The following is a 144,179-nucleotide window of genomic DNA, read 5'->3' as shown; positions in this document are numbered from 1 at the left end:
GAGATGAGATTTTTTAAATTTAATATGTTAGAGAGAGATGATAAAACACTGACTGTAAATATGTTAGAGAGAGATGATAAAACACTGACTGTAAATATGTTAGAGAGAGATGAGAAAAAACGGACAGTAAATATGTTAGAGATGAGAACACTGACGGTAAATATGTTAGAGGGAAATGATAAATTACCGACAGTAAATATGTTAGAGAGAGAGAGATGATAAAACACTGACAGTAAATATTTTAGAGAGAGATGAGAAAACACTGACAGTATATATGTTAGAAAGAGATGACTAAACACTGACAGTAAATATGTTAGAAAGAGATGACTAAACACTGACAGTAAATATGTTAGAAAGAGATGACTAAACACTGACAGTAAATATGTTAGAGAGGGATGAGAAAACCCTGACAGTATAAATGGTAGAGAGAGATGACTAAACACTGACAGTAAATATTTTAGAGAGAGATGAGAAAACACTGACAGTAAATATGTTAGAGAGAGATGATAAAACACTGACAGTATATTGTAGGCAGAGATGAGAAAAAACTGAAATTAAATAAGTTAGAGAGAGATGAGAAAACACTGACAGTAAAAATGTCAGCGAGAGATGAGAAAACACTGACTGTAAATATGTTAGAGAGAGAGATGAGAAAACACTGACTGTAAATATGTTAGAGAGAGATGATAAAACACTGAAAATAAAAATGTTAGAGAGAGATGAGAAAACACTGACAGTAAATATGTTAGAGAGAGATGAGAAAACACTGACAGTAAATATGTTAGAGAGAGATGAGAAAACACTGACAGTAAATATGTTAGAGAGAAATGAGAAAACACTGACAGTATATTGTAGGGAGATTATAATTTTTTTCAATTAAATATGTTAGAGAGAAATTAGAAAACCCTGACAGTATATATAGTAGAGAGAGATGAGAAAACACTGACAGTAAATATGTTAGAGAGAGATGAGAAAACACTGACAGTAAATATGTAAGAGAGAAATGAGAAAACACTGACAGTATATTGTAGGCAGGGATGAGAAAAAAATGAAAATAAATAAGTTAGAGAGAAATGGGAAAACACTGACAGTAAATATGTTAGAGAGAGAAATGTGAAAACACTGACGGTAAAAATGTCAGCGAGAGATAAGAAAACACTGACTGTAAATATGTTAGAGAGAGAGATGATAAAACACTGACTGTAAATATGTTAGAGAGAGATGAGAAAACACTGACAGTATATTGTAGGCAGAGATGAGAAAAAACTGAAATTAAATAAGTTAGAGAGAAATGAGAAAACACTGACAGTATATTGTAGGGAGATTATAATTTTTTTCAATTAAATATGTTAGAGAGAAATTAGAAAACCCTGACAGTAAATATGTTAGAGAGAGATGAGAAAACACTGACAGTAAATATGTAAGAGAGAAATGAGAAAACACTGACAGTATATTGTAGGCAGAGATGAGAAAAAACTGAAATTAAATAAGTTAGAGAGAAATGAGAAACACTGACAGTAAATATGTTAGAGAGAAATGATAAAACACTGACAGTAAATATGTTAGAGAGAGATGAGAAAACACTGACAGTAAATATGTTAGAGAGAGATGAGAAAACACTGACAGTATATTGTAGGTAGAGATGAGATTTTTTTAAATTAAATATGTTAGAGAGAGATGATAAAACACTGACTGTAAATATGTTAGAGAGAGATGAGAAAACACTGACAGTATATTGTAGGCAGGGATGAGAAAAAACTGAAATTAAATAAGTTAGAGAGAGATGAGAAAACAGTGACAGTATATATGTTAGAGAGAGATGAGAAAACACTGACAGTATATATGTTAGAGAGAGATGATAAAACACTGACAGTAAATATGTTAGAAAGAGATGACTAAACACTGACAGTAAATATGTTAGAGAGAGATGAGAAAACCCCTGACAGTATATATGGTAGAGAGAGATGACTAAACACTGACAGTAAATATTTTAGAGAGAGATGAGAAAACACTGACTGTAAATATGTAAGAGAGAGATGAGATAACACTGACAGTATATTGTAGGCAGGGATGAGAAAAAACTGAAAATAAATAAGTTAGAGAGAGATGAGAAAACACTGACAGTATATATGTTAGAGAGAGATGAGAAAAAACGGACAGTAAATATGTTAGAGATGATAACACTGACAGTAAATAAGTTAGAGAGAAATGGGAAAACACTGACAGTAAATATGTTAGAGAGAGATGAGAAAACACTGACAGTAAATATGTTAGAGAGAGATGAGAAAACACTGACAGTAAATTTGTTAGAGAGAGATGAGAAAACGCTGACAGTGTATATGTTAGAGAGAGATAAGAACACTGACTGTAAATATGTTAGAGAGAAATTATAAACTACCGACAGTAAATATGTTAGAGAGAGAGAGATGATAAAACACTGACAGTAAATATGTTAGAAAGAGTTGACTAAACACTGACAGTAAATATGTTAGAAAGAGATGACTAAACACTGACAGTAAATATGTTAGAGAGAGATGAGAAAACCCCTGACAGTATATATGGTAGAGAGAGATGACTAAACACTGACAGTAAATATTTTAGAGAGAGATGAGAAAACACTGACAGTAAATATGTTAGAGAGAGATGAGAAAACACTGACAGTAAATATGTTAGAGAGAGATGAGAAAACACTGACAGTATATTGTAGGGAGAGATGAGAATTTTTTAAAATTAAATATGTTAGAGAGAGATGATAAAACACTGACTGTAAATATGTAAGAGAGAGATGAGATAACACTGACAGTATATTGTAGGCAGGGATGAGAAAAAACTGAAAATAAATAAGTTAGAGAGAAATTGGAAAACACTGACAGTAAATATGTTAGAGAGAGAAATGTGAAAACACTGACAGTAAAAATGTCAGCGAGAGATGAGAAAACACTGACTGTAAATATGTTAGAGAGAGAGATGAGAAAACACTGACTGTAAATATGTTAGAGAGAGATGATAAAACACTGACTGTAAATATGTTAGAGAGAGATGAGAAAACACTGACAGTAAATATGTTAGAGAGAGATGAGAAAACACTGACAGTAAATATGTTAGAGAGAGATGAGAAAACACTGACAGTATATTGTAGGCAGAGATGAGAAAAAACTGAAATTAAGTAAGTTAGAGAGAAATGAGAAAACACTGACAGTATATTGTAGGGAGATTATAATGTTTTTCAATTAAATATGTTAGAGAGAAATTAGAAAACCCTGACAGTATATATAGTAGAGAGAGATGAGAAAACCCTGACAGTATATATAGTAGAGAGAGATGAGAAAACACTGACAGTAAATATGTTAGAGAGAGATGAGAAAACACTGACAGTATATTGTAGGCAGAGATGAGAAAAAACTGAAATTAAATAAGTTAGAGAGAAATGAGAAACACTGACAGTAAATATGTTAGAGAGAGATGAGAAAACACTGACAGTATATTGTAGGGAGAGATGAGATTTTTTTTAATTAAATATGTTAGAGAGAGATGATAAAACACTGACTGTAAATATGTTAGAGAGAGATGAGAAAACACTGACAGTATATTGTAGGCAGGGATGAGAAAAAACTGAAATTAAATAAGTTAGAGAGAGATGATAAAACACTGACAGTAAAAATGTTAGAGAGAAATGAGAAAACACTGACAGTAAAAATGTCAGAGAGAGATGAGAAAACACTGACAGTAAATATGTTAGAGAGAGATGAGAAAAAACGGACAGTAAATATGTTAGAGATGAGAACACTGACAGTAAATGTGTTAGAGAGAGATGAGAAAACGCTGACAGTGTATATGTTAGAGAGAGATAAGAACACTGACTGTAAATATGTTAGAGAGAAATTATAAATTACCGACAGTAAATATGTTAGAGAGAGAGAGATGATAAAACACTGACAGTAAATATGTTAGAAAGAGATGACTAAACACTGACAGTAAATATGTTAGAAAGAGATGACTAAACACTGACAGTAAATATGTTAGAGAGAGATGAGAAAACCCCTGACAGTATATATGGTAGAGAGAGATGACTAAACACTGACAGTAAATATTTTAGAGAGAGAGGAGAAAACACTGACAGTAAATATGTTAGAGAGAGATGAGAAAACACTGACAGTAAATATGTTAGAGAGAGATGAGAAAACACTGACAGTATATTGTAGGGAGAGATGAGAATTTTTTTAAATTAAATATGTTAGAGAGAGATGATAAAACACTGACTGTAAATATGTAAGAGAGAGATGAGATAACACTGACAGTATATTGTAGGCAGGGATGAGAAAAAACTGAAAATAAATAAGTTAGAGAGAGATGAGAAAACACTGACAGTATATATGATAGAGAGAGATGAGAAAAAACGGACAGTAAATATGTTAGAGATGATAACACTGACAGTAAATAAGTTAGAGAGAAATGGGAAAACACTGACAGTAAAAATGTTAGAGAGAAATGAGAAAACACTGACAGTAAAAATGTCAGAGAGAGATGAGAAAACACTGACAGTAAATATGTTAGAGAGAGATGAGAAAAAACGGACAGTAAATATGTTAGAGATGATAACACTGACAGTAAATAAGTTAGAGAGAAATGGGAAAACACTGACAGTAAATATGTTAGAGAGAGATGAGAAAACACTGACAGTAAATATGTTAGAGAGAGATGAGAAAACACTGACAGTAAATTTGTTAGAGAGAGATGAGAAAACGCTGACAGTGTATATGTTAGAGAGAGATAAGAACACTGACTGTAAATATGTTAGAGAGAAATTATAAATTACCGACAGTAAATATGTTAGAGAGAGAGAGATGATAAAACACTGACAGTAAATATGTTAGAAAGAGATGACTAAACACTGACAGTAAATATGTTAGAAAGAGATGACTAAACACTGACAGTAAATATGTTAGAGAGAGATGAGAAAACCCCTGACAGTATATATGGTAGAGAGAGATGACTAAACACTGACAGTAAATATTTTAGAGAGAGATGAGAAAACACTGACAGTAAATATGTTAGAGAGAGATGAGAAAACACTGACAGTAAATATGTTAGAGAGAGATGAGAAAACACTGACAGTATATTGTAGGGAGAGATGAGAATTTTTTTAAATTAAATATGTTAGAGAGAGATGATAAAACACTGACTGTAAATATGTAAGAGAGAGATGAGATAACACTGACAGTATATTGTAGGCAGGGATGAGAAAAAACTGAAAATAAATAAGTTAGAGAGAAATGTGAAAACACTGACAGTAAAAATGTCAGCGAGAGATGAGAAAACACTGACTGTAAATATGTTAGAGAGAGAGATGAGAAAACACTGACTGTAAATATGTTAGAGAGAGATGATAAAACACTGACTGTAAATATGTTAGAGAGAGATGAGAAAACACTGACAGTAAATATGTTAGAGAGAGATGAGAAAACACTGACAGTAAATATGTTAGAGAGAGATGAGAAAACACTGACAGTATATTGTAGGCAGAGATGAGAAAAAACTGAAATTAAGTAAGTTAGAGAGAAATGAGAAAACACTGACAGTATATTGTAGGGAGATTATAATTTTTTTCAATTAAATATGTTAGAGAGAAATTAGAAAACCCTGACAGTATATATAGTAGAGAGAGATGAGAAAACCCTGACAGTATATATAGTAGAGAGAGATGAGAAAACACTGACAGTATATTGTAGGCAGAGATGAGAAAAAACTGAAATTAAATAAGTTAGAGAGAAATGAGAAACACTGACAGTAAATATGTTAGAGAGAGATGAGAAAACACTGACAGTATATTGTAGGGAGAGATGAGATTTTTTTAAATTAAATATTTTAGAGAGAGATGATAAAACACTGACTGTAAATATGTTAGAGAGAGATGAGAAAACACTGACAGTATATTGTAGGCAGGGATGAGAAAAAACTGAAATTAAATAAGTTAGAGAGAGATGATAAAACACTGACAGTAAAAATGTTAGAGAGAAATGAGAAAACACTGACAGTAAAAATGTCAGAGAGAGATGAGAAAAAACGGACAGTAAATATGTTAGAGATGAGAACACTGACAGTAAATAAGTTAGAGAGAAATGGGAAAACACTGACAGTAAATATGTTAGAGAGAGATGAGAAAACACTGACAGTAAATATGTTAGAGAGAGATGAGAAAACACTGACAGTAAATATGTAAGAGAGAGATGAGAAAACACTGACAGTATATTGTAGGCAGAGATGAGAAAAAACTGAAATTAAATGAGTTAGAGAGAAATGAGAAACACTGACAGTAAATATGTTAGAGAGAGATGAGAAAACACTGACAGTATATTGTAGATAGAGATGAGATTTTTTTAAATTAAATATGTTAGAGAGAGATGATAAAACACTGACTGTAAATATGTAAGAGAGAGATGAGAAAACACTGACAGTAAATATGGTAGAGATAAATGACTAAACACTGACAGTAAATATTTTAGAGAGAGATGAGAAAACACTGACAGTAAATATGTTAGAGAGAGATGAGAAAACACTGACAGTAAATATGTTAGAGAGAGATGAGAAAACACTGACAGTATATTGTAGGGAGAGATGAGAATTGTTTTAAATTAAATATGTTAGAGAGAGATGATAAAACACTGACTGTAAATATGTAAGAGAGAGATGAGATAACACTGACAGTATATTGTAGGCAGAGATGAGAAAAAAATGAAAATAAATAAGTTAGAGAGAAATGGGAAAACACTGACAGTAAATATGTTAGAGAGAGAAATGTGAAAACACTGACAGTAAAAATGTCAGCGAGAGATGAGAAAACACTGACTGTAAATATGTTAGAGAGAGAGATGAGAAAACACTGACTGTAAATATGTTAGAGAGAGATGATAAAACACTGACTGTAAATATGTTAGAGAGAGATGAGAAAACACTGACTGTAAATATGTTAGAGAGAGAGATGAGAAAACACTGACTGTAAATATGTTAGAGAGAGATGATAAAACACTGACAGTAAATTTGTTAGAGAGAGATGAGAAAACGCTGACAGTAAATATGTTAGAGAGAGATAAGAACACTGACTGTAAATATGTTAGAGAGAAATGATAAATTACCGATAGTAAATATGTTAGAGAGAGAGAGATGATAAAACACTGACAGTAAATATGTTAGAAAGAGATGACTAAACACTGACAGTAAATATGTTAGAAAGAGATGACTAAACACTGACAGTAAATATGTTAGAGAGAGATGAGAAAACCCTGACAGTATATATGGTAGAGAGAGATGACTAAACACTGACAGTAAATATTTTAGAGAGAGATGAGAAAACACTGACAGTAAATATGTTAGAGAGAGATGAGAAACACTGACAGTAAATATGTTAGAGAGAGATGAGAAAACACTGACAGTATATTGTAGGTAGAGATCAGATTTTTTTAAATTAAATATGTTAGAGAGAGATGATAAAACACTGACTGTAAATATGTTAGAGAGAGATGAGAAAACACTGACAGTATATTGTAGGCAGGGATGAGAAAAAACTGAAATTAAATAAGTTAGAGAGAGATGAGAAAACACTGACAGTATATATGTTAGAGAGAGTTGATAAAACACTGACAGTAAAAATGTTAGAGAGAAATGAGAAAACACTGACAGTAAAAATGTCAGAGAGAGATGAGAAAACACTGACAGTAAATATGTTAGAGAGAGATGAGAAAAAACGGACAGTAAATATGTTAGAGATGATAACACTGACAGTAAATACGTTAGAGAGAAATGGGAAAACACTGAGAGTAAATATGTTAGAGAGAGATGAGAAAACACTGGCAGTAAATATGTTAGAGAGAGATGAGAAAACACTGACAGTAAATTTGTTAGAGAGAGATGAGAAAACGCTGACAGTGTATATGTTAGAGATTAGAACACTGACTGTAAATATGTTAGAGAGAAATTATAAATTACCGACAGTAAATATGTTAGAGAGAGAGAGATGATAAAACACTGACAGTAAATATGTTAGAAAGAGATGACTAAACACTGACAGTAAATATGTTAGACAGAGATGACTAAACACTGACAGTAAATATGTTAGAGAGAGATGAGAAAACCCCTGACAGTATATATGGTAGAGAGAGATGACTAAACACTGACAGTAAATATTTTAGAGAGAGATGAGAAAACACTGACAGTAAATATGTTAGAGAGAGATGAGAAAACACTGACAGTAAATATGTTAGAGAGAGATGAGAAAACACTGACAGTATATTGTAGGGAGAGATGAGAATTTTTTTTAATTAAATATGTTAGAGAGAGATGATAAAACACTGACTGTAAATATGTAAGAGAGAGATGAGATAACACTGACAGTATATTGTAGGCAGGGATGAGAAAAAACTGAAAATAAATAATTTAGAGAGAAATTGGAAAACACTGACAGTAAATATGTTAGAGAGAGAAATGTGAAAACACTGACAGTAAAAATGTCAGCGAGAGATGAGAAAACACTGACTGTAAATATGTTAGAGAGAGAGATGAGAAAACACTGACTGTAAATATGTTAGAGAGAGATGATAAAACACTGACTGTAAATATGTTAGAGAGAGATGAGAAAACACTGACAGTAAATATGTTAGAGAGAGATGAGAAAACACTGACAGTAAATATGTTAGAGAGAGATGAGAAAACACTGACAGTATATTGTAGGGAGATTATAATTTTTTTCAATTAAATATGTTAGAGAGAAATTAGAAAACCCTGACAGTATATATAGTAGAGAGAGATGAGAAAACCCTGACAGTATATATAGTAGAGAGAGATGAGAAAACACTGACAGTATATTGTAGACAGAGATGAGAAAACACTGACAGTATATTGTAGGGAGAGATGAGATTTTTTAAAATTAAATATGTTAGAGAGAGATGATAAAACACTGACTGTAAATATGTTAGAGAGAGATGAGAAAACACTGACAGTATATTGTAGGCAGGGATGAGAAAAAACTGAAATTAAATAAGTTAGAGAGAGATGATAAAACACTGACAGTAAAAATGTTAGAGAGAAATGAGAAAACACTGACAGTAAAAATGTCAGAGAGAGATGAGAAAACACTGACAGTAAATATGTTAGAGAGAGATGAGAAAAAACGGACAGTAAATATGTTAGAGATGAGAACACTGACAGTAAATAAGTTAGAGAGAAATGGGAAAACACTGACAGTATATATGTTAGAGAGAGATGATAAAACACTGACAGTAAAAATGTAAGAGAGAGATGAGATAACACTAACTGTATATTGTAGGCAGGGATGAGAAAAAACTGAAAATAAATAAGTTAGAGAGAAATTGGAAAACACTGACAGTAAATATGTTAGAGAGAGAAATGTGAAAACACTGACAGTAAAAATGTCAGCGAGAGATGAGAAAACACTGACTGTAAATATGTTAGAGAGAGAGATGAGAAAACACTGACTGTAAATATGTTAGAGAGAGATGATAAAACACTGACTGTAAATATGTTAGAGAGAGATGAGAAAACACTGACAGTAAATATGTTAGAGAGAGATGAGAAAACACTGACAGTATATTGTAGGCAGAGATGAGAAAAAACTGAAATTATTAAGTAAGTTAGAGAGAAATGAGAAAACACTGACAGTATATTGTAGGGAGATTATAATTTTTTTCAATTAAATATGTTAGAGAGAAATTAGAAAACCCTGACAGTATATATAGTAGAGAGAGATGAGAAAACCCTGACAGTATATATAGTAGAGAGAGATGAGAAAACACTGACAGTAAATATGTTAGAGAGAGATGAGAAAACACTGACAGTATATTGTAGGCAGAGATGAGAAAAAACTGAAATTAAATAAGTTAGAGAGAAATGAGAAACACTGACAGTAAATATGTTAGAGAGAGATGAGAAAACACTGACAGTATATTGTAGGGAGAGATGAGATTTTTTTAAATTAAATATGTTAGAGAGAGATGATAAAACACTGACTGTAAATATGTTAGAGAGAGATGAGAAAACACTGACAGTATATTGTAGGCAGGGATGAGAAAAAACTGAAATTAAATAAGTTAGAGAGAGATGATAAAACACTGACAGTAAAAATGTTAGAGAGAAATGAGAAAACACTGACAGTAAAAATGTCAGAGAGAGATGAGAAAACACTGACAGTAAATATGTTAGAGAGAGATGAGAAAAAACGGACAGTAAATATGTTAGAGATGAGAACACTGACAGTAAATAAGTTAGAGAGAGATGGGAAAACACTGACAGTATATATGTTAGAGAGAGATGATAAAACACTGACAGTAAAAATGTTAGAGAGAAATGAGAAAACACTGACAGTAAAAATGTCAGAGAGAGATGAGAAAACACTGACAGTAAATATGTTAGAGAGAGATGAGAAAACACTGAAAGTATATTGTAGGGAGAGATGAGATTTTTTTAAATTAAATATGTTAGAGAGAGATGATAAAACACTGACTGTAAATATGTTAGAGAGAGATGAGAAAACACTGACAGTATATTGTAGGCAGGGATGAGAAAAAACTGAAATTAAATAAGTTAGAGAGAGATGAGAAACACTGACAGTAAATATGTTAGAGAGAGATGAGAAAACACTGACAGTATATTGTAGGGAGAGATGAGATTTTTTTAAATTAAATATGTTAGAGAGAGATGATAAAACACTGACTGTAAATATGTTAGAGAGAGATGAGAAAACACTGACAGTATATTGTAGGCAGGGATGAGAAAAAACTGAAATTAAATAAGTTAGAGAGAGATGATAAAACACTGACAGTAAAAATGTTAGAGAGAAATGAGAAAACACTGACAGTAAAAATGTCAGAGAGAGATGAGAAAACACTGACAGTAAATATGTTAGAGAGAGATGAGAAAAAACGGACAGTAAATATGTTAGAGATGAGAACACTGACAGTAAATAAGTTAGAGAGAAATGGGAAAACACTGACAGTATATATGTTAGAGAGAGATGATAAAACACTGACAGTAAAAATGTAAGAGAGAGATGAGATAACACTAACTGTATATTGTAGGCAGGGATGAGAAAAAACTGAAAATAAATAAGTTAGAGAGAAATTGGAAAACACTGACAGTAAATATGTTAGAGAGAGAAATGTGAAAACACTGACAGTAAAAATGTCAGCGAGAAATGAGAAAACACTGACTGTAAATATGTTAGAGAGAGAGATGAGAAAACACTGACTGTAAATATGTTAGAGAGAGATGATAAAACACTGACTGTAAATATGTTAGAGAGAGATGAGAAAACACTGACAGTAAATATGCTAGAGAGAGATGAGAAAACACTGACAGTATATTGTAGGCAGAGATGAGAAAAAACTGAAATTATTAAGTAAGTTAGAGAGAAATGAGAAAACACTGACAGTATATTGTAGGGAGATTATAATTTTTTTCAATTAAATATGTTAGAGAGAAATTAGAAAACCCTGACAGTATATATAGTAGAGAGAGATGAGAAAACCCTGACAGTATATATAGTAGAGAGAGATGAGAAAACACTGACAGTAAATATGTTAGAGAGAGATGAGAAAACACTGACAGTATATTGTAGGCAGAGATGAGAAAAAACTGAAATTAAATAAGTTAGAGAGAAATGAGAAACACTGACAGTAAATATGTTAGAGAGAGATGAGAAAACACTGACAGTATATTGTAGGGAGAGATGAGATTTTTTTAAATTAAATATGTTAGAGAGAGATGATAAAACACTGACTGTAAATATGTTAGAGGGAGATGAGAAAACACTGACAGTATATTGTAGGCAGGGATGAGAAAAAACTGAAATTAAATAAGTTAGAGAGAGATGATAAAACACTGACAGTAAAAATGTTAGAGAGAAATGAGAAAACACTGACAGTAAAAATGTCAGAGAGAGATGAGAAAACACTGACAGTAAATATGTTAGAGAGAGATGAGAAAAAACGGACAGTAAATATGTTAGAGATGAGAACACTGACAGTAAATAAGTTAGAGAGAAATGGGAAAACACTGACAGTATATATGTTAGAGAGAGATGATAAAACACTGACAGTAAAAATGTTAGAGAGAAATGAGAAAACACTGACAGTAAAAATGTCAGAGAGAGATGAGAAAACACTGACAGTAAATATGTTAGAGATGAGAACACTGACAGTAAATAAGTTAGAGAGAAATGGGAAAACACTGACAGTAAATATGTTAGAGAGAGATGAGAAAACACTGACAGTAAATATGTTAGAGAGAGATGAGAAAACACTGACAGTAAATTTGTTAGAGAGAGATGAGAACTCTGACAGTGTATATGTTAGAGAGAGATAAGAACACTGACTGTAAATATGTTAGAGAGAAATGATAAATTACCGACAGTAAATATGTTAGAGAGAGAGAGATGATAAAACACTGACAGTAAATAAGTTAGAGAGAGATGAGAAAACACTGACAGTAAATATTTTAGAGAGAGATGAGAAAACACTGACAGTAAATATGTTAGAGAGAAATTAGAAAACACTGACAGTATATATGTTAGAAAGAGATGACTAATCACTGACAGTAAATATGTTAGAAAGAGATGACTAAACACTGACAGTAAATATGTTAGAAAGAGATGACTAAACACTGACAGTAAATATGTTAGAAAGAGATGACTAAACACTGACAGTAAATATTTTAGAGAGAGATGAGAAAACACTGACAGTAAATATGTTAGAGAGAGATGAGAAAACACTGACAGTAAATATGTTAGAGAGAGATGATAAAACACTGACAGTAAATATGTTAGAAAGAGATGACTAAACACTGACAGTAAATATTTTAGAGAGAGATGAGAAAACACTGACAATAAATATGTTAGAGAGAGATGAGAAAACACTGACAGTAAATATGTTAGAGCGAGATGAGAAAACACTGACAGTATATTGTAGGCAGAGATGAGAAAAAAATGAAATTTAATTGAGTTAGAGAGAGATGATAAAACATTGACAGTAAATATGTTAAAGAGAGATGAGAAAACACTGACAGTAAATATGTTAGAGAGAGATGAGAAAACAATGACAGTAAATATGTTAGAGAGAGGAGAAAACACTGACAGTATATATGGTAAAGAGAGATGAGAAAACACTGACAGTAAATATGTTAGAGAGAGGAGAAAACACTGACAGTTAATATGTTAGAGAGAGATGAGAAAACACTGACAGTAAATATGTTAGAGAGAGATGAGAAAACACTGACAGTTAATATGTTAGAGAGAGATGAGAAAACACTGACAGTAAATATGTTAGAGAGAGATGAGAAAAAACTGAAAATAAATAAGTTAGAGAGAAATGGGAAAAAACTGACAGTAAATATGTTAGAGAGAGATGAGAAAACACTGACAGTATATATGTTAGAGAGAGATGATAAAACACTGACAGTAAATATGTTAGAGAGAAATGTGAAAACACTGACAGAAAAAATGTCAGAGAGAGATGATAAAACATTGACAGTAAATATGTTACAGAGAGGAGAAAACACTGACAGTATATATGGTAGAGAGAGAGGAGAAAACACTGACAGTATATATGGTAGAGAGAGATGATAAAACACTGACAGTAAATATGTTAGAGAGAGGAGAAAACACTGACAGTTAATATGTTAGAGAGAGATGAGAAAACACTGACAGTAAATATGTTAGAGAGAGATGAGAAAACACTGACAGTTATTATGTTAGAGAGAGATGAGAAAACACTGACAGTAAATATGTTAGAGAGAGATGAGAAAAAACTGAAAATAAAGAAGTTAGAGAGAAATGGGAAAAAACTGACAGTAAATATGTTAGAGAGAGATGAGAAAACACTGACAGTATATATGTTAGAGAGAGATGTGATAACACTGACAGTAAAAATGTCAGAGAGAGATGATAAAACACTGACTGTAAATATGTTAGAGAGAGATGATAAAACACTGACTGTAAATATGTTAGAGAGAGATGAGAAAACACTGACTGTAAATATGTTAGAGAGAGATGAGAATACACTGACAGTATATTGTAGGGAGAGATGAGATTTTTTAAATTAAATATGTTAGAGAGAGATGATAAAACACTGACTGTAAATATGTTAGAGAGAAATGGGAAAACACTGACAGTAAATATGTTAGAGAGAGATGAGAAAACACTGACAGTAAATATGTTAGAAAGAGATGACTAAACACTGACAGTAAATATGTTAGAAAGTGATGACTAAACACTGACAGTAAATATGTTAGAAAGTGATGACTAAACACTGACAGTAAATATGTTAGAAAGAGATGACTAAACACTGACAGTAAATATGTTAGAAAGTGATGACTAAACACTGACAGTAAATATGTTAGAAAGAGATGACTAAACACTGACAGTAAATATTTTAGAGAGAGATGAGAAAACACTGACAGTAAATATGTTAGAGAGAGATGAGAAAACACTGACAGTAAATTTGTTAGAGAGAGATGAGAAAACGCTGACAGTGTATATGTTAGAGAGATAAGAACACTGACTGTAAATATGTTAGAGAGAAATGATAAATTACCGACAGTAAATATGTTAGAGAGAGAGAGATGATAAAACACTCACAGTAAATATGTTAGAGAGAGATGAGAAAAAACGGACAGTAAATATGTTAGAGATGAGAACACTGACAGTAAATAAGTTAGAGAGAAATGGGAAAACACTGACAGTAAATATGTTAGAGAGAGATGAGAAAACACTGACAGTAAATATGTTAGAGAGAGATGAGAAAACACTGACAGTAAATTTGTTAGAGAGAGATGAGAACTCTGACAGTGTATATGTTAGAGAGAGATAAGAACACTGACTGTAAATATGTTAGAGAGAAATGATAAATTACCGACAGTAAATATGTTAGAGAGAGAGAGATGATAAAACACTGACAGTAAATAAGTTAGAGAGAGATGAGAAAACACTGACAGTAAATATTTTAGAGAGAGATGAGAAAACACTGACAGTAAATATGTTAGAGAGAAATTAGAAAACACTGACAGTATATATGTTAGAAAGAGATGACTAATCACTGACAGTAAATATGTTAGAAAGAGATGACTAAACACTGACAGTAAATATGTTAGAAAGAGATGACTAAACACTGACAGTAAATATGTTAGAAAGAGATGACTAAACACTGACAGTAAATATTTTAGAGAGAGATGAGAAAACACTGACAGTAAATATGTTAGAGAGAGATGAGAAAACACTGACAGTAAATATGTTAGAGAGAGATGATAAAACACTGACAGTAAATATGTTAGAAAGAGATGACTAAACACTGACAGTAAATATTTTAGAGAGAGATGAGAAAACACTGACAATAAATATGTTAGAGAGAGATGAGAAAACACTGACAGTAAATATGTTAGAGCGAGATGAGAAAACACTGACAGTATATTGTAGGCAGAGATGAGAAAAAAATGAAATTTAATTGAGTTAGAGAGAGATGATAAAACATTGACAGTAAATATGTTAAAGAGAGATGAGAAAACACTGACAGTAAATATGTTAGAGAGAGATGAGAAAACAATGACAGTAAATATGTTAGAGAGAGGAGAAAACACTGACAGTATATATGGTAAAGAGAGATGAGAAAACACTGACAGTATATATGGTAGAGAGAGATGATAAAACACTGACAGTAAATATGTTAGAGAGAGGAGAAAACACTGACAGTTAATATGTTAGAGAGAGATGAGAAAACACTGACAGTAAATATGTTAGAGAGAGATGAGAAAACACTGACAGTTAATATGTTAGAGAGAGATGAGAAAACACTGACAGTAAATATGTTAGAGAGAGATGAGAAAAAACTGAAAATAAATAAGTTAGAGAGAAATGGGAAAAAACTGACAGTAAATATGTTAGAGAGAGATGAGAAAACACTGACAGTATATATGTTAGAGAGAGATGATAAAACACTGACAGTAAATATGTTAGAGAGAAATGTGAAAACACTGACAGAAAAAATGTCAGAGAGAGATGATAAAACATTGACAGTAAATATGTTACAGAGAGGAGAAAACACTGACAGTATATATGGTAGAGAGAGAGGAGAAAACACTGACAGTATATATGGTAGAGAGAGATGATAAAACACTGACAGTAAATATGTTAGAGAGAGGAGAAAACACTGACAGTTAATATGTTAGAGAGAGATGAGAAAACACTGACAGTAAATATGTTAGAGAGAGATGAGAAAACACTGACAGTTAATATGTTAGAGAGAGATGAGAAAACACTGACAGTAAATATGTTAGAGAGAGATGAGAAAAAACTGAAAATAAATAAGTTAGAGAGAAATGGGAAAAAACTGACAGTAAATATGTTAGAGAGAGATGAGAAAACACTGACAGTATATATGTTAGAGAGAGATGTGATAACACTGACAGTAAAAATGTCAGAGAGAGATGATAAAACACTGACTGTAAATATGTTAGAGAGAGATGATAAAACACTGACAGTAAATATGTTAGAAATGAGAACACTGAGAGTAAATATGTTAGAGAGAGATGAGAAAACGCTGACAGTATATTGTAGGCAGAGATTAGAAAAAACTGAAATTAAATAAGTTAGATAGAAATGAGAAAACAATGACAGTAAATATGTTAGAGAGAGATGAGAAAACGTTGACAGTATATTGTAGTCAGAGATGAGAAAAAACTGAAATTAAATAAGTTAGAGAGAAATGAGAAAATAATGACAGTAAATATGTTAGAGAGGGATGAGAAAACACTGACAGTATATATGTTAGAGAGAGATGAGAAAACAATGACAGTATATACGGTAGAGAGAGATGATAAAACACTGACAGTATATATGGTAGAGAGAGATGATAAAACACTGACAGTAAATATGTTAGAGAGATGAGAAAACACTGACAGTAAATTTGTTAGAGAGAGATGATAAAACACTGACTGTAAATATGTTAGAGAGAAATGAGAAAACACTGACAGTATATTGTAGGGAGATTATAATTTTTTTCAATTAAATATGTTAGAGAGAAATTAGAAAACCCTGACAGTATATATAGTAGAGAGAGATGAGAAAACTCTGACAGTATATTGTAGGCAGAGATGAGATTTTTTTAAATTAAATATGTTAGAGAGAGATGATAAAACACTGACTGTAAATATGTTAGAGAGAGATGAGAAAACACTGACAGTATATTGTAGGCAGGGATGAGAAAAAACTGAAATTAAATAAGTTAGAGAGAGATGATAAAACACTGACAGTAAAAATGTTAGAGAGAAATGAGAAAACACTGACAGTAAAAATGTCAGAGAGAGATGAGAAAACACTGACAGTAAATATGTTAGAGAGAGATGAGAAAAAACGGACAGTAAATATGTTAGAGATGAGAACACTGACAGTAAATAATTTAGAGAGAAATGGGAAAACACTGACAGTATATATGTTAGAGAGAGATGATAAAACACTGACAGTAAAAATGTTAGAGAGAAATGAGAAAACACTGACAGTAAAAATGTCAGAGAGAGATGAGAAAACACTGACAGTAAATATGTTAGAGAGAGATGAGAAAAAACGGACAGTAAATATGTTAGAGATGAGAACACTGACAGTAAATAAGTTAGAGAGAAATGGGAAAACACTGACAGTAAATATGTTAGAGAGAGATGAGAAAACACTGACAGTAAATATGTTAGAGAGAGATGAGAAAACACTGACAGTAAATTTGTTAGAGAGAGATGAGAACTCTGACAGTGTATATGTTAGAGAGAGATAAGAACACTGACTGTAAATATGTTAGAGAGAAATGATAAATTACCGACAGTAAATATGTTAGAGAGAGAGAGATGATAAAACACTGACAGTAAATAAGTTAGAGAGAGATGAGAAAACACTGACAGTAAATATTTTAGAGAGAGATGAGAAAACACTGACAGTAAATATGTTAGAGAGAAATTAGAAAACACTGACAGTGTATATGTTAGAAAGAGATGACTAATCACTGACAGTAAATATGTTAGAAAGAGATGACTAAACACTGACAGTAAATATGTTAGAAAGAGATGACTAAACACTGACAGTAAATATGTTAGAAAGAGATGAGAAAACACTGACAGTAAATATGTTAGAGAGAGATGAGAAAACACTGACAGTAAATATGTTAGAGAGAGATGATAAAACACTGACAGTAAATATGTTAGAAAGAGATGACTAAACACTGACAGTAAATATTTTAGAGAGAGATGAGAAAACACTGACAATAAATATGTTAGAGAGAGATGAGAAAACACTGACAGTAAATATGTTAGAGAGAGGAGAAAACACTGACAGTTAATATGTTAGAGAGAGATGAGAAAACACTGACAGTAAATATGTTAGAGAGAGATGAGAAAACACTGACAGTAAATATGTTAGAGAGAGATGAGAAAACCCTGACAGTAAATATGGTAGAGAGAGATGAGAAAACACTGACAGTAAATATGTTAGAGAGAGATGAGAAAACACTGACAGTTAATATGTTAGAGAGAGATGAGAAAAAAATGAAATTTAATTGAGTTAGAGAGAGATGATAAAACATTGACAGTAAATATGTTAAAGAGAGATGAGAAAACACTGACAGTAAATATGTTAGAGAGAGATGAGAAAACAATGACAGTAAATATGTTAGAGAGAGGAGAAAACACTGACAGTATATATGGTAGAGAGAGATGAGAAAACACTGACAGTATATATGGTAAAGAGAGATGATAAAACACTGACAGTAAATATGTTAGAGAGAGGAGAAAACACTGACAGTATATATGGTAGAGAGAGATGAGAAAACACTGACAGTATATATGGTAAAGAGAGATGATAAAACACTGACAGTAAATATGTTAGAGAGAGGAGAAAACACTGACAGTATATATGGTAGAGAGAGATGAGAAAACACTTACAGTATATATGGTAAAGAGAGATGATAAAACACTGACAGTAAATATGTTAGAGAGAGATGAGAAAACACTGACAGTAAATATGTTAGAGAGAGATGAGAAAACACTGACAGTAAATATGTTAGAGAGAGATGAGAAAACACTGACAGTATATATGTTAGAGAGAGATGATAAAACACTGACAGTAAATATGTTAGAGAGAAATGTGAAAACACTGACAGTAAAAATGTCAGAGAGAGATGATAAAACATTGACAGTAAATATGTTAAAGAGAGATGAGAAAACACTGACAGTAAATATGTTAGAGAGAGATGAGAAAACAATGACAGTAAATATGTTACAGAGAGGAGAAAACACTGACAGTATATATGGTAGAGAGAGATGAGAAAACACTGACAGTATATATGGTAGAGAGAGATGATAAAACACTGACAGTAAATATGTTAGAGAGAGGAGAAAACACTGACAGTTAATATGTTAGAGAGAGATGAGAAAACACTGACAGTAAATATGTTAGAGAGAGATGAGAAAACACTGACAGTTAATATGTTAGAGAGAGATGAGAAAACACTGACAGTAAATATGTTAGAGAGAGATGAGAAAAAACTGAAAATAAATAAGTTAGAGAGAAATGGGAAAAAACTGACAGTAAATATGTTAGAGAGAGATGAGAAAACACTGACAGTATATATGTTAGAGAGAGATGTGATAACACTGACAGTAAAAATGTCAGAGAGAGATGATAAAACACTGACTGTAAATATGTTAGAGAGAGATGATAAAACACTGACTGTAAATATGTTAGAGAGAGATGAGAAAACACTGACTGTAAATATGTTAGAGAGAGATGAGAAAAAACTGAAAATAAATAAGTTAGAGAGAAATGGGAAAAAACTGACAGTAAATATGTTAGAGAGAGATGAGAAAACACTGACAGTATATATGTTAGAGAGAGATGATAAAACACTGACAGTAAATATGTTAGAGAGAAATGTGAAAACACTGACAGTAAAAATGTCAGAGAGAGATGATAAAACATTGACAGTAAATATGTTAAAGAGAGATGAGAAAACACTGACAGTAAATATGTTAGAGAGAGATGAGAAAACAATGACAGTAAATATGTTACAGAGAGGAGAAAACACTGACAGTATATATGGTAGAGAGAGATGAGAAAACACTGACAGTATATATGGTAGAGAGAGATGATAAAACACTGACAGTAAATATGTTAGAGGAGAAAACACTGACAGTTAATATGTTAGAGAGAGATGAGAAAACACTGACAGTAAATATGTTAGAGAGAGATGAGAAAACACTGACAGTTAATATGTTAGAGAGAGATGAGAAAACACTGACAGTAAATATGTTAGAGAGAGATGAGAAAAAACTGAAAATAAATAAGTTAGAGAGAAATGGGAAAAAACTGACAGTAAATATGTTAGAGAGAGATGAGAAAACACTGACAGTATATATGTTAGAGAGAGATGTGATAACACTGACAGTAAAAATGTCAGAGAGAGATGATAAAACACTGACTGTAAATATGTTAGAGAGAGATGATAAAACACTGACTGTAAATATGTTAGAGAGAGATGAGAAAACACTGACTGTAAATATGTTAGAGAGAGATGAGAATACACTGACAGTATATTGTAGGGAGAGATGAGATTTTTTAAATTAAATATGTTAGAGAGAGATGATAAAACACTGACTGTAAATATGTTAGAGAGAAATGGGAAAACACTGACAGTAAATATGTTAGAGAGAGATGAGAAAACACTGACAGTAAATATGTTAGAGAGAGATGAGAAAACACTGACAGTAAATTTGTTAGAGAGAGATGAGAAAACGCTGACAGTGTATATGTTAGAGAGAGATAAGAACACTGACTGTAAATATGTTAGAGAGAAATGATAAATTACCGACAGTAAATATGTTAGAGAGAGAGAGATGATAAAACACTCACAGTAAATATGTTAGAGAGAGATGAGAAAACACTGACAGTAAATATTTTAGAGAGAGATGAGAAAACACTGACAGTAAATATGTTAGAGAGAAATTAGAAAACACTGACAGTAAATATGTTAGAAAGAGATGACTAAACACTGACAGTAAATATGTTAGAAAGAGATGACTAAACACTGACAGTAAATATGTTAGAAAGAGATGACTAAACACTGACAGTAAATATGTTAGAAAGAGATGACTAAACACTGACAGTAAATATTTTAGAGAGAGATGAGAAAACACTGACAGTAAATATGTTAGAGAGAGATGAGAAAACACTGACAGTAAATTTGTTAGAGAGAGATGAGAAAACGCTGACAGTGTATATGTTAGAGAGATAAGAACACTGACTGTGAATATGTTAGAGAGAAATGATAAATTACCGACAGTAAATATGTTAGAGAGAGAGAGATGATAAAACACTCACAGTAAATATGTTAGAGAGAGATGAGAAAACACTGACAGTTAATATTTTAGAGAGAGATGAGAAAACACTGACAGTAAATATGTTAGAGAGAAATTAGAAAACACTGACAGTAAATATGTTAGAAAGAGATGACTAAACACTGACAGTAAATATGTTAGAAAGAGATGACTAAACACTGACAGTAAATATGTTAGAAAGTGATGACTAAACACTGACAGTAAATATGTTAGAAAGAGATGACTAAACACTGACAGTAAATATTTTAGAGAGAGATGAGAAAACACTGACAGTAAATATGTTAGAGAGAAATTAGAAAACACTGACAGTGTATATGTTAGAAAGAGATGACTAATCACTGACAGTAAATATGTTAGAAAGAGATGACTAAACACTGACAGTAAATATGTTAGAAAGAGATGACTAAACACTGACAGTAAATATGTTAGAAAGAGATGACTAAACACTGACAGTAAATATTTTAGAGAGAGATGAGAAAACACTGACAGTAAATATGTTAGAGAGAGATGAGAAAACACTGACAGTAAATATGTTAGAGAGAGATGATAAAACACTGACAGTAAATATGTTAGAAAGAGATGACTAAACACTGACAGTAAATATTTTAGAGAGAGATGAGAAAACACTGACAATAAATATGTTAGAGAGAGATGAGAAAACACTGACAGTAAATATGTTAGAGCGAGATGAGAAAACACTGACAGTATATTGTAGGCAGAGATGAGAAAAAAATGAAATTTAATTGAGTTAGAGAGAGATGATAAAACATTGACAGTAAATATGTTAAAGAGAGATGAGAAAACACTGACAGTAAATATGTTAGAGAGAGATGAGAAAACAATGACAGTAAATATGTTAGAGAGAGGTGAAAACACTGACAGTATATATGGTAAAGAGAGATGAGAAAACACTGACAGTATATATGGTAGAGAGAGATGATAAAACACTGACAGTAAATATGTTAGAGAGAGGAGAAAACACTGACAGTTAATATGTTAGAGAGAGATGAGAAAACACTGACAGTAAATGTGTTAGAGAGAGATGAGAAAAAACTGAAAATAAATAAGTTAGAGAGAAATGGGAAAAAACTGACAGTAAATATGTTAGAGAGAGATGAGAAAACACTGACAGTATATATGTTAGAGAGAGATGATAAAACACTGACAGTAAATATGTTAGAGAGAAATGTGAAAACACTGACAGAAAAAATGTCAGAGAGAGATGATAAAACATTGACAGTAAATATGTTAAAGAGAGATGAGAAAACACTGACAGTAAATATGTTAGAGAGAGATGAGAAAACAATGACAGTAAATATGTTACAGAGAGGAGAAAACACTGACAGTATATATGGTAGAGAGAGAGGAGAAAACACTGACAGTATATATGGTAGAGAGAGATGATAAAACACTGACAGTAAATATGTTAGAGAGAGGAGAAAACACTGACAGTTAATATGTTAGAGAGAGATGAGAAAACACTGACAGTAAATATGTTAGAGAGAGATGAGAAAACACTGACAGTAAATATGTTAGAGAGAGATGAGAAAACCCTGACAGTAAATATGGTAGAGAGAGATGAGAAAACACTGACAGTAAATATGTTAGAGAGAGATGAGAAAACACTGACAGTTAATATGTTAGAGAGAGATGAGAAAAAAATGAAATTTAATTGAGTTAGAGAGAGATGATAAAACATTGACAGTAAATATGTTAAAGAGAGATGAGAAAACACTGACAGTAAATATGTTAGAGAGAGATGAGAAAACAATGACATTAAATATGTTAGAGAGAGGAGAAAACACTGACAGTATATATGGTAGAGAGAGATGAGAAAACACTGACAGTATATATGGTAAAGAGAGATGATAAAACACTGACAGTAAATATGTTAGAGAGAGGAGAAAACACTGACAGTATATATGGTAGAGAGAGATGAGAAAACACTGACAGTATATATGGTAAAGAGAGATGATAAAACACTGACAGTAAATATGTTAGAGAGAGGAGAAAACACTGACAGTATATATGGTAGAGAGAGATGAGAAAACACTGACAGTATATATGGTAAAGAGAGATGATAAAACACTGACAGTAAATATGTTAGAGAGAGATGAGAAAACACTGACAGTAAATATGTTAGAGAGAGATGAGAAAACACTGACAGTTAATATGTTAGAGAGAGATGAGAAAACACTGACAGTAAATATGTTAGAGAGAGATGAGAAAAAACTGAAAATAAATAAGTTAGAGAGAAATGGGAAAAAACTGACAGTAAATATGTTAGAGAGAGATGAGAAAACACTGACAGTATATATGTTAGAGAGAGATGATAAAACACTGACAGTAAATATGTTAGAGAGAAATGTGAAAACACTGACAGTAAAAATGTCAGAGAGAGATGATAAAACATTGACAGTAAATATGTTAAAGAGAGATGAGAAAACACTGACAGTATATATGGTAGAGAGAGATGATAAAACACTGACAGTAAATATGTTAGAGAGAGGAGAAAACACTGACAGTTAATATGTTAGAGAGAGATGAGAAAACACTGACAGTAAATATGTTAGAGAGAGATGAGAAAACACTGACAGTTAATATGTTAGAGAGAGATGAGAAAACACTGACAGTAAATATGTTAGAGAGAGATGAGAAAAAACTGAAAATAAATAAGTTAGAGAGAAATGGGAAAAAACTGACAGTAAATATGTTAGAGAGAGATGAGAAAACACTGACAGTATATATGTTAGAGAGAGATGATAAAACACTGACAGTAAATATGTTAGAGAGAAATGTGAAAACACTGACAGAAAAAATGTCAGAGAGAGATGATAAAACATTGACAGTAAATATGTTAAAGAGAGATGAGAAAACACTGACAGTAAATATGTTAGAGAGAGATGAGAAAACAATGACAGTAAATATGTTACAGAGAGGAGAAAACACTGACAGTATATATGGTAGAGAGAGAGGAGAAAACACTGACAGTATATATGGTAGAGAGAGATGATAAAACACTGACAGTAAATATGTTAGAGAGAGGAGAAAACACTGACAGTTAATATGTTAGAGAGAGATGAGAAAACACTGACAGTAAATATGTTAGAGAGAGATGAGAAAACACTGACAGTAAATATGTTAGAGAGAGGAGAAAACACTGACAGTTAATATGTTAGAGAGAGATGAGAAAACACTGACAGTAAATATGTTAGAGAGAGATGAGAAAACACTGACAGTAAATATGTTAGAGAGAGATGAGAAAACCCTGACAGTAAATATGGTAGAGAGAGATGAGAAAACACTGACAGTAAATATGTTAGAGAGAGATGAGAAAACACTGACAGTTAATATGTTAGAGAGAGATGAGAAAAAAATGAAATTTAATTGAGTTAGAGAGAGATGATAAAACATTGACAGTAAATATGTTAAAGAGAGATGAGAAAACACTGACAGTAAATATGTTAGAGAGAGATGAGAAAACAATGACAGTAAATATGTTAGAGAGAGGAGAAAACACTGACAGTATATATGGTAGAGAGAGATGAGAAAACACTGACAGTATATATGGTAAAGAGAGATGATAAAACACTGACAGTAAATATGTTAGAGAGAGGAGAAAACACTGACAGTATATATGGTAGAGAGAGATGAGAAAACACTGACAGTATATATGGTAAAGAGAGATGATAAAACACTGACAGTAAATATGTTAGAGAGAGGAGAAAACACTGACAGTATATATGGTAGAGAGAGATGAGAAAACACTTACAGTATATATGGTAAAGAGAGATGATAAAACACTGACAGTAAATATGTTAGAGAGAGATGAGAAAACACTGACAGTAAATATGTTAGAGAGAGATGAGAAAACACTGACAGTAAATATGTTAGAGAGAGATGAGAAAACACTGACAGTATATATGTTAGAGAGAGATGATAAAACACTGACAGTAAATATGTTAGAGAGAAATGTGAAAACACTGACAGTAAAAATGTCAGAGAGAGATGATAAAACATTGACAGTAAATATGTTAAAGAGAGATGAGAAAACACTGACAGTAAATATGTTAGAGAGAGATGAGAAAACAATGACAGTAAATATGTTACAGAGAGGAGAAAACACTGACAGTATATATGGTAGAGAGAGATGAGAAAACACTGACAGTATATATGGTAGAGAGAGATGATAAAACACTGACAGTAAATATGTTAGAGAGAGGAGAAAACACTGACAGTTAATATGTTAGAGAGAGATGAGAAAACACTGACAGTAAATATGTTAGAGAGAGATGAGAAAACACTGACAGTTAATATGTTAGAGAGAGATGAGAAAACACTGACAGTAAATATGTTAGAGAGAGATGAGAAAAAACTGAAAATAAATAAGTTAGAGAGAAATGGGAAAAAACTGACAGTAAATATGTTAGAGAGAGATGAGAAAACACTGACAGTATATATGTTAGAGAGAGATGTGATAACACTGACAGTAAAAATGTCAGAGAGAGATGATAAAACACTGACTGTAAATATGTTAGAGAGAGATGATAAAACACTGACTGTAAATATGTTAGAGAGAGATGAGAAAACACTGACTGTAAATATGTTAGAGAGAGATGAGAATACACTGACAGTATATTGTAGGGAGAGATGAGATTTTTTAAATTAAATATGTTAGAGAGAGATGATAAAACACTGACTGTAAATATGTTAGAGAGAAATGGGAAAACACTGACAGTAAATATGTTAGAGAGAGATGAGAAAACACTGACAGTATATATGGTAGAGAGAGATGATAAAACACTGACAGTAAATATGTTAGAGAGAGGAGAAAACACTGACAGTTAATATGTTAGAGAGAGATGAGAAAACACTGACAGTAAATATGTTAGAGAGAGATGAGAAAACACTGACAGTTAATATGTTAGAGAGAGATGAGAAAACACTGACAGTAAATATGTTAGAGAGAGATGAGAAAAAACTGAAAATAAATAAGTTAGAGAGAAATGGGAAAAAACTGACAGTAAATATGTTAGAGAGAGATGAGAAAACACTGACAGTATATATGTTAGAGAGAGATGATAAAACACTGACAGTAAATATGTTAGAGAGAAATGTGAAAACACTGACGGAAAAATGTCAGAGAGAGATGATAAAACATTGACAGTAAATATGTTAAAGAGAGATGAGAAAACACTGACAGTAAATATGTTAGAGAGAGATGAGAAAACAATGACAGTAAATATGTTACAGAGAGGAGAAAACACTGACAGTATATATGGTAGAGAGAGAGGAGAAAACACTGACAGTATATATGGTAGAGAGAGATGATAAAACACTGACAGTAAATATGTTAGAGAGAGGAGAAAACACTGACAGTTAATATGTTAGAGAGAGATGAGAAAACACTGACAGTAAATATGTTAGAGAGAGATGAGAAAACACTGACAGTAAATATGTTAGAGAGAGATGAGAAAACCCTGACAGTAAATATGGTAGAGAGAGATGAGAAAACACTGACAGTAAATATGTTAGAGAGAGATGAGAAAACACTGACAGTTAATATGTTAGAGAGAGATGAGAAAAAAATGAAATTTAATTGAGTTAGAGAGAGATGATAAAACATTGACAGTAAATATGTTAAAGAGAGATGAGAAAACACTGACAGTAAATATGTTAGAGAGAGATGAGAAAACAATGACAGTAAATATGTTAGAGAGAGGAGAAAACACTGACAGTATATATGGTAGAGAGAGATGAGAAAACACTGACAGTATATATGGTAAAGAGAGATGATAAAACACTGACAGTAAATATGTTAGAGAGAGGAGAAAACACTGACAGTTAATATGTTAGAGAGAGATGAGAAAACACTGACAGTAAATATGTTAGAGAGAGATGAGAAAACACTGACAGTTAATATGTTAGAGAGAGATGAGAAAACACTGACAGTAAATATGTTAGAGAGAGATGAGAAAAAACTGAAAATAAATAAGTTAGAGAGAAATGGGAAAAAACTGACAGTAAATATGTTAGAGAGAGATGAGAAAACACTGACAGTATATATGTTAGAGAGAGATGATAAAACACTGACAGTAAATATGTTAGAGAGAAATGTGAAAACACTGACAGTAAAAATGTCAGAGAGAGATGATAAAACATTGACAGTAAATATGTTAAAGAGAGATGAGAAAACACTGACAGTAAATATGTTAGAGAGAGATGAGAAAACAATGACAGTAAATATGTTACAGAGAGGAGAAAACACTGACAGTATATATGGTAGAGAGAGATGAGAAAACACTGACAGTATATATGGTAGAGAGAGATGATAAAACACTGACAGTAAATATGTTAGAGAGAGGAGAAAACACTGACAGTTAATATGTTAGAGAGAGATGAGAAAACACTGACAGTAAATATGTTAGAGAGAGATGAGAAAACACTGACAGTTAATATGTTAGAGAGAGATGAGAAAACACTGACAGTAAATATGTTAGAGAGAGATGAGAAAAAACTGAAAATAAATAAGTTAGAGAGAAATGGGAAAAAACTGACAGTAAATATGTTAGAGAGAGATGAGAAAACACTGACAGTATATATGTTAGAGAGAGATGTGATAACACTGACAGTAAAAATGTCAGAGAGAGATGATAAAACACTGACTGTAAATATGTTAGAGAGAGATGATAAAACACTGACTGTAAATATGTTAGAGAGAGATGAGAAAACACTGACTGTAAATATGTTAGAGAGAGATGAGAATACACTGACAGTATATTGTAGGGAGAGATGAGATTTTTTAAATTAAATATGTTAGAGAGAGATGATAAAACACTGACTGTAAATATGTTAGAGAGAAATGGGAAAACACTGACAGTAAATATGTTAGAGAGAGATGAGAAAACACTGACAGTAAATATGTTAGAGAGAGATGAGAAAACACTGACAGTAAATTTGTTAGAGAGAGATGAGAAAACGCTGACAGTGTATATGTTAGAGAGAGATAAGAACACTGACTGTAAATATGTTAGAGAGAAATGATAAATTACCGACAGTAAATATGTTAGAGAGAGAGAGATGATAAAACACTCACAGTAAATATGTTAGAGAGAGATGAGAAAACACTGACAGTAAATATTTTAGAGAGAGATGAGAAAACACTGACAGTAAATATGTTAGAGAGAAATTAGAAAACACTGACAGTAAATATGTTAGAAAGAGATGACTAAACACTGACAGTAAATATGTTAGAAAGAGATGACTAAACACTGACAGTAAATATGTTAGAAAGAGATGACTAAACACTGACAGTAAATATGTTAGAAAGAGATGACTAAACACTGACAGTAAATATTTTAGAGAGAGATGAGAAAACACTGACAGTAAATATGTTAGAGAGAGATGAGAAAACACTGACAGTAAATTTGTTAGAGAGAGATGAGAAAACGCTGACAGTGTATATGTTAGAGAGATAAGAACACTGACTGTGAATATGTTAGAGAGAAATGATAAATTACCGACAGTAAATATGTTAGAGAGAGAGAGATGATAAAACACTCACAGTAAATATGTTAGAGAGAGATGAGAAAACACTGACAGTAAATATTTTAGAGAGAGATGAGAAAACACTGACAGTAAATATGTTAGAGAGAAATTAGAAAACACTGACAGTAAATATGTTAGAAAGAGATGACTAAACACTGACAGTAAATATGTTAGAAAGAGATGACTAAACACTGACAGTAAATATGTTAGAAAGTGATGACTAAACACTGACAGTAAATATGTTAGAAAGAGATGACTAAACACTGACAGTAAATATTTTAGAGAGAGATGAGAAAACACTGACAGTAAATATGTTAGAGAGAGATGAGAAAACACTGACAGTATATTGTAGGCAGAGATGAGAAAAAACTGAAATTAAATAAGTTAGAGAGAAATGAGAAACACTGACAGTAAATATGTTAGAGAGAGAGATGATAAAACACTGACATTAAATATGTTAGAGAGAGAGATGATAAAACACTGACAGTAAATATGTTAGAGAGAGAGATGAGAAAACACTGACAGTAAATATGTTAGAGAGAGATGTGAAAATACTGACATTATATATGTTAGAGAGAGATGAGAAAACACTGACAGTAAATATGTTAGAGAGAGATCAGAAAACACTGACAGTAAATATGTTAGAAATGAGAACACTGAGAGTAAATATGTTAGAGAGAGATGAGAAAACGCTGACAGTATATTGTAGGCAGAGATTAGAAAAAACTGAAATTAAATAAGTTAGATAGAAATGAGAAAACAATGACAGTAAATATGTTAGAGAGAGATGAGAAAACGTTGACAGTATATTGTAGTCAGAGATGAGAAAAAACTGAAATTAAATAAGTTAGAGAGAAATGAGAAAATAATGACAGTAAATATGTTAGAGAGGGATGAGAAAACACTGACAGTATATATGTTAGAGAGAGATGAGAAAACAATGACAGTATATACGGTAGAGAGAGATGATAAAACACTGACAGTATATATGGTAGAGAGAGATGATAAAACACTGACAGTAAATATGTTAGAGAGATGAGAAAACACTGACAGTAAATTTGTTAGAGAGAGATGATAAAACACTGACTGTAAATATGTTAGAGAGAGATGAGAAAACACTGACAGAAAATTGTAGGGAGATGAGAATTTTTTTAATTAAATATTTTAGAGAGAAATGAGAAAACACTGACAGTAAATATGTTAGAGAGATGAGAAAACACTGACAGTATATATGTTAGAGAGAGATGATAAAACACTGACAGTAAATATGTCAGAGAGAGATGATAAAACACATTACTGTAAATATGTTAGAGAGAGATGATAAAACACTGACTGTAAATATGTTAGAGAGAGATGAGAAAACAATGACAGTAAATATGTTAGAGAGAGATGAGAAAATACACTGACAGTATATATGGTAGAGAGAAATGATAAAACACTGACAGTATATATGGTAGAGAGAGATGATAAAACACTGACAGTATATATGGTAGAGAGAGATGATAAAACACTGACAGTAAATATGGTAGAGAGAGATGATAAAACACTGACAGTAAATATGTTAGAGAGAGATGAGAAAAAACACTGACAGTATATATGGTAGAGAGAGATGATAAAACACTGACAGTATATATGGTAGAGAGAGATGATAAAACACTGACACCATATATGGTAGAGAGAGATGATAAAACACTGACAGTAAATATGTTAGAGAGATGAGAAAACACTGACAGTAAATTTGTTAGAGAGAGATGAGAAAACACTGACAGTAAATTTGTTAGAGAGATGAGGAAACACTGACAGTATATTGTGGGGAGAGATGAGAATTTTTTTTAATCAAATATGTTAGAGAGAGATGATAAAACACTGACAGTATATATGTTAGAGAGAAATGAGAAAACACTGACAGTAAATATGTTAGAAAGAGATGACTAAACACTGACAGTAAATATGTTAGAAAGAGATGACTAAACACTGACAGTAAATATGTTAGAAAGAGATGACTAAACACTGACAGTAAATATGTTAGAAAGAGATGACTAAACACTGACAGTAAATATTTTAGAGAGAGATGAGAAAACACTGACAGTAAATATGTTAGAGAGAGATGAGAAAACACTGACAGTAAATTTGTTAGAGAGAGATGAGAAAACGCTGACAGTGTATATGTTAGAGAGATAAGAACACTGACTGTGAATATGTTAGAGAGAAATGATAAATTACCGACAGTAAATATGTTAGAGAGAGAGAGATGATAAAACACTCACAGTAAATATGTTAGAGAGAGATGAGAAAACACTGACAGTAAATATTTTAGAGAGAGATGAGAAAACACTGACAGTAAATATGTTAGAGAGAAATTAGAAAACACTGACAGTAAATATGTTAGAAAGAGATGACTAAACACTGACAGTAAATATGTTAGAAAGAGATGACTAAACACTGACAGTAAATATGTTAGAAAGTGATGACTAAACACTGACAGTAAATATGTTAGAAAGAGATGAGAAAAGACTGACAGTAAATATGTTAGAGAGAAATGAGAAACACTGACAGTAAATATGTTAGAGAGAGAGATGATAAAACACTGACATTAAATATGTTAGAGAGAGAGATGATAAAACACTGACAGTAAATATGTTAGAGAGAGAGATGAGAAAACACTGACAGTAAATATTTTAGAGAGAGATGAGAAAACACTGACAGTAAATATGTTAGAGAGAAATTAGAAAACACTGACAGTAAATATGTTAGAAAGAGATGACTAAACACTGACAGTAAATATGTTAGAAAGAGATGACTAAACACTGACAGTAAATATGTTAGAAAGTGATGACTAAACACTGACAGTAAATATGTTAGAAAGAGATGACTAAACACTGACAGTAAATATTTTAGAGAGAGATGAGAAAACACTGACAGTAAATATGTTAGAGAGAGATGAGAAAACACTGACAGTATATTGTAGGCAGAGATGAGAAAAAACTGAAATTAAATAAGTTAGAGAGAAATGAGAAACACTGACAGTAAATATGTTAGAGAGAGAGATGATAAAACACTGACATTAAATATGTTAGAGAGAGAGATGATAAAACACTGACAGTAAATATGTTAGAGAGAGAGATGAGAAAACACTGACAGTAAATATGTTAGAGAGAGATGTGAAAATACTGACATTATATATGTTAGAGAGAGATGAGAAAACACTGACAGTAAATATGTTAGAGAGAGATCAGAAAACACTGACAGTAAATATGTTAGAAATGAGAACACTGAGAGTAAATATGTTAGAGAGAGATGAGAAAACGCTGACAGTATATTGTAGGCAGAGATTAGAAAAAACTGAAATTAAATAAGTTAGATAGAAATGAGAAAACAATGACAGTAAATATGTTAGAGAGAGATGAGAAAACGTTGACAGTATATTGTAGTCAGAGATGAGAAAAAACTGAAATTAAATAAGTTAGAGAGAAATGAGAAAATAATGACAGTAAATATGTTAGAGAGGGATGAGAAAACACTGACAGTATATATGTTAGAGAGAGATGAGAAAACAATGACAGTATATACGGTAGAGAGAGATGATAAAACACTGACAGTATATATGGTAGAGAGAGATGATAAAACACTGACAGTAAATATGTTAGAGAGATGAGAAAACACTGACAGTAAATTTGTTAGAGAGAGATGATAAAACACTGACTGTAAATATGTTAGAGAGAGATGAGAAAACACTGACAGAAAATTGTAGGGAGATGAGAATTTTTTTAATTAAATATTTTAGAGAGAAATGAGAAAACGCTGACAGTAAATATGTTAGAGAGATGAGAAAACACTGACAGTATATATGTTAGAGAGAGATGATAAAACACTGACAGTAAATATGTCAGAGAGAGATGATAAAACACATTACTGTAAATATGTTAGAGAGAGATGATAAAACACTGACTGTAAATATGTTAGAGAGAGATGAGAAAACAATGACAGTAAATATGTTAGAGAGAGATGAGAAAATACACTGACAGTATATATGGTAGAGAGAAATGATAAAACACTGACAGTATATATGGTAGAGAGAGATGATAAAACACTGACAGTATATATGGTAGAGAGAGATGATAAAACACTGACAGTAAATATGGTAGAGAGAGATGATAAAACACTGACAGTAAATATGTTAGAGAGAGATGAGAAAAAACACTGACAGTATATATGGTAGAGAGAGATGATAAAACACTGACAGTATATATGGTAGAGAGAGATGATAAAACACTGACACCATATATGGTAGAGAGAGATGATAAAACACTGACAGTAAATATGTTAGAGAGATGAGAAAACACTGACAGTAAATTTGTTAGAGAGAGATGAGAAAACACTGACAGTAAATTTGTTAGAGAGATGAGGAAACACTGACAGTATATTGTGGGGAGAGATGAGAATTTTTTTTAATCAAATATGTTAGAGAGAGATGATAAAACACTGACAGTATATATGTTAGAGAGAAATGAGAAAACACTGACAGTAAATATGTTAGAAAGAGATGACTAAACACTGACAGTAAATATGTTAGAAAGAGATGACTAAACACTGACAGTAAATATGTTAGAAAGAGATGACTAAACACTGACAGTAAATATGTTAGAAAGAGATGACTAAACACTGACAGTAAATATTTTAGAGAGAGATGAGAAAACACTGACAGTAAATATGTTAGAGAGAGATGAGAAAACACTGACAGTAAATTTGTTAGAGAGAGATGAGAAAACGCTGACAGTGTATATGTTAGAGAGATAAGAACACTGACTGTGAATATGTTAGAGAGAAATGATAAATTACCGACAGTAAATATGTTAGAGAGAGAGAGATGATAAAACACTCACAGTAAATATGTTAGAGAGAGATGAGAAAACACTGACAGTAAATATTTTAGAGAGAGATGAGAAAACACTGACAGTAAATATGTTAGAGAGAAATTAGAAAACACTGACAGTAAATATGTTAGAAAGAGATGACTAAACACTGACAGTAAATATGTTAGAAAGAGATGACTAAACACTGACAGTAAATATGTTAGAAAGTGATGACTAAACACTGACAGTAAATATGTTAGAAAGAGATGACTAAACACTGACAGTAAATATTTTAGAGAGAGATGAGAAAACACTGACAGTAAATATGTTAGAGAGAGATGAGAAAACACTGACAGTATATTGTAGGCAGAGATGAGAAAAAACTGAAATTAAATAAGTTAGAGAGAAATGAGAAACACTGACAGTAAATATGTTAGAGAGAGAGATGATAAAACACTGACATTAAATATGTGAGAGAGAGAGATGATAAAACACTGACAGTAAATATGTTAGAGAGAGAGATGAGAAAACACTGACAGTAAATATGTTAGAGAGAGATGTGAAAATACTGACATTATATATGTTAGAGAGAGATGAGAAAACACTGACAGTAAATATGTTAGAGAGAGATCAGAAAACACTGACAGTAAATATGTTAGAAATGAGAACACTGAGAGTAAATATGTTAGAGAGAGATGAGAAAACGCTGACAGTATATTGTAGGCAGAGATTAGAAAAAACTGAAATTAAATAAGTTAGATAGAAATGAGAAAACAATGACAGTAAATATGTTAGAGAGAGATGAGAAAACGTTGACAGTATATTGTAGTCAGAGATGAGAAAAAACTGAAATTAAATAAGTTAGAGAGAAATGAGAAAATAATGACAGTAAATATGTTAGAGAGGGATGAGAAAACACTGACAGTATATATGTTAGAGAGAGATGAGAAAACAATGACAGTATATACGGTAGAGAGAGATGATAAAACACTGACAGTATATATGGTAGAGAGAGATGATAAAACACTGACAGTAAATATGTTAGAGAGATGAGAAAACACTGACAGTAAATTTGTTAGAGAGAGATGATAAAACACTGACTGTAAATATGTTAGAGAGAGATGAGAAAACACTGACAGAAAATTGTAGGGAGATGAGAATTTTTTTAATTAAATATTTTAGAGAGAAATGAGAAAACGCTGACAGTAAATATGTTAGAGAGATGAGAAAACACTGACAGTATATATGTTAGAGAGAGATGATAAAACACTGACAGTAAATATGTCAGAGAGAGATGATAAAACACATTACTGTAAATATGTTAGAGAGAGATGATAAAACACTGACTGTAAATATGTTAGAGAGAGATGAGAAAACAATGACAGTAAATATGTTAGAGAGAGATGAGAAAATACACTGACAGTATATATGGTAGAGAGAAATGATAAAACACTGACAGTATATATGGTAGAGAGAGATGATAAAACACTGACAGTATATATGGTAGAGAGAGATGATAAAACACTGACAGTAAATATGGTAGAGAGAGATGATAAAACACTGACAGTAAATATGTTAGAGAGAGATGAGAAAAAACACTGACAGTATATATGGTAGAGAGAAATGATAAAACACTGACAGTATATATGGTAGAGAGAGATGATAAAACACTGACAGTATATATGGTAGAGAGAGATGATAAAACACTGACAGTAAATATGGTAGAGAGAGATGATAAAACACTGACAGTAAATATGTTAGAGAGAGATGAGAAAAAACACTGACAGTATATATGGTAGAGAGAGATGATAAAACACTGACAGTATATATGGTAGAGAGAGATGATAAAACACTGACACCATATATGGTAGAGAGAGATGATAAAACACTGACAGTAAATATGTTAGAGAGATGAGAAAACACTGACAGTAAATTTGTTAGAGAGAGATGAGAAAACACTGACAGTAAATTTGTTAGAGAGATGAGGAAACACTGACAGTATATTGTGGGGAGAGATGAGAATTTTTTTTAATCAAATATGTTAGAGAGAGATGATAAAACACTGACAGTATATATGTTAGAGAGAAATGAGAAAACGCTGACAGTAAATATGCTAGAGAGAGAGATGATAAAACACTGACAGTAAATATGTTAGAGAGAGATGAGAAAACACTGACAGTAAAAATGTTAGAGAGAGATGAGAAAACACTGACAGTAAATATGTTCGAGAGAGAGATGAAAACACTGAAAGTAAATATGTTAGAGAGAGATGAGAAAACACTGACAGTAAATATTTTAGAGAGAGATAAGAAAACACTGACAGTAAATATGTTAGAGAGAGATGAGAAAACACTGACAGTATATATGGTAGAGAGAGATGAGAAAACACTGACAGTAAATATGTTAGAGAGAGATGAGGAAACACTGACAGTAAAAATGTTAGAGAGAGGTGAGAAAACACTGACAGTAAATATGTTCGAGAGAGAGATGAAAACACTGACAGTAAATATGTTAGAGAGAGATGAGAAAACACTGACAGTAAATATTTTAGAGAGAGATGAGAAAACACTGACAGTAAATATGTTAGAGAGAGATGAGAAAACACTGACAGTATATATGGTAGAGAGAGATGAGAAAACACTGACAGTAAATATGTTAGAGAGAGATGAGGAAACACTGACAGTTAATATGTTAGAGAGTGATGAGAAAACACTGACAGTAAATGTGTTAGAGAGAGATGAGAAAAAACTGAAAATAAATAAGTTAGAGAGAAATGGGAAAACACTGACAGTAAATATGTTAGAGAGAGATGAGAAAACACTGACAGTATATATGTTAGAGAGAGATGATAAAACACTGACAGTAAATATGTTAGAGAGAAATGTGAAAACACTGACAGTAAAAATGTCAGAGAGAGATGATAAAACACTGACTGTAAATATGTTAGAGAGAGATGTTAAAACACTGACTGTAAATATGTTAGAGAGAGATGAGAAAACACTGACTGTAAATATGTTAGAGAGAGATGAGAAAACACTGACAGTATATATGGTAGAGAGAGATGATGAAACACTGACAGTAAATATGTTAGAGAGAGGAGAAAACACTGACAGTAAATATGTTAGAGAGATCAAATCAAATCAAATTTTATTTGTCACATACACATGGTTAGCAGATGTTAATGCGAGTGTAGCGAAATGCTTGTGAGTGTAGCGAAATGCTTGTGATGATGAGAAAACACTGACAGTAAATATGTTAGAGAGATGAGAACACTGACAGTAAATATGTTAGAGAGAGGAGAAAACACTGACAGTAAATATGTTAGAGAGAAATGATAAAACACTGACAGTAAATATGTTAGAGAGAGATGAGAAAACGCTCACAGTAAATATGTTAGAGAGATGAGAAAACACTGACAGTAAATATATTAGAGAGAGATGAGAAAACACTGACAGTAAATATGTTAGAGAGAGATGGTAAAATACTGACTGTAAATATGTTAGAGAGAGAGATGAGAAAACACTGACAGTAAATATGTTAGAGAGAGATGAGAAAACACTGACAGTAAATATGTTAGAGAGAGATGGTAAAATACTGACTGTAAATATGTTAGAGAGAGAGATGAGAAAACACTGACAGTAAATATGTTAGAGAGAGATGAGAAAACACTGACAGTAAATATGTTAGAGAGAGAGATGATAAAACACTGACAGTAAATATGTTAGAGAGAGATGAGAAAACACTGACAGTAAATATGTTAGAGAGATGAGAAAACACTGACAGTAAATATGTTAGAGAGAGATGAGAAAACACTGACAGTAAATATGTTGGAGAGAGATGGTAAAATACTGACTGTAAATATGTTAGAGAGAGAGATGAGAAAACACTGACAGTAAATATGTTAGAGAGAGATGAGAAAAAACTGAGAGTAAATATGTTAGAGATGAGAACACTGACAGTAAATATGTTAGAGAGAAATGAGAAAACACTGACAGTTTTTTGTAGGGAGATGAGAATTCTTTTAAATGAAATATGTTAGAGGGAAATTAGAAAACGCTGACAGTAAATATGTTAGAGAGAGAGATGATAAAACACTGACAGTAAATATGTTAGAGAGAGATGAGAAAAGACTGACAGTAAATATGTTAGAGAGAGATGAGAAAACACTGACAGTAAATATGTTAGAGAGAGATGAGAAAACACTGACAGTAAATATGTTGGAGAGAGATGGTAAAATAGTGACTGTAAATATGTTAGAGAGAGAGATGAGAAAACACTGACAGTAAATATGTTAGAGAGAGATGAGAAAAAACTGAGAGTAAATATGTTAGAGATGAGAACACTGACAGTAAATATGTTAGAGAGAAATGAGAAAACACTGACAGTTTTTTGTAGGGAGATGAGAATTCTTTTAAATTAAATATGTTAGAGAGAAATTAGAAAACGCTGACAGTAAATATGTTAGAGAGAGATGAGAAAAAACTGACAGTATATTGTAGGCAGAGATGAGAAAAAACTGAAATTAAATGAGTTAGAGAGAAATGAGAAAACACTGACAGTATATTGTAGGCAGAGATGAGAAAAAACTGAAATTAAATAAGTTAGTGAGAAATGAGAAAACACTGACAGTAAATATGTTAGAGAGAGAGATGAGAAAACACTGACAGAAAATTGTAGGGAGATGAGAATTTTTTTTAATTAAATATTTTAGAGAGAAATGAGAAAACGCTGACAGTAAATATGTTAGAGAGAGATGAGAAAACACTGACAGTAAATATGCTAGAGAGAGATGAGAAAACACTGACAGTAAATATGTTAGAGAGAGAGATGATAAAACACTGACAGTAAATATGTTAGAGAGAGATGATAAAATACTGACTGTAAATATGTTAGAGAGAGAGATGAGAAAACACTGACAGTAAATATGTTAGAGAGAGATGAGAAAACACTGACAGTAAAAATGTTAGAGAGAGAGATGATAAAACACTGACTGTAAATATGTTAGAGAGAGATGAGAAAACACTGACAGTATATATGTTAGAGAGAGATGATAAAACACTGACAGTAAATATGTTAGAGAGAAATGTGAAAACACTGACAGTAAAAATGTCAGAGAGAGATGATAAAACACTGACTGTAAATATGTTAGAGAGAGATGTTAAAACACTGACTGTAAATATGTTAGAGAGAGATGAGAAAACACTGACTGTAAATATGTTAGAGAGAGATGAGAAAACACTGACAGTATATATGGTAGAGAGAGATGATGAAACACTGACAGTAAATATGTTAGAGAGAGGAGAAAACACTGACAGTAAATATGTTAGAGAGATCAAATCAAATCAAATTTTATTTGTCACATACACATGGTTAGCAGATGTTAATGCGAGTGTAGCGAAATGCTTGTGAGTGTAGCGAAATGCTTGTGATGATGAGAAAACACTGACAGTAAATATGTTAGAGAGATGAGAACACTGACAGTAAATATGTTAGAGAGAGGAGAAAACACTGACAGTAAATATGTTAGAGAGAAATGATAAAACACTGACAGTAAATATGTTAGAGAGAGATGAGAAAACGCTCACAGTAAATATGTTAGAGAGATGAGAAAACACTGACAGTAAATATATTAGAGAGAGATGAGAAAACACTGACAGTAAATATGTTAGAGAGAGATGGTAAAATACTGACTGTAAATATGTTAGAGAGAGAGATGAGAAAACACTGACAGTAAATATGTTAGAGAGAGATGAGAAAACACTGACAGTAAATATGTTAGAGAGAGATGGTAAAATACTGACTGTAAATATGTTAGAGAGAGAGATGAGAAAACACTGACAGTAAATATGTTAGAGAGAGATGAGAAAACACTGACAGTAAATATGTTAGAGAGAGAGATGATAAAACACTGACAGTAAATATGTTAGAGAGAGATGAGAAAACACTGACAGTAAATATGTTAGAGAGATGAGAAAACACTGACAGTAAATATGTTAGAGAGAGATGAGAAAACACTGACAGTAAATATGTTGGAGAGAGATGGTAAAATACTGACTGTAAATATGTTAGAGAGAGAGATGAGAAAACACTGACAGTAAATATGTTAGAGAGAGATGAGAAAAAACTGAGAGTAAATATGTTAGAGATGAGAACACTGACAGTAAATATGTTAGAGAGAAATGAGAAAACACTGACAGTTTTTTGTAGGGAGATGAGAATTCTTTTAAATGAAATATGTTAGAGGGAAATTAGAAAACGCTGACAGTAAATATGTTAGAGAGAGAGATGATAAAACACTGACAGTAAATATGTTAGAGAGAGATGAGAAAAGACTGACAGTAAATATGTTAGAGAGAGATGAGAAAACACTGACAGTAAATATGTTAGAGAGAGATGAGAAAACACTGACAGTAAATATGTTGGAGAGAGATGGTAAAATAGTGACTGTAAATATGTTAGAGAGAGAGATGAGAAAACACTGACAGTAAATATGTTAGAGAGAGATGAGAAAAAACTGAGAGTAAATATGTTAGAGATGAGAACACTGACAGTAAATATGTTAGAGAGAAATGAGAAAACACTGACAGTTTTTTGTAGGGAGATGAGAATTCTTTTAAATTAAATATGTTAGAGAGAAATTAGAAAACGCTGACAGTAAATATGTTAGAGAGAGATGAGAAAAAACTGACAGTATATTGTAGGCAGAGATGAGAAAAAACTGAAATTAAATGAGTTAGAGAGAAATGAGAAAACACTGACAGTATATTGTAGGCAGAGATGAGAAAAAACTGAAATTAAATAAGTTAGTGAGAAATGAGAAAACACTGACAGTAAATATGTTAGAGAGAGAGATGAGAAAACACTGACAGAAAATTGTAGGGAGATGAGAATTTTTTTTAATTAAATATTTTAGAGAGAAATGAGAAAACGCTGACAGTAAATATGTTAGAGAGAGATGAGAAAACACTGACAGTAAATATGCTAGAGAGAGATGAGAAAACACTGACAGTAAATATGTTAGAGAGAGAGATGATAAAACACTGACAGTAAATATGTTAGAGAGAGATGATAAAATACTGACTGTAAATATGTTAGAGAGAGAGATGAGAAAACACTGACAGTAAAAATGTTAGAGAGAGATGAGAAAACACTGACAGTAAATATGTTCGAGAGAGAGATGAAAACACTGACAGTAAATATGTTAGAGAGAGATGAGAAAAAACACTGACAGTATATATGGTAGAGAGAGATGATAAAACACTGACAGTATATATGGTAGAGAGAGATGATAAAACACTGACAGTATATATGGTAGAGAGAGATGATGAAACACTGACAGTAAATATGTTAGAGAGAGGAGAAAACACTGACAGTAAATATGTTAGAGAGATCAAATCAAATCAAATTTTATTTGTCACATACACATGGTTAGCAGATGTTAATGCGAGTGTAGCGAAATGCTTGTGAGTGTAGCGAAATGCTTGTGATGATGAGAAAACAATGACAGTAAATATGTTAGAGAGATGAGAACACTGACAGTAAATATGTTAGAGAGAGGAGAAAACACTGACAGTAAATATGTTAGAGAGAAATGATAAAACACTGACAGCAAATATGTTAGAGAGAGATGAGAAAACGCTCACAGTAAATATGTTAGAGAGATGAGAAAACACTGACAGTAAATATATTAGAGAGAGATGAGAAAACACTGACAGTAAATATGTTAGAGAGAGATGAGAAAACACTGACAGTAAATATGTTAGAGAGAGATGGTAAAATACTGACTGTAAATATGTTAGAGAGAGAGATGAGAAAACACTGACAGTAAATATGTTAGAGAGAGATGAGAAAACACTGATAGCAAATATGTTCGAGAGAGAGATGAAAACACTGACAGTAAATATGTTAGAGAGAGATGATAAAATACTGACTGTAAATATGTTAGAGAGAGATGAGAAAACACTGACAGTAAATATGTTAGAGAGAGATGAGAAAACACTGACAGTAAATATGTTAGAGAGAGATGAGAAAACACTGACAGAAAATTGTAGGGAGATGAGAATTTTTTTTAATTAAATATTTTAGAGAGAAATGAGAAAACGCTGACAGTAAATATGTTAGAGAGAGATGAGAAAACACTGACAGTAAATATGCTAGAGAGAGATGAGAAAACACTTACAGTAAATATGTTAGAGAGAGAGATGAGAAAACACTGACAGTAAATATGTTAGAGAGAGATGAGAAAACACTGACAGTAAAAATGTTAGAGAGAGATGAGAAAACACTGACAGTAAATATGTTCGAGAGAGAGATGAAAACACTGACAGTAAATATGTTAGAGAGAGATGAGAAAACACTGACAGTAAATATTTTAGAGAGAGATGAGAAAACACTGACAGTAAATATGTTAGAGAGAGATGAGAAAACACTGACAGTATATATGTTAGAGAGAGATGAGAAAACACTGACAGTAAATATGTTAGAGAGAGATGAGAAAACAATGACAGTATATATGGTAGAGAGAGATGATAAAACACTGACAGTATATATGTTAGAGAGAGATGAGAAAACACTGACAGTAAATATGTTAGAGAGAGATGAGAAAACACTGACAGAAAATTGTAGGGAGATGAGATTTTTTTTTAATTAAATATTTTAGAGAGAAATGAGAAAACGCTCACAGTAAATATGTTAGAGAGAGATGAGAAAACACTGACAGTAAATATGCTAGAGAGAGATGAGAAAACACTGACAGTAAATATGTTAGAGAGAGAGAGATGATAAATCACTGACAGTAAATATGTTAGAGAGAGATGATAAAATACTGACTGTAAATATGTTAGAGAGAGAGATGAGAAAACACTGACAGTAAATATGTTAGAGAGAGATGAGAAAACACTGACAGTAAAAATGTTAGAGAGAGATGAGAAAACACTGACAGTAAATATGTTCGAGAGAGAGATGAAAACACTGACAGTAAATATGTTAGAGAGAGATGAGAAAACATTGACAGTAAATATTTTAGAGAGAGATGAGAAAACACTGACAGTAAATATGTTAGAGAGAGATGAGAAAACAATGACAGTAAATATGTTAGAGAGAGGAGAAAAAACTGACAGTATATATGGTAGAGAGAGATGATAAAACACTGACAGTAAATATGTTAGAGAGAGGAGAAAACACTGACAGTTAATATGTTAGATAGAGATGAGAAAACACTGACAGTAAATATGTTAGAGAGAGATGAGGAAACACTGACAGTTAATATGTTAGAGAGTGATGAGAAAACACTGAGAGTAAATATGTTAGAGAGAGATAAGAAAAAACTGAAAATACATAAGTTAGAGAGAAATGGGAAAACACTGACAGTAAATATGTTAGAGAGAGATGAGAAAACACTGACAGTATATATGTTAGAGAGAGATGAGAAAACACTGACAGTAAATATGTTAGAGAGAGAGATGATAAATCACTGACAGTAAATATGTTAGAGAGAGATGATAAAATACTGACTGTAAATATGTTAGAGAGAGAGATGAGAAAACACTGACAGTAAATATGTTAGAGAGAGATGAGAAAACACTGACAGTAAATATGTTAGAGAGAGAGATGAGAAAACACTGACAGTAAATATGTTAGAGAGAGAGATGATAAATCACTGACAGTAAATATGTTAGAGAGAGATGATAAAATACTGACTGTAAATATGTTAGAGAGAGAGATGAGAAAACACTGACAGTAAATATGTTAGAGAGAGATGATAAAACACTGACTGTAAATATGTTAGAGAGAGAGATGAAAACACTGACAGTAAATATGTTAGAGAGAGATGAGAAAACATTGACAGTAAATATTTTAGAGAGAGATGAGAAAACACTGACAGTAAATATGTTAGAGAGAGATGAGAAAACAATGACAGTAAATATGTTAGAGAGAGATGAGAAAACACTGACAGTAAATATTTTAGAGAGAGATGAGAAAACACTGACAGTAAATATGTTAGAGAGAGATGAGAAAACACTGACAGTATATATGTTAGATAGAGATGATAAATCACTGACAGTAAATATGTTAGAGAGAGATGAGGAAACACTGACAGTTAATATGTTAGAGAGTGATGAGAAAACACTGAGAGTAAATATGTTAGAGAGAGATGAGAAAAAACTGAAAATACATAAGTTAGAGAGAAATGGGAAAACACTGACAGTAAATATGTTAGAGAGAGATGAGAAAACACTGACAGTATATATGTTAGAGAGAGATGAGAAAACACTGACAGTAAATATGTTAGAGAGAGAGATGATAAATCACTGACAGTAAATATGTTAGAGAGAGATGATAAAATACTGACAGTAAATATGTTAGAGAGAGAGATGATAAATCACTGACAGTAAATATGTTAGAGAGAGATGATAAAATACTGACTGTAAATATGTTAGAGAGAGAGATGAGAAAACACTGACAGTAAATATGTTAGAGAGAGATGATAAAACACTGACTGTAAATATGTTAGAGAGAGATGATAAAACACTGACTGTAAATATGTTAGAGAGAGATGAGAAAACACTGACTGTAAATATGTTAGAGAGAGATGAGAAAACACTGACTGTAAATATGTTAGAGAGAGATGAGAAAACACTGACAGTAAATATGTTAGAGAGAGATGAGAAAACACTGACAGTAAAAATGTTAGAGAGAGATGAGAAAACACTGACAGTAAATATGTTCGAGAGAGAGATGAAAACACTGACAGTAAATATGTTAGAGAGAGATGAGAAAAAACACTGACAGTATATATGGTAGAGAGAGATGATAAAACACTGACAGTATATATGGTAGAGAGAGATGATAAAACACTGACAGTATATATGGTAGAGAGAGATGATGAAACACTGACAGTAAATATGTTAGAGAGAGGAGAAAACACTGACAGTAAATATGTTAGAGAGATCAAATCAAATCAAATTTTATTTGTCACATACACATGGTTAGCAGATGTTAATGCGAGTGTAGCGAAATGCTTGTGAGTGTAGCGAAATGCTTGTGATGATGAGAAAACAATGACAGTAAATATGTTAGAGAGATGAGAACACTGACAGTAAATATGTTAGAGAGAGGAGAAAACACTGACAGTAAATATGTTAGAGAGAAATGATAAAACACTGACAGTAAATATGTTAGAGAGAGATGAGGAAACACTGACAGTTAATATGTTAGAGAGTGATGGGAAAACACTGACAGTAAATATGTTAGAGAGAGATGAGAAAACACTGACAGTTAATATGTTAGAGAGTGATGAGAAAAAACTGAAAATACATAAGTTAGAGAGAGATGAGAAAACACTGACAGTAAATATGTTAGAGAGAGATGAGGAAACACTGACAGTTAATATGTTAGAGAGTGATGGGAAAACACTGACAGTAAATATGTTAGAGAGAGATGAGAAAACACTGACAGTATATATGTTAGAGAGAGATGAGAAAACACTGACAGTAAATATGTTAGAGAGAGAGATGATAAATCACTGACAGTAAATATGTTAGAGAGAGATGATAAAATACTGACTGTAAATATGTTAGAGAGAGAGATGAGAAAACACTGACAGTAAATATGTTAGAGAGAGATGAGAAAACACTGACAGTAAAAATGTTAGAGAGAGATGAGAAAACACTGACAGTAAATATGTTAGAGAGAGAGATGATAAATCACTGACAGTAAATATGTTAGAGAGAGATGATAAAATACTGACTGTAAATATGTTAGAGAGAGAGATGAGAAAACACTGACAGTAAATATGTTAGAGAGAGATGATAAAACACTGACTGTAAATATGTTAGAGAGAGATGATAAAACACTGACTGTAAATATGTTAGAGAGAGATGAGAAAACACTGACTGTAAATATGTTAGAGAGAGATGAGAAAACACTGACTGTAAATATGGTAGAGAGAGATGAGAAAACACTGACAGTAAATATGTTAGAGAGAGATGAGAAAACACTGACAGAAAATTGTAAGGAGATGAGAATTTTTTTTAATTAAATATTTTAGAGAGAAATTAGAAAACGCTGACAGTAAATATGTTAGAGAGAGATGAGAAAACACTGACAGTAAATATGCTAGAGAGAGAGATGATAAAACACTGACAGTAAATATGTTAGAGAGAGATGATAAAATACTGACTGTAAATATGTTAGAGAGAGAGATGAGAAAACACTGACAGTAAATATGTTAGAGAGAGATGAGAAAACACTGACAGTAAAAATGTTAGAGAGAGATGAGAAAACACTGACAGTAAATATGTTCGAGAGAGAGATGAAAACACTGACAGTAAATATGTTAGAGAGAGATGAGAAAACACTGACAGTAAATATTTTAGAGAGAGATGAGAAAACACTGACAGTAAATATGTTAGAGAGAGTTGAGAAAACGCTGACTGTAAATATGTTAGAGAGTGATGAGAACACTGACTGTAAATATGTTAGAGATGAGAACACTGAGAGTAAATATGTTAGAAAGAGATGACTAAACACTGACAGTAAAAATGTTAGAGAGGGATGAGAAAAAACTGACAGTAAATATGTTAGAGAGAGTTGAGAAAACGCTGACTGTAAATATGTTAGAGAGTGATGAGAACACTGACTGTAAATATGTTAGAGATGAGAACACTGAGAGTAAATATGTTAGAGAGAGATGATAAAATACTGACTGTAAATATGTTAGAGAGAGAGATGAGAAAACACTGACAGTAAATATGTTAGAGAGAGATGAGAAAACACTGACAGTAAAAATGTTAGAGAGAGATGAGAAAACACTGACAGTAAATATGTTAGAGAGAGAGATGATAAATCACTGACAGTAAATATGTTAGAGAGAGATGATAAAATACTGACTGTAAATATGTTAGAGAGAGAGATGAGAAAACACTGACAGTAAATATGTTAGAGAGAGATGATAAAACACTGACTGTAAATATGTTAGAGAGAGATGATAAAACACTGACTGTAAATATGTTAGAGAGAGATGAGAAAACACTGACTGTAAATATGTTAGAGAGAGATGAGAAAACACTGACTGTAAATATGGTAGAGAGAGATGAGAAAACACTGACAGTAAATATGTTAGAGAGAGATGAGAAAACACTGACAGAAAATTGTAAGGAGATGAGAATTTTTTTTAATTAAATATTTTAGAGAGAAATTAGAAAACGCTGACAGTAAATATGTTAGAGAGAGATGAGAAAACACTGACAGTAAATATGCTAGAGAGAGAGATGATAAAACACTGACAGTAAATATGTTAGAGAGAGATGATAAAATACTGACTGTAAATATGTTAGAGAGAGAGATGAGAAAACACTGACAGTAAATATGTTAGAGAGAGATGAGAAAACACTGACAGTAAAAATGTTAGAGAGAGATGAGAAAACACTGACAGTAAATATGTTCGAGAGAGAGATGAAAACACTGACAGTAAATATGTTAGAGAGAGATGAGAAAACACTGACAGTAAATATTTTAGAGAGAGATGAGAAAACACTGACAGTAAATATGTTAGAGAGAGTTGAGAAAACGCTGACTGTAAATATGTTAGAGAGTGATGAGAACACTGACTGTAAATATGTTAGAGATGAGAACACTGAGAGTAAATATGTTAGAAAGAGATGACTAAACACTGACAGTAAAAATGTTAGAGAGGGATGAGAAAAAACTGACAGTAAATATGGTAGAGAGAGATAGAAAAACAGAGACAGTATATATGGTAGAGAGAGATGATAAAACATTGACATTAAATATGTTAGAGAGGGATGAGAAAAAACTGACAGTAAATATGGTAGAGAGAGATAGAAAAACAGAGACAGTATATATGGTAGAGAGAGATGATAAAACATTGACAGTAAATATGTTAGAGAGAGATGAGAAAACACTGACAGTAAATATGTTAGAGAGTGATGATAAAACACTGACAGTAAATATGTTAGAGATGAGAAAACACTGACAGTAAATATGTTAGAGAGATGAGAACACTGACAGTAAATATGTTAGAGAGAGATGAGAAAACACTGACAGTTAATTTGTCAGAGAGAGATGAGAACACACCGACAGTAAATTTGTCAGTGAGAGATGAGAAAACACTGACAGTAAATATGTTACAGAGAGATGAGAAAACACTGACAGTTAATTTGTCAGAGAGAGATGAGAAAACACTGACAGTAAATATGTTACAGAGAGATGAGAAAACACTGACAGTAAATATGTTAGAGAGAGATGAGAAAACACTGACAGTTAATATGTTACAGAGAGATGAGAAAACACTGACATTAAATATGTTACAGAGAGATGAGAAAACACTGACAGTTAATATGTTACAGAGAGATGAGAAAACACTGACAGTAAATATGTTACAGAGAGATGAGAAAACACTGACTGTAAATATGTTAGAGAGAGATGAGAAAACACTGACAGTTAATTTGTCAGAGAGAGATGAGAACACACCGACAGTAAATTTGTCAGTGAGAGATGAGAAAACACTGACAGTAAATATGTTACAGAGAGATGAGAAAACACTGACAGTTAATTTGTCAGAGAGAGATGAGAAAACACTGACAGTAAATATGTTACAGAGAGATGAGAAAACACTGACAGTAAATATGTTAGAGAGAGATGAGAAAACACTGACAGTAAATATGTTAGAGAGATGAGAACACTGACAGTAAATATGTTAGAGAGAGATGATAAAACACTGACAGTAAATATGTTAGAGAGAGATGAGAAAACACTGACAGTAAATATGTTAGAGAGAGAGATGATAAAACACTGACAGTATATATGGTAGAGAGAGATGATGAAACACTGACAGTAAATATGTTAGAGAGAGGAGAAAACACTGACAGTAAATATGTTAGAGAGAAATGAGAAAACACTGACAGTATATTGTAGGGAGAGATGAGAAAACACTGATATTAAATATATTAGTGAGAGATGAGAATACACTGACAGTAAATATGTTAGAGAGAGAGATGATAAAACACTGACAGTAAATATGTTAGAGAGAGATGGTAAAATACTGACTGTAAATATGTTAGAGAGAGATGAGAAAACACTGACAGTAAATATGTTAGAGAGAGATGAGAAAACACTGACAGTAAATATGTTAGAGAGAGATGGTAAAATACTGACTGTAAATATGTTAGAGAGAGAGAGATGAGAAAACACTGACAGTAAATATGTTAGAGAGAGATGAGAAAACACTGACAGTAAATATGTTAGAGAGAGATGAGAAAACACTGACAGTAAATATGTTAGAGAGAGATGAGAACACTGACAGTAAATATGTTAGATAGAGATGAGAAAACACTGACAGTAAATATGTTAGAGAGAGATGAGAAAACACTGACAGTAAATATGTTAGAGAGAGATGAGAAAACACTGACAGTAAATATGTTAGAGAGAGATAAGAAAACACTGGCAGTATATTGTAGGGAGATGAGAATTTTTTTAAATTAAATATGTTAGAGAGAAATGAGAAAACACTGGCAGTATATTGTAGGGAGATGAGAATTTTTTTTAATTAAATATGTTAGAGAGAAATGATAAAACACTGACAGTAAATATGTTAGAGAGAGATGATAAAACACTGACAGTAAATATGTTAGAGAGAGATGAGAAAACACTGACAGTAAATATGTTAGAGAGAGAGATGAGAAAACACTGACAGTAAATATGTTAGAGAGAGATGGTAAAATACTGACTGTAAATATGTTAGAGAGAGAGATGAGAAAACACTGACAGTAAATATGTTAGAGAGATGAGAAAACACTGACAGTAAATATGTTAGAGATAGATGAGAAAACACTGACAGTAAATATGTTAGATAGAGATGAGAAAACACTGACAGTAAATATGTTAGAGAGAGATGAGAAAACACTGACAGTAAATATGTTAGAGAGAGATGAGAAAACACTGACAGTAAATATGTTAGAGAGAGATAAGAAAACACTGGCAGTATATTGTAGGGAGATGAGAATTTTTTTAAATTAAATATGTTAGAGAGAAATGAGAAAACACTGGCAGTATATTGTAGGGAGATGAGAATTTTTTTTAATTAAATATGTTAGATAGAGATGAGAAAACACTGACAGTAAATATGTTAGAGAGAGATGAGAAAACACTGACAGTAAATATGTTAGAGAGAGATGGTAAAATACTGACTGTAAATATGTTAGAGAGAGAGATGAGAAAACACTGACAGTAAATATGTTAGAGAGATGAGAAAACACTGACAGTAAATATGTTAGAGATAGATGAGAAAACACTGACAGTAAATATGTTAGAGAGAGATGAGAAAAAACTGAGAGTAAATATGTTAGAGATGAGAACACTGACAGTAAATATGTTAGAGAGAAATGATAAAACACTGACAGTAACTATGTTAGAGAGAGGAGAAAAAACAGACAGTAAATATGTTAGAGAGAGATGAGAAAACGCTGACAGTTTTTTGTAGGGAGATGAGAATTCTTTTAAATTAAATATGTTAGAGAGAAATGAGAAAATGCTGACAGTAAATATGTTAGAGAGAGAGATGAGAAAACACTGACAGTAAATATGTTAGAGAGAGATGATAAAACAATGACAGTAAATATGTTAGAGAGAGATGAGAAAAAACTGACAGTAAATATGTTAGAGATGAGAACACTGACAGTAAATATGTTAGAGAGAAATGATAAAACACTGACAGTTTTTTGTAGGGAGATGAGAATTCTTTTAAATTAAATATGTTAGAGAGAAATGAGAAAATGCTGACAGTAAATATGTTAGAGAGAGAGAGAGGAGAAAACACTGACAGTAAATATGTTAGAGAGAGAGATGAGAAAACACTGACAGTAAATATGTTAGAGAGAGTTGAGAAAACGCTGACTGTAAATATGTTAGAGAGTGATGAGAACACTGACTGTAAATATGTTAGAGATGAGAACACTGAGAGTAAATATGTTAGAAAGAGATGACTAAACACTGACAGTAAAAATGTTAGAGAGGGATGAGAAAAAACTGACAGTAAATATGGTAGAGAGAGATAGAAAAACAGAGACAGTATATATGGTAGAGAGAGATGATAAAACATTGACATTAAATATGTTAGAGAGGGATGAGAAAAAACTGACAGTAAATATGGTAGAGAGAGATAGAAAAACAGAGACAGTATATATGGTAGAGAGAGATGATAAAACATTGACAGTAAATATGTTAGAGAGAGATGAGAAAAAACTGACAGTAAATATGTTAGAGATGAGAAAACACTGACAGTAAATATGTTAGAGATGAGAACACTGACAGTAAATATGTTAGAGAGAGATGAGAAAACACTGACAGTAAATATGTTAGAGATGAGAAAAAACTGACAGTAAATATGGTAGAGAGAGATAGAAAAACAGAGACAGTATATATGGTAGAGAGAGATGATAAAACATTGACAGTAAATATGTTAGAGAGAGATGAGAAAACACTGACAGTAAATATGTTAGAGAGTGATGATAAAACACTGACAGTAAATATGTTAGAGATAAGAAAACACTGACAGTAAATATGTTAGAGAGATGAGAACACTGACAGTAAATATGTTAGAGAGAGATGAGAAAACACTGACAGTTAATTTGTCAGAGAGAGATGAGAAAACACTGACAGTAAATATGTTACAGAGAGATGAGAAAACACTGACAGTAAATATGTCAGAGAGAGATGAGAAAACACTGACAGTAAATATGTTACAGAGAGATGAGAAAACACTGACAGTAAATATGTTAGAGAGAGATGAGAAAACACTGACAGTTAATATGTTACAGAGAGATGAGAAAACACTGACATTAAATATGTTACAGAGAGATGAGAAAACACTGACAGTTAATATGTTACAGAGAGATGAGAAAACACTGACAGTAAATATGTTACAGAGAGATGAGAAAACACTGACTGTAAATATGTTAGAGAGAGATGAGAAAACACTGACAGTTAATTTGTCAGAGAGAGATGAGAACACACCGACAGTAAATTTGTCAGTGAGAGATGAGAAAACACTGACAGTAAATATGTTACAGAGAGATGAGAAAACACTGACAGTTAATTTGTCAGAGAGAGATGAGAAAACACTGACAGTAAATATGTTACAGAGAGATGAGAAAACACTGACAGTAAATATGTTAGAGAGAGATGAGAAAACACTGACAGTAAATAAGTTAGAGAGATGAGAACACTGACAGTAAATATGTTAGAGAGAGATGATAAAACACTGACAGTAAATATGTTAGAGAGAGATGATAAAACACTGACAGTAAATATGTTAGAGAGAGATGAGAAAACACTGACAGTTAATTTGTCAGAGAGAGATGAGAACACACCGACAGTAAATTTGTCAGTGAGAGATGAGAAAACACTGACAGTAAATATGTTACAGAGAGATGAGAAAACACTGACAGTTAATTTGTCAGAGAGAGATGAGAAAACACTGACAGTAAATGTGTTACAGAGAGATGAGAAAACACTGACAGTAAATATGTTAGAGAGAGATGAGAAAACACTGACAGTAAATATGTTAGAGAGATGAGAACACTGACAGTAAATATGTTAGAGAGAGATGATAAAACACTGACAGTAAATATGTTAGAGAGAGATGAGAAAACACTGACAGTTAATTTGTCTGAGAGAGATGAGAACACACTGACAGTATATTGTAGGGAGAGATGAGAAAACACTGACAGTAAATATGTTAGAGAGAGATGAGAAAACACTGACAGTTAATTTGTCTGAGAGAGATGAGAACACACTGACAGTATATTGTAGGGAGAGATGAGAAAACACTGACAGTAAATATGTTAGAGAGAGATGAGAAAACACTGACAGTTAATATGTTAGAGAGATGAGAACACTGACAGTAAATATGTTAGAGAGAAATGAGAACACTGACAGTGATTGAGAGGGAATAGAATAGAGTGAGAGAAAAATGAAGGCAAAGATGAGAAAAAATAATGAGAGGAAAAGACGATAGGTTGATATTTCATGCGTTGACTCAGCCCGTGATCAAACAGCGCTCTTGTGAGGTAGAAACAGTAGTCTGCCGAACTAGCCAACACGAGTGAGAGTTCATGCAACCCATCTCAAAGTGTTGTGTAGAAAAGCACTCTGGAAAGCAATCCGTTATAATCAACCATACGTGGTGAACGTACCTTCGTCTATCAACGTCGGAATAAATTGCCCACCCTCATCATAGGACGGCACGCGTAGACTGTATATTCAATGATGAACTGTGGAATGCTTTTCACTGTTGAACGCACACTACAGTAGGTTTTCAAGATATGCAACTTTCAAAATGCCGAAATTTGGCCCATATGATGCATTTTGAAAGTTACACATCTTGAAAACTTGATTCCTGACATTCAAAACATTTTGGGACTATGTCAACAATGGGCTAATTCAACAAATACCCAAATATAGTTTTTGGGTGGAGTTTTCCTTGGACTAAATCAAGAATGTAGTCTTTGTTAAGTGGATTATTATCCTGTATAGTTGACCGTTGTGGAGATGGAGAATGATTTAGGCTAGAACATCCGTGTCCATTGTGAGCTCTAGTCTCTTCGCAGCGTAATCAAAGCTCATTCTTCATGCAGCATATCAACTCTGAACAGTCGTTCGACCATGAATATTTCACGTGGCTCAGGACGAGCCAACGTGATCGGCAGAACAACTTAGTGCCCGTGTTTGTTTGGCATCCATCGTTGATGCGTCGGTATCCGTCTTTAGCGCTGAGGGGAAAAAACACACCCACTTTGAGTTCTGGTTTGAACAAGGTGAGTCCTCCTCTAGCGCTATGGAGACGGTGAGCTGTAAAGACGAGTGACGCCACGGCGGGCTGACCTAACTATGGGAAAAGCTCATTCCCTCGACAGGTCAAATCATTTTACAATGTAGCGAGTCAAGTGGATTTTCAGTCTTCCAAACGAAGGGCACCTCAATGGGTTCTCTATGGGTTCTTGGCAGTTCTCAGTGTGATGATGACCGGAGCGTTTGAAACCTGTTTGAACATGTCCGTTCACACCAGCTGATTCATCATACAGCCAATGGTGTGGCTATGGTGGCCAACCTGTGGGTGCCATCTGACCAATCAGAAGCTGCATATGCAGTTTACGGGCACAGTCATGGGAAGGGGAGGTATACCAGAGGTGTTGATAGGACTGTGTCGAGACAAAGACACACTCAGTGAAGAGACGAGCGAGACGAGTGTAGCCATGCGTGTAGATGCCTGTGTGGGTCTGTGTTTGAGGGTTGACAAACCGTCAGCTACTCCAACCTTGGCCTTGTGGTCAGCAGTAACTTTTCCTATCCAAGTACGGCACCAAGGACAAAGCTTATGGCACAAAGCTGAATTACGTGGCCAGAAGAGAGTGTTGTTATGGTTTGCACTTTCACCTTCTAATTCATGATGATTAGAACCAAAGGAATGCAACACATTTGAGAACAATGCAAACGGTAATAAACAAATCCACTTTTTTAACAAAGTCTTGGATTCACCTAATGATCATGACTACTTAGAAGCAGGTTCACACAGAGTCTTCAGCAATTACTCAGACAGAGTGGCATTTTTTTCCCCAGCGATGTAACCATATTGTGGCGAGAACACCAAACATTCACCTCAGCTCACCCTCGTGTCATCCTGTCGACAGGGCACACATTGAGCCCTGGCCACCAGATACTGGATGGCTTCATAACGGCTCTTGGTTTTCTTACAACACTCCCTCAGTGTCAGACACCTGTGACTGAGCCACGCAGTAGCGGAGCACAGCGAGGGCAGACTGCATACATAGAGGCAGGAGGACAGCGAGGGGCAGAATGCATACAGAGAGGCAGGAGGACAGCGAGGGGCAGAATGCATACAGGGATGCAGAAGGACAGCGAAGGGCAGACAGCATACAGAGAGGCAGGAGGACAGCGAGGGGCAGACTGCATACAGAGAGGCAGGAGGACAGCGAGGGGCAGACTGCATACAGGGATGCAGGAGGACAGCGAGGGGCAGAATGCATACAGAGAGGCAGGAGGACAGCGAGGGGCAGAATGTATACAGAGAGACAGGAGGACAGCGAGGGGCAGACTGCATACAGAGAGGCAGGAGGACAGCGAGGGGCAGACTGTATACAGAGGCAGGAGGACAGCGAGGGGCAGACTGCATACAGAGAGGCAGGAGGACAGCGAGGGTCAGACTGCATACAGAGAGGCAGTAGGACAGCAAGGGGCAGACTGCATACAGAGAGGCAGGAGGACAGCGGGGAAAGACTGCATACAGAGAGGCAGGAGGACAGCAAGGGGCAGACTGCATACAGAGAGGCAGGAGGACAGCGGGGAAAGACTGCATACAGAGAGGCAGGTTGACAGCGAGGGGCAGACTGCATACAGAGAGGCAGGAGGACAGCGAGGGGCAGACTGCATACAGAGAGGCAGGAGGACAGCGAGGGGCAGACTGCATACAGAGAGGCAGGAGGACAGCGAGGGGCAGACTGCATACAGAGAGGCAGGAGGACAGCGAGGGGCAGACTGCATACAGAGAGGCAGGAGGACAGCGAGGGGCAGACTGCATACAGAGAGGCAGGAGGACAGCGAGGGGCAGAATGCATACAGAGAGGCAGGAGGACAGCGAGGGGCAGACTGCATACAGAGAGGCAGGTGGACAGCGGGGGGGCAGACTGCATACAGAGAGGCAGGAGGACAGCGAGGGGCAGACTGCATACAGAGAGGCAGGAGGACAGCGAGGGGCAGAATGCATACAGAGAGGCAGGAGGACAGCGAGGGGCAGACTGCATACAGAGAGGCAGGAGGACAGCGAGGGGAAGACTGCATACAGAGAGGCAGGAGGACAGCGAGGCTCAGACTGCATACAGAGAGGCAGGAGGACAGCGAGGTATTCCACTGGCACCATTTCAGTCGTACAGACAGGTGGCGAGGTAAAGATAGATGCAAGTCTATCTTATCCAGCAAGTCAGAATAGAAGCTAAATATGTCTAGAGTACAGGAAGACGGGAAAGTAGAAAACAATGCTCAGAATCGTACGAATTTACAGAATATGTATGACAAGTCATCTAATATTCTGTAGTTCTATCTTATTTTGGGCTAGCGGTTTATTCATTTTCTCTGTTTACCTTTCTTTGTTCCTCAAGTGTGCCAACACTCTTCAAGGTGAATCTCAACCCTCAGACACAGAGATCCTCACATAAGTAGGCACCCTAATGTTGCCACGGTAACATGGCCATTTTGACTGTGCAGTAGCAGTTGTATGAGTTGGGAATGGGCTTGATCCTATGAGGTTCTATTAAGGTTGAATACTGACTAACTTTCTCTTTCTCAGCATTCATGTTTTTACTCCCTCTAAAGACCTTGTTGTTGCTCTGTGTATTATTGGTGATGATCTTTTGAAAGGTTTTTGTGTAAAAGTTGCATTATAACCCTTATGAAAGTCCCTTGCCCTACTTATTGTGGGGTTGTCAGGAAAAATGGGTCTTGAGGGCTTGGAGGGGGCTTGAGCACTTGTGGGATATGTTGGCCTAGGAATTACAAATACAACCCCAAAATACCCTCAATACACATTTCTAGATTCTCCACTCCACACTCACTTGCTTTATCCGACCCCTATTCCGTTTTAGATACACAAATTTACCTCATCAACACAAGAAAAGGGCCAGGGTTAAGAATATGTATGATTCATGTTATGGACATTTCTGTGACTAACCTTATCATTGTCCATAAAGAGAAATGTCATAATCTTTCAAACTGCCCCTAACATTTTTGCAAATTGTTTCTGTGATTGTGACCTTAACAAGATTATGGGATGCGGCAGAGGGTAGCAAATTGTTTTTTGAAGAGGGAATGTAAACTTGCCATTGATATTGTGCTATGTACTGCTAACATTTTCCCATTATGTTTAACGTCTCCAATTGGTACTCCTATGTTTGTCTGAATGATTTTGTCCTATCTTTAAAGCAATGTACTGACTTGTAAACACCCCAAATGTTTTATTAACTATGGGTGTGATTATATTACAAAGGACAAAAAAAAAGTAATTCACAAAATGATCCAATTCCCTCCAACACTGAATATAAAGGCATAGACAAATGGGGCTAAGGCATAAAGATCTAAGAAATTGTTAACTGTGTCGGGTGATAATTGGTAGAAGGGAATGGGAATTTTAATGTTCCTTGTTTTAGCATATCTACTGGGAGGGAGGTGGGTGTTAGAACCACATCTGTAGACTGTGTTTCGGGGGAGAAACTAGGGGCATCAGTTTCCCCCAGCTGGTCTTCGGGGTTTGAATACAGATTACAGCTAATTAGAACTGAGCCATGGAACCCACCATGCCCCAAGGCGGAATAGGATTTGAGCCATTCTTTATGAAAACTGAAAAACACAATGAATTATTTAGAGAATTATTAGATTTTTCACACACACACAACAAGAAAAAAAATGGGGGGGGGGGGGGGGGAGTGTCGGGGGGGGGGGGGGGGGGGGGGGAGTTGTTAATCACTATTCAAGAACAATCTTACACAGCTTTCTTTTGTAATTTTTTTTTTCATGCAAAAATCATGCGGCCAATTTGTTGATGTAAGTGACCTGAACTCCGTGGTTTGCTATCTTATTTAACCCAAAGAAAACTGAGAGTTAGCGTAGAAATAGAACAGCATAGACAGGCAGACAGCAAAGGATAGCTTGTATCTAGTAGATGTTGATCTGTTGTTTAGTCTTTTGAACATGTTGTCCATGGACAACAGTAACATATAAGTATAGTCATGTTCAGTCTAGAGCAAGGGAGATGTAAGGAGAGTCAGAAAATGTATTGTTATCTTTATACTATGTATTGTACATCTGTTTAGTCAGCTTAACTCTTTAAATAGAAGACTAGAGACTAACTCAACTTTAGAACTGACCTCATGTCAGGTTTTAGTGCTGTTCTAATAATGGTGTTGCTGTTTTCATTTGAACTTTTGTTGTTTTTCTTTTTTGGTCTGGAGAGGGCGCTCTGTTTTTCACTAACACTCTTTTCCCTCCGTTGTCTCTTTCTTGTCCTAGGAGGTGAATTAGTGTTGCCCATAATAACGGTGGACTCCCTAGACCCCCCATCCATCGTCACCCGCTACCCTGTAATCCCCCCGCCCCCCACCTACCGGCCCCTCCTACCCTTCCTCGAAACGACCAAAGAGTCCCTCCCCCTGCCCAACGGTCGCCCCCCCTGCCCACTGGACCAGGAGGACTGCGAAGAGGCGGGACCCATCGAGGTGTCCGCCTACGGCTCGGGTGAGATGACCGAGTCGGACGACGAGGACTATTACAAAAACTCCCCCCTCGTCACCGACAGGACGGTCCTCCCCCCTCCCCCCAACGAGAGTGGCATCCATAACCCCCACGACCGTCACTTCTCCCACCGGCCCCCCAACTCCCACCGCCCCCCTCTGTCCTCCACCCCCACAGCCAACCCCAACCAGCTAGGCCCCAGGCTCAACAAGCCCGGCGGCAGCAGCAGCAAAAACCCCGCTGGCAAGATGAACACCCGGGACCAGGTGCTGCTGCCGCCCTCCAACCCCTCCTCAGACCCTGACCGCCACCGCCATGTCCCAGGTGTAACCTACCCTCCCAATTTCCCCCATGTGCCCACCCCAGACCCCACCTCCCCAGAGAGAGGAGGGCCTCCCGGCGCAGTGGAGGTAATCAGGGAGTCCAGCAGCACCACGGGCATGGTGGTAGGCATCGTGGCGGCCGCTGCCCTCTGCATCCTCATCCTGCTCTACGCCATGTATAAGTACCGTAACCGGGACGAGGGCTCCTACCAGGTAGACCAGAGCCGAAACTACATCAGTAACTCGGCCACGCAGAGCAACGGCACCCTGGTGAAGGAGAAACAGCCGGGCACAGCCAAGACAACCACCAAGAACAAGAAGAACAAAGACAAGGAGTACTACGTCTGAGACCGGCCTAGCCAGAGACAGAGGACGAAAGGAGACACACAGAGAGAGAGGAAGGGAGGGGGAGAGAGGAGAGGGGAGAGATGGAGGTAGAGGAAGGAGAAAGGTAAGGCAGTATATGAAGTGACAACTGTAAAGTAATTAGCAAAATCTTTGTGGGCAGAGTTTCAATTATTTTAGTATATAGGTTACATTGCCGCCAAAATGACCTCCTCGCTTTCCTCCTCAACCCATTTAGAGCCTAAAGCAAAGGGAGAAAGGATGGGATTGGCACAGAAACGTTTTAAACGTCTTAATCAGATCGACACATAGTCCTATTTTTTACACAACTATTCAAAATATTCTTGGTATTTTTCTTCAATACAGTAATATTCTTTCTCACTTAGCCTCATAACATTTTCTTTGAGAACACAAACAGACAAAGTCTTGACTACAATGGCCGCCAAACCTCGCTCAATATAATATAATTTTGTGCCAACAGCCATACCCAGAGCTCATGCTACAACGAAGCTAGGTAATCCAGCACCATTTAAAGGGTATTGTATTGTATATAGCCTACAATCAGAGTTAAGCATGGTGATTGACTATAGAGAGACACAGGGAAGGAAGAACCACCATCAGTGTTTGAGGTTAAGTGTCTGGTTTAATTAGCTAAAAAGCTAACATATTAAATCATAAATGTATTGATTCTATCTACTAGATGGGTTTGTATTGGAAGTTCAAACCCCACTGCTAGCCAAGTACAGTAATACCAAAATACTGCCAAACATACAGAAACTAGGTGTCAAATCTGCCTCCTTCCCTCATCTAAGTATTCAAACATCACCTCACTTGTCTCTCGTGAAGTCTCTCCCTCTTTCTCTTCCTCCTTCTCTCACTCGTGAGCATCTTTTTCTGTCCCTGTCTATGGTCCTGAGGAGCTGATGCAACATTATTCTGCTATGTTTCAAGCATGTAGTAGTCATTTCCGAAGAAACTTTCTGTGGAGAAAACACAAAAAAATGACGATGATAACTAGCAAACCCCGTGTGAGGACAACACCTTGAAGCAACCAGCGGATGCTACGTATTACGTTTTAGCCGCCAAAACAACTACTGAGGCCAAAACCCTGGGTCGTCTTTCAGTTCTCCAGCAGATATCCGTAATGTGTTTTTCTTGGGGGCTCCACACAGCATTTCCCCCTACTGAGCCCACTACCGCAGAGGATGTGGCTCACGTCGTTACAGTCCTATCACACACAAACCAGAAACCAACCTCCAGCAGACAACCTGACTTTGTTCTATATAAATATATATATGTATAGACGTTCAGAGAAAAAAAACCGCTATGGACCTAACTGAGAGTGTGTCATAAGAGGAGAAATGCACCCTAATGCGCGTGCATCAGTGGACTCGGTGATAGATAACGAAGATGATGGACAATTGATACTTGACGTGAGACCGATATCCCCCACCAATCCCCTTAATCATGCACACTATGACCAACATTCAACGACAGTGGGAAACGCAGTCCCACTAAGGTGGAGATTAAAAGGAAGAGTGGGACGGTGTTTTTTTGTTTGCTGTTTTTGTTTTTTAGTTTCTTTCCCTGAAAAATGAGAGACATTTGATGGAAATTGTGAATTCATTTGCTGGAGTCCCACTGTCGCCCCTTAGTGTTGGGGGGAAAGCGTACGCTACCTTGGATCTGCGTTCTTGCCTCTCATTGGTCAAGACTGATGACAGCCAATGAGGGCAAGCCCAGTGAAAAACGTTAAATGGAAAAAAACACAGAACAAGGCGAACAGCAAGTTCACTTGCTGATGTACAACAAGAACTCTAGTATTCCAATTTTCTCAACTCTATTAAAAAAAGAAAACTGTACCATGAAAAGAAAAGAAAAACCTTTAAAAAAAGTTTGTGAAATGTCTAAATATTTGAATCTCTCATCCCATTACTAAGAAAATGTGTTTTCCCTATTACCATTCCTGTTCGGAGAAAAAAATACGACAAAGATAATCAATTCTGGGAAATTTAAAATGTATATGTTATTTTTTGGTAATTAAGCAAATGTGATTTGGGTTACAAACATTAAACCTCTCCTCCATCCCTCCTACTGCCATCTCAATCCATTCTTGTCCCACGTTCATCCCTTCATCTCTCCATACCTCATCCCCTTTTCTCACAATGGCAGATTGTAGGTAACCATTTAACTGAAGACCGCACATGGTCTCATCCATCCTCTCTTTTCTATTTTCTATTGTTTTATATCTCTCTGTAACTGCTAGAGTCAAAATGGCCGCCATGTCTGGAGAATGGCTCCATCCCACCCATCCTTTTTCCTCATTCGGTTTGTCCGGTTTCTCTTTCAATCCATTGCAAAAAGAACCATCCTCCTCCCAGTATCTTCCTGTTCTTTCTAAATGTTATTGTAAAGTGTTCCAGTGAGATTACTCTAAATATGTGTACATTAACAGAGGGGAATACACTTGGTTATATACTTCTTCTACCTCTTGTTGCGTGGTCTGTTGGTCTCAATCAGTTAAATATATTGCAGGTGTTGTTGTTTTTCAGACTGAAAAGTGTTAATACTTCTACTTTAACCTTGACATAACACTTAACAAAGTGTCTCTTGGTTCATCTTGCATAAGTATTCTAGCTGCGGCATTATAGATAATAGTGAGGCCAGATATGAATGGTGTTATTCCAGCATTTGCTCATCACACTTTTTAAAAGTGAGTTTGTGTGTGATACACACAGGTATCCATTTATACACATACACCAATATCATCACAACATAACAAGGAGCCTGCCTGCCTTCCAAGATACGTGGACGAGTGGAAGAGGCCATAAAGGTGCCGCATTGCTTCCTAACCTACACACAGACTGTAAACGGGCTGAAATCCCATATTCCCTTATAATGAGCACACACACTATGAAGAACATCTGGCTCCCAGAGTGGTGAATGTTCCGCTGGTAGTGATGATAATCATCTACATTTCCTTGGCTCTAACAATCCTGGAGGTGCAGTATTCCATCTGACCAAGACCTGCGCAAGGGACACAAGGACACAGGTAAGAGTTACTTGACTTAGAGGAAGATAAAGTGTCTCGTCTTACAGTGGCCTCCAAACGGTGAACTCTTCCATAGACGATGTACATCTGGAGTAAGGTCATCTGCAGCAGGGTAGGTCAGGGTTTCCCAAATTTGATCCTGGGCCCCCTGCCTGGGTACACATTTTCCCTCCAATTCTTGTCGGTGTTTCCTCTCCATTTCATCATCCGTTCTTTCCCTCGCTGTGGCCGCTTGCTCCCGCCTTCCCCAACATGACAGGTCACCTCAAACACCGCTCCTCTTAACTCGTCTGGAGAAGTGAGAGAGCTTTGCACCGACGCTAACCCCCTTCTTTTTCTTCTCTGAAAATACCCACGTTTGTTCCTCTCGAGCTTGCTTCGCTCTGCATTCATCAAAACGTCTATGGCGTCTTTATTTCCCCCATGGCTACGCATTGTTGAGAAAAGCGCTGTGGTAAACAAGCCTCAAACACAGCCGTCACAAGGAATACAGTTATCGCTTCCCTCAACGAGCCATCAGCTCTGACATCATCTGAAGCAGCCGCCGTGGCATGCAAAATTAGTGTGTGCTGCTGTGTGCATGTTTGTGTGTGTTCCCGCTCGCGAAGGGACTTCAGTCCCACTTTCTTGTTTATTCACTTCATTCTGTCAGACGCTCAAATGGCTTGTGTGATGTACAGTGTGTGGGTGTTCCCCCAGGCACAGCGTTTTAAATGACAGAGGAGCATCCCTCAGGGTTAGGAGTTGTAACGTTGAAGACAACAGGGCAGGTAATCCTTCTAGTCTATCACCTGTAAAGGGATTTTGGGGCAGGGACTCATCAGTGCTATTAGACTGGCAGGCCATGATAGAACTCTGGGTATTGTTTTTGCTAACATGGCATCAAAGATGCAGTGACATCGTGTCCCATATTGCTTCGTGAAAGAATTAGAGAAACGGCAAAAAATAATATAAATATGTATTCTTGTGCGTGTGTGAACACGTGGTTGTATGTGTGTCTCAGTTCCCAGTGCCATGAACAACCCAGCTATATGCTATGTTAAAGCGTATCTACACCCTAAAAAAATTGATTATAATAACAAATACATTTAAAAACCAGCTTCAGTGTGCTGAACAGCTGCTGTGTGTTAACACCATCCCAATCTGTGTCCTACGCCTCTCTCTCCACTACTGTGGGCTTTCTCTCCTAACCCTCCCCAACACTCAAGTCTCCTCCACCGAGTGCATCATGTGTTACTGATCTAGAAATCTCTGAACCGCCAGGGGCGGGTCTGATGACACACCAACTGATCTAGGGCCTGTTGAAACCACAGGAGTCTTTCTCTGATGCCATACTAGTTGCAGAAGCCCATCTCTCTCTCTCTCTCTCTCTCTCTCTCTCTCTCTCTCGCTTCCACACATCTCAGTGTGTAGAAATTCACAAGATGGGTTGCGGCAGAGGGACATATTGACAGCCCCTGATGGGCTTGACACAAATAGATGCCCAATTTACAAGTCAAATATGTAGCGGGAGCTATCTGTGTGGAAGGGAGAGAGAATGAAGGAGAGAAAGAGATGGTACGAGAGGGAAAGAAGAAAAGAAAGAGAATGAGAGAGAGTAAGATAAAGGGAGAGTGAGAGAAAGTAAAGAGAGCGGGAAGGAGAAAGAGTAAGAGAAAGGGAGAGTGAGAGAAAGTAAAAAAAGAGTGTGAGAGTGCAGTGCGGAACTCAGCAGCCCTGTAGGCATACTGAAGCACAGGGACGTGGAATGACGAATGAACATATGCTGTAGGGACCTGCCACAAAGCACTAGTCACTGGAATAGAGCCATTCTCACTGCACTGATCAATCAATCGACTGTCAGAGGATAAGAGCAGCTCACAGGGAGACGGAAAGATGGAGGGAGAGAGAGACGGCGATGGGATGGAGTGATCTGTATTGCAAAGGGGAGATGGGTAGCTGATATTGCCGGAGCGCTACAGAGGAGTGAGCCTAGAACTGTGTGTGTGTCTGCCTTTTTTCCGAGCTGCGCCATACTTCCCCTAGTATTTCTGCCAGTGGTTGCCATGGTAACCTGGTACCGTCATTGTCAAATCAAATCAAACGTTATTGGTCACATACACATATTTAGCAGATGTTATTACAGATGTAGCGAAATGCTTGTGTTCCTAGCTCCAGCAGTGCAGTAGTATCTAACAATTCACAACAATAGACACAAATCTAAAAGTGAAAGAATGGAATTAAGAAATATATAAATATTAGATTGAAAATGCAGTAGAATATAATGCAGTATATACATATGAGATGAGTAAAGCAGTATGTAAACATTATTAAAGTGACTAGTGTTCCATTATTAAAGTGGCCAGTGATTCCAAGTCAATGTATATAGGGCAGCAGCCTCTAAGGTGCAGGGTTGCGTAACCAGGTGGAAGCTGGCTAGTGAGGGCTATTTAACAGTCTGATGGCCTTGAGATAGAAGCTGTTTTTCAGTCTATCGGCCCCAGCTTTGAAGCAGCTGTACTGACCTCGCCTTGTGGATGATAACGGGGTGAACAGGCTCAGGTGGTTCAGGTGGCTGATGTCCTTGATGATCTTTTTGGCCTTCCTGTGACATTGGGTGCTGTAGGTATCCTGGAGGGCAGGTATTTTGCCAACGGTGATGCATTAGGCAGACCGAACAACCCTCTGGAGAGCCCTGCGGTTGCGGGCGCTGCAGTTGCCATACCAGGCGGTGATACAGCCCAACAGCATGCTATCAATTGTGCATCTGTAAAAGTTTGTGAGGGGTCCAAGCTAAATTTCTTCAGCCTCCTGCAGTTGAAGAGGCGTCGTTGTGCCTCCTTCACCACACTGTCTGTGTGGGTGGACCATTTCAGATGGTCGGGGGATGTGTATGCCGAGGAACTTGAAGCTTTCCACATTCACAACTGCGGTCCCGTCAATGTAGATAGGGGCGTGCTCGCTCTGCTGTTTCCTGAAGTCCACGATCAGCTTCTTTGTTTTGTTGACGTTGAGTGAGAGGTTATTTTCCTGGCACCACACTCCCAGGGCCCTCACCTCCTCCTTGTAGGCTGTCTCATCATTGTTGGTAATCAAACCTACTACTGTTGTGCCATCTGCAAACTTGATGATTGAGTTGGAGACTTGCGTGGTCACGCAGTCATGGGTGAACAGGGAATACAGGAGGGAGCTGAGCACGCACCCTTGTGGGGCACCTGTATTGAGGATCAGCGAAGTTGAGGTGTTGTTTCCTACCTTTGCCACCTGGGGGCGGCCCGTCAGAAAGTACAGGACCCAGGGCCCTGAGCTTAATGATGAGCTTGGAGGGTACTGTGGTGTTGACTGCTTAACTATAGTCAATGAACAGCGTTCAATGAACAGCGTTCTGGTATTCCGCTTGTCCAGATGGGATAGGGCAGTGTGCAGTGCAATGGCGATTGCATCGTCTGAGGATCTATTGGTGTCGGTAAGCAAATTGAAGGGTGTCAGGTAAGGTAGAGGTGATATGATCGTTAGCTAGCCAACAAAGCACTTAATGATGACAGAAGTTATAGTAATGTAGTTCAGTTACCTTTGCTTTCTTGGGTACAGGAACAATGGTGGACATCTTGAAGCAAGTGGGGACAGCAAACTGGGATAGGGAGAGATTGAATATGTCCGTAAACACTCCAGCCAGCTGGAGTGAGGATGCTCTGAGGCTCTGAGGACATGGCTAAGGATGCCGTCTGGGCCGGCAGCCTTGCGAGGCTTAACACTCACTCTTAACATGTCTTACTCACGTCGGCCACGGAGAAGTAGAGCCCACAGTCCTTGGTAGCGGCCGCGTCGGTGGCCATGTGTTATCCTCAAAGTGGGCAAAGAAGGTGTTTAGCTTGTACGGAAGCAAGACATCGGTGTCCGCGACGTGGCTGGTTTTCCCTTTGTAGTCTGTGATTGTCTTGTGTCTGTGCCGTTGAATTGTGACTCCACTTTGTCTCTGTACTGACATTTTGCCTGTTTGGAATAACTACACTGTATTCGGCCATATTATCAGTCACCTTGCCATGGTTAAATGTGGTGGTTTGTGCTTTCAGTTTTGCGCTAATACCTGCCATTTATCCACGTTTTCTGGTTTGTGTAGGTTTTAACAGTCACAGTGAGTACAACATCTCCTACACACTTCCTAATGAACTCAGTTACAGTATCCGTGTATTCATCGATGTTATTCTCAGAGGCTACCCGGAACATATCCCAGTCCGCATGATGAAAACAATCTTGAAGCATGGATTCCGGTCAAACCGGCATTGAATAGACCTTAGCACGGGTACTTCCTGTTTAAGTTTGCTTTGTTAAAATCCCCAGCTAAAATAAATGTGGCCCCAGGATATGTGTTTTCCAGTTTGTATAAAGTCCAGTGTAGATCTTTGAGGGCCGTCGTGGTGTCAGCTTGAGGGAGAATATACTTGGTTGTGACTTTAACCGAAGATAGTTGTCTTGGGAGGTAATACGGTTGGCATTTAATTGTGCGGTATTCTAGGTCGGGTGAACAAAAAGACTTGAGTTTCAGTATGTTATCACAATCACACCATGAGTAGTTAATCATGAAACATACACGGCCGCTTTTCTTCTTCCTGGAGAGTTCTTTATTCCTGTCTGTGCAATGTACTGAGAATCCAGCTGGCTGTATGGACGGGACAGTATATCCCGAGAGAGCCATGTTTCCATGAAACAAAGTATGTTAAATTCCCTGATGTCTATCTGGAAGGAGATCCTCGCCCTGAGCTCATCTACTTTATTATCCAGAGACTGAACATTTGCGAGTAAGCAGAGCTGCCATATCTATCTCTGCCATCTTACCTGTGTGTTGTGTGTTTTGGATGTAACGACAATGTTGAGACCAGCAGCAGACATCACAGTGTGTCATCCATAGAGGCAGAGGCTTATTCACTCAGCCCATGCAACCACTCCCTGTGGAATTCTAATGACCACCTTACCAATAACAAGCTACATAATTGTAATTGATTAATTCATCATGTTTTAGATGAATCATACATTAATCATATGCTCATTCATGCGCAACAAATTAAGGACACAAAATAATGAATAGGTGCTCATTAAATAGGCCTATATGCCATTGTAATTAGGCCACTGTGGCATTGAAGCAAATATCCAGCTTACTGAGTTATATTCTCTGAATGTAGTTAGATTCTATTCTACTAAGATCTACTTATTATTCCATTCAACTTAATGAAACTAATGAGGATATTGAAGCTGACCAGACAATTCACACACTTTCAGGTGAAAATAATACCAGAAGGCCAAGGGAGGAGGGGAAACCACATTAGCAACAATCCCGATAGGAAGACATTGTGGTGACCGAGCACAATAGGATGGAAGGTAAAGTTGAATCACCATCTGTGGAACAGTGATGTTTTAGAGGAAAACAGAGGAGTTGAGAAGAAAAGACAAGAAAGAAAGAAAGAAAGAAAGGAAAAGATATGAAGGAGAGAGGGGGTCAGGTAATAAAGTCCATGTAGCCAGCAACAGCTCCAATTCATTATATGCTTAAGGACTTTCTGAATTTCATTTGAATAATAGATCAGGCAGAGCACCTGAAACCAATCTTTTATCATTCTGCTGCACTGGAGTCACACAGCAGGGCTATGGAGGACTCTTAAGAACACAGCAGGGCTATGGAGGCCTCTTAAGAACACAGCCCTGCTATGGATGGCTCTTAAGAACACAGCCTTGCTATGGATGGCTCTTAAGAACACAGCAGGGCTATGGAGGCTTCTTAAGAACACAGCCCTGCTATGGATGGCTCTTAAGAACACAGCCCTGCTGTGGATGGCTCTTAAGAACACAGCCCTGCTATGGATGGCTCGTAAGAACACAGCCCTGCTATGGATGGCTCGTAAGAACACAGCCCTGCTATGAATGGCTCTTAAGAACACAGCCCTGCTATGGATGGCTCGTAAGAACACAGCCCTGCTATGGATGGCTCGTAAGAACACAGCCCTGCTATGGATGGCTCTTAAGAACACAGCAGGGCTATGGATGGCTCTTAAGAACACAGCCCTGCTATGGATGGCTCTTAGGAACACAGCAGGGCTATGGATGGCTCTTAAGAACACAGCAGGGTAATTGAGAACTTTTAAGAACACCATGTATTAAGCCTGTTGTGTAACAGCTAACACTGTGTACCCTGCATACTCGTAATATGTTCAATTGCACCACAGGTGGCCTTGAATCAAAATGAAGCTTTAAAGGAAAACTCCACCCATTATTTGGTATTTGTTTCATTAGTCCATTCTGGATATAGTCCCATAATGTTTTGCATGTCAACAATCAACTTTTCAAGATATGTATCTTTCAAAACACTGAAATTTGGCGCATATGATGCAACATAAATCATACTGGCCAGATTTCTGTATTTTGAAACTTTTCCTTTAAGTCTTCAGAGGCAGGAGGAGCAAAAATCGTCCTCCGCACTAAGGCTACAGGAGATGATATCTATATATGCTGTCCCATCTTTGTTTATCCCTATTGTTTTATGGTGAATGTCTCCTGCAGAGCTTTTTCACGAGTCTGTGAGATTTGTTTCGTTCTGTGTCCTTTTCTCTTTTCTTTATCTCTCTCTTCCTCTTATCATTGTTTCACTTTTGGGATCAACATTTTATACTGAACTCAAATATAAACGCAACATGTAAAGTGTTGGTCCCATGTTTCACGAGCTGAAATAAAAAGATCCCTGAAATGTTCCATAAGCACAAAAAGCTTATTATTTTTTTCTCTCTCAAATGTTGTGCACACGTTATTTTACATCCCTGTTAGCGAGAATTTCTCCTTTGCCAAGATAATCCGTCCACCTGACAGGTGTTGCACTCTTTAAGAAGGTAAGTGCCCTCTACCACAGGTTTGCCAGAGCAGGTAGAGACAAAGAGGAGAGGTGCTGCAATCCAGCAATGGACCTCGCCATGACACCTCCAATTCTATCCAGCTTCTTAACTTTGTATTGAAGTGAAAGCTGTTTTATGAAGTTAAATCTAATCTGTAGTCCAGTCTCAGTGCTTTTTTTCCCTTGGGTTATCTGTGTGGACGGTGTGTTTAGAGTCCAGAGGTAATCTGTTTTCATTGTATTTTCTGGGAGATGTCTATTTCTGCTTTGAAATAATTGACTACATTGTGTAGTTGCTTAAGGGCGTAGTCACTTAAAAGCCTCTACAGGTCGTAGTCCTCTTGTTTGCTGTGAACAGCCTAAATGTTCCTATTTGTATCATGTTTGGAGTGAAACTACATCTATTGGAGTAAACTTACAGCATGAATTGAGATACTTCGTATGTACAAGTATTTGTTCCCCTAGGTTAAGTCCAATACCTAATATCAAATTGTATTTGTCACTTGCGAGTAACAACAGGTGTAGTCCTTACCGTGAAATGCTTACTTACAAGCCCTTAACCAACAATGCAGTTCAAGAAATAGAGTTAAGAATATATTTACTAAATAAACGAAAGTGCAAAAATGAAATAATAATAACGAGGCTATTTACAGGGTGTACCGGTACAGGGTCAATGTGCCGGTGTACAGGTTAGTCGAGGTCATTTGAACATGTAGGTAGGGGTAAAGTGACTATGCATAGATAATAAACAGCGAGTAGCAGCGGTGTAATAACAAATGGAGTGGGGGGGGGGGGGGGGGGGGGGTTAGAATGTAAAAAAAGAAAAAGTCTTATGGCTTGGGGGTAGAAGGGGTAGGAGCCATTTGGACCTAGACCTGGCAGCAATCAAATTTGCCATGCAGTAGCAGAGAGAACAGTCTATGACTTGGGTGACTGGAGTCTTTGACAATTTTTTGGGCCTTCCACTGACACCGTCTAGTATGTAGGTCCTGGATGTCAGGAAGCTTGGCCCCAGTGATGTACTGGGCCGTACGCACTACCACCTGTAGAGCCTTACAGTCGGATGCCGAACAGTTGCCATACCAGGCGGTGATGCAACCAGTCAGGATGTTCTCGATGGTGCAGCAGTATGTTTCGTATTGCGTCAGACAACAACATTGACGAATACGCTGATTCGGTGAGCGAGTTCATTAGAACGTGCGTTGAAGATGTTGTTCCCATAGCAACGATTAAAACATTCCCAAACCAGAAACCGTGGATTGATGGCAGCATTCGCGTGAAACTGAAAGCCCGAACCACTACTTTTAATCAGGGCAAGGTGACCGGAAACATGACCGAATACAAACAGTGTAACTATTCCCTCCGCAAGGCAATCAAACAAGCTAAGCGTCAGTATAGAGACAAAGTAGAATCTCAATTCAACGGCTCAGACACAAGAGATATGTGGCAGGGTCTACAGTCAATCACGGATTACAAAAAGAAAACCAGCCCCGTCACGGACCAGGATGTCTTGCTCCCAGGCAGACGAAATAACTTTTTTGCCCGCTTTGAGGACAATACAGTGCCACTGACACGGCCCGCAACTAAAACATGCGGACTCTCCTTCACTGCAGCCGACATGAGGAAAACATTTAAACGTGTCAACCCTCGCAAGGCTGCAGGCCAAGACGGCATCCCCAGCCGCGCCCTCAGAGCATGCGCAGACCAGCTGGCTGGTGTGTTTACGGACATATTCAATCAATCCCTATCCCAGTCTGTTGTTCCCACATGCTTCAAGAGGGCCACCATTGTTCCTGTTCCCAAGAAAGCTAAGGTAACTGAGCACTCACTTCCGTCATCATGAAGTGCTTTGAGAGACTAGTCAAGGACCATATCACCTCCACCCTACCTGACACCCTAGACCCACTCCAATTTGCTTACCGCCCAAATAGGTCCACAGACGATGCAATCTCAACCACACTGCACACTGCCCTAACTCATCTGGACAAGAGGAATACCTATGTGAGAATGCTGTTCATCGACTACAGCTCGGCATTTAACACCATAGTGCCCTCCAAGCTCGTCATCAAGCTCGAGACCCTGGGTCTCGACCCCGCCCTGTCAACTGGATACTGGACTTCCTGACGGGCCGCCCCCAGGTGGTGAGGGTAGGCAACAACATTTCCACCCCGCTGATCCTCAACACCGGGGCCCCATAAGGGTGCGTTCTGAGCCCTCTCCTGTACTCCCTGTTCACCCACGACTGCGTGGCCACGCACGCCTCCAACTCAATCATCAAATTTGCGGACGACACAACAGTGGTAGGCTTGATTACCAACAACGACGAGACGGCCTACAGGGAGGAGGTGAGGGCCCTCGGAGTGTGGTGTCAGGAAAATAACCTCACACTCAACGTCAACAAAACTAAGGAGATGATTGTGGACTTCAGGAAACAGCAGAGGGAACACCCCCCTATCCACATCGATGGAACAGTAGTGGAGAGGGTAGTAAGTTTTAAGTTCCTCGGCGTACACATCACAGACAAACTGAATTGGTCCACCCACACAGACAGCATCGTGAAGAAGGCGCAGCAGCGCCTCTTCAACCTCAGGAGGCTGAAGAAATTCGGCTTGTCACCAAAAGCACTCACAAACTTCTACAGATGCACAATCGAGAGCATCCTGTCGGGCTGTATCACCGCCTGGTACGGCAACTGCTCCGCCCACAACCGTAAGGCTCTCCAGAGGGTAGTGAGGTCTGCACAACGCATCACCGGGGGCAAACTACCTGCCCTCCAGGACACCTACACCACCCGATGTCACAGGAAGGCCATAAAGATCATGAAGGACAACAACCACCCGAGCCACTGCCTGTTCACCCCGCTATCATCCAGAAGGCGAGGTCAGTACAGGTGCATCAAAGCTGGGACCGAGAGACTGAAAAACAGCTTCTATCTCAAGGCCATCAGACTGTTACACATCCACCACTAACATTGAGTGGCTGCTGCCAACACACTGACTCAACTTCAGCCATTTTAATAATGGGAATTGATGGGAAATGATGTAAAATATATCACTAGCCACTTTAAACAATGCTACCTAATATAATGTTTACATACCCTACATTATTAATCTCATATGTATATGTATATACTGTACTCTATCATCTACTGCATCTTTATGTAATACATGTATCACTAGCCACTTTAACTATGCCACTTTGTTTACATACTCATCTCATATGTATATACTGCACTCAATACCATCTACTGTATCTTGCCTATGCCGCTCTGTACCATCACTCATTCATATATCTTTATGTACATATTCTTTATCCCCTTACACTTGTGTCTATAAGGTAGTAGTTTTGGAATTGTTAGCTAGATTACTTGTTGGTTATTACTGCATTGTCGGAACTAGAAGCACAAGCATTTCGCTACACTCGCATTAACATCTGCTAACCATGTGTATGTGACAAATAAAATTAGATTTGATTTGATTTTATATCTTTTTGAGGATCTGGGGACTCATGCCACATTTTTTCAGTCTCCTGAGGGGGAAATGTGTTGTCGTGCCCTCTTCACGACTGTCTTGGTGTGTTTGAACCATGATCGTTTTTTATGATGTGGACACCAAGGAACTTGAAACTCTCGACCCGCTCCTCTACAGCCCCATCGATGTGAATGGGGGTGTGTTTGGCCCTCCTTTTCCTGTAGTCCACGATCAGCTCCTTTGTCTTGCTCGTGTTGAGGGAGAGGTTGTCCTGGCACCACACTGCCAGATCTCTGACCTCCTCCCTATAGGCGGTCTTATCATTGTCGGTGATCAGGCCTACCACTGTTGTGTCGTCAGCCTGTTTTGCAACCTTTTCCCCACGTTGGAGAGTATATCCGTGGACAGTTTTGATAAGGTAATTGGTGTTTTGCATCGCAAAGCAGTACACAGGTAATAATCAAATCCAAATGTTAGCTGCTACCACCCCGTCCAAATCAAAACCAAACATGGATGTCAATGTTTACGCACAATAATAATACTCTTTTATTGGGGTGCATCCCAATAGTCTTTGGATGGGGTGCATCTCAATACTCAATTGTTGCGTTGGTACGCTAACCATCTCAATACTCTATTTTGGGGGTGCATCTCAATGAGTGATCATCAGGGTGCATCTCAATCCCCTTTAAATTGAATACACTGACACTACTAAAAATCAAGACCATAGGCTGATAAATTAAATTGATTTTGCACCTTTATTCAGGTCAGAGGGCGTGCAGTACGAGACTGTTCAAAAATTTGCCATTTAGGACATTGTTACAAAAGATCTGCTTCCAAGAGAATTTTGTATTTACATGATGTGCAGAACCATAGCGAAGCTAATTAAGGACAACCGTCCCACTCCTTAATATGCACATATTACAGTGTAGCTTTAAAACGAGCAGCATGTATTATTTTGTGCTCTGTGACACGTATCCAAAGAAAATGATTCCCAAGTGCCTGACACTTCTCAAAGCAAAATGAAGGAGAACAAATAACTGTCGCGGCTACCATTTTGTCACAACGATGCATGTAATTGCTCTGTACACATTCTGCCAAGGCCAACTAAAATATTTACCCTCAAACACTCCTTTAAAGTTGTTCATGCTCGCGCAACCATGCATTCAACTTCTCTTATCAGACATGTATTCAGCTTCTCTTATCAACCATGTATTCAACTTCTCTTATCAGTCATGTATTCAGCTTCTCTTGCCTCAAAATTGCATCTTTTGTCAGTTGTGGTGCTGGGTAATTGTTTGTGCGCTGGCATGCAGTTCGCAGCCTCATACATAGCCATAGTATTTGTGCAATTAGTTTGGATAACAACCAAGAGAATGTCACACCTATTAGATGCCAATAACCAAAGAACAACTGCAATAACTGATCATTTGGAATCTTGTACTGAGGAAGGTCAAGATATCATGTGACAAATTGGGAAAAAAAGGAGACTTACTCCGCAGTGGAGCTATAACTATTGCAAAGAAAAATTGTATTGTGTTCTAAGAATAATGTAGTATTTGGTCCAATTGCCATGTGCTATCTTTTCAAGAAAATGTACAATACCCGTCAAAGGTTTTGACACACCTACTCATTCAAGGGTTTTCCTTTATTTGGACTATTTTCTGTATTGTAGAATAATAGTGAACAGATTCAAATGATGAAATGACACAATATGAAATCATGGAGTAACCAAAAAATGTTAAACGACCATTTGCCTTGATGACAGCTTTGCACACTCTTGGTATTCTCTCAGCCAGCTTCATGAGGTAGTCTGGAATGGAATGCTATTCCAACAGCCCCGAAGGAGTTCATACATAGGCTGAGCACTTGATGGCTGCTTTTCCTTCACTCTGCGGTCGAACTCATCCCAAACCATCTCAATTGGGTTGAGGTCGGGTGATTGTGGAGGCCAGGTCATCTGATGCAGCACTCCATCACTCTCCTTCTTGGTCAAAGAGCCCTTACACAGCCTGGAGGTGTGTTTTGGGTCATTGTCCTGTTGAAAAACAAATAATATTCCGACTAAGCGCAAACCAGATTTGATGGTGTATCGCTGGATAATGCTGTGGTAGCCATGCTGGTTAAGTGTGCTTTGAATTCTAAATAAATCACCAACAGTGTCACCAGCAAACCATCTCCAAACCATCACACCTCCTCCTCCATGCTTCGAGATGGGAAACACACATGCTGAGATCAGCCTTTCTCCTACTCTGCGTCTCACAAAGACACGGCAGTTGTAACCAAAAATCTCAAATTTGGACTCATCAGACCAAAGGACAGATTTCCACCGATCTAATGTCCATTGCTCATGTTTCTTGGCCCAAGCACATCTCTTAGTCTTATTAGTGGTTTATTTGCGGCAATTCGACCATGAAAGCCTGATTCACGCAGTCTCCTCTGAACAGTTGATGTTGAGATGTGTCTGTTACTTGAACTCTGTGAAGCATTTATTTGGGCTGCAATCTGTGGTGCAGTTAATTGCCGATTTCTGAGGCTGGTAACTTTATTGAACTTATCCTCTGCAGTAGAGGTAACTCTGGGTCTTCCTTTCCTGTGGCGGTCCTCATGAGAGCCAGTTTCGTCATAGCGCTTGATGGTTTTTGCGACTGCACTGAAAGAAACTTTCAAAGTAATTTCAATTTTCCGGATTTACTGACCTTCATGTGTTAAAGTAATGATGGACTGTCATTTCTCCTTGCTAATTTGAGCTGTTCTTGCCATAATATGGACTTGGTCTTTTACCAAATAGGGCTTCTGTATACCAGCCCTACCTTGTCACAACATGACTGATTGGCTCAAACGCGTTTAGAAGAAAACAAATTACACACATTAACTTTTAACAAGGCACACCTGTTAATTGAAATGCATTCCAGGTGACTACCTCATGAAGCTGGCTGAGAGAATGCCAAGAGCGTGCAAAGCTGTCATCAAGGCAAACGGTGGCTACTTTGAAGAATCTAAAATCTCAAATATTTTGATTTTTGGTTACTACATGATTCCATATTGTGTTATTTCATAGTTTTGATGTCTTCACTAGTATTCTACAATGTAGAAAATAGTAAAAATAAAGAAAAAACCCTGGAATGAGTAGGTGTATCCAAACGTTTGACTGGTACTGTATGTGGCAAGTAAGTCATTTCACTAGTACAATAGAATTCTACAAGGCAGCCTTTACATAACATTCTCTTGCATGTCATTTTGATGTTCTCAAACTCTCAATATGCAGTCTTGGCTTCCTTTACCCACTATGATATAAGCATTAACACCAATTGACTATTCCACAGTGAAAGCCATATTTTGTTCAATTTGGAGTAGATCAGCAGAAAAATACAGGCTCAATAATGAGTCCAACGACTGCCTAAACATTGTATGTTTTGTCATTTAGCCTTGATGGATTAATCAAAAGGTGCATGTGATTTAAATACATGAACAAAATTGTAAACCATGACAGTTATAAATTGTGTAGATTAATGCAGAAAGTCCAGGCATCTTGCTGTTGTTCACAGCAGTTGCACACGGAAACACTGCTCTCTGCTGTCCATCTTCAGAACAGGTCATTTTTTTACCCTCACAAAGCGCTCTCTATTCAGCCAGAATGCTGAAGGGTTACAGATGTAAAGGTCATTTCCGATTGAGCTGACATATGCAGCGTTTACCGGGAATGCAGACCACGCCAACTCGGGAACGTTGCCTTTACATTTAAATTGCTCTCCATCCACAATACAGATTAAACAGGTAGCCTAGTGGTTAGAGCGTTGGACAAGTATCCAAAAGGTTACAAGATTGAATCCCGGAGCTGACAAGGTAAAAAAATAAATCTGTCCTTCTGCCCCTGAACAAGGCAGTTAACCCACTGTTCCTAGGACATCATTGAAAACAACAAAAAAAAAACAGAACCTGTAGAATCTGGTTGTTTGGTGTGTGCTGCTGCACATAGAGAACAGAAGACACTTTAATTGACCTATATGGTTTTCACTTTATCCGTGTCAAAGGATCGTCTGGAATCCATACTGAATATCACTCCGTTTCACCAGGATAGAACACGAGAACAGTCAGTGTTGCTGGAGCAGCAGCTCGTCTTTATTGCCCGAGTCCACACTCATACAGAACACCAATGGACAAGAACAGCTCAAGGCCTGAACTACACACATTTTCAATGAGAACAAATCCAATCCCCTGTTATTTGTCACATACACATGGTTAGCAGATGTTAGTGCGAGTGTAGCGGAATGCAATAGAACAGAAAAGAGGTACAACTGGTGGTTACACACATGCATACATCAGTACGTGGGCACATGCCTGCGATTTTATTTACACAACAAAAATATAAATGCAACGTGCAAAACAACTACAAATATTATTTTTTTGAGAGTTACAGTTCATATAAGGAATTAAGTCAATTGGGATACATTATTTAGGCCTTAATCTATGGATTTCACAGGACTGGGAATACAAAATACAGTATTTAACAAACAAAAAGGTAGAGGCGTGGATCAGAAGACCTGTCGGTATCGGGTGTGACCATTTCCCTCATGCAACGCGACACATCTCCTTCACTTACAGTTAATCAGGCTGTTGATTGTGGCCTTTGGAATGTTGTCCCACTCCTCTTCAATGGCTGTGTGAAGTTGCTGGATATTGGCGGGAACTGGAACACGCTGTCGTACACGTCGATCCAGAGCATCCCAAATACTCAATGGGTCTGGTGAGTATGCAGGCCATGGAAGAACTGGGACATTTTCAGCTTCCAGGAATTGTGTACTGATCTTTGCGACATGGGGCCGTGCATTATCATGCTGAAACATGAGGTGAATGGCTGTGCATTCAAATTGCCATCAATAAATTGCAATTGTGTTCATTGTCCGTAGCTTATTCCTGCCTATACCATAACCCCCACCATGGGACCCTCTGTTCACAATGTTGACATTTGCAAACCGCTCGCCCACATGACAAAATAAAAAAATATATATATTTTTTTTTTAAATAAAAAATCACAAATGTGATCAGTGGGTCTTTACTAGTATTAGCAGACCTATATAGACTTCTGTAGCCTCAGGCAACAAAAAAATTCAGGAGCTCTGCTTTGGCAAAAAAGTAGGTTCATTTGTAAGAGTTGTTACCCTATCCCTTTCTCTGCGATTGTCTTTATAATGCAATCCAGAAAGAACAAAAACCCTGTCCTAAGATATTTACATCAAAAGGTGCAAGGCTATGGACAAAGACACAAAACATCCACATCAAATGAAATATTTTTCTGGATCAAATAACAGTATTAATTTGCAGTATTAATTTATCATCCTTACAAACCACTATGTAAATGTACATTACTGTATTGTACATAGGCTGGTCAACGTGGGTTTGTACCTGTAGACCACAGGAGGTTGGTGGCACCTTAATTGGGGAGGATGGGCTTGTGGTAATGGCTGGAGCAGAATGAGTGGAATATCAAACACATCAAGCACGCCGTTCCATTTGTTTCCGTTCCAGCCATAATTATGAGTCGTCCTCCCCTCTGCAGCCTCCTCTGCAGTGGACTTTCTATCACCATGAAAAGAAACAGTGCGCAATCAGTGGCGACCCGCCATTCATGGCAGGTGCCTGTTATGCTGGCATTAATACCCGTCACATATCATTGAGTTAATAAAGCCGCATACAAACATGGTCTCTTTTTTGTTTCCTTGAGTAAGGCAGCTCCAAAATGTTGGTGTTTCAGCCTAGCTCAGTGCTTTCTGTGGTGGTGGGGCAAGCCAGCGGAAAATTCAGAGCGTAGGGGTTTCGCCGTGTTTGGCTCAGAACTCGAAAATTTAAGCCCCTTGGGTGCTGCCATAGATTTACATTAGAAGTTCCCCTCCAAGAAGACTTGGCCACAGATAAAATTACGTCAAATCACATTATATCTACCGTAGCTTTGATTGGACTGATCATGTCAACATCATACTTTCAAAATCTTAGCTAGCAAGCTAGACAAGCCGTCATCCTCATGATTCATCATGAATCAAGTCGACAATCTACTGGCAAATCCTTTTCAATCCTTGTCATATGAAGGGAAATTATAAAGAAAACGTATCAGTGCTCATCGGCCATCGGACTTTGCTAAGCAATCACTAGCCTGCTATTCAGTGGAGTGAGTGTGTGGTCAAGTCTAGGTTTAAGGGTCTCTTATCCAAGCCTTAAAGGATAAACATTCACATGCCATGGGCCAGAGAAGGTTGAATACATTAGCCATGCTGTCAATCCAGCATGACATCTGCCACGTTCAAAACAACTGGAAACTCGGAACTAGGAAATCTCAGACTTCAGTGAGTTCAAGACAACTGGGAACTTGGAAAACTACATTTTGAACGGTCATCCAACTCGAAATTCCAAGTCGGGAACTCGGGCCTCTTTCTAGAGTTCCAACCTGAAGATCACTGACGTCATGATTATATCTTGTTTTTTTCTGAGTTGCCAGTTGTCTTGAAAGCATCATAAATCCAGAGAATGCTATTGATAAGGTTTGATGACAAAATTTGCCCACAGGAAGGACAGCCGCGCCACCTTCCTGTTCAAGTGAGCACAGCACAATAAGGTGAGTCCAAAAACATATTGTATGCTGCTGCATAAACTATTTAATGTGCCAGTAAGATATGTATACTGTAATACTAATTGTATGTTGTGTAGTAAGATGTTAGTAGCCCATGTGCCTCACCCTAATAATTTGGTCCATTTACCCCTTATAACTTAGCCTACTGTTCTGACTTGGTGGTGCACATGTGGTCTATAGCCTGTTTTAGAGAAATGTAATCATTGAATTTTGTAAGAGCTTTCGTTGTCTGCTTACATGCCCCTTTATTTATCCTATGGTTCTGACTTGGTGTACAGGGAGAAGACTGTAAGAATGGCCCATGTTCTGAATTCTGTCGCTGTACATTTGAAAATGGCTGAACAAATAGTTATATTGACTACGTCAGTCCTAGCTTGCTCATTAATGTCTTGATCGAAATTACAGATTGCCCCTTATGCAATAGTTTGTACATCACAATTGTCAGTAGAAAACACATTTTTCAACATCAGCTATGTTTCTTAAAAAGGCAAAAAATGAGGCTGAATTAACTGTTGGGACAGCCTTATGTAGGTCCTAAAAGTTTGTGGGCACCGTTTGTCACTGTTATAGTGCAATTAATGTATTGTTTAATGTTGTATTGTGGCTTTTCTGGCATGCATGTGCACAATGCACAGTACAGTAATTGAGTACATTGAGACATCAAGTGGTTTGTGATGATGTGGATCAGTTGGTAGAGCATGGCACTTGCAATGCTAGGGTTGTGGGTTCGATTCCCATGGGGGACCATAAAAATGTATGTACTCACTCCTGTAAATTGCTCTGGAAAGAGCATCTATTAAAATGGAAAAATAATGAATAGACCAGTTTACGCATAAGTTGCATAAGCTAAGTATTTCAAGAAACTGGAAAACATATATTAATTTAGCAAGTATTTTTATATTTCACAAGTTTTATCAGATTAACTGTTTTGTACAGATAATTATCAGACTCAAGTTACAAATACTGGTAAACACTAGAATACATTGAACTTTTTTTTCCCACAAAAGTAGTGCACTGGGCCTTTACTAGTCCTGTATTAGCGGACCGATACAGACGTCTACAGGGTGGGCATTTTATTCCCTTCTGCAATTCCCAGGAGTGTAAAGGGATAAAATCATCCCTGGTTCCAAAATGAAAGCAAGGGCCATCATCTGGAAATTGACAAAAATAATTTGTCAAATGTGAACTATCAAATCAGAAGGAAGAAATAGTTCAGAAGGGTTTTTATCATGTCCCCATCAAAGAGAAAAATCATCATTCTTAGCATGATGGCTTGATGAACAGGGAAATATACAGTGATGTAAAGTACTTAAGTAAAAAATACTTTAAAGTACTAATAGTTTTTTGGGTGTATATGTACTTTACTTCACTATTTATATTTTTGACAACTTTTACATTTCCTTCACTACATTTGTAAAGAAAATTATGAAATTTTTACTCCATACATTTTCCATGACACCCAAAAGTACTCATTACGTTTTGAGTGCTTAGCAGGACAGGAAAATAGTTTAATTCAAACACTTATCAAGAGAATATTCCTGGTCACCCCTCCTGCCTCTGATCTGGCGGACTCACTAAACACATGCTTTGTTTGTAAATTATAGTGTTGGAGTGTGCACCTGGCTATCCAGAAATCTTTTTCTTTTTTTTTAAACAAGAAAATGGTGCTGTTTGGTTTGCTTAAGGAATTAGAAATTATTTATACTTTTACTTTTGATACTTCCGTATATTTTTGCAATTACATTTACTTTTTATACTTAAGTATATTTAAAACCAAGTGCTTTTAGACTTTTACTCAAGTGGGATTTTACTGGGTGACTTTCGCTTTTACTTGAGTCATTTCCTATTAAGGTATCTTTACTTTTTCTCAAGCATGAGCAATGTAATAAAGTATTGACTTATCAAATAAGTTACATTACATGTTATGTTGGCTGACAATTTGTTAGCTACGCTATCCTTATGAACCGCATAGCATAGCATTACAGCAGGATGTATTGCCGTAATGTTAGCTACCTACTGTAACTTTAGTTGACTTCTAGTACATCAAACTTGCCAGTATATTTACTTTATGCTATCTAACTAACTACCCAACATTTATTGACTTGATTATTCACGTCATTCAGAGCTTAGCTAAGTGGTATAGTCGTTCGGGTCCATTCGCTCTGGCTATCTACACCGATTTGATAATTCACCTCTGGTAAGACGAGGGGTGGGGGTGTGTGTCTTTTTGTCAGTAACAGCTGGTACGCAATGTCTAATATTAAATTAGTCTTGAGGTATTGCTCGCCTGAGGTAGAGTACCTTATGATAAGCTGTAGACCACACTATCTACCAAGAGAGTTCTCATCTGTATTATTCGTAACCGTCTATTTACCACCACAAAGCGAAGCTGGCACTAAGACCGCTCTCAACCAACTCTATAAGGCCATAAGCAAAGAAGAAAATGCTCACCCAGAAGCGGCATTCCTAGTGGCTGGGGACTTTAATGCTGGCAAACTTAAATCAGTTTTACCTAATTTTTACCAGCATGTCACAAGTGCAACCAGGGGGGAAAAAATCCTGACCACCTTTACTCCACACACAGAGATGCGTACAAAGCTCTCCCACGCCTTCCATTTGGTAAATCAAACCATAATTATATCCTCCTGATTCCTGCTTACAAGCAAAAACTAAAGCAGGTAGTACCAGTGACTCGCTCAATAAGGAAGTGGTCAGATGACGTGGATGCTACACCACAGAACTGTTTTGCTAGCCCAGACTGGAATATGTTCCAGGATTCATCCAATGGCATTGAGGAATACACTAGCTCAGTTGTCGGCTTCATCAATAAGTGCATCGATGACGTCGTCCCCACAATGACTGTACATACATATCCCAACCATAAGCCATGGATTACAGGCAACATCCGCATCGAGCTAAAGGCTAGAGCTGCCGCTTTCAAGGAGCGGGATACTAATCTGGACACTTATAAGAAATCCCGCTATGCCCTCAGACGAACCATCAAACAAGCAAACTGTCAATACAGGATTAAGATTTAATCCTACTACACCGTCTCTGATGCTCGTCGGATGTGGCAGGGCTTGAAAACTATTACGGACTACAAAGGGAAACCCAGATGCGAGCTGCCCAGTGACGCGTGCCTACCAGACGAGCTAAATGCATTTTATGCTCGCTTCGAGGCAAAAAACACTGAAGCATGCACAAGAGCACCAGTTGTTCTAGATGACTATAGGATAGCACTCGGTAGCCGATGTGAACAAAACCTTTAAACGTGTCAACATTCACAAAGCCGCTGGGCCAGATGGATTACCAGGAAGTGTACTCAAAGCATGCGCGGACCAACTGTCAAGTGTCATCACTGATATTTTCAACCTGACCGAGTCTGTAATACCTACATGTTTCAAGCAGACCACAATAGTCCCTGTGCCCAAGGAAGCACAGGTAACCTGCCTAAATGATTACCACCCTGTGGCACTCACACTGGTAGCCATGAAGTGCTTTAAAATGCTGGTCATGGCTCACATCAACAGCATCCTCCCGGACAGCCTAGACCCACTCCAATTTGCATACCGCCCCAAAAGATCCACAGATGACACAATCTCAATCGCACTCCACACTGCCCTTTCTCACCTGGACAAAAGGAACACCTATGTGAGAATGCTGTTCATTGACTACAGCACAGTGTTCAACACCATAGTGCCCTCGAAGCTCATCACTAAGCTAAGGACTCTGGGACTAAACACCTCCCTCTGCAACTGGATCCTGGGCTTTCTGACGGGCCGCCCCCAGGTGGTAAGAGTAGGAAACAACACGTCTGCCACGCTGATCCTAAACACTGGGAACCCATAGGGGTGTGTACTTAGTCCCCTCCTGTATTCCCTGTTCACCCACGACTCCAACACCATCATTAAGTTTGCTGACGACACAACAGTAGGCCTGTTCACCGACAACGAGAAGTCGGACTATAGGGAGAAGGTCAGAGAACTGGCAGTGTGGTGCCAGGACAACAACCTCTCCCTCTATGTGAGCAAGACAAAGGAGCTGATCGTGGACTACAGGAAGGCGAACAGGCCGAACAGGCCCCCATTAACATCGACGGGGCTGTAGTGGAGCGGGTCGAGAGTTCCTTGGTGTCCACTTTACCAACAAACTATCATGGTCCAGACGTACCAAGACAGTCGTGAAGAGGGCACGACAAAACATTTTCCCCCTCTGGAGACTGAAAAGATTTGGCATGGGTCCCCAGATCCTCAAAAGTTTCTACTGCTGCACCATCGAGAGCATCCTGACCGGTTGCATCACCTCCTGGTATGGCAACTGCTCCACATCTGACCGTAAGGCGCTACAGAGGGTAGTGCGAACTGCCCAGTACACTGGGGCCAAGCTTCCTGCCATCCAGGACCTATACAATAGGTGGTGTCAGAGGAAGGCCCATAAAATTGTCAGAGACTCCAGTCACGCAAGTCATGGACTGTTTTCTCTGCTACAGCATGACAAGCGGTACCGGAGCGCCAAATCTAGGACCAAAAAGCTCCTCAACAGCTTCTACCCCCAAGCCATTAGACTGCTGAACAATTCATAAAAATCGCCACCGGGCAACTTACATTGCCCCAAACCAACTTCGGGATGCTCTCTCCTGCCATCCAGGACCTATACAATAGGTGGTGTCAGTTATTGACTAAGAATTTCAATAGCTTCTTTATCTAATTGAGCAGCCAGATTGCAGTGGTAATGAAGCTGCCCCTGCCGCAGTGGTTAATGAATTTTGGTGTATGTTCTGTACCTCAGACTAGAGTGCACGCGATGGAAGAAGGCGCGCAGATTGTGAATTAAGTCCCCTGCTATTTGTGTCGTCTTCTTCCTTGCCAGTGTGTCATACAGCCTCGAAGGACCCGAGCACTGCTGCCCTCAGACAGCAGAGCCCATACTGACTGCCTTCCTCAGCTTGATGTAACAGGCGGCAGGTGTATGTGGCAGGTGTGATAGCGCCACGGGATTGTGGGAACTCCATCAAGGAGCATGTCTCCATAGCAGGTAAGTGTAAAATGTACTGTGTTTTCAGTGAAGTTTAGGCGTCTTTCTTTAATAGTCCTTAAGTAATTCAAACTGCTGAACCTCTTCCCCTCTCAACAACTGAGGGTCCGCTTTCTCCACACAGTGATTTGCAATGGAAAACATTAAATGTTACAATTGTTACATTTTAAGTTTTTTTTTTTCTGTCTCTTGTGAATGGTGTGTAACTCTTTAATAGAAGCCATTGCTTATTACATGTCTATCACATGTTTATTACCAATTTGTTATTCATCTATATTTCATGTTTCCAGACGCTGTGCTGAATATAAATAGCAAAGTAAGGAACAGATACCCCAAAGAACTTCTTAAGTAGTACTCAAAGTATTTTTACTTAGTTACTTTATACCACTGAATGTCACATATCTCAGGATATTGAAAGAGTCCATATCCCGACCATAGGAAATGTCCACGTGTGATATTTGGAGTAATCCCAATATTATCTATGTCTAAAAGACACATCTGGCCTCCCGAGTGGCGCAGTGGTCTAAGACACTGCATCGCAGTGGTAGAGGCATCACAACAGATCTGTGCTCGATCCCGGGTTGTGTCACAACCGTCCGCAACCGGGAGATCCATGAGGCGGCGTACAATTGGCCCAGCGTCGTCCGGGTTAGGGGAGGGTTTGGCCAGCCGGGATGTACTTGTCCCATCAACTCCTTGTGGCGGGCCGGGCACATGCACGCTGACACGCTGACACGGTCGCCAGTTGGACGGCGTTTCTTCCGACACATTGGTGCGGCTGGCTTCCGGGTTAAGCGAGCAGTGTGTCAAGAAGCAGTGCGACTTGGCAGGTTCGTGTTTCGGGGGACGCATGGCTCTCGACCTTCGCCTCTTCCGAGTCCCTACGGGCGATGCAGCGACTACCAATTGGAGAGTAAAAAAGGTCAAATTGGTCAGGATATGGTGCATATCCACACAATACCAACTATGCATTGGAAATGGTCTGTATTCTCTAGAATATCGAAAACGTGCAATGTAAAGATATCCCCTGATATGGACCCTTTTCGCCCAGTGCCATCCCCTCTTCCCTTCTCCAGACTGTCTCTGGAGACCTCCCATTCTTCACTTCCCTCATCAACTGATCCCTGATCACTGTCTGAGTCCCCACTGACTTCAAAATGACCAGAGTCACTCCCCTCCTCAAGAAACCAACACTCAACCCCTTTGACGTCAAAAACTACAGACCGGTATCACTTCTTCCCAGAGCACTTGAGCGTGCTGTCTATGACCAACACTCTCGCTATCTCAGAACGATATTCTTGACCTTAACCAGTCGGGCTTCAAGACGGGTCACTCAACCGAGACTGCTGTTCTCATTCTCATCTTGAAGCTAAGACAGCCGAGTCCCTGTTGAAAACAATAAACCCTACCTCTTCAAAAAAATAATCCCACAGCTCCCCCTCCTACCTATTTCTGTCATCCTTCAATAACTGTTTTTATAAATCAAATGCAATTTCTTTGGCTCACTAGAAGTAAAAAAAGATTCATCTATTCCCGCCAGTGAAATCACGGGACACATTTTTCAACACAACATTAAACTTCTGGAGTCTATAGAAGAGATTAACCACAATGCCTTTCATATTCAAACTACGGAAGGACTTGAAAGAGAAATATACCACTAGAAATTGCAGTTAAATATTCAATTGAATTTAACCAAACATTTGAGAAACTATGACAAATTACAGAATTCCAGCAACACACTGAGCACATCACATCACAGGAACTGAATGGCAAATTAATGGATTATTGTTGTACACTCTTAGGAAAATAGCTGCTAAGTAGAACATTTAGACTACTCTTGCATGTCCCCATAGGGGAACCACATTTGGTGCTAGGTATAAACCTTTGTTCTACCTAGAATGAGAAATATACAACATTAAGCTCGATCAATCGCTGTGTACTGTGTGTGTGTGTGTGTGTGTGTGTGTGTGTGTGTGTGTGTGTGTGTGTGTGTGTGTGTGTGTGTGTGTGTGTGTGTGTGTGTGTGTGTGTGTGTGTAAAAGGAGAAACAGAGAGCTAGAGGATCAGAGGGATCATACAGAACACAATAGATACCGGGGACTGAGACAAGGGGGATTGGGCATCTCTGTGGACCTGTCCAAAATTACTCCGGGACAGAGTCAGTCAGGCAGAATAAACACCACCCACGTTGCCAAAACACAGCCCCCACACCCCTCAATGGAAATCAACAGACTACTAGGTTACGACCATGAGACAAGGTCGAGTATAGCCCAGGAAGATCTCCCCCACCGCACTACTCCTATGGGGCGCAAAACCGGACAGGAAGATTAAGTTAGTGACTCAACCCACCCAAGGGAGTCAAGTATAGTGAACAAAGCCTGGCATGATGTGATGCACCCTCATGTGGACATCATGGGAGAGTGCAGGCCAATGATTCAGCCTCTGTAATCGGGTCAGAGGCAGAAAGTCTTGGGAGAGAGTGGAGAGCCGGCCAGGCAGAGACAGCAAGGGTGTTTCCTCTCACCAGCGCCTTGCTGTTCACCTTCGCTGAGCCACAATCATGGGACCTACAGAAGAGATGAGTCTTCAGTAAAGACTTCAAGGTTGAGACCCGAGTCTGCTTCTCTCACGTGGTTTGGCAGACCATTTCATAAAAGAGGATCTCTATAGGACAAAGCCCTGCCTCCAGCTGTTTCCTTTGAAATTATGGGGCCCTAACGTTGCTTTATGGGAAAGCCACAGGGTGTACAATGTGTGTCCCTACCCTGTGAACAATACGTAGTTGGTTTAACGTGCCTAGGTCATGTGATGAAGGAGTTGTTGAAATTCTAAGTCAAAATTTGAAATAATAAGGTCAGTCACATGGTCAAGGAGCTATTATATTTTAAGTTATTTAAACAAAAAATACAATACCAGTCAAAAGTTTGGACACACCTACTCATTCAAGGGATTGTCTTTATTTTTACGATGTTCTACTTTGTAGAATAATAGTGAAGACATCAAAAGCATGAAATAACACATATGGCATCATGTAGTAACCAAAAAAAGTGTTAAACAAATCAAAATATTTTATATTTGAGATTCTTCAAAGTAGCCACCCTTTGCCTTGATGACGGCCTTGCACACTCTTGGCATTCTCTCAACTAGCTTCATGAGGAATTATTTTCCAACAGTCTTGAAGGAGTTCACACATATGCTGAGCAGTTGGCTGCTTTTTCTTCACTCTGCGGTCCAACTCATCCCAAACAATCTAAATAGGGTTGCGGTCAGGTGATTTTGGAGGCCAGGTAATCTGATGCAGTACTCCCTCACTCTCCTTATTGATCAAATAGCACTTCCACAGCCTGGAGGTGTGTTGGGTCATTGTCCTGTTGAAAAACAAATGATAGTCCCACTAAGCGCAAACCTTATGTGATGGTGTATCGCCGCAGAATAATGTGGTAGCCATGCTGGTAAATTGTGCCTTGAATTCACCAACAGTGTCACCAGCAAAGCACACCATCACACCATCACACTCCTCCTCCATTCTGCGAACCACACATGCGGAGATCATCCATTCACATACTCACAAAGACACAGATTTGGATTCATCAGATCAATCACTGGACTAAAGTCCTCCTCCATTCCTGTCATTATTGAAAGAGATTGTGATACTTCCAAGGCAGTTATAGTCAATTAATTAATCACTGATCATAATCTTGATGTGATTGGCCTGACTGAAACATGGCTTAAGCCTGATGAATTTACTGTGTTAAATGAGGCCTTGCCTCCTGGTTACACTATTGACCCGCGCATTCCGCAAAAGGCGGAGGTGTTGCTAACATTTATGATAGCAAATTTAAATGTACAACAAAAAAAATACTGTTTTTGTCTTTTGAGCTTCTAGTCATGAAATCTATGCAGCCTACTCAATCACTTTTTCTAGCTTCTGTTTACAGGCCTAATGGGCCGTATACAGCATTCCTCACTGAGTTCCCTGAATTCCTATCGGACCTTGTAGTCATGGCAGACAATATTCAAATTTTTGGTGACTTTAAAATTCACATGGAAATGTCCACAGACCCACTTCAAAAGGCTTTCGGAGCCATCATCGACTCAGTGGGTTTTGTCCAACATGTCTCCGGACCTACTCACTGCCACAGTCATACTCTGGACCTAGTTTTGTCCTGTGGATTAAATGTTGTGGATCTTAATATTTTTCTTCATAATCCTGAGCTATTGGACCACCATTTTATTACGTTTGCAATCGCAACAAATAATCTGCTCAGACCCCAACCAAGGATCATCAAAAGCCGTGCTATAAATTCTCTGACATCCCAAAGATTCCTAGATGCACTTCCAGACTCCCTCCACCTACCCAAAGACGTCAGATTACAAAAATCAGTTAACCACCTAACTGAGGAACTCAATTTAACCTTGTGTCATACCCTAGAGGCAGTCGCACCCCTAAAAACAAAAAACATTTGTCATAAGAAACCAGCTTCCTACAGAAAATACCCGAGCTCTGGCGCTACACCAATCTGGAAGTCTTCCGACTAGCTTGGAAAGACAGCACTGCAGTATCGAAGAGCCCTCACTGCTGTTCGATAAGAAGAACAATCCAAAATGTATTTTTGATACTGTCGCAAAAGCTAACTAAAAAGCAGCATTCCCCAAGAGAGGATGGCTTTCACTTCAGCAGTGATAAATTCATGAACTTCTGGGGAAAAGATCATGATCATTAGAAAGCAAATGACGGACTCTTCTTTAAATCTGCTTATTTCTCCAAAGCTCAATTGTCCTGAGTCTGCACAACACTGCCAGGACCTAGGGTCAAGGGAGACACTCAAGTTTTTTAATACTATATCTCTTGACACATTGATGAAAATAATCATGGCCTCTAAACCTTCAAGCATACTGGACCCTATTCCAACTAAACTACTGAAAGAGCTGCTTCCTGTGCTTGGCCCTCCCATGTTGAACATAATAAACGGATCTCTATCCACCGGATGTGTACCAAACTCACTAAAAGTGGCAGTGATAAAGCCTCTCTTGAAAAAGCCAAACCTTGACCCAGAAAATATAAAAAACAAAAATTGGCCGATATCGAATCTCCCATTCCTCTCAAAAATGTTAGGAAAACTCATTCAACTCAACTCATTGCCTTCCTGAAGACAAACAATGTATACAAAAGCTTCAGTCTGGTTTTAGACCCCATCATATCACTGAGACTGCACTTGTGACGGTGGTCAATGACCTTTTAACCTCTAGCACTTAGCCATCCCGGATCCGGGATTGTGAATACAGCCTCAAGCTCATTACCATAACGCAACGTTAACTATTCATGAAAATCGCAAATGAAATGAAATAAATATGCTAGCTCTCAAGCTTAGCCTTTTGTTAACAACACTGTCATCTCAGATTTTCAAAATATGCTTCTCAACCATAGGAAAACAATCATTTGTGTAACAGTAGTTAGCTAGCGTAGCATTTAGCGTTAGCGTTAGCATTCAGCAGGCAACATTTTCACAAAAAACAGAAAAGCATTCAAATAAAATCATTTACCTTCAGATGTTTTCAATGAGGAGACTCTGTTAGATAGCAAATGTTCAGTTTTTCCTGAAAGATTATTTGTTTAGGAGAAAGCGCTCCGTTTGGTGCGTCACGTTTGGCTACCAAAAAAAAACGAAAATCCAGTCATCAAAACGCAGAACTTTTTTCCAAATTAACTCCATAATGTCGACTGAAACATGGCAAACATTGTTTAGAACCAATCCTCAAGGTGTTTTTCACATATCTTTTCGATGATATATCGTTCGTGGAAGTGTGCTTTCTCTCCTGAATCCCAGGAGAAAATGCCCGCACCTGAAGATTACGCACCAATTTAGACAAAGGACACCGGGCGGACCCCTGGAAAATGTAGTCTCTTATGGCCAATCTTCCAATGATATGCCTATAAATACGTCACAATGCTGCAGACATCTTGAAGAAACGACAGAAAGGGCAGGCTCGTTCGTGGTGCATTCACAGCCATATAAGGAGACAATGGAAAACAGAGCTTCAGAAATTCTGCTCATTTCCTGTTTGAAGTTTCATCTTGGTTTCGCCTGTAGCATGAGTTCTGTGGCACTCACAGATAATATCTTTGCAGTTTTGGAAACGTCAGACTGTTTTCTTTCCAAAGCTGTCAATTATATGCATAGTCGAGCATCTTTTCGTGACAAAATATTGCGCTTAAAACGGGCACGTTTTTTTTATCCAATAATGAAATAGCGCCCCCATAGACTCAACTGGTTTTAATGGCGTCAGACCGAGGCTCTGCGTCTGTCCTTGTGCTCCTAGACCTTAGTGCTGCTTTTGATACCATCGATCACCACATTCTTTTGGAGAGATTGGAAACCTAAATTGGTCTACACGGACAAGTTCTGGCCTAGTTTAGATCTTATCTGTCAGAAAGATATCAGTTTGTCTCTGTAGATGGTTTGTTCTCTGACAAATCAACTGTACATTTCTGTGTTCCTCAAGGCTCCATTTTAGGACCAGTGTTTTTTCGCTATATATTTTACCTCTTGGTGATGTCATTTGTAAACATAATGTTAACTTTCACTGCTATGCGGACGACACACAGCTGTACATTTTGATGAAACATGGTGAAGCCACAAAATTGCCCTCCATGGAAGCCTGTGTTTCAGACATAAGGAAGTGGATGGCGGCAAAGGTTCTACTTAAAAACACGGACAGAACAGAGATGCTAGTTCTAGGTCCCAAGAAACAAAGAGATCTTCTGTTGAATCTGACAATTAATCTTGATGGTTGTACATTTGTCTCAAAAACTAAAACTGTGAAGGACCTCTGTGTTACTCTGGACCCTGATCTCTCTTTTGTCAAGACTGTTCAAGCTTTTTTTCCATCTACGTAACATTGCAAAAATCAGAAACTTCTCTGTCCAAAAATGATGCAGAAAAATGAATCAATTTTTTTTGTAACTTCTAGGTTAGACTACTGCAATGCTCTACCTTCCAGCTACCCGGATACATTTCTAAGATAGAATTTCGGATAGAATTTCCTAGCAAACAGCTGGAGGCAGGGCTTTCACCTATAGAGCTCCATTTTTATGAATTGGTCTGCATATCCATGTGCAGACTCGGTCTCGACCTTTGTCTTTATTGAAGACTCATTTCTTCAGTCGGTCCCATGATTGAGTGTAGTCTGGCCCAGAGGTGTGAATGTGAATGGAAAGGCACTGGAGCAACAAACTGCCCTTGCTGTCTCTGCCTGGCCGGTTCCCCTCTCTCTACTGGGATTCTCTGCCTCAAACCTCTCTGCTTCTACACCTGCATTGCTTACAGTTTGGGGTTTTAGGCTGGGGTTCTGTACAGCACTTTGTGACATCAGCTGATGTAAGGGCTTTATAAATACATTTGATTTGATCAAAGGACAGATTTCCACTGGTCTAGTGTCCATAGCTCGTGTTTCTTGGCCCAAGCAAGTCTCTTCTTCTTATTGGCGTCCTTTAGTAGTGGTTTCTTTGCAGCAATGTGTCTGTTACTTGAACTCTCTGAGCATTTATGTGGGCTGCAATTTCTGTGGTGCAGTTAACTCCAATGAACGTATCCTTTACAGCAGAGGTAACTCTTGGTTTTCCTTTCCTGTGACACTCCTCATGAGAGCCAGTTTCATCATAGCGCTTGATTGTTTTTGTGCCTGTACTTGAAGATACTTTCAAACGTCTTGAAATGTTCCGGATTGACTGACCTTCATGTCACACCCTGATCTGTTTCACCTGTCTTTGTCCTTGTCTCCAACCCCCTCCATGTGTCACCCATCTTCCCCATTATCCCCAGTGCATTTATACCTGTGTTCTCTGTTTGTCTGTTGCCAGTCCGTCTTGTCAAGCCTACCAATGTGTTTTTTCCGTGCTACTGTTTTTCCTAGTCTCTGTTTTCAAGCTCTCCCAGTCCAGACCTTTTCTGCCTGCCTGCCGCCCTGTACATTTCGGACTCTGACCTGGTTCATGAACTTCTGCCTGTCCTCAACCTGCCTATTGCATGCCCCTTGTATTTTAATAATGATGTCTTCACTATTATTCTACAATGTAGAAAAGTATATAAAGGGTGTGCAACATGCCTCTCTATGAGAGGAATAATGGACATTTGAAATGAGGATGCTAGGTTAGGTGGTTGAAGAGCTATTTAAGTTTTATATTTTCAAATATTTATGTAAAATCGTGTATGTGCTTTATGGGAAAACCAAAGGATGTGCAATGTGTCCCTACCCTCTGAACAATACAATTTGGTATTGGGACAGTGAACTATTGAAATAGTTTCCCCCTTTTACATATATTACTAGTGACCCTAGATGGAACATTAGAAACACCATCAATTTACACATAGCCTGTATTACATTAGCTGCACCAGATACTCAATACAGTGTGTATATATACTTCAGTATATGGCGTATAGTTTCACTGCATTGAATATCTGAGCCAGCCATATAGCCCATCTTTGTATATGGTACTCTTTTGTTCCAGGGCAACATGTACAGTAAGGTCCAAAAGAATTTGGACGGTGACCAACGTTATTTTGTCTCTGTGCTCCAGCATTTTCTATTCGATATTATACAGTGACTGAGGTTAAAGTGAAAACTGTCAGCTTTAATTTGAGGGTATTTTCATCCATATCGGCTGAACCGTTTAGAAATGACAGCGCTTTTTGTATATAGTCTCCCCCATGTATTGGGACAAATTCACTTAAATGTGTATTAAAGTAGTCAAAAGCATGAGTGAAAGTTAGACACACATATCATGCCCCCAAGATATGATAACCTCTCACCATAACAATGACAGGAGATGTTAACCTTTTGTGGGTAAGGGTATAATATTTATGCCTCTAACTTTCTCACTCATTATTCACGATTCATTCAGGATTATCCGTAATCATGGTAGCATCCACATTAATGTAGAAGTGTTGAGAAACATTCTATTCTTAGTCTACCATTAAAAAAAAGTGACTCGATACATTGTTTACTATTCATTTCGAATTGGCACAAAATTATCTGAAACACAAATCAAAACAAACAGCAAATGCATCCAACAAGTTTGTAGAGTCACAAGCTTGATGTAATCATTGCGTGCTAGGAATATGGGACCAAATACTAAAATGGTTCACCTAATATGGATGAAAGCACCCTATAATTTCAAATCCAAAAGTGGTGGAGTACAGAGCCAAAACAACAAAATTGTCACTGTCCCAATACTTTTGGAGCTCACTGTATTTCCACAAATTGTAACAACTTGTGACTTCTCTGCCTGGCTTGTCTTAGTCACAGCGTAAACAAGGTGAGGTGACGTGAGACAGGGTACTGACAGTGAAGACAAAAACACACTCTCGGATGTGTGTGTGTGGGGAGTGAATGGGTCTGTGAACTCAGCCCCCTCATACAAGCTGTGCGCATAGGCACACACACCTCAGTAGACACTCATTGCACACGGCTCCTCACCTCATCACTTGTCGTGTAGCTGAGAAGCGTTCGTCTCCACAACTGCACTAACACAGTCACACAGTGCACTGTCACCTGTAGAACACGCTTCGCCATGGATGGAACACATAGCATTCAAATAAATACCCATGCTTTCAACTGAGCATGACTTTGTGTAGGCCTAATCGCTGTGGACATTTTCACCACCTTATATGCACTGTGCAGATTTATATTATCTCCTACAGATTGGTTGTAGCATCACGTAAATGTATTGTGCACCTTTATTTTCAAGAGATGTTTTGTAGCTATTCACCGTTTTAAAAACAGTCCCCTTACAAGGCAACATGTTGAATACAATTCCATTTTAATTTGTCTGAGTGGGCTCGTCCTAATGCAGCTGGGAACAATGTATCCACAAAGAAGTGCTATAGCTCTCTAGAGAATCCAAGCGGGCATACCCAGCCTCGGGGTCTGAGTCAAAACTATACAGTATGTCACAGCGCGGCCAATGTGTTCTACGGTTAGCACACTTAACGTTTATGAAGGTCCATTACTCTCGTTTACGATACGGTTTTGTAAACCTTTGGAACTTTCATATCACATAAGAATCATTTCAGGAATACAAAAAGACACACTGTGCCTTTCCTCACCTGACATTCACAACATGACTGGGACACCTGCTCGTCCAACATCTCATTCCAAAATTATGAGCATTAATATGGAGTCGGTCCCCCCCTTTGCTGTTATAAACAGACTCCACTCTTCCTGGAAGGCTTTCCGCTAGATGTTGGAATGTTGCTGCAGGGATTTGCTTCCATTCAGCCGTAAGAGCATTAGTGAGATCGTCCACTGATATTGGGCGATTAGGCCTGGCTCATCCCAAAGGCGTTCGATGGGGTTGAGATCAGGGCTCTGTGCAGGCCAGTCAAGTTATTCCACACTGATCTCAACAAACCATTTCTGTATGGACCTCACTTTGTGCACACGGGCATTGTCATGCTGAAACAGGAAAGGGCCTTCCCAAACTGTTCGGCACCCAGCCGAAGTTTGGCATTGCGCATGTTGATTTTAGGCTTGTGCGCAGTGGCTTGGCCACGGAAACCCATTTCATGAAGCTCCTGGTGAGCAGTTCTTGTGCTGAAGTTGCTTCCAGAGGCACGATCTTTACGCGCTACAGCACTCGGCGGTCCTGTTCTGTGAGCTTGTGTTGCCTACCACTTCGAGGTTGAGCCGTTTTTGCTCTTAGACGTTTCCACTTCACAATAACAGCCCTTACAGTTGACCAGGGCAGCTCTAGCAAACTGACTTGTTGGGAAAGGTGGCATCCTATGACAGTGCCACGTTGAAAGTCACTGAATGGCTGTGTGCTCGATTTTATACACCTGTCAGCAACGGGTGCGGCTGAAAAGGCCAAATCCACTAATTTAAAGGGGTGTCCACATGCTTTTGTATATATATATAACTTCCTCGCTGCTTCACCTCATGTCAAATTAAAAGTTCTGCATGAGCGCCATATGTGGGTTAGCAAGCCATGCGCAACACACCATTGCCGTTTTACCCCTTCTCAGCTTGTGGGGGACTTATTTTGACATGAGTTGAGGCAGAAGAACAACACCTTCAAAAAAGTACAAAAATAATGTATTTATTATTGTTGGCTTTTGAATAAAAATAAAAAACGAAAATAACAAACCCACACATGTCAAGGTTGTTATATTTTATTTGGTCTCGTTTTCTTTGAGTTTTTCCTTTATGTATTTCACAGGTTAAACCCAATTAAAATAGTCAAGAACAAAAAAAAACAAGGACACACATTCTCTCACATACACGCCTCTGACGCACAAACAACAAAATAGTTTTTGATTAGGCCCAGCCCAGTGCGAAATTTCACAAACACACAACACAATGAACGACAACATCATCTCAAAGCCTAACGACAAAACAACCTAGCTCATACGAGCAGAAACCAAATCTGGAAGTTGTATTGCAGTATTTGAGGCAACGCAACATTTCATCACATAGCCCACTGTTTCCAAATCCAGGGTTAAGAAACACTGACATAACATACGCTTTTGAAACAAACAAAAAATGATTCAGAAAGGAATGTTGAACAGAACACAAAGCAAATAGATAGTCTAGAAAGACAGGGAGGAGGTCACAAAATGTCCACCGTTGTCAAATCTTGTTTCAGTGAAACTTGAAGACCTCATCTATGTCTAGGTAGATAGCAGTTTTATGCACAGTATGGGTGCTATCGAAGGGATCTCAGTTTGGGATCTTGTTCAATGTCAGGAGGATATCTCTCAACTATATTTTTGATGATCTAACTATAGTATAAAAGTAGTCTTTGATTTTCTGTTACAAAGAAATACTGGGATGCCTAGAGAGATGTGTGTGATACAAAACCATTTTGGTTCAATTTGGAAGCAGGAATGTTAAGATTCGCCCCTGGTGAAGCACCCATACTGTTTTTATCTTAAATACTCCAGTGAAGACCTAAAGTAAAACACAAAAAATACAAATTAAAAACCAGGTCGCCCAAAAAATATGAAGCAATCAAGCATCCTAATGTAGACTCTGTCTCTGGCCCTCTTCAAAATGTTTTCAGTCCAGTGTGTAAAAAAAAGGCCCATTATAAATATATCCTCTCATTTGTCCCCCTATTTAAAACTCCATTGTAAGCTGATGGGAGCCGGTCACAGCAGGAAGGAGTGCTATACAGTACTGTGATTCTCTGAGTGGGAGTCCCACATGTTCTTCCACAAAGTCCCAGGGAATTGCACCGTCCTCTTTTAAAATCGGCTGCTTGTTCTTTGATGAATTTGAATTCAAAACTTTATTGAAGCAGCACCTGAAATAGACCACCCACTACAAATACCCCCAAATACCTTGAATAACAAAGGTTTTTTTCTTTTCTTTTTTCTTACCTAGGTTGTTCCGATAGCAACGTTTAACCTTGTCAGCATGTAATGAGGTCTATTCAAATTCAGCAAAGGGCAAGGAAAAGAGTATTCAGACACTTAATTGATCTGATTCAGTCTAATTAGTGTTGACTGGATAATGTTCTCTTTCCATCAACGTCTTAAAATATTGACAGTTCCATAAGAGAGAGATTCAAATTCTGTGCTCCGTATGCTTTGTGTACAGGGATCGTGTCTTTGGCACAGGGTTGATTCAAAATAAAAGTAGTACTTCAGGTGAAACAATTAGTCGTTTAGACCTTGGAACTAAATAACCACACAGATTGGTCCATGCATCGTTTCCTCACACTTCCATGAACTAAACTGAATTCTGGGTAGCCGCTGTTTCCAAATGTTAGCATTTGGAAACAGTACCAGGGAAATAAAAAGCAAAATATGGATTGCGGTCATACCTTGTCCATAGACTGGTTTCCTTACCCTGTAAGCAGTGTGTCATTTTGTAATATGGGTGAACCATCCCTTTAAGTGTTATCATTTGAACAAGAGGACAACAGATGGTGACCTCGAGTGTTCAGACCGAAACGGATGAGAAATAATGTTTACGCTTAAGAGCTAGCTTCAGAACTAGGCTACACCTGGTATTGGCTTAGACTCAGACAGACACGTAGTTGGCTCCCTAGAGGCCATTGTCTCGCCACAGTTCGTAAAGGTCATCTTTAATCATTTTGTTTGATGACATCATGCAGAACAAAGAGACAGGGGCAGGTGTTGCCTTTTAATGCGGTCCACGAAGAGAAATAATCCCCCCTCTGGTGATAATAGCTGGGTACGAAAGGATGGTAATGGAGTCCTTAATCAGGTTTATTTGAATGAACAGCTGATTCATTCAGTCCAGGTAAGCAGCGAGGACACTGGGTAAATGAGCTGCGCCTGACCCCAAGTCTCCATTAACCATGAAGGAGACAGAGCCGGAAGAAATTGATGTAGTAGACACGATGCGATTTGCTATGGGAAAGTAAAAAGAGTTTCAGTGATTTGGTTTAATGTTAATAACTGACACGCCTCAAAGCTCGACATGAATGGACAAAGTAAGCCTGAATGAAGCCAGTATTTGTAGTTGAGTAGTCGTAACATGGTCTATTGGGTTTACCTTCCTCTCCTCCTCTGCAAAGCTCTGTTTCATTTGGCCTGTCAGCCCGGATGGGGACATTGATTCCTGATGACGGATGAGGCAATGCCTGAAAGGGCAGTGCGTCACAAACAACTCGTCACGAGTATCTTTATTGGAACGCCGCATGTCATCCGCATCAATCTAGGGACGGGCAGCGGAGCGACCCGACAGCGTTCTAGGAATCGAGTCTCCTGTCCAAAAACCTGTCACCACTGTGACCAGGGTTAGAAGACCATGAAGCGAAACAGAGGGGAACAGGCCAAGGACCTGAGGTTTATTTGATTCTATCCAGAGATGAGTGAATCTGAAGTTTTTGTACAACCACAAAAGGTCATTCGCAAGGTCATCGTCTTTGAACGTCAGTTCAGCTTCCTAACAGCTAGTTACTTCAAGAAAATTGTACATTTTCAATCTCACTACAGGATCAGTGTAGTAAGAGCATCCAAAATGAAGGGTTGATTCCACTGTATCGGTTTGTCTGATGGCTTGCCAAAATCAAAACACACTCCTCAAATGGATCACTCTGACTTTTGACCTAAGATGATAAAATATAGTCAAACTGATATAATCTTCACAAGATCGTCACATAAGTGTATAGCGACTCTGCCCTTAGTAGGGCAAACATACCTCACAACAGTTAAGAAGTTAAATTGAGCACATTTTGGGTTCTCTGTATATGACACTATAGCCTTTGAGGACTTTGACGTATCCAACTGACTGACAGCGTGGCATCTAAGGGAAATCAAAGTCTAAAGATAAGACCTTGAAGAACTGAGTCGGATATGAGGGCTAGGGCCTAGACTCTTGACGTGACAGACAGGCAGCAATACTGAAAACTCTTGCTACAATTGCGACCATCAGTTTCGGTTTCATCCTGTCGCTATGGGAATTGCAGGGGCCGGCTGTAACTGCGACACAAAACCACATAATGGCGATGGGAGGATGTAGCGCCTGTCGACTTGTATGACGAGGTTATAGCGCAGGGGTCTTGTGTGGATTAGTATTGTAAGCAATAACACACCTGTCACTGCTTTAGACGACTGGGATGGGATATGGAAAAGCCAGGGGGCCAGAGCCAAGGAGCTCTGTATTCATTTTCTGTTTACTGACAGTTTCTCCGTCCCGAAATGGCACTGTATTCCCTATATAGTGCACTACTTAAGTCCAGAGACCCTATAGGCTGTGGTCCAAAGTGCACTACTTCTTTGATGCACATGCACGACACATCGGTTTAGACCCTTAAGTCAGGGAAATAAAAGGTGTATTTTTGTGTTTTAAAGCCTTAAATCAAAGTGTCACAGGGTTACAAATACACAAACCAACCTGTAAAGGGACGTTTTGAAATGCCAATATGTAATACTATGATGAATGTGAACACAATTATTGTTTGCAGATGCTTTTATAATCCAAAATGTGTCATATTCTTGCCCATTTCCTTGTCCTTTGGCGATCACTACATCACTACTGAGAGTTGCATTGGACTGTCTATATAGGCTCAGTGTCAGTTTACCTCAATGCCGATATCTGTTAACCTCAGTTTAACCACAAATGAAATGCCATAGTGCATGTAACCTCTCCTGGAGTAAATGCTCACATTCTGTTCATGATCTGACATGTAATAGTGAGGAAGAAATGTGGGATGACATACTGTAGTCTTAAACCAAATAGGCCTCTCAAACAAATCTCAGTAAGAATGACCATCTGGATTAAACGTGATAGGTCTCTAAGTAGTTATGTGCAATAAGGGGAGAGGTAGAGAGGGGAGGCACCTTATCGGTTGAGACTCAGTCCAGTCAGTAGTCTGTTAGCCAATGGCACGAGTCAATAACAGACCCAACCTCTTTGGCTCAAGAGAAGAGCAGTTAGCCTGACCTGAGAACAAGTGGGATATGAATGATAGTCAAGAACAACTCCTGGCCTTGACTATGTGACCTGACCCGGAAGTAAGAACTCTGGGCCCCCGGTCAGGTCACATGATCAGGAAATTATGTGCCATCACATTGAAGGGGCCTCCTGCCATGGAATCCACTAAAACACACAGTGCCACTTAAATCCCATTTCAGATCCTGACTCATTAAATACAAACTTTATGTTGGAGGAAAGTAATTAATTAGGCATATCTCCATATTCATTAAATTAACCCTGTCTTTATCGCAACCCTAATTAAATATTATCACCCGGTTCGTCAGCACAGTTATTAAGACTAATCACAAATCTTGCCACGCGGGTCGATTCTCTTCCCCTAGAATGGAACAGCCAATGTATTCCAATGACATGGCTTTTGTGTGTGTGTGTGTGTGTGTGGGGGGTCTCAACTAAAAATTTTTGCGAGCCATTATACTGTAGCGTACCTCCTAACATGCCAATTGGTCACTTCCTGGATTTAATCCAATCAGATTTACCGGACAGAACCAATCCTGGTACATTATACTGGAAAAATGTGAGGGGCTAGGGTTATGGGTCATACCACTCTGCTATACTGTAGGGAGGGACATGTATAAAAATGTGGGCCGAGGCACTCGTCTCCTGATGCTTTGTCACCTGCTAAACAAATCAGTCGCATTCTGGGATTGTCGTCAGAATGTTATCTGCTTCCTAGTGGAATGCCTGGGCTCTGGGTTTCTTTTGCTTTATGCAGAAAAGTTTAAAAGGAATTTATGGCGCCTCTGTAGCTATTCTTGAAGTGCTCTCTCACGTTGACCCACCTACAGTCTATTGCAAAGAGAGTCAAATGCTTGAGAGACAACTCTGCTTATAGAGGGTAAGACTTTCATCATCACGTCAGCTCCCAGTCCATTGCACATTTAAGCCAAATCATCGAAAATAGGTCCTGAAAGTAGGTACACCACTCAAGACAAGGATGCTTTCAGAGCTAGGGAGGATACAGAAAGATAAAGCGAGCCACTGTTTCCAGACACTTCAAAAGTAGTGAGAGAAATGAGTGGGGGAGATGGGGAGGTGTCTGATTGAGTCTGGAGATGCTCACTGATCTGACTCTCCAGAGAGAATGAGAGAGAGGGAGCAAGAGAGAGGGAACGAGAGAAAAGAGAGGAGAGTAGAGAGAGAGGAATCCTTTGTTTGGAATAAAAGGCGTTGGTTCTTGTGCACAGGGCTCCCACTTCAACAATCCATTGTCACTGGGCTAGATGGCTAGCAGGATTAGCTTCCTGGTTGGTTTCTAAGGCAACATGGAGGACAAGTCAAAACCACTCCAGGGGAAATGTGCATTTTTGTTTTGAAAAGGACTCATTCCTAACACAGTATATACATAGCCTGTGGTCCATCCATTTAGGGTGCGGGGGGGGGTTCCTAAAAAAAAAAGAATGTCTAAAAACTCTTGTGATAAAGTCAAGCTCCGGCTCTCGGGGGGGGGGGGGGGGTTGGGGGTTTAGTTTAGAAGCGATCGTCTCGGAGTTGCGTAGGGGACTTGAAGGGCTTGAGTCCTAGAGTCTTCCTGGGTCGCGTCTTCTCTTTGGTGACATCCAGGGGCTTGACCCCGACCCCGCACGCAGCAGCCCAGCCCAGGTCGATGAGCGGTGAGTCAGCCGGGTTCAGGGGTGCCACCCGGAATGTGGGCAGGGTCGGGGACCCGTTGGTGGAGCAAGGCGCTGAGCGGGAGGTAGGAAACGGCGCAGAGAAGGGGTCAAAGGGCAACGGTGCGTCGCGCGTGATGCCTGACGATGGGTAGGCCCTCAGGGAGAACGGGTCACAGTCCGGGGAGGGGAAGGGGTCACAGTTCGTGAAGGGGTTATTTGGCGAAGGCTGGTACCCCAGCAGGTGGCAGTCTGACCGCCGGGGCCCCTGGACAACACCATACCCCCCGCCCCCGGCTGAGACGAAGCTCCACGGGTCAATGCGGGGTCGGATAGGGGAGGGGCGCGGGCGCGGGACGACGTTGACCTCCAGGCGACGTGTTTTAGGGCTCCAGAGGCGAGGGTCAGGGAACAGGGAGAAGGGGACTGCAGAGGGCTTGTCTTCTGACTCCAGACTGTCCTGGCAAAGGGGGAGGTCTAAAACTGAGAGAGATGACACAGAGATTATACATATGTATATATCGTTTCACTAAAACGCATCAAATAAGTGTACAGACATTCTGTTCTTAGTCTAACATTGCAGACTGACAAAAGCCCCACTTTGTTTTTCTAATTGAACCATTATTTAACTAGGCAAGTCAGTTAACAACAAATTCTTATTTACAATGACGGCCTACCGCGGCCAAACCCTGACGACGCTGGGCCAATTGTGCGCCGCTCTATGGGACTTCCAAACACGGCCAGTTGTGATACAGCCTGGAATCGAACAAGGATCTGTAGTGACGCCTCCAGCACTTGAGATGCAGGGCCTTAAGACTGCCGTGCCACTCGGGAGCCCCGCGATGGAGAGTAGATCCTAACGGGGCATTGGAGAAGCACTGAAGCGAGACGAGCTCACGTGCAGACGATAGGGTTGAAAAGGTGTGGGTGTGTGTGTGTTCGATCTGAGACAGCTCTCTGGAGGTGCTAAGGAGTTCAGCTGACACGGAACCACAATCAAGAACTCCACGATCAGAGAACCGACCAAACATCCCTTTTCAGTCAACAAAAACAAATCCTCTGTCGTTAGCTCTCCAAGGCCGCCTCCGAAATGGCACCCTATTGACTTTGGGCCCTGGTCTAAAGTAGTGCACTATATAGGGAATAGGGTGCCATTTGGAACTTCCCCTAAAAAAACACCCAAAAGTATAGAAACACAATCACTCAGGCATATTGAGTGGACCCATGAGATTGCAGTCAATTTGCTGCAGTCAGAGTTTTTTTCCTCACCAGTTCCAGTAATTTATTTTCTATGCTGCCAACAACTTTACAACAACCTGTGTGTTTTCTAAGTCAATATCAGAACAAACATATTGGGGCACAGGGTAACAGATTTGCTACTTGTTTTATGTACTTTTCGCCGCCGCGTGCATGTCAAGAGTTGACGAGTTGTTTGATTCTAGCTCTAAGATGAAAGTTATTAGCAGCATTACAAGCAGACGCAGGCTTGATGATCAGCTCGAGGCAGATCCAAGACGGCATCCTTAGAGAGAACACTGTTGCGACTAGATATGAAGTTAGCATATCAAAATGGCACCGGAGGGCAACGCTTTAAAACACCCCTTAGATTCGCTGTGAGAATCTATTACGTTTGCAGTGCTCCTGTTCCACCATCGTTAAATGACGGACTGGAAAAGTACCGGTCAGAACGGAGCTGCGCTGTGCTTACGTACATGTAAGCATATGGATAAGATGTTAGTTTTTGCTCTGTAATGATGAAATAAAAAAAATCCCCTGTCTGGAGGGGGAAGGGAAATGGGGTGAGGGAGTTTGTGTGTGTGTGTTTCTGTGCTTGCGTCAATGTGTTGCTCGCATTGCATGCGTTTGTATTTGTGCGTGTGTGTTTACCCTCACCTAGTTGAGAGGCTGAGAGCAGGCTTTGGCTGGACCTCCTCCTCCTGTCTGCCCCGTGGCCCCAGGCGTCACAGACAGGCGCCCCGTTGGTGTGGTGGGGGGAAGGGGCCCACTCCGCTGGGCTAGCCTGACCCAGGACCTGGCTCTGCTGCTGGGGACTCCGGGCATGCCTGTGGCAGACCCACTCTCCTGGGCTGGCCTGTTCCTGGGTCTGGTGATGGAGGCTCCGGGGGGCCTGGGGGCTCTGGGGTGTCTGGAGGGCCTGGGCATGCCTGTGGCAGGCCCTTTCCCGGGGGTTAGGGGGAGGCGGCGTGAGGTGCAGGGGCTTCACCTCAGGGGCGTGCAGGGCGCAGGGGAAGTCAAAGAGGGGCCGGGGTAGGGGCTCCGAGCTGGAGAAGGTTATAAGGTCATCCACCACAGGGGGGTCCGAGGAGGGGACTTTGGGGGCCGTGATGTTGACCTCCTGTGGGGGGTGGTGGTGGGGGTTAGTCCGGGGGGGCACCCTGGGGGGGATGTGTGGCACATCCAAGTGTCGTCCCAGGGCCACAGAGGCCAGGAGAGAGCCTCCTCCCAGTAGGGCCCGGTGGGTGCTCCTCAGCAGGCCTCCCAGGGAGCGGTGCTCGGGCCTTGGGGAACCGGCCGGGGAACTCCCCTCCAGCCCCTCCTCACTGCCCGAATCCCCATAAGATAGAGAAGACCTGGGGGGCTCCTTCACTGAGGAGCCTGGGGAGATGGAGAGGGAGAGCGAGAAAAAGGTAGAGAGAGGGAGATGGAGAGATGGAGGGAGGGAGAGAGCGCGTGAGAGAGATTGAGAGCGATAGGGAAAGAGATGGTGGTAGCGAGAGGGAGAAAGCGAGCGAGGTAGGTCGGTCAGCTCATGAATACAGAATACTAATTTAGAATTTACAATCAGCTGTGACCCACTTAGTTAGGCTAGAGGTGGTGTGTGTGCATGTGAATATGGTAGTGATGAAGAGCATACCGTTTTGGGCAGGCTGTGGCGTGGAGGGTCTGTACTCCTCAAAGTCATCCTTGGAGTCTCCGTTCTCATTGCTGTCCATATCCAGGAGTTTGGCTCTCATTGAAAGACTGGAACACACACACAATGACTTCAAAACACACTCGTTCTGCTTTAGCTAATACGGTAAAAAAAAATACACATCCATTTATGGCCCTGTGTATGGAGGGGTGTGAGGGAGAGGTGAGAGGGTTACACTACCTGCTCTCCTGGGGGCTTAAGCGAAGGACTTTGGGGCTCTTGGGGCTCTTTGGGCTCTGGGGCCTCCAGTGAGGGCCCAGCCGGTCCCCATTAGCCTGCTTGTTGTGTGGAGGGCCCTCCAGGGGCCACATAGAGCTCAGACCAAATGCCCTGTTGTTCTCACTGGGGCTCACTGGAGAGGAGGAGAGAGAGAGAAAGCATTCATAAAATAAAAACACTTACATGAACACACACAATACATTTCATTTCAAGACCACCTCTGGTACAAACACACATAGGTTGGTGACACACAACAATCAAACAGAGTGGAACAACTGGGTCGTATACAACACATTGCTTTCTCTAGCTGGGATACATGTGTGCCACCGTGCACCAGAACAGGTGATGTGCTCCGGGCTCAAGCTAAGATTTCACATGTCACTGGAACAGTGGAGGCAAGTACACAGGGGGAGAAACATAGAATGGGGGGGAACAAAGAGAGCAAAAACAGAAGTAAGACTCCACCTGGTGCTGACACAGTTACAGCAGACTTTCTAACCCCCTTTGGGGCTAGCGACGCTAACTCTGTTTGAACGTTACGCTAATGTTACACAAACACTGCATGATTCTCAACAGCTCTCGCAGCGTCGTCACACAGCAGCCATGCCATCCCAGAGGGGTTTTCCGACTCGAAGACGCAAAGTGCTATCAAGTTCGTGTCAGGCACGACATGTCAGAAATCTCTGCGGAACAATGCTGTGGGAAGACGCTAGCAAGATGCTAAAGCGCTAACACATTTCCACCCATACGGCCCCTGGATTCAATGAGCCATCGTCTGCTTTGACATTGCTAGCACAGATGTTCGCTAAATAAGGAAATAGATTTCAAATGACAGCCGCACTCGCAAGCCGTGAAAATTACCATTAAGCAGACACGTTACTACCGAGCCATGAACTCAACCCACTTTTTAATGCATAAATGAATCAAACAGATGGTTTTTGAAACTGCTAAACCAATCAAATAATTCATATAAATTAAATTGTGCTCTTAAACTCAACCGCAGCGGTTAGGCCTATTTTATGGGGAATTTTGGGAAAACCCCTTTCAGTCTGTTGCGACGCAGCACATTCCTGTAGACATGTGTGATCTATGGGGAGAATTCCCCCACTAAGGGGAAAACAGTCATTCGCATGTGTCTTTAGCGCCGACTCCAGAACAGTGCTCTTACTCAAATGCGACACAGCCTCACTCAGGCCAATTCATTCTGGCTGGTTTCCAATTCAGTAAAAAGGCATTGAATGTGGAACAGGACATGCATGTAAAAATGCTGACATTAAAACACATGGAGGAAGGACTCCCCTATCTGGTAGAAAGAGGACATTGCAGACATAGAACTTGAAGGCTAAAGCAAATACACTGCTGATCCCTTATTAAAACAAAGTCAGATAATATTTGGACTGGGACCGCCATTGTCCCAGTCGAGAAAGAAGGAGAGAGAGAGAGAAGGAGAGAGAGAGAGAGAAGGAGAGAGAGAGGGGGGGAGAGAGAGAGAGAAGGGGAGAGAGAATGTAAAGGGCTGAGTGAAGTGAGCAAGGATGGGGTGTGTGTAAACAGACAATGTCTAGTGTGCTAATGTGTGAACTGAGAGGGTGTGTGTGTGTGTGGTGGGGAGAGAGAGAGAGAGAGAGAGAGAGAGACCACGCTCACGTTGGATTGCTCGGAAGCGTGGGCCGAAGGAGGGAGAGGTGCCGGAGCCCAGATCGGGAGAGTTGCGTCTCTTCTCCAGCCCTGGAGACGCCTGCACTGTGATCTTATGGATGAAGTCTGGAAGAGACATACTCCAGATGTGAGAACAGGCCACACACACAGAAACAATCAAATCACAATCCTGGGTCCTGTTCAGTAGAGAGAAAACGTTTTGAAAATGGAGTAAACGGGGATGTAGTATCGGATCTTGTGCAACAATAAGAACAGAGATTTATTTTACCGCTGTAAAGCCTTTTGCTATGGTGTGCCCTACTGAACTCGACTCAGAATCGAACAGGCAAGGAACTAACATGTGCTTGTCTTTGGCAAAATTGTTTTTCTAGTTCCTCCTTGAAAATAATTTATGTGGTGGAGTGGGTGTCTGAATTTCTTTTTCATGTAATGCCATGAGAATACGGTCATTTGCGAGGCCAAGCTAAACAAAAACACTAGACGCCTGAAGGATGTCTGTCCTGGCTTTGCGTAGCAGGATAATGTATCTTTGTGGGTGTGGAGGTTGAAATGCGATAGAGCAAGAGAGAGAAGGGCCAGCCAGGGGTGACAGGAAGCCCAGAGGCGTGGTTGAGTTGGCCCCATGTCCCTCTCATCAACCCCCCATCAAATCACTACCCTGCTGCTGGGAAAGACCACAGCCTCCAAAACACACCTCACACAGACATATGCCACACACTCGTATGCATAAACAAGTGCGCGCACACAGACTGAACATGCATACACGGAGTTTACCCATACACAGACAGTACTCACGCGCGCGGTAAGAGAGGGAGCGTATCTGTATGAGAAACGCTGAGTGTGCCCGAATGAGGGCAGACGGCCTAGGAACAGGCTGTCATTGAAAATAAGAATTTGCTCTTAACTGACTTAGTTAAATAAAGGTCAAATAAAATAAAATGACGCATGACGACTGCGCAGCATGAGAGAGAGTGGGTGGGTTTGCTTCTATGGTGAGTTTCAATGGGAGTAGTCTACAGGAGAAAGGGACCCTATAGTAGATTATGGCCTTACTAAAACGACACACTGTGTACTTCTAGTTCTACCTACTATTTTAGAATGTACTGTTTAGTGAAAACCTATGCAGTTAGCAACACATATCAATGGGTTTTTGGACGGCTATTGTAAGTAGAGGTCGACCGATTATTATTTTTCAACGCCGATACCAATACCGATTATTGGAGGACCCCAAAAAAGCCGATACCGATTAATCAACCAATTCTTTAAATGTATTTGTAATAATGAAAATTCCAACAATACTGAATGAACACTTATTTTAACTTACTATAATACAGCAATAAAATCAATTTAGCCTCAAATAAATAATGAAACATGTTCAATTTGGTTTAAATAATGCAAAAACAAAGTGTTGGAGAAGAAAGTAAAAGTGCAATATGTGCCATGTAAGAAAGCTAAATATTAAGTTCCTTGCTCAGGACATGAGAACATATGAAAGCTGGTGGTTCCTTTTAACATGAGTCTTTAATATTCCCAGGTAAGAAGATTTAGGTTGTAGTTATTATAGGAATTATAGGACTATTTCTCTCTATACCATTTGTATTTCATATACCTTTGACTATTGGATGTTCTTATAGGCACTTTAGTACTGCCAGTGTAACAGTATAGCTCCCATCCCTCTTCTCGCTCCTCCCTGGGCTCGAACCAGGAACACATTGACAACAGCCACCCTCAAAGCAGCGTTACCCATGCAGAGCAAGGGGAACAACTACTCCAATTCTCAGAGTGAGTGATGTTTGAAACGCTATTAGCGCGCACCCCGCTAACTAGCTAGACATTTCACATCGTTACACCAGCCTAATCTCGGGAGTTGATAGGCTTGAATTCATAAACAGCAGAGCTGCTGGCAAAACGCACAAAAGTGCTGTTTGAATGAATGCTTATGAGCCTGCCTACCATCGCTCAGTCAGACTGCTCTATCAAATCATAGACTTAATTATAACATAATAACACACAGAAATACGAGCCTTAGGTCATTAATATGGTCGAATCCGGAAACTATCATCTTGAAAACAAAACATTTATTCTTTTACGGAACCGTTCCATATTTGATCTAACGGGTGGCTGAGCCGGGTGGCCCAAACTGTTGCATATACCCTGACTGAACGCAAGAGAAGTGACACAATTTCACCTGGTTAATATTGCCTGCTAACCTGGATTTCTTTTAGCTAAATATGCAGGTTTAAAAATATTATACTTCTGTGTATTGATTTTAAGAAAGGCATTGATGTTTATGGTTAGGTACACGTTGGAGCAACGACAGTCCTTTTTCGCAAATGCGCACTGCATCGTTTATATGCAACGCAGGACACGCTAGATAAACTAGTAATATCATCAACCATGTGTAGTTATAACTAGTGATTATGATTGATTAAGTTTAATGCTAGCTAGCAACTTACCTTGGCTTCTTACTGCATTCACGTAACAGGCAGGCTCCTCGTGAGGCAGGTGGTTATAGATTCAATCTTGCAACCTTGCGGTTAACTGACAAGGTCAAAATCTGTTGTTCTGCCCCTGAACAAGGCAGTTAACCCACCGTTCCTAGGCCGTCATTGAAAATAAGAATGTGTTCTTAACTGACTTGCCGAGTTAAATAAAGATTAAATAAAGGTGTTAAATTTAAAAAAATTGACAAAATCGGCGTCCAAAATTACTGATTTCCGATTGTTATGAAAACTTGAAATCTGCCCTAATTAAATCGGCCATTCCGATTAATCGGTCGACCTCTAATTGTAAGATATGATGGTACAGTACGTGATACTTCCGCACACTCGGTAGTGAAGTGGTGAATTAGTGTGAGGTGAGCTGAGGTGAACGAAGTACGATGATAAGTACCGTAGCTGCTTTCTCGGCCAGGTCTCAATGGAGTTCAAAATGGCGACTGATTGACTGATTCCTACTCTGCCAACCTGGCTCACAGACTATCCAACCAACTGACCAATATTTCCTATTTCAAGACACCCCCAGCAAGTTACACCCCCCTCACCTTGGGGCATGCTGATCTTCTCTCCGTTCTTGCTGCCCTTCAACTTGTGCTTCTTGAAGGTTCCCTTCCTCTTCTTGACGTTGGGCTTCTCCTGGTTGTTCATGTGCAGGATGAGGAGACTGAGCTCCCTCTCGAACACATCCTGCTCCCACTGGGCCAGCTGCTGCTCCCTCTGCCTGAGGAACTCCTCGTGGGACTTCTGCTCCACCGCCGCGCGCTTCAGCTCCTCCTCGCGACAACGCAGCTCCTGGAGACGGGGGAGATCTCGGTTGTAGTTACTGCTGTTATTGCGGTGTTAGCGTTTATAGCAAACACGTAAAACACACACAAAACAAGTTGTGTTTATTAACACACACGCATACATAGGGCCTTCAGAAAGTTCATACCCCTTGACATTTTGTTGCGTTACAGCCTGAATTCAAAATGGATTCAATATAATTCTCACCCATCTACACACAATAACCCATAATGACGAAGTGAAAACATGTTCTTAGAAATGATTGCAAATTTACTGAAAATTAAATACAGAAGTATCTGTATTCCCACCCGAGTAAATGCCGTAGATTTCAAGCTGATTTAAGTCAAAACTGTATAACTAGGCCACTTAGGAACATTCAATGTTGTCTTGGTAAGCAACTACAGTGTAGATTTGGCCTTCTGTTTAAGGTTGCTGTCCTGTTTAAAAAGGTGAATTCCTCTCCCAGTGTCTGTTGAAAAGCAGACAACCAGGTATTCCTATAAGATTTTGCCTTTACTTATAGCAGTATTTTGTTTATTCTTACCCCGAAAAACTCCCTTGCTCTTGCCGATGACAAGCATACCCATAACATGATGCAGCCACCCACCATGCTTGAAAATAAGACGAGTTGTACTCAGTGATGTGTTAGATTTGCATAACCCAAACATAACGCTTTGTATTCAGGACAAAAAGTACATTTCTTTGCCGATTAGTTGGCAAAGAACAAGTGCCTTGTTGGGAACAGGATGCACGTTTTGGAATATTTGTATTCTGTACAGGCTTCTTTTCAATCTGTCATGTAGGTTAGTATTGTGAAGTAACTTCATTAATGTTGATCCATCCTCAGTTCTCATATCACAACCTTTAAACTCTAACTGTTTTATTAAAATCGCCATTGGCCTCATGGTAAAATCCCTGAGCAGTTTCCTCCCTCTCCAGCAACTGAGTTAGGAAGGAGAAGGACACCCGTATCTTTGTAGTGACTGGGTGTATTGATACACCATCTAAAAGTCTAAATAATAACTTCACCATGATCAAAAGGGATATTTTTTCTTTTTTTACCCATCTACCAAAATCGGTGCCCTTCTTTGTGAGGCATTGAAAAACCTCCCTGGTCTTTGCGGTTGAATCTGTGGTTGTGGTTGAACCTTACAGATAATGTGTAGGCTACAGAGTTAAGGTTGTCATTCAAAAATCACGCTAACCACTATTATTGAACACAGAAGGAGTCCATGCAACTTTTTGAGATTTCTTAAGCACATACAGTGCCTTGCGAAAGTATTCGGCCCCCTTGAACTTTGCGACCAATTGCCACATTTCAGGCTTCAAACATAAAGATATAAAACTGTATTTTTTTGTGAAGAATCAACAACAAGTGGGACACAATCATGAAGTGGAACGACATTTATTGGATATTTCAAACTTTTTTAACATTTCAAAAACTGAAAAATTGGGCGTGCAAAATTATTCAGCCCCCTTAAGTTAATACTTTGTAGCGCCACCTTTTGCTGCGATTACAGCTGTAAGTCGCTTGGGGTATGTCTCTATCAGTTTTGCACATCAAGAGACTGAATTTTTTCCCATTCCTCCTTGCAAAACAGCTCGAGCTCAGTGAGGTTGGATGGAGAGCATTTGTGAACAGCAGTTTTCAGTTCTTTCCACAGATTCTCGATTGGATTCAGGTCTGGACTTTGACTTGGCCATTCTAACACCTGGATATGTTTATTTTTGAACCATTCCATAGTAGATTTTGCTTTATGTTTTGGATCATTGTCTTGTTGGAAGACAAATCTCCATCCCAGTCTCAGGTCTTTTGCAGACTCCATCAGATTTTCTTCCAGAATGGTCCTGTATTTGGCTCCATCCATCTTCCCATCAATTTTAACCATCTTCCCTGTCCCTGCTGAAGAAAAGCAGGCCCAAACCATGATGCTGCCACCACCATGTTTGACAGTGGGGATGGTGTGTTCAGCTGTGTTGCTTTTACGCCAAACATAACGTTTTGCATTGTTGCCAAAAAGTTCAATTTTGGTTTCATCTGACCAGAGCACCTTCTTCCACATGTTTGGTGTGTCTCCCAGGTGGCTTGTGGCAAACTTTAAACGACACTTTTTATGGATATCTTTAAGAAATGGCTTTCTTCTTGCCACTCTTCCATAAAGGCCAGATTTGTGCAATATACGACTGATTGTTGTCCTATGGACAGAGTCTCCCACCTCAGCTGTAGATCTCTGCAGTTCATCCAGAGTGATCATGGGCCTCTTGGCTGCATCTCTGATCAGTCTTCTCCTTGTATGAGCTGAAAGTTTAGAGGGACGGCCAGGTCTTGGTAGATTTACAGTGGTCTGATACTCCTTCCATTTCAATATTATCGCTTGCACAGTGCTCCTTGGGATGTTTAAAGCTTGGGAAATCTTTTTGTATCCAAATCCGGCTTTAACCTTCTTCACAACAGTATCTCGGACCTGCCTGGTGTGTTCCTTGTTCTTCATGATGCTCTCTGCGCTTTTAACGGACCTCTGAGACTATCACAGTGCAGGTGCATTTATACGGAGACTTGATTACACACAGGTGGATTGTATTTATCATCATTAGTCATTTAGGTCAACATTGGATCATTCAGAGATCCTCACTGAACTTCTGGAGAGAGTTTGCTGCACTGAAAGTAAAGGGGCTGAATAATTTTGAAATATCCAATAAATGTCGTTCCATTTCATGATTGTGTCCCACTTGTTGTTGATTCTTCACAAAAAAATACAGTTTTATATCTTTATGTTTGAAGCCTGAAATGTGGCAAAAGGTCGCAAAGTTCAAGGGGGCCGAATACTTTCGCAAGGCACTGTATTTACTCCTGAACGTAGTTAGCCTTGCAATAACAAAGGGGTTGAATACTTATTGACTCAAGACATTTGAGTTTTACCATGTTTTATTCCACGTTGACATTATGGGGTATTGTGTGTAGATCAATGACACCACATCTCAAATCGAATCCATTTTCAATTCAAGCTGTAACCAAATATGGAAAAAGTAAAGGGGTGCTCCAGTTACGTGCATCAATAACAAGCACACTCATACTTCTCCATTTCTATTTCACAAAACGCACACACAATAACCATACAGTCACGGTCTCCTAGCCTCGCTCTAAAAAGACACCCGTTTCCCCTCACCTTCTCCTTGGCCCTGAGCTCATCAAACATGTCCTGGATCTCCAGTTTCCAGTCCTCCTGTAGGGAATGAAAGGAGTCCTGAGGCATCTCCTCCACCACCTGCCTCTCCAAAGCCGTCAGCTGAACCAAGATGGAGGCAAAGTTGGGCCTGTGGTGTGGGTCCTGATCCCAGCACTCTGAAGGCAGACACATTGAGTATAGACAAATTATAATAACATGCCAATTACGGGTACTCCACTACCAAAGCTCACATAACCCTGTAAGGTCAGGACATGACACAATTCATGCACAAACAAATCTACAACTTAAAGTGCATTATGGCTGTAATTTGGCTAGGCATTGTCAAGTCCGTTTACACGACTGATGGTCAAATTATTTCTTTAGTGCCTTTAACAAATCTAACAATCACCTCAAACTAACAACATCCTTGAGCAGCAGCCTCAATGTATTGCACAACCTAACCAGTAGCTCGGAATGTTTTTCCTGCGCGTGACCAAATCTGACATTTTACGCAACATTATTTTTGAAATTCAGCCTCCAGGTTTGAGGAAATGGAGAAGAGAGAATTATGGTTGCACCAAATTTAACACACACACACACGCAGGCACGCACAAAGGACTCTTACCTGCCATGAGCATGGCAAAGGGTTCTGGGCAGGTGGAAGGGATGGGGAGGGTGAGTTTGTTAACAGCCACTCCGTAGGCCACAGCCAAACCATCTATGCCCCTGTAGGGAACCTCTCCTGTCAGCAACTCCCACAGAAGAACACCATAGCTGGGGAGGAGAGAGGGGGAGAGGAGGTTAGGGACGTTTCTCTAACCAGTCCCTGGTCTTTCTGGTATTAAATCACATCGGATTCAATTAGTCAACTAATCATGAAGCCATTGATTGACACGTTGAATCAGGTGTGCCAGTGTTGGAAACAAATATGTGGAATGGAATGAGTTTGATGCTATACATACAGTACATTGATGATACATACATAGCACACACATACAGTGCATGGAAATGATATCAACAGCTGAAGTGGGGGGATGCAACTATGCTATACGTTATTAATATAATAATTTATGTATTTATTATATGCAATAATGACGGTCATGGAAGTGCATTACGCTTCTCTAAAACATGCATAAAGACAAAAATAGGGAATAAAGCAATACCTATTAGCTTACTACAATAAAAACATGATGGGGCGGGTCACATACATACATTAGAGGTCGACCGATTAAATCGGAATGTCCGATTGATTAGGGCCGATTTCAAGTTTTCATAACAATCGGACGCCGATTTTGGCCATAAAAAAAAAAATGTACACCTTTATTTAACTCGGCAAGTCAGTTAAGAACACATTCTTATTTTCAATGACGGCCTAAGAACGGTGGGTTAACTGCCTTGTTCAGGGGCAGAACGACAGATTTTTACCTTGTTGCAAGCTTGAATCCCTGAGCTGACCTTACGGTTAACTAGTCCACGAGGAGCCTGCCTGTTACGCGAATGCAGTAAGAAGCCAAGGTAAGTTGCTAGCTAGCATTAAACTTAATCAATCATAATCACTAGTTATAACTACACATGGTTGATGATATTACTAGTTTATCTAGCGTGTCCTGCGTTGCATATAATCGATTCGCGAAAAAGGACTGTCGTTGCTCCAACGTGTACCTAACCATAAACACCAATGCCTTTCTTAAAATCAATACACAGAAGTATATATTTTTAAACCTGCATATTTATCTAAAAGAAATCCAGGTTAGCAGGCAATATTAACTCTGAGACTTGGAGTAGTTGTTCCCCTTGCTCTGCATGGGTAACGCTGCGTCGAGGGTGGCTGTTGTCTTTGTGTTACTGGTTCGAGCCCAGGGAGGAGCGAGGAGAGGGACGGAAGCTATACTGTTACACTGGCAATACTAAAGTGCCTATAAGAACATCCAATAGTCAAAGGTATATGAAATACAAATGGTATAGAGATAAACTGTCATATAACTACAACCTAAAACTACTTACCTGGGAATATTGAAGACTCATGTTAAAAGGAACCACCAGCTTTCATATGTTCTCGTTCTGAGCAAGGAACTGAAACGTTAGCTTTTTTTAATAGCACATATTGCACTTTTACTTTCTTCTCCAACACTTTGTTTTTGCATTATTTAAACCAAATTGAACATGTTTCATTATTTATTGAGGCTAAATTGATTTTATTGATGTATTATATTAAGTTAAAATAAGTGTTCATTCAGTATTGTTGTAATTGTCATTATTACAAATACATCGGCGTTGAAAAATCATAAATCGGTCGACCTCTAACACACACACACACACACACACAGCAAAGTACTTGAAAGTGTGGAAGATCCAAGGTCAGAGACCTGGCCAGGATACCAGCCTCTCCCTCAATGTGATCAAGACAAAAGGAGATGATCGTGGACTACAGGAAAAGGAGGACCGAGCATGCCCCCATTCTCATCGACAGGGCTGCAGTAGAGCAGATTGAGAGCTTTAAGTTTGTTGGTGTCCACATCAACAAACTATCATGGTCCAAACACACCAAGATAGTCGTGAAGAGGGCACGACAACACCTATTCCCCCTCAGGAGACTGAAAATATTTGGCATGGGTCATCAGATCCTCAAAAAGTTATACAGCTGCACCATCGAGAGCATCTTGACTGGTTGCATCACCGCCTGGTATGGCAACTGCTCGGCCTCCGACCGCAATACACTACAGAGGGCAGTGCGACCGGCCCAGTACATCACTGGAGCCAAGCTTCCTGCCATCCAGGACCTCTATACCAGGCGGTGTCAGAGGAAGGCCCTAAAAATTGCCAAAGACTTCAGCCCCCCTAGTCATAGACTGTTCTCTCTGCTACCGCACGGTAAATGGTACCGGAGCGCCAAGTCTAGGTCAAAAAAGTATTCTTAACCTAAGCCATAAGACTCCTGAACAGCTAGTCAAATGGCTACCCAGACCATTTGTATTGTACCCCCCCATTTTTATGCTGCTGTTTCTCTGTTTATTATCTATGCATTGTCACTTTACCTCTACCTACATGTACATATTACCTCAATTACCTCAGCTAGTTTGGGAATAGTGAAGTGTCTCAGGAGAGCATGAGAAAGAGATGTGTGTGTTGTGTGTACAGTGTGCTATTTTGGATACACTTCCTGTGTGTGTCACTGGTACGAAAATGCATGCGCACTAATACACATTCACACAGAAAAGAGAAAAAAAACACACCCCCTTCACAGATAAACGGTTGTGGTCAGGTCTGCTGTGTGGCCTTACCTCCCTCCCTCTCTAGCTCCATGCAGGGGGACAATAGGACAGTGTGCCTGACACGTCTCACACAAAGCACAGAGCAGGCTTTCAAGTGCTGCTGCTATCACATGGCTGTACCCCTCCTGCAACCCATCCCTATTATATCACTGTCAGAGAAGGTGGAGGGGGTGACAAGTTCCCACAGTCCTGGCACATAAATAGTCTCGTCATTTATCTTTATTTTTAATTCAATTATTTTAGCAGGGAAGTTGGCATCTCTCAACAAGGAAGTTGGCATCTCTTGTCATCATGTACTGCTCCACCCCCCACACATGCAAACACACACACCTACAAGCCCCCTTACCTCCAGACGTCGCTGCCCTTGGAGAAGGTGGAGGACTTGATGACCTCCGGCGCCATCCAGGCATAGGTGCCCGCCGTGCTCATCTTGGTGGTATTGTGCCACTCCCGCGCCAGGCCAAAGTCTGTGATCTTCAGGGTTATCCCTTCCATACAATCATTCTCCATAGGCTGGGCCAGGAGGACTGGGAGAGAGAGAGAGAGAGAGAGAGAGAGAGAGGAAAGAGAGCAAGAGACGCTTTGATTGAGACATTACATTTTAGAGGCGTGGCAGATGATCTGAGCCAGCGCAACGTACAGTTAAGCGCGTTCAACTTAAGGTTCCAAGGGACGACAACCACCGGCGGCAGTCATAGTAAAGTAAACACTTTCAGTAATAAAGCAACTGTCAGCAGAATCAGTGCTACTAGGAAAAGACAAGCAAAACCTAAATAATATTTACACTCGTCCGGACCATATAAAGCAAGGTGGGTGTGAAGGGGAACACTTCAACACTCTTATTAAACTATTAAATGCATGAAGTAATTATAATGCATCATTGCAAAAGGGGATTTAGAACTTTTCATAACTAAGTATTAAGCCACTTCGTGACCCCCCCTACACACACACACACACACACACACACACACACACACACACACCACACGCCTTTCACATCCTCTTCCCTTTATTCTTTTAGATCGGTGAGATCAGACTTAGAAGAAGAAACTAACACTGATAAGACCTTCTATATCTATACAGTAACATCCCCGCTCTTTAACCTCCAGACAATGGGCACATATCATCCTTTCATCATAGATATCTAGAATGATACGCTCTGGAATAGAACTGAGCTAATGGAATACAGAGGCATGTTCATTTTATGTCCTGATACTCATCTTCTCGGCCCCTTGTACCTGCACGTCTTCATGTGATGGTTAGCTATGCTATGCATAGCTAACCATCACATGCTAGGCACAATGCTAGGCACATGCTAGGCACATGCTAGGCACAATCAGCCTACATGCTAGGCACAATCAGCCTGCATTGAGAAGCCTTGGATTAGCCTATTCCGCCTCAGCATGCAAACCTGAGGTCAGGCATCCTCCCTCCTCTCGCGTGTGAGGTGAAAAGAGGCGAAAGCTCTGGAAATACGCCTTAGAATGACACGCATGTGTTAGGACGGGTCTATGCCCTCCCCTTTGGCAGCCCAAATGGGTAACCTCAGGGTGAGAGACGGGCAGCCAACGTCCAGAGAGAAAGACAGAGAGTCGGAATTATGGAATCCTTTTTTTTTTTAATAGGGAAGTAAGCCTTCTGCTATTTCCAGACACTTTCTGTTTTTTTCAGGGTATAAGTGCATGTTTTCTTTCTGTCTGTCGTCTCTTGCCTTCTCCCTCTCTGTATCGGGCCTCTCTTTCTCTCGCACACACACACACAAAACGCACACGCTATAGTCTCTGGCTCCCTCCCTCTGCACACATCCTGTGCTCTGCCTGGCAGAACGGCCGCTGCGCCGTGTTTGACGTCACAAAGGAATGCATCACAAGAGTGTGGGGTGGGGGGGGGGGGGGGGGGGGGGTATTGTGAAAAGGCTCAGCTCTCACAATGAACCTCTGGCACCATCACTTCACACTGTGCAGGCTCGGCCACACACACACGCATGCATTTCAACAACTAGAAAGACAGAGAGAGAACAGTGGACACATGTTCACACATGGGAGCACACCCACAGTGTCAATTAAAACATACATACTGTACACAGAGATACCATAGGAACACACCCACAGTGTCAATTAAACATACGTATCTTGGCGTATCTAAAAGCACAGACACAGGTATGGGAGCTGTGTTCAATGTGAACAGATGTGCCACAGATCCATGGCATGAGATTGTGGGATGAGAACCAGACAAATGCCCTCCGTCCCTTTGCATCTCTGTAATGTCTTCCTGGAGAATCAACCGTTTTTTTTGTCATTTATGTGCGTCAGAGAAACTTCCATGGACTTCCTGTTCTTCATAGGATTTCCACGAAAACCCATGGTCTTAGTAGTTATCAGGCGACTAAATTAAAAACCAAACCAAACTGGATCGATCGACTTTTCATTGGCTCGTCCTCCTTGTAGCAGAAACGTAAAACAACAATAAAACAAGTCTCCATTCATTCCATCCTCTTGTTGTTGTTGTTTTCCTTTAGTATACAGCCCCTCGATGGGATAAATACTTACCACACTAATCTATTGTACTCTCTTCAATGAAACCTAACTAGTTTGTCAGTCAACTAGTGTTGAGCACATTTCAAAACAAGCTTACGTCCCAAATAGCAACCTATTTCTGACATAATGTACTACTTTTGACCAGAGCCCAATGGGCCATGGTCATAGGTATAGGCAATAGGGTGGCATTTGGGACTCAGCCACGCTCTGGGCAATAACCTCCATTTCCTCTCGGTCTGCTCTTGTGACCTAACCTCCAGGAAGTGACGCCAATTGGACTAAAGGGCTCTGGCCCTTCCTCGAAACAGAGGATCCCATTTCACCGTCGTGCTTTACGAGGCAGATTAAGCTGAAACCTATTTTTAGAAACAGGGGTTAACAGGGGTCATTTGGCTTCCGGCAACTGATTGAGACAGCTGGAGAGGAATGTGGGATATATGGGTGAGTGAATCAAATCGGTCACGCCGATGAGAGAGGGTTGGTTGTTATCGACAATAAACTGACCGAGTCGAGTGTCTGCCAGGTTTGTGACCTGTGGCGGCTTGAATAACTTGCAGTAACTAAAAAGAAAAATTATCGAGACGTACAGACACAGACAGCGTTTTAGCAGCATCAGAACGCTCAATATTCTTCCTCCATTTCCTTTGTTGAGGCAGAGTACATCCTCAATTAAGACACCCTTTGGCCCCTCCCAACACATGACCACACCATTCTCCCCTCAATATCACTGGCTGCTAGAACCACAAACAGTGAACTGGTCTAGTATGTAACCATTGTAAAGCTCCGCCTTATCTCAGCTCACTGGTCACGATAACCACACCCACCCGTAGCATATGCTCCAGTAGGTATATCTCACCAGTCACCCCCAAAGCCAACACCTTATTTGGCCGCCTTTCCTTCCTGTTCTCTGCTGCCAGTGACTGGAACGAATTGCAATTTTTTTTATTTTATTCAAAATAAATTCAAAATAACTAATCGCTGAAGCTGGAGACTTATGTCTCCCTTACTAACTTTAAACATCAGCTATCTGAGCAGCTAACCAATCGCTGCAGCTGTACATAGTACATCTGTAAATAGCCCACCCAATCTACCTACCTCATCCCCATATTGTTTTTATTTACTTTTCTGCTCTTTTGCACACCAGTATCTCTACTTCCACATCATCATCTGCTCATTTATCACTCGTGTTAATCTGCTAAATTGTAATTACTTCACTATTATGGCCTATTTATTGCCTTACCTCACGCCATTTGCACACAATGTATATATACTTTCTTTTTTTTCTATTATGTTATTGACTGTACGCTTGTTTATTCCATGTGTAACTCTGTGTTGTTGTTTGTGTCGCACTGCTTTGCTTTATCTTGGCCAGGTCGCAGTTGTAAATGAGAACTTGTTCTCAACTAGCCTACCTGGTTAATTAAATAAACACATTTAAAAAAATAAATGGACATCCACGGCATGACATATCTCGGGTTTCACTAAACCGATTTACCAGACTAGAAGTCTAACACGCTGACCAGACCAGACACGCCGCATGCGCGAGCGTCGCAAAATAAAATGTTCAGTGCGATCTGCGTCAGAAATAGGAATGACTTCTATTTTAGTCCTTGGCGTCGCAGACTCTCGTTGGCGCGCGCGAGCAGTGTGGGTGCAATACGCGACTTATACGCGACTATGTAAGGTTATAGTAACAGTTAACTGGTCACTCATTGGGAATAAGGTGAACAAGGACATGTGGCACTAGACCCAGTGTTGGTCCCTGCTAGCCTGCCCAGCCCCAGACAACCTCCTGACACAGACAGGGCAACCAAACAACAACGCCTGCAACACGGCAGCTACATCCCCATGGCAACGGGACTCTGTTTAGTATTGTTTGTTGTTCAGAGAGAGAGAAAGAAAGAGAGTAGGTAGTCACTGAAATGACCCTAGACATGTAAACCAGCCAAGCCTATCTACAACAGAATATCTATATGGAAAGGAAGCTCAACTGCTCTATTGCATAGTTGTATGTGGGAAGAAAAATATTGTGTTTTCTTATTTAGGGGCACTCGGGCTATTGACATCTCAAGAGTGTGGATGAGACTGACACTGACATGCACTTCACGCACCACCAAGGAAGGGCTGTGGCCCCATTTCATTTCCACAGCAGCTTATGAGAGAACACACGTTTGCATTCTTCAGAGGCACGTCGATCCAAGAAGTGTAGGGAGTTGCACACAGATTTTGGGTGTTCAGCGGGCATATCTTGAAAGGAAAAGGGGTAACGGAATAAGGGCCGGGAGTATCATGAAATCCTAAATCTCTGTTGGCAGGACACACACATAAGAAGCTCACCTGCGTTGCCAGCTTGACTCAATTCATTAGTAGCATGACATTGACCAGTAATTCACAAAAAGTGGCCAGCTGCACCAAACTACTGTTCATCTCGCTCTCTCTCTTCTTACCCCATCACTTCACTACACTCTCTTTCTCTGCTTCCATATCTCCCTCGCTCTCAAAACTGAATGCGCGAACCACTGCATTTAATCACGGCAGGGTAAGCGGGAACATGGACGTCTACAAACAGAACAGATATTCCCTCTGTAAAGTCATTAGAGAGGCAACACGACAGTACAAGGACAAGGTGGAGTTGCAATTCAGCGGCTCGGACACGTCACGGACGCCTCGCTCCGGGACAAGTTAACACCTTTGAGGAAAACACCGACTCGGGCCACTGCCGCCCACGAGGACTGTGAGCTCTCGTTCTTTGGCGCTGATGTAAGATATTTAAACATGTTAACCCTACCGCAACACAAGGGTGCGTGCTCAGCCCCCTCCTGCGTGGCCACGCAAGTCTCCAACTCAAATCATCAAGTTTCCTGACGACATAACAACGGTAGGCCTGATAACCAACAATGAGACAGCCTACAGGAGGAGGTGGAGGACCCTGGCAGAGTGGTGCCAGGAAAATAACCTCTCCCTCAACAAAACGAAGGAGCTGATCGTGGACTTCAGGAGACAGCAGAGAGAGCACACCCCCATCGATGGAGAGGGTGAGAACCTTAGTTACTGTTACTAGCCGGAACTCTAGCCCAGGGGTTCCCAAACTTCTTCACTCAGGCACCCCCCTCTTCCAGCATTGGGAAACATCTCATGCCCCTCCCCTGTGTGCGGGGGCGCGCCACATCTATTTCTATGGGCACAAGCATTGTTCATGACACAAACTGTTTACACCCCTCTTCTTGGTGGAGAGAATTTTGCAGGTTTTAAAGCATATTTCCTGCAATTCTACACATTCTGTCATGGGGTGCAAAGAAAATGTTGCAGTTTTAAAACACATTTTTCGAGCAATTCTATGCACGTTGCCGTGTCAAATGTGTATTGATGTGATATTTGAGTGACAACAAAAATTACAACAATATGGCCTAAAAAAAAAAAATGTCAAAATCAAAAACCTTCAACCCTAGTTGATCTGGACATTTCTGACAAGTTATAAAATGCTGTCTATAGAAAAAGGGCAGCAGTGACTGACATGAGAAGAGGAAAAGTGATGATGCACTACCCAATTTATTTTTACAACTTCTAAGAGTAAGTTGAAAGCTGCACCGAGTTCCCTATATGATCATGGCTGTTGGCTGATGTTATGGTCGGTATGTATGTGTGTGTGTGTGTGTGTGTGTGTTTGGGAACCATTGCTCTAACTTACACCTTAGAGACCGCTGCCCTATGTACATAGTCATTAAACACCGGTCACTTTAATAATGTTTACATACTGTTTTACCCACTTCATATGTATTCTAGTCAAGCCTCATCCTATAGAATCACTGCTGTACACATCTTTTCTATTCATATACGGTCTATTCAAGCCATTATATAGATATTTCTATTGCGGACTCGGACATGGCTCATTCTGATATGTCTTAATGTTTTGGTGGATTTGTGTGTATTGTTAGGTATTACTGCACTGTTTGGAACTAGAAACTGCACCTGCAATAACATCTGCAAAAAATGTGTGTACGCAACCAATAAAGTTTTATTTGATTTCATCTCTCTCTCTGCCCTCCCCTCCTGTGTGTTTGGGCCGGCTCTGCTCTCTGCCCGTAGGCGAGGGAGAATTCCGACATGGGAGGGGGCTTTCCCCACGAAGAACGGGAGCTTTGTCCCCTGAGGGACAGAGCCATAGGCTGACAGACAGTCTGGCAACCTCTAACACTGACATAGTGATAGAGGGAGAGAGAAACCGAAAGAGAGAGAAAGAGAGAGAGGGAGACAGAGAGATAAGGACGAATAGCAGCAAAACAGCAACTTGCAAGAGAACACAACTCGTGATTAACCTGAAACATATTAGAGTTGATGTGGTATTAACAGGGCATTTAGTTACTTGGCATTATAAAAGACAAGTTCTCCTCAGACCCTCGGCCTCCTCTTAATAAGGGCGCGTTAAGGGATTGCTCTGTCAATGGGTTCTTCATAACATACACCAAGTCTAGTCATTGAGTATGTTCCTCTTGGCAGCTAAAGTGCGTAAAAGCTAAATTCACCTGTACAAAACAACAATGCTACAAGTCTCTCTCAAGCAGTGAAGCTGACATCAACATCAGTCGTTGAAGTTTAACCTCCATTAGCTCAGCCTCCTCAAAGACGATCGAGATTTTGGACTGTCTGCTCTAACAATGGGAATACATGTCAGCAAAGGCAGAAGGCAGGCAGGAGGCAGAACATTCTAGTTCATGAGAGGGCATGTGAACAACAGGCACAACTCCAATATATATATATATATAAAAAAAATTTTTTTTTTTTTTGTTTTTTTTTGTTTTTTTACTCGAAGTTGCCAGGATGCCACGGCGTCCACTTATATCAGGATATTTGTAACAACCTAAATATTACGAAAACTCTATTCGATCAAATAAGCCTCACTTGAGCAAATGAGCAATACAATGTTAATGTTGACTTAATTTGACTCTCTCGCTGACCTCCATACAGAAAAAGACTAACTTGGGCTGCTTCGTGCTTTATTCTCGCGCTGACAGATTTTGCGGCGGAGTCGGCCCTTTCGCGCCGGCCTCTCTGGTATCCTAGGAAACTCAGACCCTGGGAGTCAATCCGCGGTCAACCTCACAGGGTGTAGAGGTCAGGAGGTCGGGTCAGAGGTGGCTGGTGTATAAGTGGGCGGTTACTTCCTACTTTTTTTTTTTGAAAGACGGTCCCCTTTATGCAACATAGTACAATGTGATGGTCCCGTGTCGTGCATTGATCTAGCTAGTTATCAAGGTTTGATTGACAAGAAATGTTCACTAATGTTTGCACAATCGCGCAGAACGGCACTGGAACAGATCAAAATCGGTTTCAACTTACTGAGAGAGACGACAAAAATGTAGCGGTAATGATAAGCATACCTCGACTCCACCGGTTCTGGTGCCACCTTAATTGGGGAAGACGGGCTCGTGGTTAATGGCTGGATTGGAATAAGTGGAGTGGTATCACTACGTTTGTGCCGTTCCAGCCATCTTTATGAGCCGTCCTCCCCTCAGCAGCCTCCCCTGCTTGACTCTGGTACAACAGCTGCATGCACACATACAAATGCTCAGGTACAGAGAAGCATACAGGATGTACAGAGAAGCATAACAACAGGACAATTAGTCAAATCGTTCTAGCCAAATGGTAAGAATTCTCCATCGGCTCACTTTAGAAAAGATGCCAAACCAAGCAGTGAAAGAACTAGCTGGAAGCCTGGAAAAGACCTCTCCCTGATTCCCTGGGTTTTGGAACTCTCCACATCTTCTGTGGTGTGACCTTAGTGTCTCGTTTGGTCCCTCACTCCTCTCATTCACTGGAGTTGTGTTGTCCAGGCCCTCATCCTCCTGCTCTCTGTTCCACACAGCATATTATTCTGGAACTATTAGTTGTGTGTGTGTGTACACATACTGTCTGTGCATGTGTGTGTATATCCATGCATGCGTGTATCCAAGCCAACAGTGTGTGTATGGGAATCCCGTGCCAGCTCCTACCTGCCCCCCTCCCTGCCTATGCCAATCAGACCCTGGGATCTCAGGATGCAGCTTGCCCGGCCTTTCCAAAATAAAGAGAAGGGAACACAGAGCTAGAGGGGAGGCCAGCTACCCTCACCCCTCCTGGGCCTACTGCACTCTTATCACAGTCCGCCAGACACTGTTCCAATGGGAAAGCAGCTGAGCCTTGCCCTGACAGCCTCCACAGAACCTGGCACTGCCACCCAATCACAGGTGATTCCTGTTAGGCAGCAACACACTGGTATTGAAGCAGTCAGTGAAAAGGATAAAAGGAGACGTTTGTTCCTATTGAGGCCGAGGGAGTATTTCCTTGCCACGGTCTGTCGGCTGCGTTTGCTACTGTAGATTAGGGGTTGGAACGTCGTCGTTTCATCCAACAGCGACAAACAAGAACGGCTATCAACTTTGTGTTCTACTTTATTTTTTTATCCCGGATTGATTGAAAATAGAAGACGGGAATTGACCTACAGCAAGGTTATTTATTCAATCGATTTGTGGCTACATTTAGCATCGAACCTGTTTCTATCTCCAAGACCAGGATCTCATTCCAGTTGGAGGCCATTTCCTCCACAAAACAGAATATAGTTTGCTTTCGGTTTGAATATGCAGATGAGTTATTGATCTGAATTTACGAGTACCATCTCCTCCTACTCATCCCATGACCTATTTACCCAGTTAACTACAAAGTAAAGCTACCACTTAACAAAAAGTGACTAACTGGCCATAACGGTCAAGCCCCAATGGTATCTCTAACCATTTAATTTACATACAACACCTCTTGGATTTACTTTCAAAATGTCCATATCAGGGCCTGTATTCATACAGCATCTCAGAGGAGGAGTACTGATCTAGAATCAGTTTTGCCTTCCTAGATCATTGTGAAAAAGATGACAAGGACAGGGGAACCTGATCCTAGATCAGCACACTTTAGCCTAGTATTGTTTGTCTCTGACAATAGACTCGACTGGCAAAGCTACTCTATTGCCGCAGCAGCCCCTGCTACAGATGATGAAAGTCAACATGCCAGACTTATAGAAATACAGGTTGCAATTCAGGAGTTTATCAAGTTCAAAATGTCTCTACATCCTGGCCTGAATACCTCACATGCCGCCACTACGGGCTAAATGTCCAAACTGCCCTCGTAATTCTCCTCAGTGAATTTGGGAATGTTGATGTGTGTGAGAACAAGTGTGTAAGTAACGAGACTGCCAGTGTGTGTCTGGGAGTGCAGAGCAACACAGGGGATGTTTTCAGTGTGCTGCGTTGCGGCGCTAAGGACCCTGAACAAAAACACATCCGTATACCACCAGTATATCAGATACTTATCCACTCTGGGAAGAAAAAGAAAAAAAAAACATGTTCCAAGATGTACTTAAACCGTAGTTCTTCTTTAAAAACATTTTTAAAAAAGGGCCATTAAATTTAGTTTGACTCCTCCAATGCTTAGTGTGGAATTTCCCACGTGATTTCAAACTATAGTGTATATTTATAGTGGGTGTAAATATAATGTGCGTGAGCCAATGTGTTTATGACCGATTGTGTGTATCTGAGGGCCGAGGTGTCAGTGACTGACTGATAAGGGGTCCCAAGGTATGTGTGTGCTGGTACTGGGAATGCGAGAGGAAGAGGCTCCTCTCTGCTGTACCTTCCTCTGTATTTACATTCAACAGAAGTCCAGTTCTGGCCTCCAAGACCTTCCTCTGTGTGCACCTTCTTCAATGATCCTGTTCAATCAGCATCTTCCATTCACACAGTAAGTACAATCAGCTTCACTGATTTGTAAACAAAGCTGTAGGCTTTTATCTTTTAAAATCTCTACACCTATAGAAAGTGTCTTTCGCCCTTAAAATGGACAAATGTAAATTTTTTTTTTTACAACCAAATATCTATTTTTGGATGTAAATGGCATGTTAAAGTATCCAGACACGTTTGTGATTTCACATTTTACCCCAAAACAGCAAATCCCTTCCATATCCTTGTAGTATGGGGGTCCCCCAAACAAACACCCAAATACATCATTTTAGAAACGGCAACGCGATCAGTATAGTGATGCAGGTCTTCAGATGTTCTACACATGAAATTGTGCGAATTCCGAAATGTATCTGCAACGTTAGATTACATTTTGTCAGACCCCCCAGACTACACAACAGGGATAAGGAAGTGACTTTCTGTTTGGGGTAAGTTTCTCAAAAACATGTGAAATCACAAAATGTGTGTGTCAGGACCAGTGGCGTGTATTCGTGGAAGCCAAGGGAAGCCGGGCTTCCCCAAATATTTGACCAACAAAATAATTATAAAAATGTATTTTTCGTCTCTTTGTGTTTTCATCATCTGTCAATTCGCAAGTGGCTGAATCTCAGCGGAGAAATCACCCGAGCGAGGGAAACAGCGCCCCTCGTCTCAGGATGTCTGGACCCGTCTGGACCAAAAGAGTTGCCGCCGTAGCGTTTGATTGACTGATGCCAACAAGCATTTGGCCTCCCTTGATAAAAGAACAACTATAAAATAATTAACCAATCAGCGTTGAGCTGAGCGCAACTGTGGGCTGTCCTGGTGGCCAGTTTGGATTTTGTTTCAGACCAATTAAAAATCACTTCCTAGGAAAAACGCCATTTTCAGAAAAAAAACGTGTCAGTTCCTGGTCTGCTTGTGTTGATGTCCTGCAGTAGCTAACTTTCTGAATCGTCCCTTTCCTAAGCCATGGATGGAGATGGGGATTTGGACGTCTGGTTTTGACTTCATTCTCTGTACAGGCCAATGATTTTGATGGCGATTCTGATCCAAACATACATTTATTTGTTGTGCCACTGGCCTGAGACGATGGAAGTTCAATCTGTAGCCAAGTAGGCTAAAGTTAGCTAGGTTAACTTAGTGGTTCATTGTTGCCCATCCTAGGAAGTCAGGCTTGCAAGCATTTTAGCTAGGCAGACTATGACAACAAAAACTAACAATGAGAGAGCCATCAACATTTTGCCAACATGAAAGAGAGGATGGCATTGGCCTTAAACCAGTCTACAAGTAGGGTGAGTCAACATGTCTTGTCTAACTTGCGCACACACCACAAATCAGTACCATGGACAGAAGCATGATATTTAGCAACATTGATTGGACTAAATTGTTTTTGGTATATTTAAGTTTGTATATAGTCTTGTTGATTTTATGCTGGAATACTAAGTTGAAATGGTGCTGGAATACTGGAGGCAGTGTCTGTTGTCTTTGTGCTGACTTGCGGTAACACTAAACTTGAACTTGTTTGACCATTCTACAGGTGATATACACTATAAATACACCCAAAAGCATGTGGGCACTCCATCAAATTAGTGGATTCGGCTATTTCAGCCACACCAGCTGCTGACGGGTATAAAATCGAGCACACAGCCATGCAATCTCCATAGACAAACAGTGGCAGTAGAATGGCCTTACTGAAGAGCACAGTGACATTCAACGTGGCATCATAGGATGCCACCTTTACAACAAGTCAGTTTGTAAAATTTCTGCCTGCTAGAGCTGTCCCCGTCATCTGTAAGTTCTGTTATTGTGAAGTGCAAACGTCTAGGAGCAACAACGGCTTAGCCACAAAGTGGTAGGCCACACAAGCTCTTAGAACGGGATCGCAGAGTGCTGAAGCTAGTAAAAATTGTCTATCCCTACTGAGTTCCAAACAGCCTCTGGAAGCAACGTCAGCACAATAACTGTTCATTGGGAGCATCATGAAATGGGTTTCCATGGCTGAGCAGCTGCACAATGCCAAGCATCGGCTGAAGTGGTGTAAAGCTCGCCGCCATTGGACTCTGAAGCAATTCCACTGCTTCAGAGTCCAATGGCGGCGAGCTTTACACCACTTCAGCCGATGCTCTGGAGTGATGAATCACGCATCACCATCTGGCAGTCCGACGGCCAAATTTGGGTTTGGAGGATGCCAGCAGAATGCTACCTGCCCGAATGCATAGTGCCAACTGTAAAGTTTGGTGGAGGAGGAATAATGGTCTTTGGCTGTTTTTCATGGTTCGGGCTAGGCCCTTTGGTTCCAGTGAAGGGAAATGTTAATGCAACAGCATACTATGACATTCTAGACGATTCTGTGCTTTCAACTTTGTGGATACAGTTCAGGGAAGGCTCTTTCCTGTTTCAACATGACAATGCCCCGTGCGCAGAGCGAGGTCCATACAGAAATGGTTTGTTGAGATCGGTGTGGAAGAACTTGACTTGCCTGCACAGAGTCCTGACCTCAACCCCATCGAACATCTTTGGGATGAATTGGAACGCCAACTGCGAGCCCGGCTTAATCCCCCAACATCGGTGCCAAACCTCACGAATGCTTGTGGCTGACTGGAAGCAAGTCCCCGCAGCAATGTTCCAGCATCTAGTGGAAAGCCTTCCCAGAAGAGTGGAGGCTGTTAAAGCAGCAAAGGGGAGGGACCAACTCCATATTAATGCCAATGATTTTGGAATGAGATGTTCGAAGAGCAGTTGTCCACATATACTTTTGGTCATGTAGTGTCTGTTTGGATGCATCATTTGCTTGGCGGACTTCACCGGACAAATGTACGTTTGTTTCATCACAAAACCGGAGAGCAACGTGTAGTTGAATTTATTTTGCCGCTGTGTGATCGATGTCTTCTGTTGTCACGGCCTTATTGTATATCGCGGTTGTTATATAGCAAAACAATGCAATTATCACAACATAAGTTGTAATATGGGTTATTTACTGACTTGGCTTCCTCAGTGATTTTACCCACGCACCACTACTGGTCTGGACCTTTCTATACCATGTCATCTACATGAAATAGAGGTTTGGCTGTAAAAATTGCAACAGTCCACTAAACAATGCCTTTAATTCACTTTTAAAATCATCGTTATCGTGTAGTGAACGTCTTTCTCTGAACTTGACCTTTCTCAACCTTTCTCCTTTCACTTACTGTCTTATTGAATATAAGGCCTCGCTGTGTGTCAGTGGCTTGTGTCCAATTTTAGAAGCTCGAACCTCATTGCATTTTCAATGGCGCCAACTTGAATAGTGTGCATCTTTCCTTGATACTTTCCTTGGTTCACCCGTACACTTTAAAAAGTGACTGGTGAAACACTGAAGGAAGATATCTCTCTCTCTTTCTCTCTCTAAAACACAGACATCTCCTTCCCCAAACAGCAGGATTGAGACAAGTAAAGGCAGGCCTGGGACAAAGCTTCAGAGAATTAAATGTAAAAAACATAAAGGTAGGAGGTAGAGAGGGACAGTGTTGGATGTGCCGCTCCATATAGCCTATAAACCCTGCATTTAAAGAGCTTTTCTTTACACAACATGGGTGTTTTCCAGTCCAGTGGGTTTCGTTGATGTCTGCTCAGTCTGAACAGTGGGGGGCATTTCCCTCGAAAAAAAAAAAAAAAGGACACATGAGCACTAACAATTGTTAGTTCATAGGAGCGTATCACATTTGGTGTCAAATGAAAGCTAAAGAGAGTCTATATTTTGGGGAAATTAAGGTGTAGATACATTTTCCATCTTAAAAATGTGTTATAAGTAAAGGCTTTGATTTCTGGATAAACAGATGGAAAATGGGTCATACAAACTATCTACCAGAAATAGTCTTAAAAAGCTATCAGAAATACATCAAAACACATTAATGTTGATGTGATGACCCTTGCAAACTAAAATCAACATTTATATTTAGTTTGAGAAATGGTTTACCTTCAGTAAGTTTAAGAAATATTGCCTTAATTCCTTTCCCAAATACCTACATATCCTTAATATATTTTCAAATTTCTCTCCTTCATGGGGGATAATGAAAGTTTAAATAAGTAACAAGTAATGGTGGACCTACCAATAAGTTAGTGATTTTACTGATATCAAATTTGTATATGAATTGAGACTTAAAAACTCGTAATTCAGTAACGGAAATACCACAAATTAATTGGTAACCATTGGGAAATCACCATAGTCACAAACTACAGTTGGGTCACCTGCTACTGGTCTCTCTTCCACTGGCATACTGTTATGTTCAGCTCATTTTTTTTATTTTTATTTTACCTTTATTTAACCAGGCAAGTCAGTTAAGAACAAATTCTTATTTTCAATGACGGCCTGGGAACAGTGGGTTAACTGCCTGTTCAGGGGCAGAACGACAGATTTGTACCTTGTTAGCTCGGGGGTTTGAACTCGCAACCTTCCGGTTACTAGTCCAACGCTCTAACCACTAGGCTACCCTGCCGCCCTCATAACGGTTTTATTTAGCTTTCTGTTGTCTGGTGGTCAAACAAATAGTATTAAACTCCTCCCTCCCGCTCTCTCTCACTCTCCAGTTTAATGTCACCTCTCCCAACCTCTCACTGACACCTGAGTCCCCTCTCTTTCCATTGACTGTAACCAGCATCCTCACCCACTGAGCACGGACCGACGCCAGAAGTCCATGGATGTTGAAAAGTAGATGAAATTTGGTCAGTCCACCCTGGCCTTGATGTTAATGACGTCCACAGACGGACCGGACCAAATCTGGACCCCGTCATAGATACTTCACGAGTATATTTCACAAGTTTGGATAGCAAAACACAGTACAGTGAGTAGAGCACAGTAGGGTACAGTACACTACAGTAGTACAGTACAGAAAAGTAAAGTATAGCACAGTACATTGTACTGTACTCTCTGATGTGCTGCATTGTACTCTACTGTACTCTGCTGTTCTGCGCTGATGTCAAAACTTGTGAAACATGAGGAGAATGACATTTTTAACCATTTCTGTTTAGTTCAGGCAAGAGACCCATGATGAAATTCTGTTACTGGGTGTAAATCCAACTCACTTACTGGAGTTCAATAATTAGAGATTTCTTCAAACTCAAGGTGCCATTGTCAGTCTCCATTATTTCTGCAGACATCTTTCAATTTTTATTCGGAGTGGATATTTAAGAGTTTTTGGAAAACGTGGTCGCATAAAAACCTGAGGAAGAGTTTATCGAAATTCCGTTACCCAAAGTTTAATCTGCACAGTTCTTCTACTAAATGTGTTTTTTTTGGAAATGTTTCAAAGTAGTCCCTGTGCATAGAGTTGTATGGTTGGTTAAACTTTGAAATCAATGCTCTTTGTTTGGCAGACATATTAAAGTGGAAAAGTAATTGTCCTGGGTCATGAAGCAAGTCGGGGGTTGAGAGAGGAAAGGTGCAGTGGAACAAGTGAAAGGATTGTGCATTGTGAGAATCAATGAATATGTACTGAAAACAGTGATACTTTGGCCTAACTAGGGATAGGTGTGACCGAAAACCTTGAAACTGGGTATAAAACTACTAACGCCGACCTACCAAGGCCCATATTCTATGAAGTGGTGCCGGTCTCTAGTCAAACTAAAAAAAAAATTACCTTGATATTTTGCGTAAGGTAACATGGCTGTTCAGAGGGATTATTTGGTGATTTGAACAAACGATAAAAGAGGGGACGCTGAACAATTACAAACCCTGAACATTGCCGAGCCTCTGACACGGATTATTGGACTTGTCAAAAGGTATAATAATGGTTTTGCCTCGGTGTGTGAATTCAGGTGGCCTTGTGTTTTGACTATCAATGTCACTTAGACACACTCAGCCTGACAGTTCCAACAACCGTTTGTTATGGATTGAGAGAGTTGAATTCTCTCTGTATCACCTTCACTACATCTATTTGATGTGGTATGAAGTCCATGGTATAGGTCTACGTGGCCAGAGTCCAAAACACCTATATCACTGTTATTCCCACAAGTCCAAAGGGTGAATTGTGACGGACTTGAAATGCATCCACTAGAATTCTTGACCTTTTGCTCGCGAAGCAGCTGGTCTCGTTATCGAGAAATGCTCACTAGACTTTCACAATCAAAGTTGAAACTTTAAATGAGGCCACATGTACGGGATAAGTATGGTATAAATCGTCCAACGAAACGCTTACGTTCAGGTTCCTTCTCGACAATGAAACAACAATAAGAAATTATAATATGAACCTAAAGTAAAATGGCAGCAGAATAGAATACATTTGAGCAAGTATAAAACAGGAAGGCACAATATGTAGTCCAATATTTGCACGTGTATTGGGGGACAAGTGTATAAATTGAGCAGTATAATAAGAGTCTGGTAGCAGAAGTTGTGATGTGTGTGTGTGTGTGTGTGTGTAGCATTAGTGTGTGGTTGTAAAATTGCATTTGTCTAAAAGGTGGGATGTTTGTACTTGTAAATTGTGAGCTATTAAAGTCAATATTGCAGTTGGGGGGAGGGAGGGGGGGGTTGAGCTTTGTCAAAGGCAAACTGTGTGGTGTATCTTGTGGTGATACAACATATACCCTAGCCTGCAGTGCACATGTCCTGACAATCCCCTGCCTGAGTCCTGTAGGCCAAGATCCCCAGCAAATAGGTAGCATACCAGCATTTCACTCAGAGCCAAGTGTCCAGGTGAAACTGAACTTGATAGTTTGTCATGGAGCTAAGGAAATGGCACTAATTCACCTGGATATGACCTTCTGGGTCTCACTAGGTGTTGTCTATAACAATGTTCTAACCACTGTGCATCGTGTAAAAAAAAAAGAAGCTCTTGGACATAGACGGGCCTAGTGCCGGGACTTACTGTTGTTAGACTTAAGGTCACGGTGGATGACAGGAACAATGGCCTCCGTGTGCAGGTAGAGCATGCCCCTGGCGATCTGCACCGCCCAGTTGACCAGGACGTGCGGCGGGATGCGCCGCCCGGCCAATGCTCGGCTCAGTGCGCCACCGGATGCGTACTCCATGATGAGGCACAAGTTGGGTTCCCGTAAGCAAACCCCTTTGAGGGCGATGATGTTGGGGTGAGTGAGCATGGCAAACAGCCGGGCCTCCTGGCGCACGTTCTGGGCCGTCACGCTGATGTCCTCGTCCGGGTCCTGGCGGGCCGCCTTCACGGCCACCAGCCCACCTCTCCACGTACCGCGATACACCTTGCCGAAGCCTCCGACCCCAATGACCTCCTCGAGGCTCAGCTCCCTGAAATCCACAGCCTCGGGTTCGAACTCCCCCACCACGGCTGGCCCAAGCTCCCCGACCCCAGTGCCCTGCAGTTTCCCATATGAAGGTGGCTTGAAGGACACGTAGTTTGAGGGAAAGATGCCCACTTTGTTGTTGACTTTGCCCGCCCACCAGCCCTCGTCACCGGATATCTCAGAGTCCAGCGACAGGACTTCCACCAGGTCACCTTTGTGGAGGGTGAGCTCGTCTTTACCGGACGCCTCATAGTCGAATAAAGCCGTCCACACAGTATTGGTGAAGTTCCCTTTTTGCGATTGATCCAAACCTTTCCAGTTCGACAGTGGGCCGCGGGTAAAAATGGTCTTCAGCGGCTCCATGGAGCCACAATGAGCAAATGCTCAGACACTGGGTTAGATTTTCCAAAATAAAGCACAATAGAGTACTTTATTGCGCCACTCTCCCGTTCCTCTGTGTCTAGTTGGTTCATCAGGGACCCGTGAAATGCATTCAAAGACCTGGCCAACAGGAACACAACAGTGTTCAAAGATAACAGGATAAAAAGCGCCTCTCATACGACTCGACATGGACTGCTTATGTTTCCATTGGAGCTGGCAACGATCAAACAAAGGCCATGGATGTGACCAGTTCTGCCAAAGTGTTCCAATTTGTAAAATGGCAGAATTGTCTCCATAAAGCAAGTTGATACTTAACTTATGTGGTGTTTCAATGTGTGGTTTGAGCACATAGCTCACTTAATTACTCTATTATTATACCACACAGTCACATATTAACCAATGAGTATGTGCTGAGATTGGAATTTGAAATAAAGGAGAACTTATTCCATTATAACAAAACCAAGACTGTGCAGAGAACTGGATGGATCAGTCACTAAAATTAGCATCAGGTGGTTGTAAAATATCCAGAACATTGGACAATAATAACCACAACAAAAGAGCTCAACTCCATTTAGTTGTCCATTTAGAAATGTCTGTATTTTTAGCCATTAAGTGCCGTGGCCGTCATAAGCAGGAAGCGCTGAAACGACGAGAAGAATAGCAGGAAAGGAGCGTTCAGTCAGGCGAACCCCGTGCTTTACCGCAATTTTCAAAGCTGACCAACTCGCCCTAAACCCACAGCACGACCAACGGTATCTGGACGAAACTTCTATGCGTTCTGTCAACAAATCTCACATCCGTTTGCCCAACTGTATGCATATTTGCTGTCTCGCCCGGTGGTGATATACAATATCTCAATTGTACAAGTCGGTATATTCCATAAGAACTTTATATCCACCGAGTTGGCAACAGGAAGAACTGCACGACGGTGCTTCTGAGTCTACTTTTTTTTTTAAAAGAGACCCGCACACCGGAAACAAATCATGTATTGTCCGTCGTGCGTAACGATACTTTAGTGCCAAGCTCCGACAAGCTCGTTGTTATTACCGATGTCCAAAAAGCGTCAGGATAGATGCATTATTATCATGTCCCCCACTTCCTTTAGCCGTCGTTCCGTTCTCGAACCACTCTACGTCTGTGCCTACAGTCAGAGAAGAGGGTGTGGTTTAGTAACTTTTTTCCCAGCAGGAAAAGAAAGCGTCAGGGGTTTAATCATTGGGCGATTTCGTGTTTCATTGTCCGGTGCCCCTGGGCGGAGTCAGTAGATTTTTGACCATTCCATTGGTCCTTCAATATTATCTCCACTCACCCGGGGCACGGGGCCATGCAAAACGAACTCTCCATTAGTCCAAACAGTGCTTTCGTTCTGCAACTAAACCCAGAGTTTACTTTGGACAAATTCAGTTAGGTCACTCCCCATTTCTTTTCGTTTGCTTACATTGAAGAAATGTTTTACAACAGAATCGGCGGAATGAATACGCCCCAGGTGACAGAAACAACGCAACTCGCGTTCTGGTGGAGGCAGCAGTAATATGCGGACTAATTCCCGTTTTCTATATTTGAGGTTCACTGGAATATCTGTGTGAGAAATAAATACACTCGTATTTGGCAAGTTAGTGGTCCAACGTGCAAATGTTGAGATATAAATATAATTCAGTTAATAAGGCCTATAATAGGTTACATAGTCTCCAATACTAATGAGGTTGATTATGCATGGTGTAATATGCAAAAGTGTACATAAAACACTTTAGTGTAGCTGTTTCTCTGAAGAGGTGCATCTATTGAATAAACATAAAACATGTCACGCTATTTGGGTCTGAGACAGACGAAACCTGAAACTTTGCCACCTAGGGCACCTTTGCCCTGTACTGCTGTGTGGAAACAGTGTGCTTCCTTCTGAGGCCTTTGATGGCTCCCCTGCCCCATGGCAGGCCTTTGTTGCTCTGCCGCCCCGAAAGTAAATCCCCTCCCATAACCCCTGCCAAACACCCCCACCCCTGCTACCCAGCGCTGACTCATCACTTGTGCAGGAAGAAGGCAGTTGTTTTTGTGGCCTGGTGGCCGAGCCAGGCCTGCTGTTACATTTACAATATGAAACCAAACTCAGAGGGAGGGAGGGAAGGGTGTGGGTTCACAGTGCACACGGAGAACAAAAAATGAACTGCCTTTTCAGAAAGAGTATTTTCTTTGTTCAGTGTTTCTAATCGAATCAAATCTTCCCTCCATGGGAATCTCTCCCACAGAACAGACCTGTGCTGGCTTGCACTTCAATCACCTTTCCGACTCTGTTGATAACAACAGGGCCTTGACAGAGGAAAACACACATCACATCAGCTGTGGTGACAAACATCCATTGTTAAACGTTTATACACACTTCGTAGGAGTACTAATGCATGGTCGCCCATTTCTATTCTATACCTGGAGTCTGAGACGGGAAGTATTTGGAGGAGACATGAAGGCGGCTTAGAGAGAAATGTACAGATTTTCCAAATGGGAATGGGAAGTCCAGAGAATGTAGGATGGGTTTGGGTTGGACTCAAACAATGTGTTACACTCCTGTGTAGTCGTAAGGTGAAGCCTTGTGCAATGTTTCGCTTAGGTGCCAATGGAATGAAGTTCATTGCCAGTTTCAATGGACTCAACAACAAATAGCGTATGGCATTGTGGCTTGTAATATCACCGATACGCTTGGTAAAAGATCTCATGCCGTTTAATGTAAAATAAAAAAAATAATAGTTGGGCAGTGTTTTATTGAAATCTGAACTTTATTTCACCCATACAAAATAAAATGTTAAAATTTTACATACAGCGTCAAGTTCAACGGCCTACCTTAAAACATTTCATATCAAGAGACACTGAAACGGGAGCCCTATCCTTCTCTGCGTTTCAATGTGTACATTAAAACAATCTAAAAGAGAGAAGAAAAAAATACAATACAAAGGAGAATTTTATTCCAAGTGGGGGGACGATATATTTTTGAAAACAAATTATAGGCGAAAAGGTGAGCGGTTTAACAACTTTAAAAACAAAGTTATGGTCCAGGAGGAGCATCACAGTACATTTCAGATAAGAATAGCCAGCACAGAAATATCTGTCTTCAAGAAGGAGATAGTTGGGGTGGGGAAGGGGGTACAACACAACATATTTTACCTCAAAAGCAGTGACTTGTCACTCATATTTCAAATCAACAAAAACAACCAATTGGAGTTGTAATCATTAGCATAATGACATGTGATTATGGTTGACGTAAGCTAACGGCCAAGGTCTTCAGGAGGATCAATTATCGTCATAAAAAGTTGCATTAAAAAAGGGGAAAATCCTCAACTCAAGTCACATTGAGAAGAATTCATAACCTACAGTAAAACACATCTCCTTACCCACACCCTAACAATTGGAATAGCCACGTGCAATAACGGCCAACTCCGAAAGCAAGACCAAGATCTAACCGCTCTGCCAAATTCAGAATCCTCACAGACAATCATCTCATCTCCCTTTGCTATAGGAAAGTGCTGACCCCTTTCAAAAATACAACCGACCACTGCTCTGACTTCATCTCGAGAAGGTGTCTGTGTGTACAGTATTCTATGAGGCTACGTAGGCTGCACAGGCATTACAGTTGGATCATCTCAACTGAACCAGAGCAGACGTTGAAGAAGTGGACAAGGAGCTGGAGTGATATGTCTGTTGAACACCAATGACGTATGCAGAAAACAGAGATGAGAGAATAACCAAAGTGCAAACTACAATGGGGGACTTAATCAAACCGGTACTTGAGCTGGGGGCCTTTCAGAACATCAACTGACATTTTTAGTCCAAATAGAACAACCACCTGTCTTTATAAAACAACCTGGTTCATTTTTTCCCCTCCACAATAAAATAACAAATAATTAAACACAATATACAACCGATTACTCGTCTTCAGTGGTGCCAGCTGTCATGTCTACACACCTTACTGCCAGTTGTTGGAGGCTTTTCCTTAACAATGGGCCGCATGTGAGCATCTGCCCAGACTCACCTCTTTCTCAATGCAGCCACAGAAGAGAAGAACTTAAGAGAAAATTAAAGGTAAAAAGAGCGGGGGGGAGCTAAGAGTCATAGTCTTCATCATCATCGTCTTCATCTTTGTGCGGCATGGAGGGGGGAGGTGGGGGTGCGGTGCCCATCAGCGAGGGGTGGGGGGCAAAGGAGCCCAGGGGCATGACCAGGCCCCCTTGTGCGGTGCCCATGTGGAGGTACTGGGGTGGCATGGTGTCTGGGCTGTGGCACAGGGCAGAAGAGGGGGACAACACCTTTAGTAATAGTACCCGCACACAAAAGGGTCATGTTCAGTTAAGAAAATATGTTTTGAAACTGTGAAATGGAAAGTTGATGCCCGAATACGACCCAGGAAAGCACATTAGCAAAGAGTACAGTTGTGTGGTGGTTAACTGTGTGTGCGCGCCTGTCCATGTCCATTACCTGTGGAATCGGGATTGTGGCTGCAGGTTTGTGCTTGACTGAGACCCGTCTTCCTCATCCTCGTCTGTCTCGCTGTCCTCGGAGTCATCCTGTTCCCATGGCAACGAAAAGCTAAATAAACCTCTTTCCTCACATCCTCACCACCCACCCAAATTACACCTGATAACTTCAATTGGCCACCAAGCCAAACTAACTAACATTGCCCTCTATAAAACGTTACTGTTATCTAAGCTAAGCTTATGCTTTGTGGCTGCTAAATTTAAGGCCAACACCCACCTCTTGCTCTGACTCTGTGCCTGATAGCTTCTTGTCCTTGCCCTTGCAGCCAACTCCTCCATTCTTGCGGCCTGACCCCGGCTTTCGACCTCTGGAGGACACCAAGTACAAAGTCAAGATTGCATAATTCACACATTCACCGACACACAAAGCTTTAGTAGACCATCAGTAATATCCTATCCACGTCAACAGTTAGTATCGTTCGGGGTCCGTTACCTGCGTGCAACCTTTTCCCCTCCCTCTGCGTGGTTGTCCTCTCCCTCGCCCTGCATGTCAGGCACTGCCGCTACCAGGTCCTTCAGGAAGTCAAACTGCTGCTCCAGCTCAATGCACTGTTTTCTACCAAGACACACACTGTTTAAAAAGACAATACCGTCCCCATCTCTTCAAAAAAGCACCGATAGACAAGAACGCTGAACATTACAATCTGTAGCCCTACTGAACTTATGACCAACACCGATAACTGAATACATGACTTACAAGTGTGACGTCGTCATTGTTTTTGCGTTCCGGGACTGGGTGACTTGACAGGCTTTCGTCAGGAGAGACTCCAGGAACAGCTCCAGAGCTCGTGCTGGTGGTTGAGTTAAGGGGAGGTAGACACTAGCCACACAGGACCAAAGTGGTTTATTTGGGCTTCAATAACTGAACAGTTAGACACTTCGCAACGACTCAAGAGTGATTGCTAGACTCTTACTAGGCACACGACCCCTCAAAAGTCAAAACAGTGAGTCATATGACTTTTCATTCAAACTGCACAACAAACAATTAACCCTATAATCTCCATATTGTCATTGGCAAAAAATACACGCTTTGAAATGCAGTTCATGTGAACTTGCAATGAAATACAGATGAAGGTGAGAAGAACGGATACATATGATGACAGGAACGGCGGCAGCCACTTTGCCTATCTCTTCATCAGTCTGCATAATCTTCTTAATCCTGGCCTGTAATCAAAATGGGAAGAGGTCAGTGAGAGAGCGCATTGAAGATTACTACCATTAGAGTATCTGCATAATTGCCGAGTTACTAATTGATCAACCAACCACACACGCCCAGCACATTGACTATATTTAGATAACAAATAAATACATTTTATATATATTTCAGCCACCTTTCCAACAAGTCCACGTATCAAATTTCTGGCCTGCAGGAGCTGCTCCAGTCAACTGTAAGTGCGGTTATTGTGAATTGAAAACGTCTAGGAGCAACAACGGCTCAGCCGCGAAGTGGTAGGCCGCACAATCTCACAGAAAGAGCCATTGAGTGCTCTAGCGGGTAAAATTTGTCACTACAGAGTTCCAAATGGCCTCTGGAAAGAACGTCAGCACAAGAAGTGTTAGTCGGGAGCTTCATGAAATGAGTTTCCATGGCCAAGCAACTGCACACAAGCCTAAGATCACCATGCGCAATGCCAAGAGTTGGCTGGTGGTGTAAAGCTCGCCGCCATTGGACTCTGGAGCATTGGAAACACGTTCTCTGGAGTGATGAATCACGCTTCAACAGCTTGCAGTCTGACGGACAAATTTGGATTTGGAGGACGCCAGGAGAACATTACCTGCCCCAATGCATAGTGCTAACTGTAAAGTTTGGCAGAGGAGGAATAATGGTCTCGGGCTGTTTTTCATGGTTCGGACTATGCAGCCTTAGTTCCAGTGAAGGGATATCTTAGCGCTACAGCATACAATGACATTCCAGACGATTCTGTGCTTCCAACTTTGTGGCAACTGTTTCAGCATGACAATGCCTGAGGTGCACAAAGCGAGGTCAATACAGAAATGGTTTGTTGATCGGTGTGGAAGAACTTGACTGGCCTGCAGAGCCCTGACCTCAACCCCATTGAATATCTTTGGGATGAATTGGAACGCCGACTGCGAGCCAGGCCTAATCGCTTTCCTCACTAATCCTTGTGGCTGAATGGAAGCAAGTCCCCACAGCAATATTACAACATCTAGCGGAAAGCCTTCCAAGAAGAGCGGAGGCTGTTATGGCAGAAAAGGGGGGGACCAACTCCATATTAATGACCATGATTTTGGAATTAGATGTTTGACGAGCAGGTGTCCACATACCTTTGGTCATGTAGTGTATCATGACATTCCTAGGCGGACTGGTTTGTTGACAACTTATGCTAGTATCTGGCAAGCATTTACAACGCTAGCCACATCCTCCAATTTTCCCGATCATGTCTCACTTATTCTGAATGATACAACCCCCTAGCAGGCCTAGCTAACAGGCTAACTAATACTTGTTTAGGTCAATAACTAAATCTCGTCTATCAGTTAGTACAGCTGGCAAACTTAATAACAACAATGAACAAGCTAAGCTAGCAATGCCTTTTTAATAGCCACCCTCCCAAGTGGCTGGATGGCTAACTTAGGTAGCTAACGTTACCATTAGTTAGATAGCTAGAGTTGTAGATACGCATTGTTAACTACAAAGTTATCCAGCTAACTAGCTTTATCTTATTGTCTACTAACTAGCTAGCAACATACCTAGAACAAATCATATTAATGGGTGCACTGTTGATCTAGCAAGCTAGCTAGCATTCCACAGATTTAGATCATTAAGTTAGTTAGCTAATTAGCTATCAGCTTAGCAAGCAAAGCTTAACTACTTACCGGGGGGAATCTCGCATTGTATTTCTTCTTTTTGCTGGGCATTATTTTATGAACTGTTTAACTTAAAACAATCTTCGATATTTTGTTATTATATGTCCCTCCAACCCGCACCCAATGGGTAGGTAGCTAGCTAGCTAGCTAGCCTAGCACGTAGCCTTCTCGAGATGTTCCGCAGGGTCTCACGTTCCGTCGGATTCTTCTAGCCTGCACTCTGGTCAAATGGACAGCACTCGTGTGAGAAATAACAAACAAACACAGATTGTTGCATTATCAAAGTACTGTCGCGTTGAGATAAAATCCAACATTGCAGGCTCAACGTGACAAACAGTTAAAAGCCCATCACCCAACTTTTACTTTGCTCGTTTCCTACTAGATAACGTTAGCCAAGCTACTATAGCTAAGCTAAACTATTTTGCATACGGGGTGTTTCAATAAAGTTTTGCGAGCGACATTTAAATCAAGATGGAGGCTTGAGCAGAAACATTGCTAGGCGGTCAGCTACCCCTAGACTTGTTAGCTGGCATATAAAACCTCTCGGCAAAGGAAAACATTTCATTATTATAGCAATTATAAGTTGTTCTATGTCCATGCATGTATACTGAACAAAAATATAAACGCAACATGTAAATTGTTGGTCCCATATTTCATGAGCTGAAATAAAGGATCCCAGAAATTGCCCATACACACAAAACCCTTACGAAAAAAGATTGTAGTATAACTGCATTACACTGTAGGGTAACTCTAGTTAGAATGCAGTAAAACTGCAGGATGCTACAAATGCTGCGTTCAAAATAACACAGTCGACTGCAGTTAATGCACACTAGTTACTGTCTTTTTTTGTAAGGGATAGTTTATTTCTCTCAAATGTTGTGCACAAATTTGTTTACATCAATGTGACACTTTCTCCTTTGTCTAGATAATCCACCCACCTGACAGGTGTGTTATATCAAGAAGCTGATTAAACGGCATAATCATTACACAGGTGGACCTTGTGCTGGGGGCAATAAACAGCCACTCTAAAATGTGCAGTTTTGTCAAAGAACACAATGCCACAGATGTCTCAAGTTGAGATAGCATGTAGTTGGAATGCTGACTGCAGGAATATCCACCAGAGCTGTTTTCAGATAATTTAATGTTAATTTCTCTACAATAAGCCGCCATCCAATGTCGTTTTTAGAGAATTGGCAGTACGTCTAACCGAGCTCACAACCGCAGACCAAGTCTAACCACGCCAGCCCGGCTTCTTCACCTGCAGGATAGTTTGAGGCGGTGCTGAGAAGTATTTCTGTCTGTAATAAATTCCTTTAGTGGGTAAAAGCTCATTCTGATTGGCTGGGCCTGGCTTAACAGTGGGTCGGCCTGGCTCTCAAGTGGTAGGCCTGTGCCCTCCCAGGCCCACACATGGGGGCCTAGATTACGGCCTCATTTATTTATTTAAATGGACTGATTTCCTTATATGAACTGTAACTCAGTAAAATCTTAGAAATTGTTGCACGTTGCGTTTATATTTTTGTTCAGTGTACAATAGAAATACCACGCAATTTCTAAACAACATAATTTTCATGCCAACGTCGAGCTAGCTGGCTGGCAAAAAAAGCTAGGGCATAACAGCTTCTATCTTTGGTTGCATGAACTCCTTGCATGCATGCTGGGGAATGACTGACTGCAAGGCAGTTCTTGTGAAAAGGGTTTTAAAACATTTCCCACTCAAACTAACTTTATGCTTATAGACAGGGAAATTGTGCATCCGTTTTGACCATTGCTGAGAACCCACCACAGGAACCCCTTGTTGAGATTCCACCATGGAGGAGGTTCAGGTGGAGGAAGATGTCGCAGGGGAGGGGACAGAGGTGGAGAACAAAGAGCCACTCTCCGCCGAGAGCCATGGATCCCTGGATCGTATTCGACTCCCGCAAAACACCCAGAGCTGAGTTTGACGGCTGGCTGGAGACCAACAAGCCACCCCAGGTGGGCCGCTTCGGGGACGAGGAGGGCGGTAAGGGCCCTGTGGGGTGGATTTCTGTGTTGGGTCTGGACCACTGTCCTGCCACTGGGGACATCACTGGACTACAGGAGAGCTGGGAGAGCCTGTTGGACAGCGGGAGACATGTCACCTTCCAGATTGTGAAGGAACTGGCACTGAACCACAGGGTGCTCACCGGGAAGGGACTGATGCACCTGGACTCAGGCTTCAAGGTGGACCATGCCTGTGAGTGTGTGGCCAGAGCAGCCGTGGAAGGGAAGATCTCCCTGACCAAGGTGAACCCGTGTGACCCCAAGTCTGACAGCAAGTACGTCATCTGTTCCTATAATAAGGACTTCATGGACAAAAACCGAGGTGATGAGGCTGGACGCAGTCATCCGGGCCACGGGGGTCAAGTGCCAGCTGTCTTTCAAGCAGGATGTTTACACCTATCTGGGCATCGTGTCTTGGTTAGCAGCTCCAGTGTTTGTCTGGGCATGTGTTTTAGGTTATTGTCCTGCTGAAAGGTGAATTTGTCTCCCAGTGTCTGTTGGAAAGCAGACTGAACCAGGTTTTCCTCTGTGATTTTGCCTGTACGTAGCTCGATTCCATTTATTTTAATTTGAAAAAACAATATTAAAAATCAATGTATTGAATTTTCCATGTGGTCTATATTAACCCATTTGATCCAAAAATTTTCCCAGACATGAAAATATCCAAATCAAGTGTCATTAGTAACCCTTTGAGGTAATCAATCATTATTTTTAGGTGAAAAGGTGTGTTTTATGGTCGGTCACAATTGTGACCGGTGGGATGTTACGTACACTGAATTAACATTTTTCTCGTATGCAGTTATCAAAGTTCTTATAAATCCCAACCCAGTTATTAACACATTTAAAACTCCGTCACTGGCTGTCCCCAGCATTGCCACTAGAATGCCCCGTCACATTCTTGTGTGACTATTTTACACATCAAAAACCCTTATACAACACAATATGAATACTGAGAGCAAAGACAAAAAGACAACCATCAACGTATTTCAACATTGTTACTGTAGTGCAACATGTACTGAAACATTAATATTGTAACTTTATTGTAACATTTGAACTTGTATTTCAGTGCAATATTCATTGTAACATTGTCATTGTGACATTTTAGTGCAACATTCACTAACAACTGTATAGCAGTCATGTGATTCATTCCCACTGAACATAAAGGTAACATATAGGATAGAGGTAGCCTGTAGAATATGCATTCAAGTAGAGGCCTACACTGAACAAAATTATATATATATATATATATATTTAAAAAGAGCCACTGGCCAATGAGTGCTTATACGAGACAATGAGTGCTTTTCTTCCTAGAGTCCGTTGTACTGCTTCTCCTCACCCTTTATCAACTTTTCTATTCGGTCTTATCTCCTTTTCTACTGTCCATGGTATATCTTGAAGCACTCAATGTGCAGTGGCACTTTGCATTTCTCACATGCACAGGTAGTACGTTTGTCACAGTG

General features: G+C 39.7%; 3 protein-coding genes and 1 pseudogene across 13 annotated transcripts in view; 2 read left to right on the top strand and 2 right to left on the bottom strand.

Annotated features, from left to right (window-relative positions):
• LOC110531840 (neurexin-2) overlaps positions 1 to 61,303 on the top strand; it is a 1,034,463-nt gene extending 973,160 nt beyond the window's left edge. For 6 of the 7 annotated variants that reach the window (XM_036987703.1, XM_036987707.1, XM_036987704.1 and 3 more), the window contains one exon: positions 57,927 to 61,303. In XM_036987703.1, the coding sequence (XP_036843598.1) occupies positions 57,927 to 58,819 (893 nt within the window). In that variant the 3' untranslated portion in view covers positions 58,820 to 61,303. The remainder of the gene's footprint in view (positions 1 to 57,926) is intronic. The other variant, XM_036987708.1, reaches the window with a different exon arrangement.
• A 33,702-nt stretch (positions 61,304 to 95,005) lies between these two features.
• LOC110531839 (mitogen-activated protein kinase kinase kinase 11) lies at positions 95,006 to 134,527 on the bottom strand. 2 transcript variants are annotated; one of them, XM_021615288.2, is made up of 10 exons: positions 132,580 to 134,527; positions 115,805 to 115,985; positions 112,812 to 112,960; positions 112,187 to 112,362; positions 108,782 to 109,028; positions 105,727 to 105,843; positions 104,041 to 104,212; positions 103,804 to 103,910; positions 102,822 to 103,544; positions 95,006 to 101,411 (listed from the first exon to the last, which is right to left on the bottom strand). In XM_021615288.2, the coding sequence occupies exons 1-10, from the start codon at positions 133,331 to 133,333 to the stop codon at positions 100,789 to 100,791; spliced, it is 3,249 nt and encodes a 1,082-aa protein (XP_021470963.2). In that variant the 5' UTR covers positions 133,334 to 134,527; the 3' UTR covers positions 95,006 to 100,788. The 2 variants fall into 2 exon arrangements, with proteins under 2 accessions (XP_021470963.2, XP_036843596.1); XM_036987701.1 differs by having other exon boundaries at positions 134,399 to 134,521.
• A 1,570-nt stretch (positions 134,528 to 136,097) lies between these two features.
• On the bottom strand, positions 136,098 to 141,197 carry LOC110531838 (dr1-associated corepressor). Of its 4 annotated transcripts, XM_036987699.1 has the most exons (8): positions 141,052 to 141,197; positions 140,704 to 140,914; positions 138,960 to 139,032; positions 138,566 to 138,659; positions 138,302 to 138,439; positions 138,086 to 138,176; positions 137,810 to 137,898; positions 136,098 to 137,608 (listed from the first exon to the last, which is right to left on the bottom strand). In XM_036987699.1, the coding sequence occupies exons 2-8, from the start codon at positions 140,743 to 140,745 to the stop codon at positions 137,437 to 137,439; spliced, it is 699 nt and encodes a 232-aa protein (XP_036843594.1). In that variant the 5' UTR covers positions 140,746 to 140,914; positions 141,052 to 141,197; the 3' UTR covers positions 136,098 to 137,436. The 4 variants fall into 4 exon arrangements, with proteins under 4 accessions (XP_036843594.1, XP_021470960.1, XP_021470961.1 ...); XM_021615285.2 differs by having other exon boundaries at positions 140,704 to 141,193; XM_021615286.2 differs by having other exon boundaries at positions 138,302 to 138,424; positions 140,704 to 141,187.
• A 914-nt stretch (positions 141,198 to 142,111) lies between these two features.
• Positions 142,112 to 143,360, top strand: LOC110531837 (annotated as a pseudogene).
• The last annotated feature ends 819 nt before the right edge of the window (positions 143,361 to 144,179 follow it).

This window comes from Oncorhynchus mykiss, chromosome 9, assembly GCF_013265735.2.
Source record: "Oncorhynchus mykiss isolate Arlee chromosome 9, USDA_OmykA_1.1, whole genome shotgun sequence".
Taxonomy (NCBI): Eukaryota; Metazoa; Chordata; class Actinopteri; order Salmoniformes; family Salmonidae; genus Oncorhynchus; species Oncorhynchus mykiss.
Note: the sequence above shows the minus strand (reverse complement) of the source record. Positions and strands in the feature narration are given on the sequence as shown.

Bases quoted from the DNA above. Each gene is read 5' to 3' on its own strand.
- LOC110531839 (XM_021615288.2), bottom strand. From the start codon at position 133,333: ATGGAGCCGCTGAAGACCATTTTTACCCGCGGCCCACTGTCGAACTGG. The intron at 115,986-132,579 runs GTAAGTCCCGGC...TCTCTCTCCCAG, and splicing joins TGACCTTAAGTCTAACAACA to TCCTCCTGGCCCAGCCTATG. The intron at 101,412-102,821 runs GTGAGGGTAAAC...CATCTCTCTCAG, and splicing joins GCTCTCAGCCTCTCAACTAG to TTTTAGACCTCCCCCTTTGC.
- LOC110531838 (XM_036987699.1), bottom strand. From the start codon at position 140,745: ATGCCCAGCAAAAAGAAGAAATACAATGCGAGATTCCCCCCG. The intron at 139,033-140,703 runs GTAAGTAGTTAA...TTTTGATTACAG, and splicing joins ACAATGCGAGATTCCCCCCG to GCCAGGATTAAGAAGATTAT. The intron at 138,177-138,301 runs GTAACGGACCCC...GGTGTCCTCCAG, and splicing joins GGGGAAAAGGTTGCACGCAG to AGGTCGAAAGCCGGGGTCAG.